At 39.8% G+C, this 144,179-nt stretch overlaps 1 protein-coding gene and 1 long non-coding RNA gene across 3 annotated transcripts; one reads left to right on the forward strand and one right to left on the reverse strand.

Annotated features, from left to right (window-relative positions):
* Positions 1-28,560: 28,560 nt before the first annotated feature.
* Zwint (ZW10 interacting kinetochore protein) lies at positions 28,561-51,550 on the reverse strand. Of its 2 annotated transcripts, XM_041656184.1 has the most exons (8): positions 51,496-51,550; positions 50,588-50,678; positions 50,304-50,427; positions 49,981-50,147; positions 49,809-49,865; positions 49,416-49,555; positions 49,207-49,322; positions 28,561-29,100 (listed from the first exon to the last, which is right to left on the reverse strand). In XM_041656184.1, exons 1-7 carry the CDS (start codon positions 51,531-51,533, stop codon positions 49,208-49,210), a joined length of 732 nt encoding a protein of 243 aa, XP_041512118.1. In that variant the 5' UTR covers positions 51,534-51,550; the 3' UTR covers positions 28,561-29,100; position 49,207. The 2 variants fall into 2 exon arrangements, with proteins under 2 accessions (XP_041512118.1, XP_041512119.1); XM_041656185.1 differs by lacking the exon at positions 28,561-29,100 and having other exon boundaries at positions 49,206-49,322.
* Positions 49,474-99,013, forward strand: LOC121450849. Its single transcript, XR_005974642.1, has 4 exons — positions 49,474-49,580; positions 59,420-59,591; positions 72,759-72,807; positions 98,957-99,013. It is a non-coding gene; the product is annotated as an uncharacterized LOC121450849 (long non-coding RNA).
* Positions 99,014-144,179: the final 45,166 nt, after the last annotated feature.

The following is a 144,179-nucleotide window of genomic DNA, read 5'->3' on the forward strand; positions in this document are numbered from 1 at the left end:
GACAGAAATAATGAAGACAGCCCTTGGAACCACACACACACACACACACACACATATACACCCAAACACATATGCACACACATATACATGCACACATGTACTCACTGACACACACACACACACATACACACACACACACACACATTGGTAGTGAGCATAAACTGATGAGTGTCATGTGTTTGTTCATTTGTTTGTTTGTTTTTTAAACAAGGTCTACTATATATCCCTAGCTTTCTCAGCATCAGTTGGCCTCAAATTCACCTCTGTATCCGAAGTGCTGGGATTAAAGGTACATGCGTCCAAGCTTAGTGAGTGTCAGATTTTTATGAATATTAACTCTGAAATATAAGGATGATGTGGAAAGTACCTAAAGTAGAAAAATTTTAGAATCTGAAATTAACACACATATAAAAAAGAAAACACTTACACACAAAGAAAAAAGCTGACTGGAATGAATTGTGGTTGCTTGGTAGACAATTCTACCTCTTGTCTTGGACCAGGCTTGACTTTCATTTCTCCTTAGCAGTGGGATTAACGGGGGTCAGAACTGACCACTGGGCTCTCATTGAGAGTCACCCTCTGAAAACAAGCACCATGAAAGTCCAGATTCAGCAAATGTCTGAATCAAAGTTTCCTTCTCAGTGACTGCAGTGAGGCCTGGCAATGACCCCATGATGAGTTATTCAATGTTTGCTCTTCTTCCTGGCATTATCTCAGCAGAGGTCACTACGATGCAGCATTCAGCATGCTTCTACCTCACAAAGATGAATACTACCTGATTGCAGTACCCCGTGCAGAGTGGATGGACGATACTGTGACACCGGGAGTGTGTCCATTCTTTCCTCCAAATATGCAAATACCTTAGATAGTCAAGGCACTGGAGTGGAATCACCTCTGCTAGTTGAAACTTAAATGCTGTCCCCAGTTTCCACTCCAGAACACAGTATAACAGATCTTCATGGGACATTGTCATGCTGGGCTAGAACACTTTAATAATAAAATAACGTTTCTTCTGTGTGCCTATTCAACTCTAGATTATGTTATTGGGTAAAGTTATTAGGATCCATGGTTTACTCTCAAATAAGTAGTGTTCAAAACAAACAAATTCTATTGTTGTTATTTGAAACAGGGTCTCACTAAATAACCCAGACTGGCCCAGAACATATTGGAATCCTCCTGCCTCCCTCCTCCTCTAGAGTGCTGAGATTATACCTATGTGCCATGCTATTCAGCTATAGAGATTTTTATTTAAGAAGTTTGTGAAATTCACAATAGATAAAAGTGAGAAAGAGAAATATACATCAAGATAAAGATATAGAAACATTAATACAGAAAGACATGGAGACAAAGATATACAAACAGAAATAGAAACATAAAGACAGACACGGAGGCAAAGAACAACCAAAACAGACTAAAGACGAGACACTGAAAAAAAAGTTCCAAAGTGTAAAAGTCTTTTCTAGCGATCACTGATATCCAGAAAGGCTGAAGAAACAACTCTGCATTAAATACACAATTTTTTAAAAAAATGAACAGCTATTAAACACCTTGTAGTCATTAAATTTTCACTTATCACTCAAATATAGTCATTTCCTGCCAAAATTGAAAACACTATATGATGTCTTATTAGTCATATGTGTTTCCATTATCAAGGGAGAAAAGTGATGGTCGGGGAGATGGTTCTACAGGCAAGAGCACAGGCTTTTCTTTCAGAGGACAAAGGTTTGGTTTCCATCACCAATGTGATGGCTCACTATCACTTGAAACTACAATTCCAGGGGATCCAACACCCACTTCTGGTTTTCTAGGCCACAGGTACCCAAATAGTGACTGACATACATGCAGGGGAAACAGAGAGACAGAGACAGAGAGGGACAAAGTGACAGGGAGATAGACAGAGGGAGATAGGGAAGCAGAGAGAGATACAGACAGGGAAAGAACGTGAATGCTAAAAGCATTAAAAATTAGATCCCCAAAGGTAGCACCCTCTGCCTTTGAGCAGTTTTGTGGGTGTTGCTTAGGAACACCAATGTAAGTGCAGGAAACAAGGCGTCAGCTCCTTCTGGCCACTCAGCATTTGTCCTTACATCTTCTCAGATTCCTCTCGTGAATACAGTCAGTAAATTACATTATTTTGAAGTTTCTGTCAGAAGCATCATGTTGACATTTTCACCGTTTACCAGAATAAAATTATAAATTTCAAAACTGGACTTTCATGCAATACCAAAAGTAAAGCAACAATTTGTATCCTTGAAAGATCTAAATTGTGATAGCCTACAAAGATCTTTCTATAACTGTGATAGTCTGAGTATAAAATGTCTCCAACAGGCTCCTGTTTGGAGTGCATACTCCCAGTGGGTGGTACTGTGGGGAGGTTATAGGGCGGTTAGGGGCTGTGGTGGAGGCAGGTCACTAGGACATGCTTCTGAAGGTGTTGACCTGACTTCCAATTCCAGCCACTGTCTTGTAGCTTGTGATAATACGAGGTGCATTTGTCTCATGCCCCCATGCCTGTCTCGCCAGGATGGACGGAAGCCCTCAGAAAGCAAGTTCCAAATTCGATCTTTCCTTTCTCAAGTTGTCCCTCTCTGACACTGTGTCACACTAAAGCAGAATAACTTTCCATCATAGCAGTTATATAAAGTTAATTAAGAGTTACATAAGGTTAATTAAAGTTAAACAGAGAATTAAAATAATTATCAGTAAACATTTGCATGACATTCCAGGAATATCACTGTACATTTTTGGAGATCCCATCTTTATTGTAAAGGTTGAATAATATCTAATCTCTAATGCCTGTAATATTAGCCATCCAGAAGCCCTGGCCTAGGAAAGCTACTGTTATGAAGTTCCTGAGAAAGACAGTATGGGTTTGCATATTGCCTGCAAGCATTCCAGTAATCATCGTCTCTCATCTGCTTTAATATAAAACACAATGAATGATATTGTGAAATTGTCTGCACAATGTTGCTGAGAGAACACTGACAAAAATGTTCTCTGCATCCAGAGTACAGATGCAGCTTTTTAAAGTATTTTTGCTTCCTGACTGGTTTTGAAGTAATGCAAAACTTAAGAGTGATGACTGTTTTTCCGTTTTGAAAAATGTTTGAGATCCCATCAGTGGGAAAGTAATTTTTTAAGAATAGAATACAATGCTTATTTTTTGATAACCATGGCAAACTAAATGAATATGCATGAATGAGAGAGAAAGGTCTGTGGGAAGAGCGAGGCAGACGGGGATGTCAGGAAGGAAAGAGTGGTTGGCATGCATTGTGTATGTGGCACTAAACAGAATCCTCACAAGTTGTCTTAACCAGAAACATGGTGTACGCATATGACCCCAGCACTCAGGAGGTTATGGTCTCAGGATTCCTGCAGACTCAAGGCCAGCTTCAGCCAAACAGGACTTGAAGACTCATGTCTCCAGAACAAAATAAAACACCAAAAAAAAAATGCACCCTGTTGAAAGAAGTGGTTAGTGTCAATTAAAACATGAGTTTGTCTTAGGAAGTGACAGGACTTGAGCACAATGAAGAAGCAACAATTATGTCGAAGGCCCTGGGAGACTCATATCCTAAATCGCCAGGCTCTTTCTGTAGTGTCCCAGTGACTAATGAGTCAGACTGGAGCTCTGCTTCCTCGCTTCTGTCCTTATCTGTAGTGAGCAATGTGAACATCACACCATCTCTATACCAAATCAGGATCAGCTGATTTGTACCCTAGTTAGCGAAGAGCCTGGGGAAAAATGGGCTTTCTTGGCACTTTGTGTAGTGCAGATAGCCTTAGAACATACAAGCAGAGTAGTTGCCGAAAGGACTAGTCACTAAAGATAACACAGGACTGATTACAAGCTAAAATAATCTAAATTCTTTTGATCAAAATCTGAAGCAACTGACAGCAACCATCCAGCATTGTGTACAGCCTATTTAAAGAAGCAGGGTGGACCTTTCTCAACACGTGACAATCAAAGTATTCCTGACATAACTAGTTTATGGGAGAGTCAGGAACTGGTGCACAACTTTATGCCCAGGATCATGTAAGTACCATTCATCCTTTTCATATTAATGATTCTTATAAATACTCAATGTAATAAATGATCGTTATAATCTATTCATGTTTCTTTAAGGAATTCAACATCCATACAATTTCAGTTAATTATCTCCTTCAATTGGTTACCTTTTAGTATTGTCCAGTTTCTGTCATCATTTATTTTAGATTAAACTAATCTTATTCAGGCATGATTTTCTAACATTTCTTTTACATCTTTGGCGATGGGTTCTTACTCATATATTACATTTCAAAAAGTCATTTATCAGACAACAGATGCTGGCAAGGATGTGGGTGAAAGGAAACTTCTGCACATGGTAATAAGAAAGCAAGTCTGTCCAGCCGCAACGCAAATCAGTATGAATTTTCCTTAAAAATCTAAAAGTATATCTATCTACCATATATATATATCCAGCTGTACTATTTCTGAGCATATGCTCAAAGACTGAGTCCACCATATGACAGAAATACCCGCTCGTTCATGTTTATTGCAGTATTGTTCACAATAATAAGCTTGGGTATCTGTCATTAATGATTGTACAGAAAAAAAAATATTCCATGCACATGCAGTGGGATTTTTATCCAGCCATAAAGAAGGATGAAATTGTATCGTTTTTCCAGAAAATGATGACTAGAGATCATATTAAGAACTCTTTATAGGTATTGAACTTGTGTTTGTGTGTATGTGTGCCTGTCTATATGTGTGGACACATGTCAGTGTTGAGGTACTATGTAATTGCATTAAGGTGAGCTAGGCAATGACCGACGATATGAGTAGCACACTGGGTGTTACTTGATCAACTAATGCCAAGATTCCGACTAGTCTCATTGAAGAATGAGTATGATACTTGTGGCACATAATTTCCTAGTGCACAGGAAACATGTTACAGCTGGCCTCTGTATAATATGAGTCCACAGAGAACTCAGAAAGTTCAATGCAGTAGTGGATGGAATACCTTGATAGTCCAAGCTAGCTTGAGCTCAAACACAATAATGAAGGATCTTCACCCCTTTCTTTCTTCATTAAGGTGTGCTGGAAAGAAAGTCGTATCTCTACAAGACAGGAGTAAGGTCATGGAAAGATTTTAAAGTAGCTAATACTCTAGCTATCTTGAAGTGTATAATTGACCTTTATAGACTACATCGAAAAGATAACACTTAAGGAGAAAACAATACTAATTACTACAGTCTGATGACTATATACTATGAGTGTATTTAAATATAATATGCTCCACGATGGCTATATGGGGTGGTACATGCTAATAATCCCAAAGCTGGATGGGCAGAGATGGGGATTTCTGGTGCTCAGCTCAGCCTAGCTGGGAAGCTAGAGCCAATTAAAGATCTGATCCCAAAAGAAGTAGACAGTCTTCCAAGGGAGGATACCAGGTGTGTCCTCCGACATTCAAGTGTATACACACATACATATACATATAAACACATACTTTACAAATAAAAGGTCAAATATTATTGACAACTAAAAAAATTAATCTTGATGCTAGATTCAGCTCAACTTTAAAAAAAATCATCAGTATTGGGCATGAAAAAGAATAAAGGGACAAAGTAACACAGAAGTCACATCTGCCATAATTCCCTAGTGCTTTAAGGACATCATGATCCATTATCAAAATTTATAGGAGAAAAATACTGCACCGGTAGCTTCAACATGCACATTGGGTCACATGGCAAATAACACTGGAACATTACAAAATCAGTTACTTATTAACTGATATTTATTTCTATTGAAGTTAATGCAATGCTTTTATTAAAAAGATTTCATGCTGGGCAGTGGTGGTGCATGCCTTCAATCCCAGCACTTGGAAAGCAGAGGCAGGTGGATCTCTGTGAGTTCAAGGCCAGCCTGGTCTACAAGAGCTAGTTCCAGGACAGCTAGGACTGTTACACAGAGAAACCCTGTCTCAAAAACAAACAAAAAAGAAACAAATTTCATATATTTGATTTCATTTGTATGAGCCTTGTGTGCGCACGTATGTGCACTGCATGCAGGGCTAGCACCTGCAGAGTCAGAAGACGCCACTGGAACCTCTGCAACCAGAGCAACAAATGGTTTTGAGCTGCCCTGTGAGTGCCAAGAATCGAATCTTCACCCTCTTCAAGATGGCAAATTTTAAGGTAAATTTAAATCTTTGATGTAGTGTTGCCACAAATGACAAACAAAATTATCTTACTTAGTAAGGCTGTCAAATTTTCAATTGTAAAGTCTACTTTGAAGTTGGTTTTGAATCTATTGGTCACCAGAGCTCACTTGAGCGGACTAGCACTCAACATGGAGTGCTCTTAACTCGGTTTCCATAGTGATAGCTTTGCACGCAGTGATGCCTTAAATAGCCAAGGTATTGTGTTTTTGTTGCTTGTAACAGCAGGCTTACCTTATGCACAAATCATGCATTTGAAGCACTTGAGCTTCTACTTAAAGATCTATACATCAAGCTCTCTCAAACCTACCGTTCTGATTGTGAATAGGACAAAGCCACATACCGTTCTTTGTATTGATGTTACTTCTATTGGAAATGCAGTTAAGGATCGGCAAGCTGCTTACAAAATAGAATTGAAGACTAAGGGAATTTGGGAACGTTAAAACACACTACAGATGTTAAGATCAGAATGAATCACTTCAATATGGCACGTTTGGAAAGAAAGTGAAAATGTGATGTAGAACACCCAGGATGTGCCATACAAATGGTTAACCTTTTCACTCTTCAGGCCTCCCATCTCTAGTGAAATTATCTGCCCCTAAGTCAGAAAGGTGGGCTCTATCTAAACCCATGTCAGTGGATTCACAGTTCAAGTGTGGTGGTCACTTCTAAATAAGAGAGTGTGTGACTGAACATCTGCCCACAACCCTAATGCTAAAGAAATGGAAAATACAGTATTCATTTGAAGCTATGAAAATCTTTAGCTGGTATGACTATCTTCCTTTTTGAACAAAAATAGAATCAGTCCACCATGGTTGCAAGCAATTTTGGCTAGCTAAAGAACTGTGATTTCTTTTCTAGTATGAACATCCCACATTAAACATTGCATCAGTTATAACATTCAATACTAAAGCAGCCCCTTAATATCCAATATGTAGATGGCGAAAGTGTGTTTAGAGAGGGCAAATAGCTTCTCCAAAGAATTGTTCTTCTTAAGACATCGTCATTATAGCTTCCCATGCCCCAAAGCTACTCCCAGTCAATAAACCCACTTTATGGACGTTTTTAGAAAGTTACAGGTTTTTGCTATTGAAATAGGAAGAAAATAAGAAACAAAATGAGGAAATAGTCCTTTCTTTGGACAGATCACCTTCAACTGGCACAAGAGGCTTAGAATTAGAGCTGGAGTCCAGTCTGAGCCTTCATCCATCTCCAGGCGACTTTATAGAATAGCTTAATTTCAGACTTCTGTATTTAACTGCTTCCTAAAAATCCCCAGCTAAATATTTGAATTCTTATATGGAACAAATCAGCTTTTTCTTTGCCCTTGGCCTTCAGCATCCATGCAATCATTTCACATGTGATTTCCAAGCCAGATGTGAGAACATCTACCGCCAAAACAAAGGAACAAACAAAGAAAATAAAAAATTCAAAGCAGATGTGACAAATAAGAAAGAGGGGGGAGGAAGAGAGAGAGGGAGGGGGAAGGAGGGAGGGAGGGAGGGAGGGAAGAAGGAAGGAAGGAAGGAAGGAAGGAAGGAAGGAAGGAAGGAAGGAAGGGCGGGCATTGGGCTTTATATTGTTCTAAATATTTTCCCTTTGAACAACAGGGAGTCAAAAAAAGCAGCCAAACTCTCAGAGACAAATGAAAACCCACAAGGATTGGAGGCACTGACTCACACCTTGAAAGAGACCAAAGTTTAATAAAGTTAATGACAGCTCAGTACCCAGGCAATGCACTGTGTCAAGAAAGCAGACTAGGTTGGGAACAGAAACATAAATTCTGCTTTATTGGGCATGTACACAGGCAGTCTTGGGAGATAAGGGTAGAAATTAGGTGAATTTGGGTCATGATATATAATGCTTTTTGGAAGAAGTAGGGGAATCTATAATTAATTCTGAGAGAAGTACGGAGCCAGCAAAAATTACTTTGCATATTTTTGAGGACTCATTAAATCTCTGTTTAGGAACATAATTTTTTCAGCACCCAGGAATTAGACTTCACAATATCTAACCTTCCAAATGTATCCTCCCAGTAAAAGTATCTCAAATTGTCTATTATGCAAATTAAAAACTTCATTTGCCCTGTTAGCTTCATTAATAAATTACAAGCATCTTGGAAAGTCTATTACCTTTGTCCAAAATCACCTAGAATAATTTCTTAAAGAATATATCCAGAAGTGTTAACTATACGAAGTAGAGTCTGTAGTTTGATAGCTATCAAAATCCTGGCATTCAGCAGAACTCACCTAACTCTGAAAGCAGCTCATCATTTCATGGCCCTCTGCTCCTTTAAGTTTGCAGAGTTCTTTCAGGTCTGATGCCATCTGGGTAATGATTACAGAGGTCAGTCATCCCTCTACAGAATTTGATAAACATTTTATGGTCAGGAGCCTGATCTCCCTGTCTTCCCTTCTTGCCACATGGAGGGCTAACAAATGTGCACACCTGAGAATCTAGTCTAGGCTTACTGCACACCCATTCTGATTCCCCCACTGTACGGCACTTTCAGCCCACTGAAGATTCTTGTCCACTCACGATTTGACTAAACAGTCCCAAGTGTTTTCTTTTCAATGTGTCAGTTTGTATGCCATTTAGGAAACGGTTCCTATACTGCTACTTCTTTAGCGCCTACAGAGATTTTTTGTGTTTTATTTTCCTTTGGGAACTGATCCAGTCGTGGGCTAGAAGAATAAGGTTATGGATGAAAACAATGCAGGCAAGTAATTGTTTCTGCTTTTCACATAAGTAATCATTACTGTTTCCCAAAATTTCTGCACCAGGAACATCTTCACAGCACCAGGTAAAATGTATCCCCGTGATATTTCAAATAAAGCCTAACTCTACACACCGAGAAGGATTATGTACTTGAATGTAATTGCCCAAGTGCTGCCTCATCAACTTTGTTCATTAACGTAAGAGCTGTTAGCACCTAATTCAATTTATAAAATCAAAAATTTCTTGAGCAGTTTTACTCTATAAAATGCAGTTTTTAAAAAAAGAAATTAAAATGTAGATATAGCTATTCTGTTATTATCATAACTGAGTACCGTTTTCGAATGATCAATATTCTGTTTGTAAAGTAATTTTTTTGTTTCTTTGATTTTGTTTTGTTTTCCAGTTCCACATTTTCTCTGATGAAAGACTGGATATTGAGAACTCAGTATGCATTCTTATAGATATGAAGTAGAAATGAAAGTCCCCTAGTAGAGATTTTATTACTATGTCTATTATCCATTATTTCTTCAGCACTGTATTAAGAAATCTAAGCAGAGAAATAACCAGGCCAGGGAGAACACAATAAAAGTAGATAAAGTCATTTTTGCCCTCAAGGTGTCTGCTCTTAATCTGACTTTTACTCCTTACTCTTTCGAACTAGAGCAGAACTCTTCTTACTTGAGTTAAAGCATTACCTACTTCAACTATGTGCCTTTTGACCTAGTCTCTCCATTTCATAGAAAATACAACAGTCCCTCAGATGAGAGGGGATAAAACAGGAACTTAGCTAAGAGCTAAGTGCAGACTCGTTAGACATTAAACTAGGTGCCTGGAAACTAGATCTCTGTTGTCTTTCCATATGCTGTGTCTACTAAGTGTGAGACTGGAAGGAATGAGAGGCAGTGAATGCCCACAGTTCAACATGTCCAGGTAGAATATATTGGAGATCAGGCAGGATAAGGCTGTAAAACACACATACATTCATCCTATGACACCATGAACTCCATTCTTGGCCAACTCAAAATTAAAAAAAAAAAAGTCCAGGAATATTAAAGTTAACTTGTGCTTTCAAATTTTTATCACTGTGATAAGACACTGTGAGCCGAAACAATTTGAGATGCCAAGTGTTTATTTCACCTTACAGATTGTAGTCTATCATCTAGGGAAGTCAGGGAAGAAGTCAGGCAGGAATCTGGAGGCAGGAACTGATGCAGCAGCCATGGAGGAGTGCTGCTTACTGGCTTGTTCTTCATGACTTGTTCAGTATAAGAGAAAACACACTGGGCCACCTGACCATGGTGTGGTACTTCCCACAGGGACCCGTGCCTTCCTATGTCAATCTTCAATCAAGAAAATGCACTATAGACTTTCCTACAAACCAATCTATTGGGAATATTTTCTCCCCCGAGGTTCTCTCTTCCAAAATGACTCTAACTTGTTGACAAGAAACTAGCCAGCAGAATTGGTCCCTTGTCAATTTTGCACACAAACATATCACTACTAAACTAGACCTTTTCTTTTTTGTTGTTTTCAAGATAATGTATTATTAAATATCACAAAATAAGACATAGTATAAAATTGAAAGTCCAGTCTTTAGAAATTCAACCTAAAAGTTCAGTCTCTTCAAAATATCCAAAGTCTCTAAATATCCTAGTCTCTCTAAAAGTCCGAAATCTCATTCAAAGTTCAAATTCTCTTAACTTTGGGCTCCTATAAAATGAAAATTGGTTAAATACTTTTTTATTTCAGTAGGGAAGAGCCACAATAAAATTAAAGAAAAACCAAAATCCATCAGCATGAAGATCAGTGTCAGACTTCTCAGATTCATTCATGATTTTCTGGGCTCCTCCAAAGGACTTGGGGCCAATTCCCTGGCCCCACCCTCCTCAGCACACACAGTCAGACCAGCTCCACCCCATTTGTGTTGCAGGCCTAGGAGTAGTCTCGTTGTATTAGTTTCTCCATATTGCTTGGGTTTCCAATGTAATCAGGCTGCATGTTCAACAGTAGTCTTTCCTGGGCTCTCTCTAGGGCCTCGAACCCTGCCACATGATGCAAAGCCACGGGCTCTCTCCACAGCCCTTTAATCCTAGCTCTTTTACTGTAACTGAGGCTGCATATTACCCAATGGTCTGTCCCAGCCTCTCTCAATGAAACCTTCATGCCTTCAAAACCAGCACCACCTGGGTGATTCTTAAACTACCAGCTTTGGCTACCAATACAGGGTACAGCTTTTCTGACCTTTGGCTCACAGTCTCCATGTGCTGACTCCGAGGAAGCACTTCCCAGATTTCAACTCTTTGATGCTGGTCTCTTCTTAATCTCTAGTCTGATTCTCTAGTTCCTGCTGAATAGTATCCATTGTCTTTACCAAGAAAAAGATTTACTTCAGTAGCGCTAGGGTCTTCTCTATTACAGCTGATTCTTCAGCTCTGACAGACCAGACACCACAGATTAACACAAAACATCACACAAATGCTCCAGGAGTATTACAGGGACTCTAAAAATTTCCTTCTGAAGCTTCCTAAGCCAATGCTGTCTGTAGCACTCTCAGCAATTTTATCTTCCAAACTTCCACAGAAATAATAGTCCACTGAGCTCTGAGAACCCAATTGCTTTTCCGGTCCAGTGCTCCAAAATCCTTCCAGAATCCTGCCCAAAACATGGTCAGGCATAATAGAAAAACACTATCATCTCTGCTACCACTTTTTTTGTGTTAGTTAGGCTTTCTATTGTAGTAATAAAACACCTTGGGGAGGAAAAGATTTATCGCATCTTACAGCTTATAGTTCCTCAGCCTGGTGAGTAAAGGCAGGAACTCTGGGCAGGAACTGATGTAGAGACCACTAGGAGTGTTGCTTATTAACTTGTTCCATATAGTTTGTCCAGCTTGATTTCTTAAAACACCGAGAAGCAACGTGGTGGTATAGACCACTGTGAGCGGTGCCCTGCCACGTCAGTCTTCAACCAAAACCAAACAAACAATAAGAAGAGCAAAACAACAAACAAACAAACAAAAACCAGCAGGCTTCTCATCTGGGGTTTTCCTTCCAAAATGATTCTAACTTGTGTCAGGTTGACCTAAAACTAGCCAGCGTGCCTTGGTGACCGAAAGGCTACTGAGAAAAGCAGCACGGCCTGAAGAATGTGGAATGTGGGGCTCTTGTCCATGGGTGCCCGGGCCATCTAGAAGCCATAATGATCTAGCAGCTTTTGAGAAGTCTGGGAGCCTGCGTGGCGTTCACTTAAAGCTTTACAAAATGGAACTTCCTGAAGAAAGTTTACTGTCATGGTGAGAAGCCCAGTGGGAGACAGTGTGACAAGAAGAGCTGGAGGAGCTGGTTGTCGGGAGGTTCTGTCCTGGGTTAACTTATTGCCATCATCTGTTTCCAAACCTCATTGGTGTCTTCAGCTGCTAAGGAAAGCTTTGCATCTAACCACAGGAGGTTTACATCTGGACACCAGATTTCTTCATTTTTTTATATACATCTATCATGTCCTCTGAGTAAGGACATGAATCCACCCAGCTTTAGCTGTGGTGGTGTTTTAAAGTAACTTATGACTTTCTGTGTTCATATGAATATTTTCTATATATGTGTATACACATATGTGGATCCCTGTTTCATTTTGAATCTTCCTTCTGTAACAAAACGTATTCATACTTAATCCTACAGAAGAGTTATTGGAGATTAAATAGAGACTCTTGTATCCGAATCGTTACTTAAAAGTAGGCATGCAGGGACTAAGGATGCAGGGTACTTAGCTAATGTGGAAGATCCTGGGTTCAGTCTCCAGCAATGGTAGATTAATTATAATTAATTAATGTCAGTTAGTCACAGTCTTTTATTTTGGGGGTAATGACTTCATTGGCAGTTGTATACTTAATATATGATAAAGTATATAAACTCTATTATAAAACATTTAATTGCTTTGAATGGAAAATATATTACTGTAGATCCTTAATGTTTTCAAAGACTAGATCTTACCACTTTGTAGGGATAAGTCCCGCCCCTAAGGGGGCATGTTCGCCTCAGGCTAATGTTTGCCTATAAATTTGGCAAGCATGCTCCCAGCTACTGTTTATGCTTTCCTGGTCTCCGCAGGAACGGTGGTTCTGTAAGTCTATTTCGCCATTAAAGCTGTATATATATATATATATATATATATATATATATATATATTTACAATCTGTCTGCATTCGTTTACGCCATTACATTTTGGCGCCCAACGTCAGGCTATTTTGCCCCCTACTCAAGCAGGTAGCCCACTAGCTAACACAGCACCCTCCCGGGTGCTGTTTTTTAGTTTGTGACTCCGGCTGCAGTGCCAAGTCGGAGACATACTGGGCCACACAGGCCCATTCTGCCTGCCTTGGCTAAGTTTGCAGTGGAACCCCACTGCCTGAATTAGCAGAAGCTCAAGTACCTGGGGTTTTGGAACAAAAGCTGCCACAGCGGCAGATTTGGTCTGATACAAAGTAACTTGGATGGGCAGTGGTGGCGCATGCCTTTAATCCCAGCACTTGGGAGGCAGAGACAGGCGGATCTCTGTGAGTTCGAGGCCAGCCTGGTCTACAAGAGCTAGTTCTAGGACAGGCTTCAAAAACACAGAGACCACCAATCACAGGAACCAATCATTGCAGGTAAAAAATTTTTCTTTTATAAATAAAATGTCTGAACACATTAATATTGAAGAATTTAACAGTTTTTTTAATTGTACCATGTGGGAGATTTTACAAGCGGTGTCTATCACCCCACATCTATGGATCCTTCTGGGATTCGTAGTTTTCATTGGCACTAAATGGTTTGATAATAGAAATATGAGACGAATCCAGGATTCTTAAGGCAGAGATTGAACGCTTAAAAACAATTGAGAATGACAACAATCTTCTCAAGAAACAGTTTGAAGATCTCCAGGCTGATGTTAAGGAGGAATTCATTACTATGGAAGAGGGAACAGCTGATCTGGATGGTAAGCTTCAGTCCCTTTCTGTAGGAAATGAAACATTAACTGAGAGAATCAAAACTGCTGAATGTGACAATCGGATTTTGTCTAAAGCTTATGACAGATTGACGGAAAGATTGTCAATACAAGAAGGCATGGTTTATGCCATAAAAATTATGTCCAAAGATGAGATGTTATCTCTAACGGACAAACTTCATACTTTAGAATCCTCAATGAAGGCTTTGGAACATAATTCTGGACAGGAGATTCAGACATTACAAAAAGCAATGGTAAATAGAATTGAAAAGATTGAGGAATTTCTAAATTCTGATGAAGAAGAGCAAAGGATAGAAAGGCAAATTTTAACTACATCTGTGGATAAATTCCTTAGGGACAATTTCCACAAAGCTCTACCTACAGCTCTACATGCCTTTCCAGTAATAACAACAGAAAAGGTGATTGGTTCCAGAAACCCTATGGTCATCAAAGAAGATACATGGGAGCCTGTCCGTATGAATGATCTCAAAGAAATTAAACAGGCCATCATGACTTTTGGGATGCACGCCTCTTTTGTTAAAGAGATGCTAAAATCTTGGGCCACAACAAGCAGAGCAACCCCCTCGGACTGGCTCCAGCTGAGCTCTGCGGTACTTGAGAGTGGACCGCAATTAAAATGGAAATGCTTATTCAGGCAAGAGGCTAGACTTTTAGAGCAGCAGGAAAAGGCGAAGGGAATTGACATTTCCCTAGATAAAATCCTAGGTGAAGGGCTCTTTTCCGACCCTCAGGAACAAGCTAATTTGGATGAAAACATACTCTCCATGTGTACTACAGCAGCCTTAAGGGCTTGGGAACAGAGCACAAGACCCAGGACAAAGAATGGAATCATTTGTCACAGTTAAACAGGGTCAGAGAAAACCCTTTAGTGACTTTTTACAAAGGTTAACTAAGGCTGTACAAATAGGGATATCTGACCCAGAAGCAAGACGTATAATAATTGAGTCTTTGGCTTACGAGAATGCAAATGTGGAATGCAAAAAGATCTTGGGGCTTTTAAGTTCAGATCAGCGTCCTTGGAAGAATGGGTCTTGCATACACTAAATGTTGACACATTTGACTATGGCACTGAAGCATGGGTAGAAGAAGCAATTTCCAATGGTAAAAGGAGATACCAGAATACCAAATGTTTTAATTGTGGCAAACTGGGTCATATGAAAAGGAATTGTAAACAACGGATTTTCAGAAATAATAATAATGCATCTTCTAGAAATAACAGAAATAGAAGGACTCAGCCTTCAGGTTTATGTAGAATATGTGGAAAAGTCAGGCATTGGACGAATGAATGCAGGTCTACAAGAGATAGACAAGGCAATCTGATACAGACAGGAAACGTGAGAGGGGGGCCTCACAGGCCCCCATGGCTAACATGGTTCAGTCATTTCCAGTTTCTGCAGAGAACGTGCCTCATCAGGACAATTAGGAAGCCACATGCCTACTGTTACAAGCACTAGAAATCAGAAAGATGAGTTACGTGTGTTTTGGCAAACTTCTATAAATGATCAAAGACCTAAGCTGAGAGTATGTGTAAATGGCATTTTTATTACTGGCCTGCTGGACACAGGTGCTGATGTATCATTACCCCAGAATCTTGGCATCCATATTGGCCTCTTCAGAATGTAAATGTTCAGCTCCTGGGAATTGGAACCCTATCTCGAGTAAGGCAGAGCACGAGATGGGTTGAATGTATAGGGCCTGAGGGACAAATAGGAAAATTAAGGCCATATGTAGCCAATATTGCAATGAATTTATGGGGTCGTGACCTATTACAACAATGGAATACCCAAATTAACATTCCTGCTACTTCTAGAGCCTATATTTCTGAAAATAATATTAAAAGTTATTACAAACAGAGAAAACCGGCCATTAGAGCTGTGCAAGAACAAGCAATTGATGTCCCTTCAGAGATACCAACAGCCTTGCCTCTAAAATGGTTGACTGAGAAACCAATATGGACAAAGCAATGGCCTTTAGCTGAGGAAAAGTTACAGGCTTTAGAACAGCTGGTACAAGAACAATTAGATGCTGGACATATAGAAGAATCTACCAGCCCTTGGAATTCTCCTGTATTTGTGGTTAAGAAAAAATCAGGTAAATGGAGAATGGTGACAGATCTCAGGGCCATCAACAAGGTTATTCAACCTCTGGGCCCTCTGCAATCTGGAATTCCTTTGCCCTCTTTATTACCAAAAGGATGGCCTCTCATAGTTATTGATTTAAAGGATTGTTTTTTCACTATACCTTTGTAAAAAGAAGATAGAGAAAAATTTTCCTTCACAGTGCCTACTTATAACAATTCTCAACCTTCGAGGAGGTACCACTGCACCGTCCTCCCCTAGGGTATGTTAAATAGCCCTTCCCTGTGCCAATATTTTGTGAACCAACCATTGCAAATAATACGCAAGAAATTTCCCAAATCTATAGTATACCATTACATGGACGACATATTGTTATCTGATTCAAACATAGATGCCTTGAACAGACTGTTTGAAGAAATACAGATACTGTTACCGAAATGGGGATTGCAAATTGCTCCTGAAAAGATTCAGAAGGGAGATTCTGTTAATTATTTAGGTTATAGAATAGGTTTGCAAAAAATTAAGACACAAAAGGCACAAATTCGGAGAGATCGCCTACAGACTCTTAATGACTTACAAAGACTGTTAGGAGACATTTCCAGTCTACGACCAGATATTGGAATAACACCTGATCTAATAATTCATTTGAACAAAACCTTGGATGGTGATAAAGATTTAAACAGTCCTAGAGAATTAACAGCTGAAGCAGAAAAGGAACTGACAATGATTGAGGAGAAATTACAACAGGCACATGTGGACAGGGTGAATCCAGAGCTCGATTGTATTCTCGTCATATTACCGTCAAAAATTTCTCCTACAGGAATTTTAATGCAGAGAGATGATATTATCTTGGAAAGGATCTTTTTACCACATAAACCAAGTAAGAAACTGAAAACTTATGTGGAAAAAGTCTCTGAGTTAATTATAAAAGGCAAGCTGAGACTTCGTCAACTAGCAGGCATAGACCCAGCAGAAATTATAGTGCCTTTCACTGCTGATGAACTAAAGAAATTATGGGAAGATAATGAACCATGGCAAAGAGCTTGTGCTAATTTTTTGGGAGACATTAATAACAACTATCCAAAAAGCAAGCGGCTTAACTTCATAAAGAGAACTTCTTGGATCCTTCCTCGAATCGTCCGTGATGCTCCAATAACTGGAGCCCGTACATTCTATACTGATGCCAATAAGTCAGGGAAGGCAGGTTACAAATCAGAAGACTTGGGTAAGGTGGAACAAAGTCCGTATAATTCTGTCCAGAAGGCAGAATTATATGCCATTCTTATGGTGCTAAGGGATTTTAAAGAACCTATTAATATAGTCACTGATTCATAATACGCAGAAAGAGTTATTTTACATATTGAAACTGCTGAATTTATACCTGATGATACTGAACTAACCTCATTGTTTCTCCAAGTTCAAGATTTGATCAGGAACAGGCTTTGCCCTATGTACATAACACACATCCGATCCCATACGGGTCTGCCAGGTCCTCTAGCACAAGGTAATGCAGAAATTGATCAATTATTGATTGGTAGTGTGCTACAAGCCTCTGAATTTCATAAAAAGCATCATGTTAATAGAAAAGGTTTGAAAAAAGAGTTTTCAATTACATGGCAACAAGCTAAGGAGATTGTAAAGAAATGCCCTACTTGCTCTTTCTATAACCAAACGCCACTGTCTGCAGGGACTAATCCAAAGGGCACCCAAAGGAATGAAATCTGGCAGATGGATGTGTTCCACTTTGCAGAATTTGGCAAATTAAAATATGTTCATCACACCATTGACACTTATTCAGGCTTTCAGTGGGCAACTGCTTTAAGTTCAGAAAAAGCTGATTCAGTAATCACTCATTTATTAGAAGTCATGGCTATCATGGGTATACCTACACAAATAAAGACGGATAATGATCCTGCTTATGTTTCTAGGAAAATGAAATGGTTTTTTGATTATTACAATATCAAGCATGTTACAGGTATACCATACAATCCTACAGGTCAAGCAGTCAAAGAAAGATCAAATCGAACTATAAAGGATATGTTGAACAAACAGAAAGGGGTGGAAAACACCCCCAGAAATAGGTTACATAATGCTTTGTTAACCTTGAATTTTCTCAATGCTAATGAGAAGGGAACAACGGCTTCAGAAAGACATTGGATAATGGAAAAGTCTACTGAACTAAATCAACCAGTTTATTTCAAGGATGTGCTGACCTCACAATGGAAGCCAGGAGATGTGCTACGTTGGGGAAGGGGTTTTGCTCTTAACTCCACAGGAGAGGAAAAATTGTGGATACCGTCAAAATTAATAAAGGTTCGGTTTGAAGAAGAGAAGCCACTTGGAAAAGATAAATAACAATTCTTTCATAAGGATGGCGAGCATACTGATGGTAAGAAATAAAGATAGGTTGGAGGTAGGGTTCTTTTCTTATCTCCACAGGAAAATACTCATCTTCAAAGAAATTAAGGGACCCTGAATATTTAATTACTGATGGATGGACACATTTTGTAAGTATTAATATATATATATATATATATATATGTCTTATTAAACATTTCTTTATAAATATGTAGAGCTGGTCTTGAAGTTGGACTCTGGCTCAGTCCCTCTCCAATTCCAAGCCTGTTAGTAACAGAAAAACCCAGAGTTTCTGGAGTTTCTGTCTCATGTCAAGAGCCATGATATGGGACAGAAAGAAATATGAGTTTAGAAAACATCTTTGATTTTCTTCATATCTATCATACTTTTCATTGAATATATCTATCATGCATTTCATTGAATATATATATATATGTATGCCTATATATGTCTATATGATTAATGTTTAAGTTTTTCACAATGAACAATGAGTTTTTCCTGCAGTGACATTTGAAGTCTCCAGGAAGAAGATGGGGCCCCACAACAACAACTCTACCTGGTTGATATGACGTCATGAAACTGATAGCGCTACTACAAGACCTGTTTTGGATACCAGCTGCACAAGACGATCCCAACTTGGTTAGCTGAAATGGTGCACATCTTGTACAACATTCTGGCCAGACCTCCACAAAATACTCAGAGACTATTTGCAATTTTAAAAGACATTGATCTTGAAATTTAACCATCATTTTACTTTCACAGGATCCCCCAGAAAGAACGTCGCCCCCATGACAGCTGGAAGTAATTCTAGAGGACGACGTCCCCTCTCCCAGTAAAGTTTACCCCTGGGTTTAGGGACATCATTTAGGGGTTGGGAGGTTGGGGGAGGAATTTTATAAGCTCAGGGATCATTTTGAAAAAAAAAGAGGGAATGATGGGATAATATATTTATAATTGTGAGTTACTGCTTTTAGACAAATATATTGGTATCGATTCTTGTATATTGATACAAAGTTAAATTATATTGACTATTGTATGCATGCATGTTTCTATGTCTGTTTAAAACATTTTTATGTATTGACATATATTGTATTGATATATACATATATATTGTATATATTTACCATATTGTAGTGTACATTTCTACCTCTGATTAAGATACTTATATAATGTTTGTGTATTGATATATATTTACCATATTGCAATGTATATTTGTACAGTGTTTATACTTGGAGGTCATTATCCTCATTTGTTACACAGTTGTTTATTGTCTTAGTCTTTAAGTTAGATAGATATTGAGAACTATATAGATAAATAGTCATCTAAGTTTGTCATTTATAATTAGACTAATCAGGTTCTCTAGATATATAGAGATTATACTCAGTATAGATAATCTTCAACCTCTTCAAAGAGCTGTAGAAAATGGCCTTTAATCTAACTCAGAGTTTCGTGATAGTGAGACACAATTGCTCCTGTCAACACCGCTCTATTGCCGAGAGAATGTTGAGCACCAAAGACACTCCACCTGGAGCCTTTCTATTTGGCAGAACTGGCCTTCGGGCAAAGAAATGCCCATACCTCAACCACTGACAGAGATACAGAACGTGCATCAATGGAAAAAATAGGACTGTCATATCCTGCCAAGACAGGGTAAGATAGTTTTGAAAAGTTCCTTGCCTTTAATAATGGTATGTCAGTTATTTTAGGCCTTAGCCAAAATTGGTTGACCAACATTGCAAACGAGACTTTGGGTGATTGCCCAGGTAGTCAGTTGTCTCTGTCAATTGTTGCACATTTTGGATATATCTCGTTTCTTGAGTAATATTTATTCCCTTCTCAGATCTTTGATGGAGTTGAAGATTATATAATTGTAGTTACTCTCTACATTATTTAGACTCCTTGAGATAGAATGTTTAGCAAAACTTTTGTTCTCAATATTGTTTGTTATATTTATTATTTGTTATTATTGTATATAGTTGTATTTGGTTTAGTTCTGTCGTATTTAGACAAAAAGGGGAGATGTAGGGATAAGTCCCGCCCCTAAGGGGGCGTGTTCGCCTCCGGCTAATGTTTGCCTATAAATTTGGCGAGCGTGCTCCCAGCCGTCCCTTCTGCTTTCCTGTTTCCTGGTCTCCGTGGGAACCGTGGTTCTGTAAGTCGGTCTCGCCATTAAAGCTGTATATATATATATATATATATATATATATATATATATATATATATTACAATCTGTCTGCATTCGTTTACACCGCTACACCACTTGCAAACTTCACTTTTGCTCACCATCTACGCAACAGCATGATAAAGTATTAATATATGTTCTGAATCATTATTCCATAAATAACAGTTTTTTAAAAAATGTATCATCACCTGTGGCTGTGAGCTCACCCAACCTCACTCCCTTCACTGCCTCTCCTTTCCATACTCATCTGATGGAGGAAGCTCATTGGCTAATAAAGGAACTGCCTTGGCCTATTTTATTGGTTAGAACATAGGTAGGTGGAGTAAACAGAACAGAATGCTGGGAGGAAGAGGAAGTGAGCTCAGACTCCACAGCTCTCCTCTCGGGAGCAGACTCCTCAGAGAGATGCCATGCTCCGCTCTCCCGGGCAGACACACGCGATGAAGCAAGCCGCCAGGTTAGACATGCTGAACCTTTCCCGGTAAGACCGGTGCTCACAGATTATTAGAGATGGGTTGATCAGGATGTGAGAATTAGCCTGTAAGGGCTAGAGCTAAAGGGCCAAGCAGTGTTTAAATGAATACAGTTTGTGTGTTGTTATTTCGGAGCATAAGCTAGCCGTGTGGGCGGCTGGGGTGCTGGGGACGCAGCCCCGCTGCCCGTATTACTACACTCATCTTGCTTACAATGTGTGTTTCAGCAGTCACACAGTATTTCCAAACTTAGTCAGCTCCACAAAAGTAAAACAATTACTCTGGCTGTGCCTAGATTCTTCTCAATTTGTTCACTTTCCAGAGGTCTGCAGTGATAAGGACACACCTTTTACTGCTGCAGACTGACCTTTCCAGTACAGGTAATGGGTTGAAGAGGAGAGGCACAGCACAATATTTTATTTTCAGAAAAATTTGCCTTTCATTTTACATATCAATCCCAGTTCCCCCTCTACCTGTTCCCTCTACCTTCCCCCTTCCCACCTCCCATCCACTTCTCAGAGGGCATAAGAACTTCCTTGGGGAGTCAATTGTTGTGGGATATTTTACTCTCCTGGCCATTTGAGGGGTCCACTATTCAGTTCCTAAATAAATCACACATGGAGGCTTATTCTTAATTATGAATGCCCAGTCTTAGCTTGGTTTGTTTCTTTTCTTAACTTGAATTATCCCAACTCCCTTTTGCCTCTGTGCTTCTATCTTTTTTTTTTCCTTTCCTTCTTACTCCATGGATGGCTTGCATGACCTTCTCTCCTTGTTCTTTCATTGCTTCTCATTCTCTCTCCTCTCAGATTTTTCATCTTCTCTTTATACTCTCTGCCTACAAGCCCTGCTTTTCCTTGCTCTTGTTTTGCTATTGGCTGTTTATCTCTTTATTAGTACCATCAGGTGTTTTAGACAGGCACAATAACACAGTTTCACAGAGATAAAAAAAATTCAGCATAAGCAAAAATAGTTTTTCCCAACAGTCAGTGAAGTCTGGCATACCAACCTGAGGCAGGTCCAAGCTCCCCACTCTACCACCACCAACCCGGTATCAAGGCTGAGCAAGGTATTCCACCACAGGAAATGGGCTCCATAAGCCAGTTCATGCACCAGGGATAAATCCTGGTCCTTCTGCCAGCCCCGGCCCTAACAGATCAAACCACACAACTGTCACCCACATTCAGAGGGTCTTGTTTGGTTCCACGCAAGATCCCCAGCTGTCACTCCATAGTTTCTGTGGAGGTCCAGGAATGTGAGGCTGTTTCCACATTGACCAGAGTTGGAACTTACTTCTATTCTTCAACGTTTTTTCTTTCTACCTCAAGCAAAGATGCCACCTAGACTCAGACCAGAGAGTTCTGCTCTCTCAGGGTTATTGTCTACAGGTGTAACTAAAAGTCAGACCTTGTATTTCATGCTTAGAGAAGCAGATATGTTTCTACCACAAACAAAAATCTAAGGATCCAACTAAGGGTCCATTTCCTTTATGGAGACAACACTAGATTCCACCCAGGGAGTGGTTTGCCTACAAAATGTTTTGGTCTAGGGTATGAGCATGACTTGTTTTGTTCTAGCAACAGAATGTTGAACTATGGATGTAGCCTGAGACCTTCAATTGGTATGTTCATTTCCTTGTATCATGTTAATGCAGTTTTTTTTGTCTTACTCTTACCTTTTGGGGTCAGGAATATTTTAAGCAATTGGATATTAAACACAGGTGAATTTCACTGGAACTCCCTCCTGATACTATCCTCTATGTTTCTGTCTTATTATTTTTAAGCGCATCTTTGTATTCTTTACTATATTCCTAAATCCCAACGTCCCTACCCTGGCAAGAGGTATTTTTGTCGAGGTTGGTCCCTGACAAGTTCACGATCTCCCACTAGCTTGGGTCAGCTGTCTCTGAAGACAGTATTTTAAATACACTCTAAAGAATACTGCATATACAAGGACATCAGGTGATCTGACAGCCATGTGTGTTATTTCAATTTTGATTTTTTCTATCCATTCAATGAGCAATTACCAAGTATTTACTTGAGGAGCCTGCCATCAGATCCTCAGAGATAACAGACCCTAATAAAAAATGGGGATGCTGAACTTCTGCACTCTGAGGAAGCTGCCCAAGAAGGGATTAATTACACATGTCAAGAGTTCCTGCGTGATAAATTAAATCCTTCCTTGATTCATAAGCAGGTTCCTCAGTGAGTTTTGGTGGTACCAGAAATTTTATTTTGAAGTGGACTGGGCATTTGGTATGAACTGTGATCCAGAAGAGAATAAAAGTCACTTCACATCTAGAAATAGGTAAATTAGAAAGAAATTAATCAAATTATGAAGTCAAAACATAATTTATTGTAGCATTGATTGCCATTACCATACGACTGGTAAAGAAAAGACATGCCAGAGAGTTTGGGTCTTGTCCAATATAACTGGCTAAATCTCACACCTACTGTTCTTTCTCCTACACTAGAATATAAGGAGCAATGCTAGCCAGAAGCCTGTCCGTGTACCATGACACCAAAAGGGAAAATTAAATGGTAACATATTCGTGTTTTAAATGATTGAAATGAACATTCCACATGGGAAACTGGCACAGTTTCAGTAAGCCTCAGTCAGGCTGGGAGGTAGGAGGATTAGGATTCCATTGTTAGCTTTAGTCTCCTGCCGTAGAGTCCCATTTTGGGATTTATGAGATGCTGCCTCAAGAAAAATTTACATTTGAAAGTGACTGTCGACCAAATCAGAATATGCTTACTTATTTTATTTAAGATTTGTTTTCCTGTTGGAATTGTTCTTTCTCCGAGCAGCAGAAGACTTTCCTTTCACCCCGACGAGTGCTTCCTGAGGTAATCCCCACACTGACTGAGCTTCTGGATACTACCTATCACTTCCCTCAGAACTTGGGCGAGCCCTTGTACCTCACGGCTGCTTTTGTCATTACAGTGCATTTACACGACGGACATTCAGTAGTCTTGGACGTCGGGTAAACTTGGGGGAAGTCCCAGTTGAGACAGTCACTACATGTGTACTGAGAAAAGGAGTTTGTTGGGATTAGAGCAGCCTGGGCACCAGGCTACGCGCGGCACAACTGCTTCTCAGGTGCATTCAAAACCCCATGGCATTGATACTCTCATGATTATGTTAACTCAGTTTGCACAGACACAATCCCTGCCTAAACCATCACCACAATGAGCTGTCATCTCCTCTTTATTCTTACACTAATTGTGTGGCTAGCTGGATTCTGGTTCCCACATACCCTACAATCTCCTATCACTATGGTATAAACCATGTACTAAGACCACGACTGCCATTCCTATAGCAGTGTTAAAACGAAACCTCAGCTTTTGCAATGTAGTAAAGAATCAGTCTTATTTTTCCTCAGTTGAACACAAGAAACATTCACAAACTCTATGGATTGTTTCAATTAAAGATCTATCACCCAAACCTTTACCACAATGTCTACTAGATACTGAGTGTAAAATTATGATTACACATAATTTTATTATGTTATTTTTAGTATTGAACAATCCCTAAATCTAGTTCCTGCTCCTTATATTCCTAGTTTCCCTGAGCCCTGTGCGACTTAGCAACCATGTCTAGTTTTCCTTAGGCTACTGTACTTAGTCTTACGTCTTACTCCATTTTACGCCACTTATTTTCAGAACTTCCAGAACCCCCAACGGTCATTTATCTCAATTAAGGCATGCACCTGCACATTCAGGAGCACGAGCAATTCCAGTGCCCCGGTAGACGACTCACAGCACGCAGAGCGGGCCTGGAGTGATCTGAATGCATTCAAGCCACATAGTTCTAAACCCTAAATTAGGGCCCACAACAAATTGACTCATTCTTTTTAAAACTTGCCATTTAATTTTTTAGATTACAGTTACATCATTTCCCCCTACTTTCTCTCCTTCCAATGCTTGCGTGTATTTCACTGCCCTTGCTTTCTTCCAAATTCATGGCTTTTAAACATTTAATTGTTGGTGGGTATGTGTACTTATACATAAATACATAATGTAACATGTTTTTGTCCATATGACATGTGTGTTTGATCTCAGGACTGACAATTTGGTTTTGGATAACCAATTTTTGTTCTCTTCTATGGGAAAGATGATATTTCTCTAAGCCTCAGAATTCCCACGTTGTCTAGAGTTGTGGTTTCCTAAGCTTTCCCCTGTCCAAATTAGCATGTCTATTGGTATTATCAAGAAGCTACACCTTATTTTAAGCTTTGGGATATTCTCTCAATCAATTCTTAAATCACTCACCTCCACACTTTAAATGTTCTGTACTTTTTTAGCTGACTGAACTCAGAACCTGAAGTTTCTAAAGTCACTCTGAAAAATGTTGAGAAGTGATGCCCTCAATATATGTGATTCTTTGATCAGGATTACAGTAAAATATCTGAATCAGTTTAGCATTTCCCCAAAACTGCTTGAATTCTGCAAGAAATGGGACATCCTTTAATCAATTTTATGCCTCTCTCTGACAGGATGCTTGATCGGGATCATTGATCATACGGTGTCAAGTGTTCTTCCAAATCCAAGCTCTACTGGCAAGGAAGAATTTGAAATTAAATGCAGAGTAGTTCACTTGTTCCTCCTGGAGGACATGTTTTTATAACTGTGTTTCTTGTGTCCCAATTAAGTTATCAATCTAGGATTACAGGCAGAGAATGAAACAAACACAATTTAAACCCAAAGGTATGCAAAGTGATGAAAGCAACTATCTAATGTATATTCTCACATGTCTTTCCCCCTCACAGATAAGTTTCAAATCAAAGAGATAAAAGCTAGGGAATTATTTACCTACAGCACTAAGCAAGATCATATTAAAGCTCAGCTACCTTATGAGCTAGTGTCCACACAGAAAGGATTCAAGGCTATATTGATCAATGGGGATCATCTACACTGAACTTGACACAAACCCACTCAGTTATTGAGACACACAGTGCACTTGTATTTATACCAATAGAATTAATTTGCTACAGCATATTTTTTCCCTAATTGCATGATGACATGGCACACCAATTAATGGATTCTGGCCATGAGATGTTGTTACATCTGTGGCACCCACCTAATTAAGACACAATCATAGTACTCTGGGCAATGTCAGAGGGTAAAGTTAGCGGTTTGAATGAGAATGGCTCCCACAGGTCAATGGTTAAACGTTTGTACCCCCGTTTGTGGAACTTCTTGGGAAATATTAGGAGGTGTGGCTTTGTCTGAGGTGTGTCACTGGGTGAGCTTTGATGTCTCAAAAGCCCATGCCAGGCCCAATCTCCCTTCCCGCTGCCTGGCTAGCAGTATAAGAAGCTGTCAGCTACTGCTCCAGCACCATTCTGCCTGCTTCCTGCCACAATCATGGACTATCCCTGGGAAACTGTTACCAAGCCCCCATGAAAGGCATATATATATATATATATATATATATATATATATATATATATATATAAATTGTCTTGGTCATGGTGCCTACTCACAGCAATAGAACAGTAACTAAACAGGTAAGATTCAGAATAGTCTTAGATAATTTTCTTTTTTTTTAATAAATGTTTATACTACCTCTTGAATATGTAGAATATTTTTTCTGTTTACCCGTTATAGTCTATAAAAAGAGAATTTGTTCTAATCTAGCCTTCAGTGACTCTGTGATTTGATTTGGAAATGGATGGAGCTTTATAGTAGTAATCAAATTAAAATAAGATCATTAGGTTGATTCCCAATTAAGTAGTACTGGTGTCTTTAGACAAAAAATTAGAGATACTATCACACTAAGAGAAGATGATGGAGACAGAGGAAATGCAGGCCAATGGGAGGAGCCTGGCTACACATCATAGAACAAACAATGTGGACTGCGAGGACCCACACCATGGAGTTACTTCTTGTGAACCCCGACCCCTGCCACCCCAACTCTAGCTCTTTCCTTACCTCTTCCAAGATATGACCTCCTTTTGGACAAATTGTGCTAGTACTATACATAAAAAAAAATCAAACATTAATAAAAAAATACTTAAATGTAAGAGTAAATATTAAAAACAAACAAAAGAGTAAATAGCTCAAACCTTCAACACACACAGCTGACTGTACTTAAACCTGTAAAAGCTCTTCTCCAAGAATCCATATAAGCTGGACACGTAGGTGCGTGGAAAACCAGGCTCTCTTCATAATCAGTTCATGTCTGAGCCACACTTCAGACATGTTAGTTTAGTCGCAAAGTTTTAGCAAGCATAACTAACCTATCCCAATGTTTACTCTGAGGATTTTCAAATTAGAAATGTATTGTACATGCCTTCAGATAAATGTAAAAACAATTCTATTTTTAAAAATAGACTATTTGGAGATAAGTTTGGGGTTGTAAGTCAGAGATAAATGGAACAAAGGCTTGTATTTGTCTAAATAAAATAAAAAAAACCCTGGCATATTTCAGCAATTATCTACAATTTATGTCTGATGGAGGAAGGTCATTGGTTAAATAAAAAGAAACTGCTTGGCCCTCATTGGTTAGAAGATAGGTGGGAGGAGTAAACAGAACAGAACGCTGGGAGGAAGAGGAAGTGAGCTCAGACTCCACAGCTCTCCTCTCGGGAGCAGACGCCTCAGGGAGACGCACGTGATGAAGCTCCAACCCAGGATGGACATAGGCTAGAATCTTCCCGGTAAGCGCACCTAGGGGCGCTACACAGATGATTAGAAATGGGTCAAGCAGTGATTAAATGAATACAGTTTGTGTGTTGTTAATTTTGGGCATAAGCTAGCCAGGCAGCCGGGGTGCTGGGGACGCAGCCCCGCCGCCCTTATTACTACATATGTCATCTATTTTGTGATCAATATGTGTCTCATGGCTCAATTCCATTTTCTCTACCTATCCCTCACAATTACTAGTAATTAACGGGATAGTCGAGATAGGAAAGGACAGAGATTAGAGCAAGGAAAGAGATATCTTGTGGCTAGTGAGAAACCTGGCACTAGAAAAATTCCCAGGAATCCACAAAGATGACTCCGGCTAAGACCCTAAGCAGCAGTGGAGAGGGTGCCTGAACTGGCCTTGCCCTGCAGTCAGATTGATGACTATATTAAATGTCACCATAGAACCTTCATCCAGCAACTAATAGTGACAGGGGCAGAGACCCACAACGGAGCACTGGGCTGAGCTCTCAAAGTCCAGTTGAAGAGTGGGAGTGAGAATATGAGCACAGAGGTCAAGACCATGATGGGGACACTCACTGAGACAGTTTACCCAAGCTAATGGGAGCTCACTAACTTCCAGGGAAGGAACCAGCACAGGACCAAACTAGACTCTCTGAATGTGGGCGACAGCTGTGTGACTGAGGCAGACTGAGGGGCCACTGGCAGTGACATCAGGATTTGACCCTGCTGCTTGTACTGGCTTTTTAGAATCCATTCTCTTTGGATGGATACCTTGCTCAGACTGGATATAGTGAGGAGGGCCTTTTGCCCTTAGCAATGTGCCTTATCCTCTCTGAGGAGTGGATGGGAGGTGGGGTGGGAAGGAAGGTGGAAGCAATGGGAAGAGGGGAGGGAGTGGGAACTGGGATTGGTATGTAAAATGAAAAACTAAAATAAGCAATTTTTAAAAACTAAAATAAGCAATTATTGATAATTTAACTGTCATGAGGCAAATTTCTCTAACAAATTCTTATCTTCATGTTCCTCTTATCTCAAACATTGTTCGTATGATCTTTTTTATTTCAAAGAAGGCAGAAAAAGGTAGATTGCACTGTGAGGGAAAAATGAGCAATTCAATGAAAGATTACACTTCCATAAATGTATCCAACAATATAAGGTCTCCCAGAAGGTTTATCTCCATGGAGTGGGTCGACATCCAGGTCACCGAGTCTTGTTGAAAGTTCTTCTCCTGCTGCATTTCATTATGCCTGTCCTGGAGATCTGCTAAGGGGCTTCACAACCATCAGTCTAAACTAGATTTCCTTCAATCCAGACTCCTTAGCTCTCGATGATATCATGACACCATCTCACTTCTCAAGGCGCAGCATTATCACGACTTCTTATTCTCAGTGGATAGGATGTTCGATGCCAAACCAGTACGTCTTTTTGTTCCTTGTAAAATATAAACATGCATGATAGAACAATGTTAAAGAGCTGATGATGTCAACCCTACCTTTAGTTGTTGCCACAACTTGTTATTAGCTACTCCAGCCTTAAGGGATACATAAGTAGAAGCACTAAAGCTCCATGATTCCAGTCTGACCTATGGTCCCCAGACACCTGAATGCAATGGTCTAGTGTGCCATTTGAATGGGTGCACACTGTAAACCACCATTTATCTGTTTCCTGGCCAAGGTCAAGGCCTGTCTATTCTTCCTCTCAGCATGAAACTGGATCCTACCAGTTCAAGACAAATACACGTTGGAGCTCCCCTGACATATAGTCCAAACATTCAATATTGATTGAATAATCAATGGGGTAAAACAGACGCTCAAACTATCCATAATACTTTTCTGCCAACAGTACCTGGCCTAGATCTTAGTCATTTTTCAACCTTGTTAAATGTATTCATAAATTCTAAATAACTGTATTTCAAACATATCATCCCTGTTCTAATCTGTATAGAAAACACCAAGTGGTCCTTGTAAATATAAATCAGATTACATACTCAAAGCTTTCCACTAGTATGCTTCTCTCAGAGTCGCTCAAACCCAGTGTCCTGTACGCTTTGTCATCAAGGTCCATCTATTGTTATTGTCTCTGTTTCTTTCTTCACATATAATGACTATCTTTCTTCACATATGACTCTCATGTTGTTTTCTGAATAAACCTGCTTCATGGATTCCTTGTCAGAATCTAGTCAGACAGATCCCATGTAACTCAACTGGCTCAGTCCTCATCCCGTGGCTTTTTTATCATTAGTGTAGATTATCTTCCTCTACTTAATGTACTTTCGTAACAAACACCATCCACGGGAACTCTCCTCCCCATGGAATACTGTTCCTTCCCTGACAGATTTTCACTCAATAATTTGTTGCTATATTTATTTCACTATCTGTGCTAGAGTGTCAACCATATGATGCTGAATGCGAAAATTTTGAAATGCATGATTACTACATAGTAAGTTGTGCTCCTAGAATTAAGAGATGAAACAGGAGAAAGCTGGGCCAGAGACCATGGTAATAAAGATGAAAAGCATATTTTGAAATGTTATTTTGGCCAAGATTTGTCTACTTGAATTCATTTTTTTAAGTTATAAACAAAAGTTGGAAAAGAGCCTGCAAATCATGACTACATTGTACTAATATTTAAGAGTTTAATAAGTTTTACTCCATTTCTCAGTATTTATTTTGGAGGGGGATTTCAAGTATTATAAAAAGAAAATGAGCCAGGCGGTGGTGGCACACGCCTTTAATCCCAGCACTCGGGAGGCAGAGGCAGGCGGATCTCTGTGAGTTCGAGGCCAGCCTGGTCTACAAGAGCTAGTTCCAGGACAGGAACCAAAAGGTATGGAGAAACCCTGTCTGGAAAAATCCAAAACAAAACAAAACAAAACAAAAACAAACAAACAAAACAAAAGAAAATGAGTTTAGGGAAAATATTTTATGACTTGAGTAGCACTTCAGTAACTCTATTTTCACCTATATCATTTTACAAATTGCTAACTGGAAAAGCATTTGCTATTATTTGTCATTCTATATGTGAGTGTCAAACAAGCACATCCCTAGACTCTATACTAATGGGCAAGTTTGGTATGAATAGCAGAAAGACTTCGTTCATGCAGAACAACCAGCCAAAAGCTTGCTGGTAAGACCTTGCAACCCCACACTCCCAGCTTTTGTTAACAAGCTCCATTCTCCCCAGCAGGATGTGGCTGGCCAAGTCAGTCATAGGACAGTTGCAGAGTGGGTGGTTTTAACTTTGGGCTTTATAATAGCTTCATTTTCTTCATCACTGAGTAGCTTGGTAGCACTGATTTCTTTCTTCAAGATGATGCATAAATACAGTGTAAAAGGGAAAACTTCACCCACGTCTTATTGTTTTCCACCTTATATAGAAAAATATTTCTAAATTATGATAGCAAATTCCCTCACAGATCACACACCAGAGAGGAACCATTTCAGGTTCTGTTTTATCAGCTCTTACAGATTTCAGTTTTTCGGAACTCTAGGAGCAATTCAAGAAACTACCTGCAGTCAAACCAGCCTCTCTGAGCCAGCCTTTATTGTGGAGTTATCCCAAGAGCTTTTGTTTGTATGTGTGTATGTGTACACTGCTCTTTAAGAAAGGGTCTCACTGTCCTTTATTTATGGCTAGAATCCACTTATGAGTGAGTACATACCATATTCATCTTTTTGGGTCTGGGTTACCTCACTCAGGATAGTGTTTTCTATTTCCATCCATTTAGATGCAAAATTCAAGATGTCATTGTTTTTTTACCGCTGAGTAATACTCTAATGCGTACATATTTCACACTTTCTTTATCCATTCTTCCATTCAGGGGCATCTAGGTTGTTTCCATGTTCTGGCTATTACAAATAATGCTGCTATGAAGATAGTTGAACAAATGCTTTTGTAGTATGATAGAGCATCTCTTGGGTATATTCCCAAGAGTGGTATTGCTGGATCCTGGGGTAGGTTGATCCCGAATTTCCTAAGAAACCGCCACACTGATTTCCAAAGTGGCTGCACAAGTTTGCATTCCCACCAGCAATGGACGAGGGTACCCCTTATTCCACATCCTCTCCAGCAAAGGCTATCATTGGTGTTTTTGATTCTAGCCATTCTGACAGGTGTAAGATGGTATCTGAAAGTTGTTTTGATTTGCATTTCCCTGATGGCTAAGGAGGTTGAGCATGACCTTAAGTGTCTTTTGGCCATTTGAACTTCTTCTGTTGAGAATTCTCTGTTCAGTTCAGTGCCCCATTTTTTAATTGGGTTAATTAGCATTTTAAGGTCTAGTTTCTTGAGTTCTTTATATATTTTGGATTTCAGACCTTTGTCTGTTGCAGGGTTGGTGAAGATCTTCTCCCATTCAGTAGGTTGCCTTTTTGTCTTAATGACAGTGAGGACATTGAGCCTATAATCCATAATCCTAGAGAAGCTAAATAAAAAGGTGAACCCAAAGAAAAACATATAGTTATCCTCCTGGATATTGGAAGGAGACAAGATTGCCAGGCAAAAATTGGAAACTTGGCGGTGGGGATGGGGTGGGGGTAAGGGGGGATGGGGAGAGCTTGGGGGAATGGGACAGTTGGGATGGAGGAAGGGTGGATATGGGAGCAGGGAAGTATATATCTTAATTAAGGGAGCCATTTTAGGGTTGGCAAGAGACTTGACTCTAGAGGTGTACCCAGGTGTCCATGGAGATGTCCCCAGCTAGATCCTTGGGCAGCTGAGGAGAGGGAGCCTGAAATAGCCCTATCCTATAGCCACACTGATGAATATCTTGCATATCACCATAGAACCTTCTTCTGGCGATGGATGAAGCTAGAAACAGAGACCCACAATGGAGCACTAGACTGAGCTCCCAAGGTCCAAATGAGGAGCAGAAGGAAGGAGAACATGAGCAAGGAAGTTAGGACTGCGATGAGTATGCCCACCCACTGAGACGGTGGGACTGATCTAATGGGAGCTCACCAAAGCAAGCTGGACTGGAACTGATGGAGCATGTGGTCAAACCGGACTTTCTGAACGTTTCAGACAAGGAGGGCTGACTGAGAAGCCAAGGACAATGGCACTGGGTTTTGATTCTACTGCATGTACTGGCTTTGTGGGAGCCTAGTCTGTTTGGATGCTCACCTTCCTAGACCTGGATGGAGGGGGGAGGACCTTGGACTTCCCATAGGGCAGGGAACCCTGACTGATCTTTGGACTGAAGAGGGAAGGGGAGGGGGATGGAGGAAGGGGAGGAGGTGAAAATTTTTAAGTAAAAATAAATAAAGGAAAAAAAAAAGAAAGGGTCTCACTGTGTGCCCCAGGCTAACCTGGTACTTACTACACAGCTCAGGGAAACCTTAAACTAATAGTGAGTTTAGCCTTCCAAGGATAAAGAAAGATTATGGGTATACACCATCACATCTATTGTTTTTCAAAAAGAGAAGTCAAGGCACACTCAATAGTGAGCACTTGTTTCTTCTAACACAAATGATGAGTGTTGAGGTCAATGTGAGAAGAAGAAAATTAGATACTTCACAAAATAGGATACAATGAGACCTTTGGGAAAGGCATAGAAGTCCTCTTAGCCAGCTCACTAAATTATACAACGGCCAAATAATCAGCTTTACAACAGCATCCTCTTTCTCTGTAGTCAATTTACACAGGGAGCTGGAGTTAGAATTTTGCATCCAAATTTGGTCATCATTACTCACCCAGTCATTTTCAAGAGATTACTCAATTCCTGAGTGCCAGTTTAGCTAGCTTTAATGTAAACTACATTACATTAAAGTTTCTGACTTAGTAGTAGATAAAAATGAATGCCATGTACTGTGTACAATATTTCTTAGAAATAGGTGTCTGAGAAAGCTACTGTACACATTATTGACACTAAAGGTTCCCAATATAACTTGTGTTAAAATCAAAACAGCATGCAGCCGAGGTTCATGCTACTTTATGGATCAGTGTCTTAGGATAAGAAGGAACAGGAAGCTACCTGGCAGCTTCTGCATGAGCATGGATGTTTATTTTACAAATCACCACGACCTTAACCCCAAGTCTTCTAGCATCTGTGTCAGCATTTCCAAGTACCTTTTACCAAAGGACTAGTTATTTTCCTTATTTGTAAGAATGCCATTTTTGCCATTAATTTACCCAAAAGCTTAATTGCAAATGAAAAACAAGAAAACATGTATTATTATCGGTTGCACAACTGAAAGTCTCAAGTTAGTCATGACAGGACACCAAGAAACTGTACAGCAATTCAGCTAGTGAGTAAGCAGGAAATACGATGCTTAAAAGGTGAAGAAACCCCCGCACAGGGCTTCCTCTGTGAACACTTAGAAAACGCAGACTCTGGGGTGTTCCTATCAGAACTTACAAATCACAGCCAGGATACAAATGCTTTTCATAGAGTTTTTGGAAATTATACCTGTGCAATCATTCCTTTCACGTCTTTGAGTAGGCTAACCAAAGATGGACTCAAAAACTATGCTATCCAGTATTGCTGGTGCTTACGTGCCCTTCACATTCTGACTCTACATAGGTGCACCATCTCACACATCCTCCCAGATGACTTAGGATAGGTGTGATTTCTTCCTGCCAATGTCCCGAAAACACGTTGTGATATCTGAAACTAACCCTGAAGCAGTATTATAATTGTGCTAAAGGTATTTACATGTCACAGCTATCTTTATGTGTGTATGAAAGTAAAGAATGATGTGTAGAATTATTTTCAGAACCTTGACCATCAGGGAGGCTGTTGGTACCAAAGTCGATAAAGACATAATTTCAAAAACATGTGCTATGATGCAGAAGGGACTGAAGGGCTGCAGAGTTGATTCAGTGGCTAAGAGCTCTTGGTGCTTTTGTAGAGAACCAAAGTTTTGTTCCCAGCACCCCGTCAGGTGGCTCACTAATGTTCTTTAATTCCAGATCTAAAAAATGCTGCACACCTCTTCCGGTCGCAGGCGCTTCAGGAGCGGCCGATTACCGTCCAGCCATGGCCAAGTCCAAGAACCACACCACACACAACCAGTCCCGGAAATGGCACAGAAACGGCATCAAGAAACCCCGGTCACAAAGATACGAATCTCTCAAGGGGGTTGACCCCAAGTTCCTGAGGAACATGCACTTTGCCAAGAAGCACAACAAGAAAGGCCTGAAGATGCAGGCAAATAATGCAAAGGCCATGAGCACACATGCAGAGGCCATCAAGGCGGTGGTGAAGCCCCAGGTGGTGAAGCCCACTGTGCCAAAGGGCCCCAGCAGCAAACTCACCCGTCTGGCTTTAATTGCTCACCCCAAGCCTGGGAAGCGGACTAGAAGCTACATGGCCAGGGGTCGTAGGCTCCAAAAAACAAAGCCCAAGGTTCAAGCCAAGGCAGAGGCCTCAGCTGCAGCTCAGGCTCCTAAAGGTGCCCAGGCCCCTGTGAAGGCCCCATAAAAAAGGTTGCAGTCTGCCAGAGTGAAGACAGATGGACTGGTGTGAACACCTACACAGTATTTGACGATGTTCAGGACCTTATGCTGCTTTTACAAATAAACTTGAGGCAAGTTCTGTTAAAAAAAAAATGCTGCACATTCTTCCAGCCTCTACAGATACCTACAACTGATGTGCACAGACCCAGAGACAGATGCATGCACAGTCATACACATACACACACAAACACGCTTACACACACACAAATCAAAAAATATGTTTTAAAAAGATGGAATTAAATGTTCAAGGTTCTTTATCTAAAATCCTGCTTCACTGAATCATCCTAAATTAGATTACGTTTTGCAACAACAGGACCACCAATGCTCTGAAGGTATGAAAGGGTCCCAGATACCTCTTATTACTGCAAAGGACTACCTTTGAGAGTTACACACATTCTTTTCTGTTTAAAAAATAATAATCTTTAAATTATTTGTCTGCACCTAAATCATAGAACTTCCTGATTCTAAACAAGAGAAGCACGGAGTACCAAGGACAAACATCCCTTGAGGAGTCCAACGAACTAGAAAGCAGCTGGCTTCATACTGAGAAGTGCAGATGTGGGGAGATGACCTCCATCTGGAGGTTCAGCAGGGCCTCTCCCCAACAGAGCCCCATCTACATGCTTGCCTGCTGCATTTCCCACTAACTTCCCATAGCAAACTTGAACACCAAGGTCAAGCAAAGACAAGCAGTATCACTGACCCCATCCAAGTCCTCTTTTGTCAGCCAAGACAAGTAATTTCTAGAAAAGGAAAAAAGGCAGCTTGACAGCAGCAACCTGAGGTTGTGCTGGGCTGGGGCTAGAATGACATCTTATTTAGGAGATAGGAGATTCTATGCTGGTCTCTGCTGTTAGCTTTTATTATTCTATCATAGTTTCTCTTTAGATACAAGAACCAATGTCTTCAGAAGAGTGAGAAGGCCAACAAGACCCTGCCTAGAGATAAATTCTGTCAAATAAGACAAGGCCATTGCCGGGTTTCAATTTGCCATATGATATTAACATCACTGTCTTTTCTTCAGCAATCCAGAAGGTGCACAGGTCTCAGCTTTTCTCCTAGATGCATCTACATCTCACTGTTCATCACTCTTCCAAAGGTACGATGATTCAATCAACCATCACCTTTTTGCCTCATCTTACACTTATTCACAGAGCAGCTTTAAAATCTTTTAAATTACATACACCCAATAGTCTTGTTTAAAATTCTTGGTAGCTTAACTCAGAATAAATCCTAAACTACCAACCACAGTCCACAAAGCGCCCATAGACCTGGCTCCTTCAGGTTCCTTACTTCCTTACTCTGTTCTCACTCTCGGCTTTCTGGCCATTCTGCAAAGATACAAAGCTCTCAATTATCTCAATGCTATTACTTTCAGGTTTCCTCCACCTTTCTGGAAGCTATCCTAGCACCAATGGCTTAAGTTTCTACCACATTTTGCCCTGGTCTATTTTCAAATATCACTGTACCTGTGCTATGCACCTACCTAATTCAAGTCTTAAGAATTGGCTAGCTACACACACACACAAACACAAAGATATATATATATATATATATATATATATATATATATATATATATATATATACAGAGAGAGAGAGAGAGAGAGAGAGAGAGAGATATGCAGAAAAGACATCGCTTACCAAAGACTTCCCAGCATTTGCACCTCTATGGTATTTATGGCAACTCAATTATTTTGAGGTATTCAAAAAAGACATTGAAAAAAATCAACATCTTCAATTATTAATCACAGGCATTACACTTGGGATGTTTATAGGTAAATAAAATCTCCTACATCAATTAATTCAGGGTCAAAAGTAAAGTTTACAGAAAACTTTCTGCAAGCATCTGACACACTTTTAAGTTTAGGGGGAAGTATGGAGAAGGAAGAGAGATGAGAGACGGGACTGAAACAGAGAATCATCACAAAGCAAACACTAAGGGTCTGGAGAGACAAACAGATCAGCAGGCAGGAGTATTGGCTCCCTTACAGAAGACCCAAGTTTAGTTATTTCTCAGCACCCATTTGGGAGGTCACAAGTGTCTCTATCATTGAGTTCCAAGAGACTCAATGATTCCTTCTGGAGCCAGAAGCATAAAAGGAATACATACATACATACAAGCAAACACTCATACACATAAAATAAAAATTATTTAAGAACAATCAAAAAAGCAAGTATTAAAAGTAGATAAAAGGAAATCATTGCAACCTCAAAAATGTTGCACTGAAGGGCTAGGAAGACAGATGGCACGGCAGTTAGGAGGCCTGGTTCATCTTCCAGAGGACTCAGGTTCAATTTCTAACACCAGTATGGCCGCTAACAGTCTTCTGTAACTACAGTTCTCAGGGCTTCAACACACTCTTCTAGTTTCCTTGGGTATAGTACACACATTTTACACAGGCATATAAACAAACAAAAATATCCATATGCAATAAAAGATCTTTAAGAAAGGAAACTTTCTATTTAAGTATGACATCTTCAAGAGGAGATGTAACTCATGATGAGTGTCATGGACATAGGAGTGACATGGAACGTAAAGAAGAGCAGACACTGCATGGATGTAGAGGGTGGAAGCCCGTGTGAAGTGACTCAAAGACAGAGCAATCAGTCAACAGTCTTCTCAAGGAAGCTAGAAGACATCACACTCAAAAGGAGGATGCCAGCTATTTCCCTCCTTTACAAACTTTAACAAATGAGATCAGGGAGCAGCAGCAGCAGCAGCAGCATTCACTGGCACACGAAAGCTCCCAGTGTGTGAGGGGATTAGAAATTTAAGACATCTTCCCAAGCATGATGTAACTGATTCAATATGGCATTCAGTTCTGAGAACACAGTGTTTAGTACTTACGAGATATTTAAGGATACAAGCAGTTCAGTAATGATTTCATCAAAGCACATAAGGCTTTGTGTTTGACCATAAAGGCCACTTGAAGGAAACAGTGGAGCAGAAAATGCGACAATACCATTTTACATCATTTTCGGGAGGACAGAATTTAATGCACACAGAATCCACCTGAATCCTATGTTATTTTAAAACCAGACATGAATAATCCTTGAAGCTTCTCATATTGAGGAAAAAAGTATTAGCACCAACAGAAATGGGATTTTTCCAAAATATTTGCTTGGAGATATCAGAATGTTTGCAAGTGATATAGCTCTTCCGGAGGCAGCATATAGTGTACACCCTGCCTCTTCCCTTTCCTGGGCAGACCAGCAGTGCTGTTTCTTGCAAGATTGGAGAACCTGGACTCCCTCCATTTGGGGAGCCTCCCCTCCCAGTCTCCAGTATCCACTATTTAAGCACAGAGAGGAATAAAGGGGAAAAGCTTAGGAGGATTTGCTATAAGGATAAAGACACTTTATCCACAGTTCCTGCAAAGCTCAGGCTGTGAAGATAGTCATACCTGAAGAAAATTCATATTTAATACTGCTGTTTACATGATCCATTAGCCATGTGGGAAGCATTACATATACTTCAAATGACTGAATAAAATACATATTCTCACAAAATTTTAATGATGTTAAATTCAGAAAATCTTCTAAAGCAGCAAACATCTCTTGAAATACACCATAACATAGAATGTAAACACGTGTCCTGACACAATTTAAAAATTGAACCAAGCAGTCATTTAGCTTCTTCATAAACAAATGAATAAAAACTCCAATACAAAATAAACAGAGTAAACTACTGATAGTAACCTAGACTGCAACAAAGTTAGACAAGATTCCTGTAGTTTCCAGATGTCTTCACAAATGAAATGAGTCTTTACAAAATAAAGCAGAATACATTACTAGACCTGGATGGAGGTGGGCGGTCCTTGGACTTCCCAGGGGTCAGGGAACCCTGATTGCTCTTCGAGCTGATGAGGGAGGGGGACTTGATGGGGAAGGGGGAGGGAAATGGGAGGCGGTGGTGGGGAGGCAGAAATCCTTAATAAATAAATAAATTAAAAAAATAAAAGAAAAGTTAACAACTAAAAAAAAAAGAAAGAAAGAAGGAAGCTGCCTGGGAGTTCACACACACACTACATATGTATACACCTATGCACAATTTTATACATATATAAAATTCTTCTATATTAGACACCTAAAAACATAATGCACCAGCTTCATAACTAAATTTACAAAGTAATATTAAATAAAAAATGTTAAACATGCTTGTATTTTATGGAAAGGTAATTTGATAAAAATATTTACCTTAAATCACATTGTGATTTCACTTTTGGTGAATACAATTTTCCAAGATATATTTAATTAGATACAAAAGTTATGCTCTGGACATATGAAATACCTGTTTAACTTTCCTCAAAAGATACACAATCTATAGTTATCATTGTACAATAGATATGAAATAGAACACAAAACAGCTTGGATGCTGAAGTCCTAGGACCTGACTGGTGGAGAGGTGAGTGGATCACAAGGGCTTAACATTCACCAATGGATCAATCCAGCTGATGGATTGGGAGGTGGGTCCTAACAGGAGGAAGTGGGTCACTGGGGTGCCTTTAAGTATATAGCTGTGTTTGCACTTAGGAGCATGCACACATAGACATACATGCGCCCTCCCTCTCCTAGTTGCTGTGAGGTGAGGCACTCTCTTCCATCACACCCTTCTGCAACGATACCCACAGCATCAGAGTCCCAGAACCCCTTTACATCCCCAGAAGCATGAAAAAAAGAACTGCAGTCTGAAATCATGAGCCCAGATTTGGGTTCCTTCAACCTATTTATCACAGACACCATAGCAACAAAACATTGACAAAGATGCATAGTAAATGACCTATTTACTACCCTTACTTTCCTGGCTGTGAAACATTTTTCTAGTAACTCTTACTCTTTTAAAAACCACCCAGCTTACCAATGTGGCTTAACTGAGGTAGTGAACTAGTTACTAAGTATCTCTGAAACTGTGAAAAAGAGATGAAGGTAAGAAAAATTCCCATAATGGTACCAAGTATTCCCTTAAATAATTTGTATGCTTGTGAATGTGTTTGTGCATCAGTGTGCATGCACGTGTGTGGATTTCAAAGGACAGTCTTCGGTGTCATTCCTCTTCAGCTGATGTTTAGCATGTATGGGGGAGATAGTTACTCACTGAACCTGTAGCTTGCCGATTCAGAGCCTCAGGAATACACCTGCCTTCACCTCTGTAAAACTGAGATTCGAAACGACTTCTGTCACCATGATTAGTGTACTTAAAGCAGATTCAAGGGACTGAACTCTGGTCCTCATGCTTTACACAGGAAGCATACTACCAACTGAGCCATCTCCTTGATGCCACCAAAAATATTTAATTCATTTCCCAAAATAATTTTTAAAAAAACTTATCTCTAAGTACCAAGAGTGACAGAGATACTTGAAATTTTTTCTTGGCTTTAAATTTAAAAAATCCAAGAATATTGCTGTATCTAAGTATTAAAGATGTTTGACACACTGACAAGGCACACCTACTGTCTAAATAATATCTAAGCACAGCTCGTACTTAATGTTTTTATATACAGATGGTGGTTCTTTTCCCTTCACATATCCAACTAATTCCTACGTCCTTGATAGGTAGATTATCATTACCTAGACTCAATGAGTAATTCTGCATTGCTCAAAATGTTTCCCAACATTCATGAGCTCTTAGTAACTATTTTCATGAAGTATCAACTGCAAAAGTAGGTGGTTTGCCATAGGTACCTTTTTGTAACTGGTAACTATCACCAGCTCACCATCTAGGAATAAAGAGTCATTCAACTGCCTTAGTCATTATCCCTGAAAATAATATGCTGCAGCTCAAAGCTACACTGTATTCTTTAAGAGCAGGTTTTTTAATATAGCAACATTGCAAAATAAGAGTCTCCATTGTGATACCACTCCAACGCTGCTTTCATTTGGTATCTAATTGCCTGAAGTGGATTTCAGTGGTACTATGTCATTACATTGTACCCAAAATACCCAAAAGCTATTCGGATGGAAGCATTAGTGTTTTTCTTTACTGATGCCCATTTTGCCAACAACTGAAACACTGATGGCATGACTTCCACAAATTAAAATGCAACTGAAGATATTTTGCCAAAGTAGGAACTTTCTTAAAGAGGCTCTCTACACTCTGGGTTAAGGCTCTGACTCTATGGAGCCATGATGGCACAAGCTCTTAGAGACTCACTACGTCTGTTGCCGAACTATCTGTATTAGAACCTCTGCTCCAAGCTCTGCTTGGCTCCTAGTGTTTCTGATTGCACTCGTCTCTCACTCCTTTATTCCATTCCTGATGTTTCTTCAACCTGACAAACGTAATGATCCTGGATGTGGCCAAAACGTTCTGTTTCTTAGTCTTAAATGGTACAAGGTATTACCGTTTTTGGATAGAATTTGCTTTTCTGATTTTTTTCCCTTATTTCTAACCTGGAGAGTACAGGACCACTGTCTTAAATACTCAGGACTTAAGTTCAGCATACAGTACCTTCAATAAATATTTGATGTTTTCTCTGGGTAATGGCATGTGTGAAACTGAGCTAACACTGCGCCCAGTTCTCTAGTTATTCTTCCGTCAATAGTATACAGTAAGTATCTGCCACAAAACAGCATATTGATTTGTGATGAAAAAATTATGTGCGGTCTTGAACAGAGGAATATGGAGATAAATGTCTGCTGACTGGATCTGTATCTGAAAACAGAAACCTAATATTAAGAAAGGAGTAATATCCTTGGTCCGCCTTAATCTGGTTCTCTGCCCAAAGCATGTATGCATGGACATACACCATATATGTCCATGTATTATGCATCTCTGTAGTTGAATTCACATACTGAGTTTAGTGTTTCTACTCTTATTTTCTGTCAGGTTGTACATGGCACATTGAAATAGGCAATGCAACTATTGTTATGAATAAAGGTTTTCAAATTAGAAAGAGCACAACGATTTCTAACAATTGTGGGGTTACTAAAACAAAAACGAAGATGTAGTAGCATTTCTATTGTATTTTAATAAATAAAGACTGCTTGAAGATCTGAGAGTAAACAGTCCCACTGGTCAGCCTTACAGACCTTTAATCCCAGTAGGCACAACGACATACACCTTTAATCCCAGTGGTACACGCCTTTAATCCCAGCCCTAGAGAGAAATATAAGATGGAGGGAGGCCATTCTCTGAAACACAGTCTCATTCTGAGATTCCTGGAGACAGAATCACCATTTCAGACTGAGGTCAAGGTATAAGCCAGTGGCTGGCTGTTTTGCTTTCCAGATCTTCAGGTTGAACCCCAATTTCTGACCCTAAGTTTTTTTTTTAATTTATTTATTAAGGATTTCTGCCTCCTCCCCGCCACCGCCTCCCATTTCCCTCCCCCTCCCCCAATCAAGTCCTCCTCCCTCATCAGCTCAAAGAGCAATCAGGGTTCCCTGACCTGTGGGAAGCCCAAGGACCGCCCACCTCTATCCAGGTCTAGTAAGGTGAGCATCCAAACTGCCTAGGCTCCCTCAAAGCCAGTACGTGCAGTAGGATCAAAAACCCATTGCCATTGTTCTTGAGTTCTCAGTAGTCCTCATTGTCCGCTATGTTCAGCTAGTCCGGTTTTAACCCATGCTTTTTCAGGCCCAGGCCAGCTGGCCTTGGTGAGTTCCTAAGTTTTTATTAATCATGCTTCACTAAGATATAATACTAAGCTTTGTTAAACAGACTGTTCTAAATTAACCATTTACTACTAGTGTCTGATTCACATATATTCACCAGGCTCTGCCTCAAGATATCACTTTCTCTCCACATACATGCAAAACATAATCTATGGCTGAGGCCCACAATGACACAAAAATTTTAGCATAAAAAATTTTAGACTAGTCAAATTCTGACATACTTTGATAGAGGCATAAAAATATGGCACCAATCTTTAATATATTATAGATTCCACAAAGAAGTCTTTTAGCCAGATGTGTTGGCGAACAGCTATAATCCTAGCCATGCTGAGGAAGGAGGATATGAATTCAAGGCCATTCTGGACTACAAAGTGAGACAGTGTATCACAAAGAAAAAAATCTCTTTCAGGACATTTTTTAAAATTAATTCAACCAAAGTAAAATAATTTATGTTTCTCAAAAGAAATTTGGCAAAGACTTCAAAACACATAAGCGATGTTGATTCTAGTGCAGTGTTTCCGTGGAGCATGTTTGCTAGTTAATAGACTGTGAATCCAAGCAGCAAGGTTTTCAGATCCCAACAATCTACCTATCAAACAGGTGACTCAAAGACTGGGCTAGGAGTAATGATTAAATCAATGTATCAATTTCACACTCCACTAGTATTTCAAAACTTAGCATAACAAAGACATGAAGAAGCTCAAAGAGAAGACAGCTTAATGCAAGTTACATATATTCTGTAAGATAGGGATGAAATATATTCATCTCAGAAAGGTCATACAATGGGAGAGGACTAACAGTGTGTGAACAAAAAATTTCCACTTTCAAAGTTAGCAGGAATTTCCAATGACATATAATTTGGTATACTTTTGGATAACTAAGTTTGGAAGAACAAATTTATAAAATGATAATGCCTCAATAAAACATACAACCCTCCACAGGAAAGAAAAAACATTTGTCCTTCATTTACCAAATATTGTCTAAATTATGCAAATAAAAATATATGCTACAAGAAAGTAAATACTTTAAAAAAAAAGATTTCATTAAAAGAAAAAAAAAGGCAGTAAAAAGGCCAAGGTTTGAAATGTCCTGTCATATCCCTTGTTTTGTAGAGCTATGGATTAAATGTAGAGCCTTGTGCATACTGAGTTGGAGCCTCAATCTAAATCTAGAGTTTAGAAAAATAAACAATAGAAATAAAAGCTCCTTAGAAAATGCTAATGAGAAAGATAAAAACCCATCTGGAGACCAGGAATATAACCTAGGGTAGGATGCAGATGTAAAGAATAGCAAAAGTATGTACTTTAAAATTTTTGAGTTGGAAGAATGAGAATATGAGCAAAGAGGTCAAGACCATGATGGGTACACCCACTGAAACAGTCTAATGGGAGCTCACCAACTCTAGCCAGACAGGGAAGGAACAAGCATAGGACCAAACTAGTCCCTCTGAACGTGATTTACAGTTGCATGGCTGGGCAGACTGAGGGGCCACTGGCAATGGCACCAGGATTTATCCCTACTGCTTGTACTGGCTTTACGCGAACCTATTCTCTTTAGATGGATACCTTGCTCAGCCTAGACATAATAGGGAGGGCCTTGGACCTTCCCCAAACCAGTGTGCCTTACCCTCTCTGAGGTGTGGATGGGGGGTGGAAGGGTAAGTGGATGGAATAAGAGGGGAGTGCGAACTTGGATGGCTATGTATAATGAAAAATACACACATACACACACACACATATATATGCTCTTGATTAAAGTATTGATTGTGCAGTTCATTTAAAAATGTAATGTATAATTAAGAAATATAGGTTAATAGGTAATCATCTATAATAGTCAAGCTTGTAGTCATGTTAGATTTTCTAGATGTACAAAGATGTATTTCGGATGGATAGGTATTCTTCTAATCTTTCAGAAATCTTCAGAATATGGAACTTAAAATGTTTTAAAAACTTAGGGCTTATCATGGCAGTGAGACACATCTTCACCAATTACTTTAAGAGGAAGATAGGCATTGAAGAGGTTCCTCATGGAGTTGGTTAGCCATTTGAGAAAGTAACTGCTCTTGCCTGAACTGAGAAATGACTGCTGAGCTTGCCTAAAGGTGAGACCATCCTTTACTGTTCCTGCTTCATGAAAGAGTCCGCCAGACATTCTGCAGGACACAGAAGAAACTGACTGGCAGTTTGCCAATACAGGCAGAACTATCTTTGAAATTTCCTTCTTCTTGGAAAAGTCTGCCAAATACTATTGGCCTGTAGGCTGAAGATGGATGCCCCAATGGTACAAAAGAACTTTTGGTGACTGTCCAGGCAGTGAGATGTCTCTGTCAATTCTAGAGTTTTGGAAGTTGCTACAATGCACTTCCTATTTACTTAGGTAATATTATATCCTTCTGGAGTCTTTGATGGAGTTAAGAATTTACAGTTATAGCTTTCTTTAGTTATAATAAAAGATAAAGTAGATATAAATATTGTAACTGTAATTCTTGTTTGATACCTGTTTTGTTATATGTAATTTTATTATGTTAAAGTTAAACCCTTCCAGAAAAGGGGAAATGGTCCTTCTGTCTATGTGTTGACTTTATTGTTTAATGAATAAAGAAAACTGGCTTGGCCTATAGCATGGGAGGAGGAAGGCAGAGTTAAGAGAAGCTATGGATCTGCTGCCTGAGACAGATGATGGGAACTTTAGCTGGTAAGCTACAGCCATGTGGCAATATACAGAATAATAGAGATGGGTTAGTTTAGGATATGAGTTTAGCCAGAAATATGCTTAAGATATTGGCCAAACAGTATTGCAAATAATATGGTTTTCTGAGTTTTTATTTCGTGGCTGAGTGGCGGGGACAAACAAGCAGCGCCCTTCTCAACACACTGGTAATTCCCATTAGCTGCTGGCAGAATCCTTTCAACTGTGTACGAGGTACAAAGTGTTGTCAAAGACAAAGGTCAGGATATGGAGAGCTCACAGTAAGATTACTCAAACATAAACAAACGGTAGCACGCAATGTTGGCAGTGTATGAGAACTGTAAACTAGGAACCTAGCCAACAATGATGACAAGATTTCTGTGCCCATCATTCTTAAGACATAAAATTAAAGTATACTGGGCTCCAATATAATATCTTGAAATGAAAATTCAAAATTCAAAAACAGATGATTGAATAATGGATAGCAACATACGATTACAATGACATTTTAAAAAACTATGCTCCTGTAGAATAACACAAGGCTAGGCCTATTCTAGAATGTAAAAAGACTGGTATTTTCTCAATTAATAGCAAAATCCAAAAAAACTATTCACAACATAATAAAATGACAAAGTAGCCAGTAAGAGTAAGACCCCATGAATGAGTTCTGGCAACCTACTGTGTGTAACAGAGTAATAGGTTGATTTATTGTACTCTTAAAAATTGCTAACAAAGCCGGGCGATGGTGGCGCACGCCTTTAATCCCAGCACTCGGGAGGCAGAGGCAGGCGGATCTCTGTGAGTTCGAGACCAGCCTGGTCTACAGAGCTAGTTCCAGGACAGGCTCCAAAGCCACAGAGAAACCCTGTCTCGAAAAACCAAAAAAAAAAAAAAAAAAAAAAATGCTAACAAATGTATCTTCAGTACTCTCAATGCAGAAAGTTGAATAAATATTATTGGGCTTGATTTCGTCATTTCACAACATATACATATATCAAAACACATTGTATACCTTAATACTATGTACTGCTTTTCTATTTTACCTTGATAAAGTTAAAAAAAGAAATTCAGAAGAAAAATAGGCCCAAAGAGCTTTGAAATGTGCAGCTGATTTCTCATAGTAAACAATGCGGCTATACCTTGAAGATGAAACAAAATGTTCAAGTCATACAGTCTTTGTACTTTGTGGTGGCTTGAGTGAGCATGGACCTACTGGCTCATAGATTTGAACGTTTGGTTCCTAGTTGGCACAACTGTTTAGAGAAAAATTAGGTGTTGCCTTTTGGAGATATGTCACAGGGAGTGGGCGGTGAGGTTTCAAAAGCCCAGCCAATGGACCCAGTCTCTCCTCTCTGCCTATTGCTTATTGACCAAAGTAAGAGCTCAGCTGCAGCCCCAGCGCCATTCCTGATTGCATGTTCCAGTGCCCCCTGAATGGGTCATGAACTCACCCTCTGAAACCATAAGGAAGACCTAGGCTAAATGCTTTCCTTTCTAAGTAGCTTTCGTCACAGTGCCTCTTCACAGCAACAGAAGTAATAAGACCAACTTTAAAGGAAATTATGAGATATCCCTATATAATGAAGTTATTCTAGGAAAGGAACAAAATGTAAAACCAAGATAAAGGAAACGGTAAATTTATATGTAGATATGAGTATAGCACTGAGTAACTAAAATTCTAATATGTGAAAATACAAACAGACTGGAAGTAATATGATCAATAACAGTATTTTATTAATTGAAGGTGAGATGATATATCAATAGTAATGCCTCCCAGGTTCTTTCAATTTTTAAGAAAAAAAATCAATATTTCTTATACATAACCTCAGGCTAATGATAGCTAATCTTACAGAGAAGAGCTTCTAGGCAAGAAAAAGGACTAGAGGAATAAATAAAACAATACATTAAAACTAAGGCACAAGGAAAATTAAAGTAATAGAAATTATATTAAAAATGGCAAACGTGAATGTTGTGTGATGTTTTATTCTTTTGGTTTTTTTGGGGGTCCCACTACCCAGCTCCCAAATAAACACACAAAGAGGCTTATTCTTACTTACGAACACCCAGCCTAAGCTCGGCTTGTTTCCAGACAGCTTTTCTTAAGTATCACGACTACCTTTTGTCTCTGGGATTTTTCTTTTCTTACCTGTGTATAGCCCATGTTCACTCTTACTCCATGGCTGGCTGGGTGGCCACTGGCATCCTCCTCCCCTTGTTCTCTCACTGCTCCTTCCCCTCTTCAGATCCCTCCTTCTACTTATCCTCACTATCTGCCAGCCCCACACATCCTTTCTCCCGCCTCGCTACTGGCCATTCAATTCTTTATTAGGACCATGACGTGTTTTAGACAGGCAAAGAATCACAGTTTCACAGAGTTAAACAAATGCAGCAGAAACAAAATTCACATACCTGAAAATAACATTCCCCCAACATGTGAAATCCTTTTTTATAGAACTGAGAATTATGACCTTTTAAACTATGAACAATTTTTATTAAAAAATTTTTATTATTTATTTATTTATTAAAGATTTCTGTCTCTTCCCTGCCACCGCCTCCCATATCCCTCCCCCTCCCCCAATCAACTCCCCCTCTCTCACTCAGACCAGGTTCCCTGCCCTGTGGGGAGTCCAAGGACCTCCTTCCAGGTCTAGTAAGGTGAACATCCAAACAGCCTAGGCTCCCACAAAGCCAGAATAAGTCTGGAGCATAGGCCCAGCCACTGGTATCCATCCTCCCCCCCCCCCCCAGTATATTGGTCTAAACTCCAAATCCCAGCATGCCCCAGGGAGGGGATAAGACCACTCCCACAGGGTATGTAAGTGGGCTCCCAGAGGAGAAACACGTGTGTTCTCTGCTTTCCTGTGTCCCCACCACGCACTCAGCCCCTCGAGAGCACAGTATTTAAAATGATGGGCATTTTAATTCGGTTTGATCTGACCTAATTGAATGTCTTTGCCCCGGCGGAGCCGACCCTCTCATTATTTTTTTTTGTAACAAAACTGTTGCATACAAGTGACAAATAAAAAGGATTAAGAAAGATTGAAACTCAAAACTGAGATCCAGACAAAAGTAAAGCAAAGAGAAGTGGCAAGGTCACAGGAATATTAACAAAAAAAAAAAATCTCTATTTCAAGTACAAATGAACATGAGTAGAAACATGTGAGTGTTAATGCACCAGCAAGCTCAGCAGAACTATGAAGAAAAATAAGTAAATTAGTAATCATAGTTGAAAACTTGAACACACTTCTCTCGGACCTCAGAAAACCAAGAACACATAAATAGAAAAAAAAAAATAACAAACATAATCCAGTAGAAAAAAAATTACACAATGCGAAAATAAAGAATTCCAAACCCATAGGAAACATTAAACAAAGACTATATTGAGGCTACAGCTGTTTTCCTCGCACAATAACAAATGGCAATGATGACGAATAGTATTCTCTAAAACTTAAACTACACTTCGCAGCATTACCTTTTCATAAGTGATAGAGAAATCTTACAATCATGTTTTCCCTATCCTCCCAACTCCAGTTCCCTCACATTAAAGTTCTGATGTAGAGGATTTCCTTTCAGTTTTGGATTAAAGGACATCAAATTCTGAGTCGGTTCTACCTGATGGAGGATCTTTGTGTTTACAGCCATCAACCAGGAAGCCCCAGCTGGAGGGTGTGGGCCTTTGGCCTTGACATAAAATCTGGGCAACGAGTCAGATCAAGTCCCTGGCTTCCCTCAATTCCCTTTAAAGGACTGTTCTGCTCTGGGTCAGCTGACGGCTTACCTTACAGAGATTCAGGTGGAAGGGCACTTCCCTCGCCATCTTTGTCCTCGGGCTTCGCCTCGGGGACCTGCGGCTTGTTCTGCAGGGTGCACAGCAGCTGGAGGTAGGTCTGGTTCCTAAGGGACAGAGTTTGAGTGGAGTGACAGGAGTGTGGGCGGTGGAAGGGTGAGGGGGACTGCCTGAGGCTTCAACCCAGATCCTGACCTCACCTGCGCAGCTTATCCTCTTCCTGTCCCTCTTGCAGCTTCAAGGTTTCAAGTTCCTGATTCGATTGGTCAAGCTTCTGCTGAGTGCCCGCCTGACGTTCCTTCGCCTCTGCAGAAATCTCTGCCAGCTTCTGGATACGCTTCTGAGGGGGCACAGAGAGTGCACAGGTAACTCAGACTGCTATCCTGAAGCCACACCCCCTTGTCCCCAGCTTAGAAAGAGCTAAGACTTCCTTCTGAGGGGGGTGAGGGTATAGATTTGACTCATCACAGCTGCTATCCTGGAGCCACACCCGCCATGTCCCCTGCTTAGACTGAGCTCAGGGCTCACACTCGCTGACAGAAAGGGTCCCTTATTGCTTTGAGGCAGAGAAGAGCCTGGAGAAAGGAGTCTACCTGGTGCAGCTGCCACTGCTTCTGAGCTCTTTCCAGTTTTTCCTCAAGTACTTGCTTCTGCAGGGAGAAAATGATGACTTCTTATGTTTGGGTTCGGAGACAGTGCTAAATCCAGCCCAGCTTACCCCTTCCTCCCTCCGGGCTTTCCTTCTCTCAAGTCTTCTAGGTGTACCTTAGCCTGAAGTTGCTTGTATGCCTCCTGGAGCTCAGTGTACTTCCTTTGGGCCTCTTCTACCTGGGGCAAGGCCTGGGTCAGGGCACATTTCATGGCTTCCACGTGATCCTGGTACACAGCCTTCAGTTCCTTCCATTGCTCTTTTGCTTCAGTGGCCTTCTGGCCTAAGATGGGCCACAAAGAACAAGTGCATGAGGGAGAATGGCCTGCAGCTGGCCTCCTATAACCCTGGGCCACAGTCCTCTCATGAGCTAGACACAGACATAACTCACATCCTCCCTCTTCAACCATTTAGATCAGACCCCACCACAAATACTCACGACTTGTGTCTTCAGAAAGCAAATTGTCTGGGCTCTGGGCAGTATCTTCCTGAGCCAGAAAAATCTGTAGGAAGTTGACTACCTGAAGCTGGCTGCAAAGCAGCTTGTCTTTCTTCCGGGAGTTCTGTTCAGAGCGAGGAGAGAAGCAGGGACTAGCCTTACCTTTGGACACTGTACGCCAAGACTGTCTTCCACTTTGTTCTTTGCCAGTGTTGCCCGCTATCTCAATAGGCAATCCTAGGACCAGCCTCTACTGAAATGCTGGGTCCCACCTTAATACATACCCTCACGAATTCCTCCATGATCCGGGCTGGCAGTTCTGTTTCTTCCTGCAAGCCTACAGGTTCTAGAATGCCTTCTACCTCAGCAAGGACCCTGTAGAAAACAAGTGAGGGCGTGCACAGTAGCTCTAAAAGACATGCGCACAGGCATACATGTCAGGGACTGTACAAGGCTTTCTTCTGAGTCCTTAAGCAGCTCCCAAATCATGACACACCCCCTGAAGCCACACCCCCCAAGTCCCCTGCTTACAAAGAGCTGCAGGGCTCAGACTCCCTTCACGGGGAGGGGAGGGGAGGGGAGGGGAGGGGAGGGGAGGGGAGGGGAGGGGAGGGGAGGGGAGGGGAGGGTGTAGTTGCGACTCCTCACAGCTGCTATCCTGGAGCCATCCCACCCCCCCACCCCCACCCCCCCCCCCCGCCATGTCCCCTGCTTAGACTGAGCTCAGGGCTCAGACTCGCTCAAAGAAACGGGTCAGGGTTCATACTCGCTGAGAGAAAGGGTCTCTTATCACTTTGAGGCAGAGAAGGGCCTAGAAATTCCACTGTTGCTGGGCGGTGGTGGCGCAGGCCTTTAATCCCAGAGGCAGACGCAGGCGGATCTCTGTGAGTACGAGGCCAGCCTGGTCTAGAGAGCGAATTCTAGGGCAGTCAGGGCTACAGATAAACAACATCCCTCTGAGGTCGAACTCCTGGGACAGGATGACACAATCGCTTAAAGGCCGCACTCCCGAATTAGAGTGGCATTGTTCCTCCTAAGCCGCCGGCCTAGACGCCCCCACCCCCCGCGCTCACTCTTTGGTCGCCCCCGACAGCCCCAGCCGCTGCCCTAGTCGCTCGCCCCCCTGGCACTCACACTTCGGCCGCCGCCACCGTCTCCAGCCACTCGCCCCCTCCCCCCAACCCGCACTCACTCTTCGGTAGCCTCCGCCTGCTTCTCAGGAGCCGCCATAGCTCTCTGCGAGCAGCACCTTGGGATGCTCCTAAACTCCGCGCCGAGGCAAGCGATTGGCTTCTGTGTTGGTGGGCGGGACTCTAAGGAAGGGAACCTCGTTTTCATTGGCCATAGGCCGACTCCGGACCCGCCCTTGACGCACACGCAGATGTGACTGAAGCCTGTGGGCGGGCTGCAGGTTCTGCGCCTGCGCGATAGGCAGTACTGCCGACGAGTGTCAGTTCTGGCAGTGGCTGCAGAGAGAAGAGGATTTTTTTTTTTAAACGTTTTCTTTTCTTTTTTTTTTATTAATTAAGTTTTAAGAAAAATATTAAGTTTTACTGCTTTCAAGTAGACTTAATAGCTATATTTAACACTTAGGCGTACTTTAATGAATAGACATTAGATTTTTCAACATGCTTCCCTCTCTTCAAAAGCTGTTTGTGTTTTTTTTTAACTTTTTTTTTATTGAGAAAAGAAAAAAAAAAACATTTCCTCCCAGCCTCCCATTTCCCTCCCCCTCCTCCCACCCTTCTCCCCCTCCCCCACTCCTCTCCCCCTCCCTCTCCAGCCCAAAGAGCAGTCAGATTTCCCTGCCCTGTGGTAAGTCCTAGGTCCTCCCCCCTCCGTGCATTTCTAGGAAGGTGAACATCCAAACTGGCTAGGCTCCCACAAAGCCAGCACATTACGTAGGTTCAAAACCCCGTGCCATTGTCCTTGGCTTCTCATCAGCCCTCATTGTTCGCCATGCTCGGAGAGTCCAGTTTTATCCCATGCTTTTTCCGTCACAGTTCAGCTGGCCTTGGTGAGCTCCCAATAGATCAGCTCCACTGTCTCAGTGGGTGGGTGCTCCCCTAGTGGTCCCGACTTAAACGTTTTCTTTTTTAAACTTATTACGTCCAAAGAAAGGAAGTGTGGCTGTCCTCCAGGACGCTGAAGAATATTGGTCTTATATGTAAATTCTAAGAGTCCAAAATATTGTGCTTTGAAACATGTTATCCAGACCCCAGCCGAACCAGCAGGTTCTCCTGTGTTGACCAGATACAGCTGAAATAACAGTACAGAAGGAGAAAGCTTCCCCCTGAGAACCTAGAGCCAGCAGAATTCTTGAAATCTTCAAAAATCCTGAGCAACAGGATTTTTCCTAAGGTGTTGATAAAGGTGCTTGGAGATGAAGCAGTCGCTATCAGTTACCGTTTTCACAAATCGGGATGGAAAAATGCATGATCTATGGTAAGATGATAGACCCCTAAGAAGTGTTGCCCTCGAGGGGCAGTGATAATTAACACTGGACTGAGCACTGCTGTAGTGTTATCTAGCAGATTAAAAGAACGTGACCAACTAAACTGCAACATTGACTATGAAGCAAGTTACTCTGTTCCCTTTATAATATCTGAGCTTGACTTAATTATTACCAGGCATGACTAGAAGAAAATTCATGGCTAGAAAAAAATAGGATGAGAAATGAAATGGATGTTAGGACAGTAGAAAAGCAAGTAAATCTCACTTTGCTTGTGAGAAAACCTATCTTTATGTTCCAAAAGGATGAGCAGAGTGTACAGAAAGCAAGGTGTGGCACAAATGTGGAGGAGGAGGAACGTTCGCGTTGCTGTTGGGAAGGCAGAATGGCACGTGCTTTTGAAAACAATGAAGCCTTTCCTCAGAGTGCTAAAACATAGGATTATGGAATGAGCCAGAATTTCCCAAGCATAACTACAAAAGAAATCAAGATATAAACCCAACATGCCTACAATACACAAAAGTCTGTAAGAACCGAAAGTAGAACAAAAGCACCCTGATAGAGGGAATGAAGAGATGCTCATATCACCCAGGTAATATAAATTGGTAATAACAAGGACTGGGGCCCTCGTATGGTAAACTAGCAAAGGCCTTGGAAACGATGGAGTGAAAGGAACCAGGTATCCAGGTATCAGAAAACCTCTGCAGATTTTCTTATTTCTTTTACATGAGGTATCCAAGCAAGGTAAATCTTTGAAAGTAGATTAATACTTGACCAAGGGGTGGGAGAGGGGACCGGAAGTGGGGAACAGACAATTAATGAGAGGAACTGGAAAGGAAAAAAAGAGTTTCTTTTAAATGGGGGATTAATTTTTAAAAAGTTCTAAAATTAGGTTATGGTGAACATTGAACAACATATACAAAAAGCCATTTTTATGCTATAAACAAATATCCACAAAGTCATTATTTAGAGATGTGGAAAAAATAAAGGCCAGGCAGCCTTGTGGAGATGGACGCACTGCATTGTACTATGTGAAATTAGATGGTCTCAATGACAGAGTAAACATGAAAATTAAATCAATAAAATTTAAAACAAACCAGCCAAAATGAGCTGCTGAGTATCTTATTAAAAAAAATAACACAGGCAAAACAGTCAGCTGAGACACGAGTTCTTACAACTTGATTTACTTGTAAATACAGTTCCTGAATAAGGGAAAAAGCAAACAAATGAGTACTATCAAAAAACCCCATATTGAAATTTTATTATAAATCCAAACACGTCCAAAGCTCCTAATACAGTGGTTCTCAACCTTTCTAATGCTGTGACCCTTTAATACCGTTCCTCATGCTGTGGTGACCCCCAACAAGAAGATTATTTTTGTTGCTATTTCATAACAATTTTGCTACTTTTATGAATCATAATGTTATTATCTGTGTTTTCCAATGGACTTAGGCAACCCCTGTGAAAGGGTCATTTGACCCCCTGTAGGTTGAGAATTACTGCCCAAACACAAGAAACATGAATAAAACTGCCATTGCATGTCATAATTACTTCAGTTTATCCAAGACCATTAATAAAAAGAAAATGCCTAGGCAAGCAACCAAAGAAGGAAGAATGTTACATGTAGAGAAACAAAGATAATGAGTACTTGGAATTTTTCTTAGCTATAGTGCAATGAAAAGGCAGTGGGACAACCGTAAAGTCCTGTTAGAATAGGCAAGCCAGCCTTGAGTTCTATAAGCAGCAAACTGCCTTCAAAATGATGGTTAATGAAAGGCATTTCTCGTGTGGAAGTGGAAGTGGTTTTTCAGATCCACACTGTATAAGGAATGTAAAATGCATTGGTCATATGAAAAAGTGACATATTAAAATATGAATATGTACAGAAGAGTAGAAAGCACCAGACATGGTAACTATATGAGGAACTATGTCTCTTCTTAATATTTAAATTTTTTTTCTTTTTTTTTTTTTTTGTTTTTTTTTTGTTTTTTCGAGACAGGGTTTCTCTGTGGCTTTGGAGCCTGTCCTGGCACTAGCTCTTATAGACCAGGCTGGTCTCGAACTCACAGAGATCCGCCTACCTCTGCCTCCCGAGTGCTGGGATTAAAGGCGTGTGCCTACACCGCCCAACAATATTTAAATTTTTATAAAATACGTATTGATAATTTCAGACAAAGAATGGATGTCATCATACACATAGATTTTTAAAATATGCTCTAATCTTAACATCCAAATGGCCAACAACACTTCAGATCCTAACATGCCCTATGTATGTCCCATCCTCAAAGCCCAATATTAGCTAAGAGAGGCATATCTCATCAGAGACTGTATTTTCCCTATTACAGAGGACTTCAATTAGCTTGCTTGACGCACAATTCATGGCAATGCAAAGCACACACTCTGGAATAAAAGGAATTCAAATTTGTTCTGAGTTCAACCACCTAGTACATCGATGACCTTGAATAAAATTACTTAATCGAGAATTTAATTTTGTCACTTATTAAGGAGAATAAGGATAAGAATGTTTCTTTTAATAATTAGGAGAAGATTTTCTTTTGGAACACCCATAAAAGGTACTTCTCAAAAGTTTCTGACACTTTTGACGCCGAGTAGTAGCATAAAGTGTTAACACTTTGGTTTCTGTGCCTGTCGGCTCCCTATAGCAGTCATGTGCAAATGGAAGTAGAATATGAAAAACTGCTTAAATTTCTTGGGGAAATTCTTTTTCATAATATTCTTTTACATAATAACTTAGGAGATGTTTAGGGAGGTAAAAGATGAATTAGATCATTGTCCAGTTTGCTATGATTCACAACATTTCCCTTTCAACGTTTGCTGCCATTTGTTTCTCAGTTGTCAAGTTAAACCATATACTTAAAACTCTAATTTTGAGGAGTTTCACTGAAACCACAATTAAGAAATAGCTGCCGAAATGCTAAATATTTGTCTCAGAAATGATATCACTATCCTTCCGTGAACCACTACTCAGAAAGTTGGTGTGGGTGTAACATTAGCCACAACTATGGTTTTCTGGAATTTCCAAACCAAGATAGTCCATTGTGTTTTCGAAAGGACCTTCATGTTCAGCATCTAAATTGCAGTTCCTAAGGCAATTCTTGTCTTGGGTTGCTAGTTCCAGGGGAATAGATTCTGCCTCCCACGCTGTTCAATAGCTTGTTTAGTCCATCACTCCTCTTGCTATGCTCAGCATCTATGCAGTTTGGACACGGACCACCTGACCTGAATTGCAAGCCCTTGTGAGAAAGGAATGACTTACCAAAAGCAAATCCTTTTTTCAAACCCACTGAATCCTTCCTAATAAGTCTAGCCTTGCAGCTTCTTACTCTGTTGTCTGGCAGAAAAAAGTCAAAACACTATCAGGAGAGTGAAAGTCAGTGTTATTATGCATGTTATACTTACTATCACGTTGAATTTGTTCTGGTTGTTTTCCATCTAATTTGAAAGGGATTTTGTGCTGCCTTGTCCCCACAGATCCTCACAATCACTTTGCAAAGACCTATCTTAATCTCCATAGTCAAGCCAAATGCTAAGTTGATTGACCTCATTCCACAGTCATCAAGAGAGACCATAAACAGGTGTCCTGGGAGAGACAGAAAGAACAAGACCATCCACAGTTCCCCTGGCCTATCTTATCCACGTCTTTCTCCGCTATGGCATTGCAATATTGCTAGAGAGGTACCCAATACCCCTGGGGAAGTTTTATTTAATCGTAATAGAAACAATCAGTGAGTAATGGGGGCAAGCTAATAGTTCCATTTAATTTAAACGTTTAGAAAAATGCAATGTCATTTGTTAGCATTCACCCCTTTCTTTTTCTCTGTTTATCATTAAGTATTCCAAAACAATTTGGTTTGGACAGTTGTGCTAGTTTTTCAGGTAATTTCTAACTCAAAGAAAAACCATGGTGATAATATTGGTGTCCGTTATCTCATTATGATAATGTACTGGAATAGTATAAAATAATGAATTACTGGGTATTATTATTAGTTACCTGTGTAGTTTTAATTTTACATAGTGTTTAAAGCTATGTCTCACAGTATTGCATAAGCTTACCACAAATTTGAGCTCAAGCAATCCTTCCGCTCTGACTTCCCTGATATCTTCCCTGCAGGTTTATGCCACTACATCTGGCTCATTTTCATTTTACCAAATGGTATTACTCCAAGAAAATTAAATGATAAATTGATCTTAGCCCAATATATCACAGTTATAGTTTATGATTCTTATGTTCACATACTTAATTTTACTGTAATAATACAAGCATGACACAAAGATTTTTCTCACCTGTTGAGAAGCAGAAAGTTCGCAGTTCTTATACTTGGACTTAGAGCACTGACATAGTAAGTAAGGTTTTGAGTGTGCTCGTGCGCGCAAGGTAAGCATTGAGGTTCAGCCTTGCACAAACTGCTCTTCAAGTGGTTCAGGACCATTTGATGAAAATTTGCTCTTCAACTTCGAGTGGCTTTGGCATTTTAGTGCAAAATGAAATGGAAAATATCTACCTGGATCTAATCCTGGACTTTCTATTCTTTTTTTTTTTTTTTTTTTTTTTTGGTCTTTTCGAGACAGGGTTTCTCTGTGGTTTTGGAGCCTGTCCTGGAACTAGCTCTGTAGACCAGGCTGGTCTCGAACTCACAGAAATCCGCCCGCCTCTGCCTCCCGAATGCTGGGATTAAAGGCGTGCGCCACCATCGCCCGGCTGACTTTCTATTCTTGTAGAAATTATTAGTATGCCCATTTAAAACAATTAGCATCTTAATTACTATCACATTGCTTTAATGGCTGCATATTTGCATTAATAGTTGAAAGGGGTCAGGGTATATCTTTGAGATTCATTTATTTCCCAAATATTGGAGATACTTACGGTTCTTGCATTTCTTTTCAAAGTGTATGATTGACTTTATGAATATTCTTCTTCAAACTTGGATTACCTTTTATTCACTGTGCAAATAAAGTTCTGAGAATGCCTTCTCAGCAATAATGAGCATAGAATTGACTTAGGAACATTGTAATTGTGAGTGTCTTTTTGCTATATTTCATAACATCTGGAAATGTATTTATACTGTTCAGATCAAGCATGGTTTCAGTTTGGTGAAATCAAATTCTTAGAGAATTTTATTGATTTCTTTAAAATGTCAAGATTGTTGGGATGGAATTATTTGCATTTTCAAGTTAATATTTTTTAGTGTCTGGATCATCCATAGATATATCTTCACTTTTGTTCTTTAGAGACAATCTGTTGTGGTCTTGTTCTCTGCACTCTCTTTATATATGTTAGATCAGGCCCTTTCCAGTTATTCTAACTGGAGTTTTTACCTGTTTGTAGAGTTATTTCTTCAGCACATTGGCTTTATTGAGTTGTTCGCCCTGCATCTCTGCTATCACCATTTTGGGTTTGTATCCTTAATAATAATAGTAGCTGTAGCTGCTGTTGTCATGTTAAATCACGTTATACAATATTAATGTGCTCCCTGAAAGTTCATACATATATACAATATATCATAATTACTATCACCCCTCACCCTCTCTTATGTCCCTTCCTCTGCCCTGAACAGCGGCCTCCTCCCTATTAAACATAACCACATTCTTGTCAACCAAAGGCTACATTATATTTTGAATGGACTCATTTTCTAGAATGTTCTGTGCATGTGAGTTGGAGCCTGTCTTGGTCCACAGTGCTACTCAGTCTCTCTTGCTTGGTACTGTTGGAAGCCTGGAAGTGAAGCTCCTAGGAAGACCTGTGGATTTCTTCTGCTTCCAGTCAATTTGGAGTTTTCACCTTCTGAACTCTGAGCCGTGTACGATGGGGCATGCATGTTTAGAGTTTTTCAATCTTTTTTATGGAGTCATTTTTAATAATTATAATAATTCATTTATAATAAGATTTATTATAATACAATCCACTTATTTTTTTTAGAAATTTATTCTGTTTCTGTGTTTTTTATTGGAAACAGAGTTTTTTTCATACAATATATTCTAAGGAAGGTTTACTCTCACCTCACTCCTCCTAGATCCTCCCCAACTTCCCCCCAATCATCCAAATTCATACTCTTTTTTCCTCCCTCTCATTAAAAACAGCCAATTTAACAAACAAAACAGAATAGGACAAAAGAGACAGATGAAAAGAGCCAAGGCAAAAGCATAAACAACTCAGACAGATGCAGAGTCAATACAATTTCACAAACAGAAATCTCGTAAAACCACAAAACCAGAAACCACCATGTAGGAATAAGAGACTTGCATAGAAAAAAATAGCTGGGATTAATCATTATGAGGGAAAATAACCTTTAAAATATTACAAAATATCATTTTTGTGTTAGCCATGTACTGCTTAGCATGGGACTTGCCCCTAAGTGTAGTTTACACACCCAATGAGACTACATTGGAGAAAACTAATCTTTCCTTTGCAAGTGATTGTTAACTGGAGATAGCTTCCGGGTTTGGAGTGTGGGCTTGTGTCTTCTTCCCCTCTTGGTACTGGGGACCTCATCTACCTTGCGCATGTGCAGGCCACTGCCTGCTGCCAGGGTTTCTGTGAGTTCGTATTTGTGTCAGCTCTGTTGTGTCTAGAAGGCCTCATCCCCTGATGTCTTCCATCCCCACTGGCTCTTACAATATAATACTTCTACCTCCTCTTCTGCAGAGCTCCCTGAGTCCGGAGGGGAAGGATTTGATGGAGACATCCCACTTAGGACTGAGCATTCCAATGTCTCTCACTGGCTATGGATTTCTGTATTTGCTTTCGTCTACTACGGAAAGAAGTTTCTCTGCTGATGGTTGAACAAGACGCTGATTTGTGAGTAAAGCAGAATGTGGTAAGGAGCCATTTCATTGCGTGTTCCTTTAGTTCAACAACAGTCGTCGGTTTTCCCCTAGGTCCATGGCCTCGTCTAGTCTAGTCTCAGATTCTTTGCCACCCAGGTAGTATGGGACACACATTCCATCTCTAGAGTAGATCTTAAATCTAATCATGTAGTGGCTGGTTACTCCCAACTTTGTGCCACTATTGCTCCAGAGAATCATTCAGGCAGGTCGTCACTATAGATTGAAGGCTTTGTCGCTGGGTTGATGGTTGCCTTTCTCCTCTGGTAGCATGCAGAATACCTTCCAGTACCGTGGGTACTAATCAGTAGGGTAAAGTCTCTAAGTAGGCACCAGATTGACTTAGTTCCAGTTTTAATTTAATTAGATTCACATGGTAAGTAGGCCAGTTTTTTTTTTTTTTTTTTTTTTTTTCGAGACAGGGTTTCTCTGTGGCTTTGGAGCCTGTCCTGGAACTAGCTCTGTAGACCAGGCTGGTCTCGAACTCACAGAGATCCGCCTACCTCTGCCTCCCGAGTGCTGGGATTAAAGGCGTGCGCCACCATCGCCCGGCAGTAGGCCAGTTTTTATTAAGGTATATAGTGATGTGTGATGTCCTTTTGTATATGTGATGTTTTTATTGGTTGGTGAATAAAACTGTTTTAGCCAGTGGCTTAGCAGAGTAAAGCTAGGTGGGAAGTCCAAACAAAGATACAGACTGAGAGAGTAGGCAGAGTCGAGGAGATGCCACGTAGTTGCTGAAGGAGTAACATGCTGAACCAGAAAGCCATAACCTCGTGGCAGTACACAGATTAATAGAAATAGGTTAATTTAATAGTGAGAGCTAGCCGGTAAGAAGCCTAAGACATTGGCCAAACAATTGTAACTGATAATAAGCCTCAGAGTGGTTATTTCATAAGCAGGTGCAGGAACTAGTGAGGGGGAGCCGGTGGGTAGAGAGAACCCATTCAAGTGGGACCAGGCAAGATGGAGAAAAGCCTCTGTCCTCATCATAGGCCATGGTTTCACATACTGTTTCTTCTAACCTGACTGTTTTGCTTAAAGTAAACATCTTAAAAATAACATATACTTTATCATATATTTTAAGCTACTTTGCTAAATCTGTCATAAATTAGTATATTTAGAAATTTTAACACTGAAAGTGTTAACTATATGCTTTAGATATATGTCATCTTACAGAAGGAAACTAATAATTTCAGTTATTTTTGCTGTTAGATATGAAATGCTATTTAGTCATTTTGCATAGTTTCTACTTATTTGTTGTGACTTTCTATATTTTGATTTTGAGAGAATTTCTACATGATTTCTAAAGCATTATTACATATTTCAGAAAAATTCAATATGATTTATTTCTCTATTGGCATTTGATGATTGCATTTTCTAAGTTGAAATCCTTCTTTGTTTGAGCATATTAATTTTAATTGTTTCTCCTACACTTTCATTACTTTCTTAGACTACTTTTTTTCTAAGTCTTATATTTTAGCAGCAGCTATGATGCCAACTGTAATCTGTGATTTCCAATTTTTTTTTTTTTTCGGGAAGTGTAATTCTCATTCTCATACGCTTTCACAGTGCTAATCCTGTCTGCTCTTGGGGCTCCTGTTTAGCCCAATAGGAGCCATCTGTGGGGCCACAGGGCCACCTTCTGAAAAGGCAAGCAAGCATTAGACCTTAGTCTCCTCTGCCTCAAGTAGAAGTCAGGAGACAAGGCTTTGCTTGCTGCTGCTGGGTGCAGATGGGGCTCTTTCAGCTCCAGTTCTGCATGGGGTAGGGCATCTCTGTGGCTTTGCTTCCTCTGCAGAGGAGGGTGTGGAGTCGATCTGGCATGAATGAGGACCGGCTGGGCAGAAGCTGTTAAAGAGGCAGACCACACACCTCTGTGAAGTTCCTGAAGCTAGTGTCTCCTGGGCTGGGAGGATTGGCTGTTTTGATTTTGATTTGTTTTTGTTTTTCTTTTTCTTCCATCTGTGCTGGCAGTTCATTGCCCTAGGCCACTTCAGCACCTGTGCTATCTGAGAGGTGGGAAGGAAACCCAGGAAAATCAGCACCCTCAGGGCTGTCGGCCTTCTTTCCCAGTCTCAGAGGTCTCTGGTTGTCTGTTAAACCTTTCCAGTATGGAATTATGCCTAAAGAGGAGTCACACAAAGACGTGAATTGATTTCATCTTGTTTCTGAATGCTCAGCTATTGATTTTACAGCGGGGGTTGGTAAAGTTTTCAAAACATAGACTTGCTATATAGCCCAAGCTGGACTTGAGCTCATGGTACCTCTGCTGTTGGTGTTATAGGCATTTCCACACCTGATGTTATTTTTATTTTATGAAGAATTGGCAGTAATTGTAGAGAATCCTGAGCATTGGAAAATAGTGTATTAAAAATGAATTGAGAAGTTACTACATGAGAGAAAGGAAAAGAAGGAGGAAGGGAGGAGAAAAGAAAAAGAAAGTAAAGAAAGGGAGCAGAGAAGAGGGGAAGGGAAATGAAGGAAGGCAATGGAGTAGATTAACACATTATGTGCCAACAGATTACAATTTGTCTTAACAACAATATAGAATTTTCCTCAATAAATGTCAATTCTGTCACCACACTTTCTTATTTCTAAAGGCTTTGCTTGTAATATCTGACCCTTACTACCCGTGTACACGCTAGATCTTAAACGATACTATACTGATGCACTTCGTAAATGTGGTTCTGGGAAAACTTACAGCTACAGCTCTGGAGACAACATACAAACTCGAACACAGCTTCCGAGCAGACAGAGGGGAAGCAAGGCATGGAAGTGGTGTGAAATAACAGGGTTCCTTGACTGCCCAAAGCCAGGAATGTGTGAGTACGAAGAAAAGGAGTTTCCAAACCCGAAGGACAGCAGAGCTCTTATCGGTGAGCAGATGGTCACACACTTTGGTTGTCAAAATACACTTATACATCGAGGGAAATCTACTCAGTGGCTATTACCTTAGGGCATCAAGGACAAACACGCCACGGCTAATGCCCATCCAACTGTTTGTGCAGTCTGTGCCCTTGTTGGGACTTCTGTTCTGAGTCTAACGGATGCTTCCTGGCATAACTCTTGCTACTCTCTGCCTTGATGACTGGCAGAGCAGATCCCTCCAGGGCCATTACACTTGAGCTTTTCTTAATAAGTTAAGCCACTGTGGGAAAGTTGAAGATTGCTGTGTGACCTCTTTTCCCTAACTCACTGAGGACAAGGTATCAAGAGCATCAAAGGATGACAAGAAAAACGGTTTTGCAACTGAGAACAAATGGTCAGCAAAAGAAAATATATAAACGCATAGCCAAAATGATAATTTAAGCTAATATCATAAACAAATTTTATAACCACAAATATTATAGAATTACCCTTAGCAAGTGTGTAGTATAATATATGAACACACATGACAACATGCTGGTTCTTAAATGCAAATAAGAAGACATATAATTAATATAAGAGCTTTGCAAATGCTTTTCCCAAATGTAACTTGAACTTTCTAAAATCAAATCTTATTGTTTATTAAGCTTTTATTCTATTTTTTTTTTTCGAGACAGGGTTTCTCTGTGGCTTTGGAGCCTGTCCTGGAACTAGCTCTGTAGACCAGGCTGGTCTCGAACTCACAGAGATCCGCCTGCCTCTGCCTTCCGTGTGCTGGGATTAAAGGCGTGCGCCACCATCGCCGTAAGCTTTTATTCTAACGTGTGTTATTAGTATTAGGTAGGGAACTATGGATGGCAGAAGACAACTTTGTGGAGTTGGCTGTCCTGTGGCGTCTTGTGCTGCTGTTCTTTCCATGTTTATTTTACACAAATGCATGCAACACACTGCATGTCCTGTGGAGATCATGATGTAGCATGTGGATAAAGTTAATATGAAGGATTCAGTTTGGTGAATTGAGTCTCCAAACCCTGCAAATGGTTTATTGATACATTAGGATAGAGACTCTCATTTCAATTTTATTCTCCTCTTAACTCCACATCTTTTCCCAACTTGAACTTCCTATTCAAAAGAAAATGGTTTCCCTTCTCCTTAACTTTCCATCCACTCTCTCCTAACTGAAATATTCTCATATTCTGGACCTTAACAGTGATAAGTAAAGTTCCCTTTACTTAAAAAAAAATTGAAATCAAAGTTCAGTTGTCTCAGAGTTCCTGTTGATATGCTGAAACACCATGACAAAGCAACCTGGGGAGGGGAGAAGGGTTTATCTAACTTATGCTTCCACATCACTGTTCATCACTGGAGGAAGTGCGGACAGGAGCTCAAGCAAGGTGGGAGCCTGGAGGCAAGAGCTGCTGCAGAGACCCTGGAGGGGTGCCGCTTACCCTCATGGCTTGCTCAACCTATTTTCTTGTAGAAGCCAGGACCCCAAGCCCAGGGGCAACAGTCACAATAGGTTGTGCAGTTCCACCTCAATTGCTAAGGAATGCCCTACAGTCTTGCCCACAGCCTGATCTTAAGGAGACATTTTCTCAGCTGAGGCTTCCTCCTCTCTAATGACCTTAGTTTGTGTCAAGTTGGCATAAAACTACTCAGCATGTACAGTAATTATATTAGTTTTTTTCCTCTTTTCTCCCTCTAACTCTTCCCAGGTAACCCTCCAATCCTTGCTCACTCTCCAAATCATGACCTCTGGCCTGTTATCCTCTAACTGATTACACAAGCGTGTATGTGCGCACACACGCGCACATGTGTACATACAGACACACACACACACACACACACACACACACACACACACACCTGCTTAGTCTATATAATGTTATAATGACCATTTGAAGTTGGATAACCAATTTGTGTGCACTTCTTACCTTGATAGACTATTTTTTTTCTTTTCTTTTTCTTCTTCTTCTTCTTCTTCTTCTTCTTCTTCTTCTTTTTTTTTTTTTTTTTTACTTTCAACATTCCTTAGTTACCTGTAGTTCTTGGTCTAAGGTTCGGGACTCATGAACTTTCCCCTTTTGCATGCTAACATGTTAGCTGGTAGTGTCCCGGTTCAGGTGTTGTTTAGACAGCCAAATTGTTGTGGATTCATGGGAGTAACTTCTCTGACATTTCCAAGAGATACAGTCTCACAGCAGACATCCTGTTCCGTTGTCTCTTACAGTCCTCTGACCCCTGTTTTGAGATATTCCCTGTGTTTCAGTTACTGCCGTAGTTGTGTTGGAAATGGGCACTAAAAGATCACTTTTTTTCCCTTTATTTGGATTGGTTGTGGTTTTCTGCAATGGTCTCCACGTGTTGAAAGGAGAAGTTTATTTTATTTGCTTCTTTGACACAAATGTTGGAAGTATTTCCCATAGGAGCTCCTTTGTTTAGTAAGGTGCTCCCATATCAGCCTCTGTATACTGCCTCGTTACATTTTGGAAGACTGTCATATGTTCATGATTCATAACCTGCATGGACTGAAGCCATATTTTACAGCAATCTTCTGCTTTAGGTTGTATTGAGAAGACAGAAAATGAAACCTTACTCTTAGCAAACATCTAAGCTTTTGTTAACTCCATGTTCATGGTTGCATGGCATTTGTCTTGAATTGTCTCATTTATTGTGACTGAAGTGCTATAGGCACAAAAGAGCAGATTTCTCTTTCCACATTCCTTCAGCCCCTAGCAACTGCCAATCCACATGCTGTTTCTAAAAGTTTGACACTTTTGATCTACTCATGTAAATAGAACCATGAAGTATTTTTTTCCTGTGACTAGTTTATTTCAGGCAGCACAGTGTTGGTAGGATTCATCACATTGCAAGACAACGTAGGAAGTAAGATTCCCTGCTTATCTTGAAAGTTCTCTCTCTGCTGGGCTGACACTTGATTATTCTAAGATTACACTTGATTACACTCTACCACTTAAGCTCACTTTACCATTATGCTCTTCTTGTCCCTGGAGAAAGAAATTGGATTTCTTGTTTAGGAAGTGCAATTTGATTATCTCATTTATTTTATTTTAACAGGAAAATGCATTATTGAAGGACATTGAAATGAAACACTAATATGAGAGCCAAAAATATTTTGTGTTTAAGACTGGAGCCCAAATGATCCTGCATATGAATTGGGAAACAAATGCATACTCTAGCAACTTCTCAATGAGATGGACGAAAGGCCAGCGTGCGGTCTGTTTCTGCAAGTGGGACAGGTAGTTAACTAGAATAAAACATAAAGAAATGTTAGCCATATTCAAATTTTCAGTGTAATAATACATGATGGGACATTGTTTACTAAACTATACTATGATTTCATGAAAGAGCTACAGAAAATGAATGTCAGAGTCCCTAAATGAATAACAAAGGGGAAAGGGAAATGCATGTATTTCTCCTAAGGAAAATAAATCCAAACTAGAACTTAAGGAGCCATTTCCTGCACTAATGTAATTGAAACTTGCCTTTGCTGTCTTATATTTGGTGATAACGTTCTTAGCCATCAGTCACATTTGTAGGTTTCTAGGTTGACAGAAACACAATGAAAATTAGAGCAGAAGGAATGGAAGGTAGGAGAAAACTCTTGGGAATCTTCAAGCCTTAGAGGTATGGAAGAGGTATAGGCTAGGGTTTGCAGTGATGCCTTTGATTACCTTAGGGCTTTGCTAGATTAACCTTGGCTTTGGCACGGTCAGAAGGCAATACTGAGTGTGAGGGAGAGAACACATGGATTACCAAGGGACTGGCACCTGGCTTCTCATCCACTTCACCTAGCTGCCCAATTTCAGATGCATTAGTTGCACAGGCTGAAATGGTTTAAGTGGGAGATAAAGGAAACAATCTCACTGACCTTTACAGCATCCGAAACTCTAAGAACTGGTAGTGTCTGGACTTTTTTATGTATCACTATCATTTTCTCTTCCAAATATCAGAGTGAACCTAGTGAGGAGCATCCTCTGAAATTCTGGGACAGGACTGTAGCACTTGAAGCAGACAGTAGAAGCATTTGCTACAAGCTTTCCTCTAGCCATGGAAGTCAAGTCATGCATTAGTTCCTCTAATGTCCAACTTTGTATAAAAAATCTTTTCTTTCTTTTGCTATTTGTGCAAAATTACATCATTCTATCAAAGCTTGAAAAAGCTAGTGATTGGCACTTCACTTGCCTCTATAATCATTCAAAGTTTAAAAAAAATCACCAACTCAAGGGAGCAAAGATAATGAGTCTTCTTCCATCTTTCTTCTCCCCCCTCTCTCTTCCCCTCTCTGTCTTTCCCTCTACCCTTCGTATTTCCTCTGCATCCCACCTTCTCTGAATTTCCCCAAAGGAATGTTACAGCCAGAGTTAAAAAGTTTTAAAATTCTATTTTGCCTATATGTTTTTCAAGTTCTTGCATAAATACTGAGTTTACATCAATAGTTACCTCCTCCCAGACATAATAAAGATCAGTGAGGGGCCAGGCGGTGGTGGTGCATGCCTGTAATCCCAGCACTCGGGAGGCAGAGGCAGGCAGATCTCTGTGAGTTTGAGACCAGCCTGGTCTACAAGAGCTAGTTCCAGGACAGGCTCCAAAACCACAGAGAAACCTTGTCTCGAAAAAAACCAAAAAAAAAAAAAAAAAAAAGATCAGTGAGGTCCAGTGTGAAACCTTTCCTTGCCTCCTTATAATTTTCCCTCACTTTGGAATTATTTCTAGAGGACATATAACCAACACAACATCCTTGCTGATAGCAATAATATTACATTGAGAAATAGAAAGTTTTCTTCTGTATTTGTGCAAGTTTTCATTAATTAATAACTGAACATCTCTCTTAGGTAAGGTAAAAAATACTGCTTTTATTCCTTTTGAGGGGGATTGAAGACACACTAACGTGCTCACTCTACACTGATGGGATCAGCCTACATGGATGTAATCTTTTTATATTGATGTAATCACTCTGCCCTGATGTCATTGTTCTGTATTGATTTTATCACTCTACACCGATGTGGTCTACATTGATCACATCACTCTATACTGGTATAATCCATCTACAATGATGTGATTAATCTACATTAACGAAGCTACTCCACATTGATGTCATCACTCCACATTGATGTCATCACTCCACATTGATGTGACGTGCTCATTTACATAACCAGATAAGCAATACATGTTAAAAAGGAACTAAATACCCTAGGGCTTAAGTGATGATTTGTTAGCAGTACACTGGTATCCGTCACTGTCTTGTCTCTGAAAATGGAATCACAGTTGTTTTTTTTTTTGTTTGTTTTTTGTTTTTGTTTTTTTAAACTGAAGGGAGCAGATCCTAAATACTCTTTTGGAACCTCAGGTGGTTTTGAGACACAGAAATTATAAATTAATGGTGACTCAACATGACAATATGAGAAGCCCTTTTTGATGCTGTGAACTGTGTGGCATGTTGAGTTTGAACCCTGAACAAAGTGATGAGCCCTATGGGAGGCAATTCTTACCAAAGACGGAGTTAGTATTTTGCCACAAAGCATCATGTTTCCAGACCTTTGCTATCCACAATGAACCTTAATCCTTACCCGTAAAGCCTAAGTGTTAGGCACATATTAAGCATGTTGGTATTTTTGGAGACATTTACTTTAGTTTTCTGTGTTAAAAATGTATCCATATAATCTATCTGGTAACAATGCTAGAGTAGCCTTTTACAAGATTTAGTCAATTCTAGGTTTAGATGGACTACTCAGGTGCTTGTCTCCAGTAGAGCCTGACTTTAAGATAACGCACATGATAATGTTCTGCTCAGATTTTATTGTCAGCTCTCAGAATCTATGAGTCATTGAAAGGGGAGGACTAAAGCTGAGGGTTTCTGTAAGGGGAGGACTAAAGCTGAGGGTTTCTGTCTGCCCCGTAGCCATCTCTGTGAGAGATTGTCTTGACTCATGATAGATGTGCAAGGGTCTAGCCCACGGGTATCGTCTCTACTCAAGTTAGGTAAGCATGAACAAAGTGCAAGACACAGAGTGAGCCAGGAAGCAGGAAGCCCTGCTCCTTCATGATTTCTGCTTCAAGCCTCTGAGCTCTTGCCCCTGACATTTCTCAGTGATGCTTTGGAACCTGGAAGGGAAAGCCAAACAAGCCCTATCTTATCTCCGCTATCATGTCATTTAATTTAAAAAATGTGTGTCTTAGAAGAGAAAAATATTTATATAGTATCTAATAATGATGCCATTAAAATAGCTAAAAATGTAAAAGCTGATTGATTTTGACTAAGCTTGTCTTTGACCTCGAAATCTTTAATCTAATAACTTTGTTAGGTGCTCAACAGGCTACACAGACTCAGATTTCTGTGTGGAAAAGAAATGAGATTTTATCATCATCAGATTTATCTTCCTTCTGGAAAAATACTTCTGCTCAGGTGGTGTGATGTTTTATATTGACTGTCAGCTTCACAGGATCTAGAATCACCTTAGAGATAAAGAGTCCCCAAGTAGAGGAACTTTCTAGATTAGTTTAGTTGATGTGGGGAAAAAAGCTATTGTAAGTACCAGATAAGAAGGAGGAAGCCATCTGAGTACCAGCACCCACCACTTTCTGTCTCTTGAGGTTTCCATGATTCTGGGGTCAAAACTAGAGCTCCTTCTATGCTTGGCCAATACTCTGCCAAGAGCAACTCCCTCAGCCCTGCCCCAATGCTGTTGTTTGTTACCTGTTTGGATGGTTTCCTCACAGAAGAGGTGAAAGCAGAGAATAAGAAGAAAGTTCAGTTCGGCACTCTAAACAGCAAGGATGATGGAAATTTGACAGGCACAAATGAATAGCTTCCTAAACAACTAGCCTCCCAGACCCGGCGCCAGAGCCAGCTATTTCGCCTCTAATCACCACAAAAATAAAAGCTTGCCTGAGACTTCTGGGATCTAATTTGCTGTGTGGAATGTAGGCTCACCAGTTCGGCTGTGTCAGTTATGATAAGGTGTGAGTGGAAATCTGAGGAGAGTGATTTTCTTGTAGCCAAAGGGAAAAGTCAGACAAAACTATTTCTTATTCAAAAATAGAAGAGTAACTGGAACTTTCTCCCACTTGGATTTTAGTTTTGTTTAGAGCCCAAAGCTTAAAAGCACGCTCGTGCGGTCTAAGGAGAGTGTCTGCCTATGCAATGAGTACTTGCAAAGGAATTAAAAACAGGGACTAGCAAGCATTCTTGCATCCTTCGAGAGGCAAGGGGAGTAGGACGGAACTAGAAAGATGGTTGTCTCCAGCCGAGAGACAGTAGTCAGAGGCATTTCCTGGAAGCATGACACGTGTCTTCTGGAGTTTGTGGCACTGACAGGCCGCTGTTCAAGTCTCCCCTGAAAATCAAAGGTCTGGGACTGACAGGCCCTGCCTCTGGTGGGGGGCTGTGAGAGGAAGCTCTGTGCGTTCAAAGACCAGCAAGAACACAGTCTGCAGTTTAGGACTGGGCAGAAGAAAATCGCAGACTGGCCTCAGGCTGCAGTTACAGTCAAAATGACTCCATTTTAGGGATGAGTCTTGAGGACAGCATATCTCCAAAAGTGGAACTTTGAGGGTAAATGGGCACAGTAGCTGAGGAGGGGGGAGGGAAGGAAATTAAGTGCTCCACCAGGTCTATTTAACCTGACTCATTGAGAAAGAAGGCATGTGGGGGGTCTAATGGACATAAAGCTCAGGGGTAGAATGCACCACCTATGTGGCTATCAATGAATAACAAATATATGGCATATATATACACAGTCATCTTCTTCAGCCATAAAAGACAAATGAAACGCCATTTTCAGGAGAGGCTGCAGTTGGAGTCCATCAGATTGAAGGAAGATGTCAGACTGCGAGAAACAATTGTGGTTGGTCTTCTGTCATCTGTGTTTTCTAAATGTTAGAAGCATGAAGTCATGCATGTGCACAGGACATGGGAGTAGAAGAGAGACCAGGGCAATGGATGAAAATAACAGAGAGGCAGGGGAAAGGAGGAATGAATATGTCAAAGTACATAATGCAGTTGTGGGAAAATGAGGTGAAGCCAGAATTTCTCAGGTCCCTTTCCACTCATTCACAGAACAAGGATCAAAGGTGAGGGGGAACGTGACGGTGGTTGTCAGAGGAGCAGCTCCTGCAAATAGGTTTATCAGCCACGTTCAATGAACATGCCATCAGTGGAGGCTAGGCTTCCTAAAAGGCCTAAAAACAGGCTGATTTTAGAGCTCTGAGGGGAGGAAGGTATGCAGCTGGATTTTGAAGTATAGCAATTCTCTCTGTGTGTCCTCCTCCTTCTCCCTCTCTCTGTATGTGTGTGTGCTCTGTCTGTTCTTAATGGACTTTTCCATGCTGCTGGCTGAAGAGTTCTTCATTATCCCTCTGTAGTACTCTGGACATTTTAGGCAGTCTTTAGCATTTTTTTATTCAGTGCCTGGTTGTAGTTCTGCTCCAGAATTACAATGCACACTGGTTCTGATCGGTTAGCTCACTTACTAAACAGTTGAAGATTATCCAGTCTGGAAATATGCATATGAAATATAGAGAATTATCTGGTATTGTAGCAGTAATGAGATTCACTTTGATACCATGATAACCATCTTATTTTTTAAAAATGGTCTCATCAGCGTAGTGGCACATACTTGTACTTGACACACCCAAGAAGTTGAGGCCCAAGGAACATAAGTTTGAATTAACCTGTGTTACATAGCAAGCATCTGTCTCACTATAAAAAAAAAATTGTTCTGCATTGCAATATATACTTTTAGTCTTGAGATAAAATTCTTTTTTTAAAATATTTATTTATTTATTATGTATACAATATTCTGTCTGTGTGTATGTCTGCAGGTCAAAAGAGGGCACCAGATCTCATTCCAGATGGTTGTGAGCCACCATGTGGTTGCCAGGAATTGAACTCAGGACCTCTGGAAGAGCAGGCAATGCTCTTAACCACTGAGTCATCTCTCCAGCCCCCGAGATAAAATTCTTAGAAATCTTTTTTTGAAGGAAACATCATCAAACCCATTTTGTAGTTGAGGAAATCAGAACATAAAAAACTAACTTCCCAAGTTAGCATAAATAGTTGCTCCCAGAGCTGAGTTTTACACTAGAGGCCTCCGCATCCCATCCTTGTATTTATAATGATGCTGACTAATTGACCATCCTTTCTGTTCAACAGGTGTGGCTTGTGAAAACACATTCATAGAAACAACCAAAAAGAGCACTCTCAAAACTGCTTAAGAGGCTCAGAGACTTTCACTGTAAACTATACATCCTAGAATAAACTTGAAGTATATACTTCTATGGTTAGTCATAGCTGTGAATCTTTGCATCCTCTGAGAAAATATGGCTGCTTTTTGTTTTGTTAGATGTGTTTGTGTGAGCATGGATGTGGGCTCATGTGTTTGTCCAGGTGTGCATAGGTATGTGTGCACATGCATGGTAAGGCCAGCAGATAGCCTCTGGTACCTTCCCACAGTATTGTTCATAAAATCTCTCACTGCCCTGGATCTCTTCAAGGAGACTCTCCAGGTTGATCAGAAAGCCCCAGGGTTATACGTGCCCGCGAAGCTTCAGCACTGATAGTATAAGCATATGCCACCACACCTGGACTCTGGACTTGAACTCAGGTTCTAATGCTTTCATGGAAAATGTTTTACCGCCTGAACTATTATGTCCCTAATGCAAAATATATATTTTTAAAAAATAGCAATATTCAAATATTTTATTGTACAGAATAAAAAATTAGTTTATAACCTGCCATCTGATAACATATTCATTTATAATTATATTTTACTGTTTATTCACAAAGGAAATACAGGTTAAAAATAAATGACACCATGATTAAGTAATGTTAGATTGTAGCAAATGTAACAAAGATTTCACTTGTTTGTCCTGGGTAAAATCATATCATCTGAAGGTCAGAAAGCACATTTAGAAGGAACAAATATCAGGAACAAGACTGGGCAGTTGAAAATTAAAGCCCCATGCAACAAGCAGTATGACATTTTAGATGTTAAATGGAACACAATTCAGTTCAGACCGGACAGCTATTGTCAGTCTGGATCGCTGCTTGATCTACAATTTATATGGAGTTGAAGCAGAAAGAATTTTTTCTGCCTCAGCTTCTTGGCTTTTAACACAATGTTTCACAGATGTCTGACCTTTGGTTTTTAATGTGATAATGTGCTCCCAACCGACAAAAACCAAAGCTGATTGTCAGAACAGAAGTTGTTTTTCAAGGAGAATGATCCCGAGTTGTGGACATAAATGACACCATGTATTTTTTTTTTCAGGATGTCTAGTCACATCAAATGCCAACGCACTGGGAATGGTTCAAGAATGGTAGGTAAATATAAAAAGCGGCATATGTTAAAATTTGTTGCACTATTTACTTGAGAAAAAAATGGGTTTTCTTCTTGGAGAAGCACTCTACTTCACGTCTTCTGACACCTGTCCTGTCTTCCGGAGTTTTATTGTGTTGCTGTCGTGAGGTTGGATGTGCTCCTTAGTCCCGCTCCCATCAGCAGTATTTATTGTCCTCAGCACCTATTGCTCTCAGATTCCACTCTCATTTCTTCTCTACAACACACCGTGGAGTCAGATTCAGTAGTACCTTCCCCGGCATTTTGTCATAGATTTCTCAATGGATAGCAAGGAAGACAGGGGCTCATCCATTCTGTGTTACCTTGGCAGATTTTCCTCATTTGGAACTGAGGTTGTTTTGATGCCAGGTTTCTCTAGAGAACCAGAAGTGTAGAATGAATGTATATTACCAGGGGGGACTATTAATCCCTTTACAGAATGCTATCCACAGAGTCCAACACGGCTGTCTTTACACTTGAAGGGCAGAGAACTCTATAGCACTCGGTCCATAAAGCAGAATGCCTCAATAGCTAAGGGTCTGGGTGATTCCTGGAGAGTCACTGGGCTTCAGTCTCCCTGGGAAAAGCCAATACAGCTGGGCTCTGATATCAGACGGCACCAGTACCAGGACATTTTCCTCAGCAATTAGAAGTTAAGAGGAAGCAGTATAGCTTTCCCCTCTGACCTCTTTACATAGATTCTGCAGTCAGAAAGCGTTACCAGCTCTGGGGGAAGATCTGAACCCCTCAGTCATAGTTGCCTGGGAATGCCTTCACAGCTTAATCCAGAGAGGCTGTCTTAGTTGATTCTAGATCCAATTAAGAAACAGTATTATCTCCCCACAGATTCATGATCCGCAAGCTTGGTTACCTCTGCAGTGTTGAGCCATTAGAATTATCAAAAAAAAGGACCTGATGCATGGTATTTGGGTGTCAACTTTAGAAGTTTGAAATGCTTATCTTGTAAAGGGGGAATATTGTCCTGTGGGTGTGTTGGGAAGGTCACGTTCCATAGTGAACATGCCATGTGCATAGTTCCTTCAGCGTGCAGCAGACTTTATTTCTCAACCTAACTGCTCCTCAGTGAAAGCCTCTCTACGATGCAGGAGCATGGGGTATGTGCCCTCCAAATATAAGAAGGGTGAGTCCATATTTAAAGTTACACTGCTTCAGGTATTGTGCTATAGTCACACAGAGGTCTTCATCTGAACATCTTTTTTATTTTCCATTTTTTACTGCTCTTTCCTTCCATCGGCCATCTTAATGCCATTTTCCCTTATCCATCCACTAGCCAAATGGCCCTGGCTTGCAAATGTCCCAATACATGTTCATTCATGCAATCCAAGTCTCTGTGCTCACTGGTATGTTCTTCCCTGTTGCTGACTCTGAATATCGGTCAGTCCTGCACCCATTTGACATAGGCTGCTAACCATCCTGGGCATTTACTCACATCTTCTTGATTAGTGTGGGCTCACAGTTTCTTTAGATATGAAAAGCCTTGTTACTTTCATAGATTCTTCTATATTCCTCCATTAAACTCGTTTCCCTATTTGAATGGAAATGTTCCCAATCCTTAATGCTTTGTCTTAATGATCATCACTCCTCTGTGATTTCTGGTGATATAGCATGCCTTCATGTCAATCTTCACATCCTTGCTGTGACACTTCATCTCTACCTTGAGGAGGTTTATATGTTAACTACATCTCCAGGGTGTTTAGGCTGCAGAAATATCTGTTTCCAGCTGTTTCCCTGTGATCTTATCCCTCCCTCCATGTGTAACAGGTCTTCTTGCACAGTTTTCCTTGTCTTGGGTATATTTTTACAACTTCTCTATTCTCTCCTTCTTTTTCAAATTGTCTGTTGGTTCTGAATTAGTGGAGGAAGCCACATCTTTACAGATAGTAGTTACCACTACATAGCCACAAAACACTATGTACTCAGTTCTCTTGTAAACCCAATACTGTCAGACTAAATCACAGTGGAGAACAGATATGTGAACACCATAGACACAGTTCTAAGAGTTTGTGGTTCTTTGAAGTCAGAGGAGAAAAATCCGGATATTCACTAAATTCTGAAGAGAGGTAAGAGATAGGAAATGGGGGTATGAATGCATTTTTGACCACTCAGCTCTTCAATAACAGAGGTTGAAAATGTCTTTGTCATCGATCTCTTTGGTGTCCCATCACTTCCCGTGCACAGTGAAGATATCTAAAGCCTGAATGAATGGCTAAATGAAATGCTAGCTTTCTAGAATGTGTCAAATACTTTACATTATAAAGTCAGAGACAGAAAACCACTGAGGATTATGGGAACTACAGGGGAGTTGGTATGACAGATTTGCTATATGGCGTAGTTCATGCTAAATGAGTTCAGAACTCATAGGTAATCAAAGCTAATGCCTTGTAATGGTGGAGTGACATGGTTAGGCAGATGTTTTAGGAAATAGTTAGGACCTGAAGAACAGACTTGACTGGTAGGGTGTGTGGAGGAGGCTCTGATGAAGCCCCTCAGATGGTACAACTGAGAAGACATGGTTGACAAACTGCCTGAATTCAGAAGGAGCAGGCATTCTCCTCAGCTGGGTAACCACAGCACTTGTGAAAGGGAGTGACAGGGACAGAGAGCTGTTGATCGGGGGAGGGGGAGGGAAATGGGAAGCGGTTGCGGGGACGAGGCAGAAATCCTTAATAAATAAATAAATTAAAAAAAAAAGAGAGACCCAGTTTAAAAAAAAAAAAGATTTGCTAATATAATTTATTTCATTCTAGGCCTAGTCTTGGTCCTTCAAGGTTATTGACAGGAGATTTGACTTAAAGTATGGTTATTAATAGGATATCTTGACATAGGGTGTGGTTATTTGGAGTTTGGGGTATTAATATCATAATCATAATCACTTTGTTCCTTGTGTCATGGTAAAAAGAAAAAGTCTTTTGCTTTCTTTCTCTTTTTTGGATCGAGATATTTAAAGATTATAAGAAATAAACACGGGCAGCTTCAGTTTTCACTGGGTTGCCCTCCCAACTCTAAAAAAAAAGAAAAAACACTTTCATCGCCATAAATCAAAGGAGGCTTCATATAATTTCTAGGTGTTTGCAGAGCAGGTGTTTGCTCTACATCCCTATATTGACATGTGTCATCTGAAACCTCCAGGTGTCCTTTGCACAGAAATCTCTTGACTCATAGTTAAGGATACATCTCCTAAAGATCTTTCTTCCCACTTTCAGTATGGGTAAACTCTAGGTTGCCAGGGTTTTTGTTTTGCCCAAAGGCAATCCTGCCTGAATCTTATCCATCGTCCAGGGAACCTGTCCCTCAGGCCCTTTCCATTTATATCCCACCATCTGAGCAGATTTGATTTCATTAGTAGGTCGTACTGGGAGTTTTTATTAAATGCACACTCACCATTAGAACCTTACTTATGAACATTAACCACGAAGTCAAAATGATACGGTTCAGAAGCAAGTTCATGTGCAAATAGTTATTGTATGTATATTGTCACGCTCAGTAATATGTTAACTGACTGTAACGGTCCTAATGAGAAATGTACCCCATAAGTTCAGGTGTTGGGACACTTGCTCCACAATTAGTGGTTCTTCTGATGGTGAAGTTCCTGAACCTTGAGGAGGTGGAAGAAAGTACTTGCTGGAGAAAGCACATCGCTGGGGATGGGGTTTGAAAGTTTATGTTCTGTCCCACCTCCAAATCATTCCTGGTTTCCCAGAATCCCTATGTAATGCTATCAGTGAGTTTCAGCCCTGCTCCAGCCAGCTGCTATGCCATCCTTACCATTATGGATGTTCCATCTGGAGCCAGAAGATAAATAAACCCTTCCTTCTATGCATCCCTTTGGTCATGGTGCTCTATATCAGCACCAGGAAAGCAAATGACACACTGGCAACTAGCTTTCCACATTTATTTAACTCGAATTGGGAAGGAGTCAGAGTGTTAAAATATATGTGTATAGCTTTAACACAGTGAGCCTGAGACCACCACTCCTGTCCATAAGAATAATTCCTCTGTTTTCACAATGGAAACCCCGAGGAGGCATCTTTATTTCCTATTTAAACTGCAGCAGAAGTACTGGGCTATTTATCAGAAGAAAATACAAAAATACATATGATGTTTGTTAATAACAAACTGATGTTTGCATAATTCAGTCAAGCTGGAGAAGTTCGCTATTAACTTGCCAACAAATCTCATTCAGCTGAGCACCGCATTTACGGAGAGAGGGAAATCAATTTTATCAGTCACGATATATTTGGATGAGAGATCAATGTAAATTTTTGAATATGCCATTTCTCACTTTTTCTCCAGAGAAGGGAAATCAAAATTTTCCCATTATTAACTGTCATAAAAAAAGGCATTCTTGAGATTGATTTCTGGGTGGATAGTGATAGAATGCCAGATAGTTGGAAATGCAAACATTTGCTTAAATTTGTCTTTCCTCTTATAGAAATTCTACAAGTATCTCTTTTCTTGCCCTTTCTAAATAAGTGAACTACACAATCATAGCTTCTTCTGGCTCCACTTGTAGTGTGTTTTGGTTCTTGGTGTGTGGAAGTAGCAGTCTTATTTGTGATCTAAAACATGACACACTGGGAGCAGTGAGAACCGTGGTGAGAGGCAGGCTGGTGGTCGCGTTTCTGTGACACCCTACCTGAGGGAAGGAGTCCGGCTAATGAGGACAGGGGCCACTCACTGATAAACAGAGAAGCTTGAGATGCCATCCAGAACGCTTCTCCACCCGGTCAGGAGCCTTTGGCCAGACAGACAAACAGAAAACAGTGGCAATCACCTTAGTATAGCTGCCTTATATGGATTCTTCTTTGGGTAGTTGTCATTGATGCAGTGTTCTCGTGACCAGGCTAAGGAGGTATTTCTCTGTCAGTCACCCTTAAAGTTCTCAGTCGACAAAAATCCCTTGTCTACCAAAGTATACCAAATAATAGGAAATAAGAATAATAGTAAATAACACTCCAGCTTACATCACAAGCTCCAACTCTGTAACTCTGAAATCTGATAGAGCACAGTGTGAGGTAACGATTTTAATGAAGCGTTAGACAAAGTCGTTGAAATAGACCCTCCTGTCATGTTGTTAGTCAAGGTAAGGTCACTTAGGATGCAGCAGATATAAGGCCATTGTGACCTTCAAGCTACATCTGAGAAACAGAAGGGGAAATCCCCATGTGACACCTGCCCTCGGCGTGTCCACAAGCAAGAGTTGGCATCTTCATAATAAATATTTTTCTAAGTATTTCAGTACCATAAATATAAAAATCGAACATGGTTTCTAAATCTCAATTCTCACAGGTTTCTGCCCTCTGGATACTGGGCATATGTTTATATGAATACGTACAAAAATCAAGGGAAGCAGGCTAGGCCTGGTAATATAGACTAATGACACCTGGGGCTCAGAAAGCTGAGACATGAGGATCATGGGTTCAAGGCCAATCTGGGCAACTTAAAGAGACCTGTTTTAAAATGAAAAAGTAAAAGGAGTCCTGCTTTTGTTTCTGTTGTTGTTTTAACAGACTCAGTGATAGCACACAAGTCAAAGGAGACCCTAGATTCAAGGCCACTATCTCTGCAATAAAAAAGCTAATGCAAGCTAATTCAGGAACAAATCTTTGGAAAAAATACCAAGAGAGATATACACCTACCCCATTACTCCCTCTCAGACTCTCGTGAAATATCTTTCTATCACAGATTCCTTTCTTCCTGTGTTCTTCAAATAACAAAAGAAACTTGGGCATTGAGGCTAAAAAGGACCATCCATTGACAGGTTATCTCATTTGTGAACAAGGGTAGAATGAGTAACTTAACAGACACAGTTGAACAAGATCTTTATGATGTCGGTCACAGTAACACTGTGAAAATCAATGAATCAAAAAAGAAATAAATCAAGATTTTTTTCTGTCTTTTTTTTCCTGAAGACAAGGTCTCATGTAGCCCAGGGTAGGCTGGGATTTCATGCACATGCCACCATGTTAAACTTCAGGATAAATCCTAAGAAAATAATTTTAGGATAGAGAAATTTAGTTATTCAAAATTGGTATTTAATTAAAATGATCATATTTTTTGTCTTGGGAAAAATGACTTAGCTCTAAATTCCATACTTAGGTCATGTATGTGTGGGAAACCTATTTAAGACACTTAAGACATGTATGTGTGTAAATCCCACATACAATACTTAAGGCAGGTATGCATGAGAAGTCTACATAGCAATGTTTTTCTGTTTTTACAGATGCCAGACTCCCTCCCACCAAAATGTCTTTGCACATACTGTTATTGAAAGCGTCGGGGCTGTTACAGCATCACATGGTTACCTCCTTTGCCACTTAGCTCAAGCAGCTCCTCTGGAGGCAGACCTTTCTCTTTTGCTTTTACAGTAGGCGTGGTTTAGGGGACTAACCCTGTACTTTCTAAGGATGCTCTAATGGCTCCCCCTAGCAATTGCAAAGCAAGTCAATGCTGAGTTTCCATGGAGCCCATTCTACTCCACTTTGCTGTAAGAACTACAGCCAATTACGTTAGACACTTTTCTTATTGCTGTGATAAAATACCCAACAAGAGAAAAGTGTGGAGCCTGGAGTGTGTTTTAGCTCACAGTAGAAGAGCACACTTCAGTGTATCTGGGAAGGCATGGGGTGAGAGGAGCCTGAGGCAGCTAGTCACATTGTGTCTGCTGTCAGGAAGAGGAAATGTTGGTACTCAACTTGCTTTCTCCTTTTGAGAAGCATATTTATTATTATTTTTATTTTTGAGATCGCACAGTGAGCTTTCCACTTCAGTTAACCCAATCTAGAAATTCCTCAAGGGAACTCTCAGAGAGGTGTGTTCCCTAGTGATCCTAGATGCTGTCCCATTGACATTACTAACTCACAGTCCAGCTGAGGTCATGGCAGTCCCTAATAGAGAAATCCAATGCTGATTCCAGAGGAAGGATGGGACTCTCACAGGACTCCTCATTTATACAGATAGAACCCGAGGAGTGTGTGTGGGAACTGACTGTCAGGGTGGGGAAACAGAAGCGACTCACGGTTGGGTTGTCGATGTGCACCAAGCAGACTTTTCCTATCAGATGCTGCAGCTCGGGGAATTAGAAAGTGATCTCCTGCCAGAGAGATGGGGGAGAAAAAGAATTAACACTTGAAAGTTCTCCTTTGAGAAATATGATTCTTAGAACTAGAAATTTAGAAATCCAAGCAACCTTAGTTAGTGATTATAAGTGAATATTTCTGATAGAACTGGGGATTCAACCACAGAATTATTCTAACTGTATCCATTTTTCATATTATATATTTAAAGTGTTGTAATCTATAAGCAGTCTATTTATCTGTACAATCTATAAGCTGTCAACTACTAATTTACCATGAATCTGTAACATATATTTGTCATCTCTTTTCTATCGTCTATCATGTACATATCTACAACTGCATTGTTGAATGTACACATATATATGTTTGTGTCTGGCTATAAACTTATTGTTCAAATTTAAAGCTTTTATGTGTGCACTTTATTTTATCAAGAGCTAGAATACCTGCCTTTTGGTTGTGTTCACTACTGTATCTCTATAAAATATTCCTTGTCTCCATATTAATCTTTATTAAATAATTAAGACACAGTCAACAATCTTTAGTTTGTACCAATGTGAATGTCATCTTGATTATAGTAATAAAGTTTGTTTTATTAGTTATAGACATGGCTAGAATTCCCAAGAAAGCGTGATCATATTTTATGATTTCTTATCACATTCCAGTTGAGGTATTTGTGCTGACATCTGCATGCTTTAGTCCACCAGTCCATTACTCCACAAAGTTTTGGTTGAATAAAGTACATACCTTCCTCTTATGCTTTCTTCTCAGACATCTCTTTGGATCTAGGTGTAGATAGTCAGTATTACATCTCATGCGGAATGGGATCGTGTGATTGTGGTCTCAGGTTTGAAGACTTGGTTCCTTGAGGATAGAACCTTACTGCATCTGGACTCTTTATCCTCCACAGTTTATGGTAAACTCTAAGGCTGCCTTGGGAAATGACATCAATCCATGATGTTGTCACAGAAAATCAACCTTTTGCGTTTTAACTCGTCTGAGATACTTTGCTAACATGGAAGCAACACCAAGATCTTTATTTGTTTTTGTCACCTGTGTATGATCCATTCTCTCTGACACTGAGTTTCCCATCATGATACTTTCTAGGCTTTATTTTTCCCCAGCAGGTATCCTGGCTAGGAAGGTGAGGTGTGAGGGGAAATGGTGCAGCTAATTCATAAACAGGGGAAGTGAGTTCTGGTGTCTCCTCAGAATTGGTCTCTTCCCCATCTCTTGGCTTCCTATCGCTCAGTTTGGCAGGAATGTCCTGTATTTTAATGGGTGTTTCAGTTCAACTAAATTTGGCCTGTGGAAATCAGTTAAGATATTTTTACAGTTGTTTTCCTATCCGTTCTTAATGCCATTAAGCTTTCTCTTTCTCTGACAATGGAAGAAGAAAGAAAAATGCTAAGTGTGATTCATCAGACACGTAAATGTGTGGGGTGGTTTTGGTAGCCATCCTGACAGAACTCTATAAGAAAGCCCCTGTGCTAAGGAACTCCTCCATATTTCATACATGGGTACTTCTTTATTTTAGAACAATAATCCACTTAAGGTTATTGCTATTGAGGGAAAATCACAGTATTCATTGGAACCCACTCTTGCTTTGCAACATGAATCAGAATCCCCTAATGATTCATATTCCCAGGAAGTGAACCTTGGTCTATAGCCTAACAGTATAGCTACAGCCAGAGGCACTCACATTACATGGGCCTTGGGGCTTTTTTCCTCTTTCCTATGTTTCCAACAGCCACTGAGACCCGAGAAGGGCTGTGCATCTTTGTTTTAGCTTAAAAAATTGAGTGAATGTATTGCCACTGGCCAGATCCTGTTCAAATTTACTTTTGATCCCAAATGAGTTTTATTCTCACAAACATTAAGAAAGGAAAAAAAAAGACCATCTTTCCTGCTATTTCAAAAATGTAAGAGAAAGAGAGTACATTCTTTGCCAATACCTGAGCAGAGTCAAGAAAAAAACACAACATACAGGGTCTTGAAGAAAACAGTGCTAAAAAGCCATTAGCTAATAGCAAAAAAAAAGTCAAGGAGCCAAGTCTTGCGACTTGAGATTAGTGACTGCAGCCATGCACTGTTTCTGAAGTAGCTCTCTACAGAGAATATGAAAAAGAGCAACAGAATCGAGCACTGTCTTCAGGTTTGGCCTTGTTATAACTCATATTACATGTGCTCTAGTGGCCCTCTGCCTTCCTTGAGAATATCCCACCGTCCTTCGCCACTGCTCCGGGCATCAAAGAGGCAGAAAGCAGTGGTGAGGCCCAGGTTCAGCTGTGTGAGGGAAGCCACTTAATGGCAGGGAGAGAGAGTTCATGCCTGTTCTGTCAGGAAGCAAAAATAATGAAGGTGCATGTCACTGGCCTTCTGGAGCCATGAATTCTCAGGGGTCGTGTGAAGAAATCACAGTTGATTAGAGTTAGCTTGTGACCAAACACAACCTTTATTTGCTTTTCTTCTTCAAACTTGGTACAACTGGTGACCAAGCTTCTATGACCCTGACTTTCAGGTATAACCGGTGGTGTAGTTATTGACACATGTCACGATGGAGGCACCGTGCCAGTGAGCTTTAACAGTTGTGCGAGCACCTGGCCTGCTTGTATTCAAGATGTTTTTATAGGAACTACACGTGTGTGTGTGTGTCTGTGTGTGTGTGTGTGTGTGTGTGTGTGTGTGCATCTGAGGGTGTCTGTGAATGGTTCTTCCTAAGCCTGACATAAGGGCTTGAGTAAACAGTCCAGGAAAGCATCCATTGCTTCCCCAGGTGCATCACTTGGTAGAATGAGCGCTGCATGAGGGCCTCTTCCCGCATGAAGCACCTGCATTTGAACTAGTATGTTACTGTTGTCTTAATAATTCTGCACTGAAACAAATATCCTAATAAATAGCTTAAATTTAACACTAGCCTCTCTCCTAATGCTCCGTGCTCTGTTGGTGTTTTTGTTGTTGTTTTCTGTTGTTTTTGTTTTCTATTTTGTATTTTTCTCTTAAAGTCGCTCTTCTGAGTTGCAATTGATACAAATAAAAGCTCACATGGAGTGTGTTAGAATGAGCTTGGACACCTATGGCTGCCGGTATTAGCCTGACAACCAATACACTCAAGGGCCCATCACCCTCAGAAGTGTGGCCTTCTGTAGTGGTGAAGCTGTTTACACAGATTAAGCCTCTGACGGAGGCTGAGAGGGCATCATCACAAACTGGGCAGTAAATGGATCCTACTTAAAGGGGTAGAATGAGGTATGAGCATATTTCCCAGTGTGGGCTTCTGATGTGTCACACATGGGTAAAGCTTCTTCCTTCCTTCCTTCCTTCCTTCCTTCCTTCCTTCCCTCCCTCCCTCCGTCCTTCCTTCCTTCCTTCCTTCCTTCCTTCCTTCCTTCCTTCCTTCCTTCTTTCCTTCTGTCACTCACCCACCCTCTTACTCAGCCACTTGTCCTTTGTAGAAGGAAGCATTTGTTCTTTTCTCACCATGCAGAGGAATAAGTCAACAATTCTTCTGTCTGACTACCAGATATGTTGGTGTGCTTGTCCCCCAAACTCCACAATACCAAGGTAGCTATTGATATGACACCCATTTCTTTTTAATCTAAGAACTAGAATCATTTTCTATACTCCCTTGGTTACATTTTAAGACATACCTCCCTAGGCCTGTTTGATTAAATTATTAGACTTGTCAGAGAGCTAACGTTCCCTCAGAACAATACAAATTAAACTGATTGGGTCGTTGAAATTATTTCAAAAGATGAACAGTCATAGAATCGAAATAAACTAGAAAAAGTGGGAAATCTGAGTAACTAAATCTCCTAGGAAACATGCATAGCAGATGGTAAAGTATCTAGTCCTGTTGTTATAAATAAATTTCAAAGACACTCAGAGCAGCCTTACAAAGTTTTACTGCACTAACAAATGACAGGCAGCCTCTGCAGCAGGCAAGAGATGCTCTGCCCCCCTTTGAGTCTCCTTAATTTAAACGCATTTCTGCTCATGCCATCTCTGCCTGTGCTTAGAATCTGCACACACATTCATCTGGAAGCCACACAAGCCTATTTGGGAAAAATTGCTCATTTTTTTCCGGGGACTTTTTGTGCTTTTCAGATTATGATAGTACCAACTCCTACAATAAGACTCAAGTTGATGTTGGAAAGGATGCATCCTCTGATTGCATGCAACCCTCTGCAATGAGGCTCCACCTGCAGCCTTCACAGGAGCAGACACTGTTCTAAATGACGAGGATCAAAGCCTAACCACCCAACTCACTGGCCATGAAAATAGAGCTATGCAACCCTCAGATGGGTCATCCGTTACTGGTCTTGACTTTATCTCACAGGCTGTGAAAGAATTAGGCGACATAGAGCATGGGAATCGTTCCTGGAGCATAATAAATACCCTCATTAAAGCTCTCCTTACCAGGAGGTCATCTAAACTCAGACACAGCTGGATCATCCTCCACTTTCAGTATTTCAATAAGAAACAGCTTTTCATTCAATAAATTTCATATTGAAATAACCCAAAACTTTACCTATTACTATTTTTGTGTTATTACCATAAAAGATGTTCATATTAACACATGTCTCTGAGTTGTTCATGCATGTTTGCTCATCAAATTAGTAGGAAGCTCATTCATTCAGATCCAGGTTCACATTTGCCTGCACACTGAGAAGCTGGATGTCCTAGACATGTACAAACCATTTTCCAGGTCTCAATTCGCCGTCTGGACTTCGTGTGTGAGAAACAAAAGCACATAGCTCAGAGGTATGACGTGAATGTCCTATGAGAGAGTTCACACCAGAATTCTTGGTGTGCTCTGGCACTTAGCATGCATAGTGGGCTCTCAAAAAGACTCTAGGTCTCTGTGTATTATTAATATTTTAAATCTAAATGACTGTAGACACGTGAAGTACATTTCCTTAGGTCTTTGTGACTCTCATTGAAGGAGACTCTGTTGTGGGGCATTTTCTTGGTTAATGACTGATATGAAAGGGTCTGTCCTGCTGGGATGTCACCCCTGGGCTTGCAGTCATGGGAGTTCTAAGAAACCGGGCTCAGCAAACTATGAATAGCAAGCCAGTAAGCAGCATTTCTCCACGGTCTCTGCTCCAGTTTCTGCCTCCAGGTTCCTTCCTTAAATTCCTCTCCCGACTGCCTTTCGTTCATGTTCTCTCATCATTTTTAAGGTGAAATAAACTCACCTCTGAAGTTGCTTATGGTCATGGTTTCTGTCGCAGAGATTGAAAGCAAACTAAGACAGGTACTTTTTTAACCACTCTTCCTGCCATTTCAAAACCACCACTAAATTTGGCCACTCCTGCTGCTGTGCTACCTTGTCAGAAAACATTTGATTATGTCTGGTGAGTTACCCAGAGCTAACCTCATGGATAAAACTCCTCTCTACTTGTTCAGAGTCTCCCTGACCCTGTCTTTTACATATCATGTAGCAAGGAGCCCAACAGACTTGCAAGCCTCCAGTTATGACTGTAAGCCATGTCAGGTGTGTTCTTATTCTATTCAAGTTGTCCTTTCTAACTCAGTGGGGAAATACAGACTTACAAGATGATAAGTAGACCAAATTGAAGTCACAGAAAGCTTGTGTTATGTTGTTCCATTTGAATATTATTAATAAGGCTTATATTTTTAAGAAAAATCATAAGTATGGTATTTCAAACAATCTGACTAACACACTACTCATTGATTTATGCAGACAGAAATAAATGAATTAAGTAGATAATAATGTTTTGTCAACTTACTGGTTTTATGTTTACCATCACTGTTATAATTGCAAATATCAACAGCAAAAGATTTTTTTTCTCTTTTTTATTACTTTATAAATAATACCAGTCAAAATTCCCACTCTCTCCCCTCCTCTCACTTTCCTCCTGCTCCCCGCCACAAACTTCTCCCCACCCCTCTCCAGTGATTAGAGAGGGCAAGGCACCCTGCCCTGTGGGAAGTCCAAAGCCCTCCCCCACTACATCTAGGCTTAGGAAGGTATGCATCCAAAGAGAAAAGGATCCGCAAAAACCAGTACATGCAGTAGAGACAAATCCCAGTGCCATTATCATTGGCCCCTGAGTCTGCCCCAATTGTCAGCCACATTCAGAGAGTCCAGTTTGATCCCATGCTTGTTCAGTCCCGGTGCAGCTGGAGGTGGTGAGCTCTCATTAGCTCAGGCACACTGTCTCAGTGGGTGGACCAACCCCTTGTGGTCCTGACTTCCTTGCTCATATTCTCCCTCCTTCCACTCTTCAACTGGAACTTGGGAAAATTTAAAGCTATTAAAACTTTCCTATTTCGATTCCCTACTCTTTATTGTAATTTAAAACAGGTTGTGATGCCTATCCATATAGCAGACATTTGAAAAATCTGTTTGCAGTATAAGCAAAGTAATACCACAAAACTTGAAGTCATTAGTATTTCCGAATCTTTAGAAAATAAAATGGCAACATACAAAGTAGTTGGTCAAATTTCTCTCCCCTTTCATTCATTCATGTTTCTACATTCATGTGCTTTTGGGTCTTATTGTACTTCATATTAAGTTAGAAAGTAAACAGGCTGCTCCTTAGATGTTGCTGCTTCTATTTTGGCTCTTTGGTTTGCTTGTGAAGTTTAAGGTAGCCATGGTTACGGTAGAAGGACACATAGCAAGATCCAGATATGAAGCCAGAGCAATTATACCCCTGGCTCAGCTCTTGTCTGGCCCCTGTCACATTTGGTAAAACCAGAATAGAGTGGGCAACTACTTTTAAGAGTTTGTCATAATAATTAATGAGATAATTCAATTCTTTCATCTTAAGAGAAAATCCGGAGACTTGTCTATGCCAGGAAATATTAGCTATTATCATAAGGATTATTTTTCTTAATACCTAAGCCATTTACTGGCAATAAAGTTAATCATCATATCCTTCCAGGAAAAAAAAAAGAAAATTAGTTCAAATCTTAAAAACTCTTCATTTTTAATTCAGGTTTCAGGCCTCATGTAAACGTCTTGAATTAGATTGAGTCTGATTGGAGCAGTAACAGTACCTCTCCATGTTCTATGTACTTGAGAGTCTAAAATGTCAGAGGACACAGACCATGGCACAAGAAACCAAAAATTGCACTTACTGTTCAATGAATCAAAGCCATTGCTAAATCTTGTAAAGGGGAGATGAAATTCCTCAACTCACCTATGAAACTCTGGGAAATTCCTCTGAAACAAAAACAGATTTTCTTTAACTGCTGTGTAAATTTTGTTTTAGCATGATCATGAGAAAGGAGAGAACAAAGGATGGTTAGTCCTACAGATGGGAATAGTTTTTGAAAATAAAATAAAACAAAAACAAAATCAAAGAGTGGTTGTAAGATGAGAGCCAGATTTCTTTGATAGACAATATAAAGCAGAGAGAAGGGCAGGTGGCTAAGTCAGACTGGGGGTGTACACAGCATTCTGAAACAATGGCTCAGGCTACAGACAAGCAAGCAGGACAGGACACCTGCATGACCTCATACTCCTCCATAACAATGTGAACGTGAGTGATGTATTTGACTTGTCTGTGTTTTAGATTTTTCAATGGAACTTCAATAAAAATAGGGACAATGATCATGTATCCTTCATGGAGTTTTGACAGTTCAGTGACTTCCCATGAAGAGTCCCCAGCGGCAGTTGGATGGCTATTAGGCCACTGCGTGAAGATATCGGCTATGTTTGCTAGTTAGCATCTCACAACTTTAACTGAAGATTTTCTACCAGCTAAAGTTACATATTTCAAGAAATTCCTCACCACCAGAAGTCTTAATTATTAAAAATATAGACATATGCAAATAAGAACATTTACATAGGATGGATACAGAAGCCCCACTAAGTACCAAGTTTGGACAGACTTACTGTGTCTTTGAGACTTTATTTCCCATGGGTCACTGTGCTGTCCTCTGTGCAAAGCTCTACACACACACACACACACACACACACACACACACACACACACACACTTTTTTTTTGTAGCTGTGACCACATTCACAAGCCACATCCAGCTATTTTATGACCTTCCTTACAGGTTTACTTTTTAATGTGAAGTTTAAGCTATTTCTCCCGAAGGGAGAAAGGTTTACAAGCCAACTAACAAAGGAAACATTCCTGACTTTGTAGCGAGAAGAATCTTGTTTGTTTGCATTCTGGTCCCACCACTTCCTAACTTTGTGATGCTAGCAATTTATAACCTTTCCAAGTGTGTATTTCCTCCCCAATATGGGCTAATAATTTGTACTTTACAGAATTGTTTTGAGTGTTAAGTATAAATTACATGCTGTTTAAAAGTGTTTGTATACAGTACCCAACGTCTGAAAGTTAACATTATGAATATGATTTTAACTGTAAGCTATAGAAGAAATAATGTAGCCCAGATTCTTAGAATCCATCAAAACAGGTTGTAAAAATGACTTAAAGAAACATCCACCATAGCAATGACTAACATTTTGAAAAGCTTTATTTTTCCATGGAGAACCATATCGCAGCACAGCATTGTGCCTCTGTGTTCTTCTTGTCAGGAAGGGTAATATACATGATGCATTGACTAACTACTAATGAAAGTTTTTATTCGTAAGACACAAAATATTTCCCAGCACAGAGCACAAGGTCTTTGTGCTCATGTCAACTCTAGAGTGGAACTTTGGAAAAAGAAGTAGAGAACGTGCTTCTTTCCTTAGACATCAAAACGTGACGGTAAAAATGAAAGCAAAATACCATATGGCAGAATTTTTGTTTTGAAAAGCCTGCCTGAAAAGTGTGTTTAAGTATCATGAAACCGCCAACCGATGCCACTTTAAATATTCTGAGATAGAGTGTCAATTTCTTAATGGCACATGCTCAGTTTACTCAACATGTTCTAATGTTTGCTCTGTGGGGATGAATATCTGTATCTTCCCGAGGGGTAGGGCTAAGAAAGACATTCCTTCTTCCGCACCTATAAGGGAAAGCAAGCACGTTTTTCTCGGTCATCACAGTGGATCAAGCAAGCAGCACAGTTATTACTGTGTTATTATTATAATGCACTTCTAACCTGAAGACACTCAGGGACTTAGTTTAGGCAAAAATTCAATATATGCTCTTTGTTAAGACTCAAGTTGCTTGTTGTGAGTGCCAAAGTACTTTATTTGGACACTTGTTTTATCTTGTCTTAGTTAGGTTTTTATTGCTATGAAGAAACACCATGACCATGGCAACTCTTATAAAGAGAACATTTAATTGGGATGGGTTGCCTACATTTTCAGAGGTTCAGTCCGTTATCATCGTGATGGGGAGCATGGCTGTGTGTAGGTAGATGTGGTGCTGGAGCTGAGAGTGCTAGACATTTGTTATTTTTTTAAAAGAAGACTATATGGATACAATTACATATTACACTAATCGACAAAGCAATTAATTATTCCATAAACGTAAATGTAGCTATAATAATGCTATTCAGTAAATTCTGTATAAAATTCAGATGTTCTCTACAGTAGACTGATAGTGACTATTCTCAAGATTAAGCATTTACTATAGAGCTTCAAACTGGGTGGTGACTTATCTCAGCAACTTTTCCTTCCTTCATAAAAGGGTATCATTTGCTTCTAACTGCCTTGCTCAGTATTGTGTGGCTGGGCATTTTACAGTCACTGTTAAGTCCCTGTGTTTTTTTTAAGTAAACCTTTTGACCTTGTTAAAGTTGAAGTTTTGAGCTGCAAAAGTATCTCAGGTTTATGCCTCATGTGTGCTCTAATATCCACAAGACACCAATTAGGTTAGGTCCAGGAAAAGCTGTAAGACATGTGCAAAAATTAAATCTAAATGAATTAAAATTCAAGATGAAATTGATATTTTTGCCTGACATTCATTTAGAAAATAGGCCTGGAAGAACCCTATGGCTGTGTGTGTCAAATTATATTCATGAATCCAGTCCTATGTATCTAAAACTAATTATAATCACGTGCAGGCTTTTTGAATTATAAAAAGAATAAGTGAATAAGTTACATATTTATATAGAAAATTAAAAGCAAGATGTTCTTACAAATTTGTCAGTCTAGATATTTTAAATAATTATTTAACTGTTATCATTGGTGTCCTAGTATAACTACTTTTACCTATTTACATATGTAACTAAACATTATTAGTTCTTGTGTATTCAGAAAGCAAACTAAGAATTCTTATTAGAGTCTCAGTAACTGCAAGTGAAACACATAAAAACAAACCCCCATGTATTTGTGCGAAAACATTCAATTTGAAAAGTCTTTGATAATTTTGTTGTTAACTGATAATTAAAGAAGATAGCAAGGGGCCGAGGAGATGGCTCAGTGGTTAAGAGCACTGACTGTTTTTCCAGAGGACCCAGGGTTAATTCCCGGTACCCACATGGCAGCTCACAACTGTCTGTGACTTCACACCCTCACACAGACTCACACATAGCCAAAACACCAATGCATAAAAAGATAACTAATTGGATAAAATGAGCACATTGAAAACTAATACAAACAGGGTCAGGGGCTCAACAGTTAAAAGCAGGTGCTGCTTAGCAGAGAACCTAGGTAGGGGTCTCAGCATTCCCACAGTTGATCACAACCACATGTAACTCCACTTCCAGTGGATCTGATGCTGTCTTCTGGTTTCCCTACAGTGGAGTAACATTGCAGTTATCTCTTTTTGCCTGGCCATGATGAGATGGTAACTTTAAAACTTTTCTTCCCCTCTAAAATGACGAAGTTAACTACTGAGGCTTAACTAATAGTTAAGCTATGGAAATGATGCATGAGTTCCTTAATTACGTTTTCCTTCATATGAAACGTGATATGTAGAGGGTCTTGCATTTATTAAGAATGTCCTCCTAGAATGGTCAGTGTCAGGGAGCAATGGATGAAAGCTGCCTCGGCCTTTGTCACGAATCAGTAGTGTGAACGTGACCTCTTTGACCTTCAAATGTGAGACCAGCCTAGTGAAGGAGATGGAGTCTAGACATATGTGGAGACAGTGTTGATGATTTTTCTTAGGTCCAGGCAATAACTAAATGAAAATTCGCGACTTCACAGGTGCCAATGTGTTTTAACTCTCATTCATTTTTTGTCTTCTTTTAGGGCTTGTTAAAATGTTTACTTTTAGATGATTAAAATCTTCGCTCTCTAATTGTTGAATCTAGAAAGTTGAATGTACTCTGTATTAGTGGATTTTCTTTATACTTTGACCAAACACCTGATAAGTAGCAGATCAAGGAAGGAGGTGGTTATTTTGGTGGCAGTATGAGGGTAACCCAGCTGGATAGGAACCCACTATCCTTTGTAATCACATAGGGTTCATTAGATCTCCAACAGCAGGAACTTTTTCTCATTCTTCAACCATCAAATGTGTGGTTATGTGGTATTTAAGTGAAGTTATACTTCTGTTTGACCATTCTTATTACCATGTAAAACCTCCAGTTTGTGAGTATCAAGCATCCAACTAAAAGTGAGGTTATGAGTTAAAGGCTGGACACAAAATTATCTCAGAGCGGTCATCCAGTGTTATTCAAGAGGGCTTAATTCTGGCCTAAAATCATACCCCTAAGTTCAAGTAAGACTTCTAATCCTGTTATCACCTCCAAAATAGCACTCTCTGCTGTTCAGAATAATTCCCACAGAATACCTCTATTCCCAGATGAACTCACAGCTCTTCTCACAATGAGTCAGCTACTCTGGATTCTTGCTCTTAACTAGTACTCTTTTATAATTCTTATTTTAGTTTTTTTTTTTAATTTTGTTATCTTTTCTCTTTGCACACTTGTGTTGAGAACTCTGAATAATGCAGCCATCCTCTGCTATAAACTCCTCATTATATAATTTCCTAGGCAATGAATTCTAGATAATCTTTTAGCTATTTGAGCCAAATTCTAATACAAAGTTCAGTATAACACACATACACACATACACACTGAGTTAGGGTTATCATTGCTGTGATGAACACCATGATCAAAGCAACATGGGTAGGAAAAGGTTTGTTTGGTTTACACCTGTAGATCACAGTTCATCATGGAAGGCAGTCAGGACAGGTAGGAGCTGTTGCAGGAGCCATGGAAAGGAGCTGCTTACTGACTGTCTCCTCATGGCTTGCTCAGCTAGCTTTCTTATAGGACCCAGGATCACTTGACTAGGGATGGCAGGCATCCCACTGGCCTGGGACCTCCCACACAAAAAGCTAATTTAGAAAATGTCCTATAGGCCTGCCTACAATCCTATTTTATGGAGACATTCTTTCAAATGAGGCACCTTCCTCTCGCATGACTATAGGTTTACCAAGTTGACTTAAAACTAATGGGAGAGAGAGAGACAGAGACAGAGAGACAGAGAGAAACAGAGACAGAGAGAAAGAGAGAGAAAGAAAGCCAAAATTTTAAAAGAAAAATTGATGTGTGCTTTCCCCCTCCCTTGACTGTGCAGGAAGGGAAAAACATTGTTTGTACATACTTTATAAGTGAATTAAACTCATTTTAGTTTTTGAGAGCATTTTGTATTTTGCAGAGACAGCATCTTTCCCCGATCCACTGGCAAGGAAATCACTCTGAAAGCAGTTAGACTGTTTACCATGTGCCACTTTCCCTCACATTTCATTTTAATGCAAATTCCCCTTCAAAGCTAATATTGAAGCACAGTTTCAATAATTCTAGCTCCTTCAGCCAACGTAGAGTGTGGCTGTACTTACATTTAAGCATTTCCACACTAAGGTTACAGTCTTTCTGTTGGGTCTTTACCTCCTGAGGTCTCTGGTTCACCTAGGCGATCCCTCCTCCTCCTTATCATCAACCACCCTGCTCGCTGTGCTTAGAGCTCTCATTGCCATCTGATATCCACTTGCCCTTTATAAACTCAGTGTCATTGTTCTATAGAGTGACTGTATCACTCTAAAGGGAATAGACACGCCCATATTATCTGTTTTACTTGCATATTCAATAGCCATTATTGCTGTTTCATTAAGCATTTGTTTTCTAATTTTGATAGCAAATCTAGGCTTATGTTTCAGAAATCAGCCTAGCAGCATGCCTAAAACATAGAAACCACTGGAGATGTGGGAGATGAGCAGTCAGCGAAGGGCTTCATAGACCCTTAAACACATCCATAGTATTCTTTTTCTGTTAGGACAGTCGTATTGCCTATACAAATCCAGCAGAAATAAAAATCACTGCTAAATAATCATCATGTTAAATGACAGGACCTTGTCAGCTTCTTTTGTTGGGGATGATGCTCTGTGTTTCAGAGAAAAGGCTTTTCAAAAAACACACACAAATTAGCTATAATATATGCATGCTTTGTTACAGCTGAACAAAAACCACATAGGAAGAGAAAGATAAGTTACTCTTTCACAATATTAGAGTCGTCTGCTGAAATGCAAGAGTGAGATCCTGACTCATGATGAAAAATTTCTTTGAGTTACACAAACATCATTAAAGTGGAAGATACAAACCAGAAAAGCAAAGTTAACCCACTTGTGTATGTCTGTATTTCTATAGTTTACATCATAACATCTTTGGATTTTTTATAGGTATCATCTCCAAAGATGCCTTTGATTAGGATGTTTGTTTTTAGTGTCTTCATACCTCAACTTCATTTCAGTTATCTTAAGGGATCTATTCTAAAAGTTATATACTACTTAAGTGTGAAAAACTACAAAAATTATGAATATCATAGTTGTATATACATCTATAGAAGAAATATATGTATCTGCCTATTCTGTCAACCTCCAAGATAAAATTTCAGACCTACTTAAAGTGAAAGCATACATATATACACACAGTTCATAATCTCAAATGTGGTTTGACTGTGAAATGTCCCTCATAGTCAGATTTGTTTGATTACTTGGTCTCCGGGTGACAAGAGTCATTTCAGAAAGTGGTAGAACCTTTGGGTGGTTTGCTGTTCAGTCACGACAGGTGTTTTTCATAAGTTTTTGAAAATATTCCCTTTGAAAGTACATGGAAAATGTCTCCTGGAAGCTTGGTTGACTTTGATTCACTTTGAACCCGTAGACCACTACAGGAGAGACATTTGTATATCTGTGTCAGAGAGGTTCATCATCTCTTACTGCGTTTGGAGAAACAGTCATGCTTGAAGCTGCGTGAGGCCATGAAAGAAATTATCGAAGCTAAAGCCACCAAATTTGCAGAAACTAATCTGTGTAGTTGTGCCAAATGCCAGTTCTTTGCTTAACGGCCCCTACCTTTCAGTCCTTCTAGACCTGATGTCAGGTATAGTAATGAACATGTGTTAACAGGCTTCAGGCTCCAAGCCATCATCTCACTGCCAGACTTCAAACCTGCCCATAAGGACCTTGCATCTCAGAGAAGGAGCCTCTATTTCTATTTTCAAATCCTAAGCACCTGACTCTGAGCAAATGCGTTTTGGTTTCATATAGCATAGGTTGGGATGGTTCCTTGTTCATAAATTATGATGAGAACAATGCATGTTAACATGCTTACATCCGTGGACCGATTATGCAACAAAGGGATTGAGGACAGAAAACGTTCCAAGGTTCTGCTCATGTGTAGACATATATTTTCATGACAATAGAGTTGCTTGGGAAAGTATTCTTCCAGCATATGAGAAACCAGCTGCCAAAGTCAGAAAGTACTGTGAAGCTAAAACCCAAAATGAGTAGATCTAAAATGGAGTGAAATTTATTCAAGATTTTCAAACAGAAGTTTGAATTTTGCAGCAAGGTCTTGAACCCCCAGGCACAATAAAGGGGCTTATAAACTAATCTATGCACAGGAACTCAAAGTTCATCAGAATGTAACCAAATGTCAGTTTAGAAATAGTAGGTATGCTGACAGCACAATGTACCCAGTTGTCTTAGCAACTCTGTCTGTCCTTTATGGTTTGGGATGTCTGTCAGAGTCACTTGGCAGGCTGGAAGGCATGGTGTCAAGCTCTATCTCTGCAGGGCTAAAAAAAATTCAACTCATCAAGCTACCTATATGACAAAACCAACTGTAACCTTTTCTTTTCTGTTCTGTTTTGTTGTTCTTCTGTTTTCTTTTCTATTTATTCTTCTCTCATACAATAAATCTGAACCTCCACTTTCTCTCCCTCCACTCCTCACAGATCCACCCCCAACCTCAGCTCTCCCTAGATCTTTTCCCTTCAGAAAATAGCACATCTCCCAGGGATATCAATCAAAAAGGCATAACGAGATACAATAAGACTAAGCACAAACCCTCACATCAAGGCTAAGTGAGGAAATCTCGTAGGAAGAAAAGGGTCCCACGACCAAGCAAAAGAGTCAAAGATATCCCCACTCTCACTATTAGGAGTGCCACAAAACCATGTTGCTAACAACTTTAATATATATGAGGAGGACCTAGAGCAAACACATGCAGTTTCGCTGAACAACTACAACCTTTTTAAAGACAGCATTTCAAAAGAAAAAGATGTACAATGTAACAACAGTGATGATATGAATATAAGCTGACCCCATAGGCTCATATGTTGGAATACTTGGGTCTCCATATGGTGAAACTGTTTGGAAAGGATTGGGAGATGTGGCCTTGTTGGAGGTATGGGGCTTGAGTGTTTAAATACTCCAATCATTCCCAGTGTTCTCTCTTTGCCTTCTGCTTGGGGATTCATATATGAGCTGTCAGCTGCAGTTTCAGCTGCCTGATATTATGACTTCACTTCATTATCAAAGACTCTAACCCTCAGTAACCATAAGTTTAATTAAATCTGTCTTGTACGAGTTGCCTTGGTTATGGTGTTTCAACACAGAAATAGAAAAATAACTAATAGAGTAACTAAGAACAAACTTACCTAACTTAATCTTCAGTGGGTGGGTGTGCTTTTAGGGACCTAGTTTCTCTAAGCACACAACTTAGCTCACCTACTCCAGGCGTGGTTTAAGGTATTTTCTCTGCACTGGACGAATAAACCAACCATCATGGTGGCTTAGTGCTCTCAATTCCATATATTGTCATGGTAGAGCTATAGTGATTGCCTGTTGGTTTGAGAAGACAGAAACCCCACATCATGAAATGTTCATGAAAAAAAAGAGAAAAGGCTAATGGTGTGGGAATTCCTTCTGTATTTATTGCTTTTATTGGTTAATTAATAAAGAAGCTGCTTTCAGCCAATGGCTTAACAGAACATAGCCAGGCCGGAAAGGATATATAGGTGGAGTCAGGAGAAGCCATGTAGCTGCCACTGGAGAAAGATGTGCTGGAATCTTACCAGTAAGCCACAGTCACATGGTGATACACAGGTTAATAGAAATGGGTTAATTTAAGGTGTAAGAACTAGCCAGTTAGAAGCTAGAGCTAATAGGCCAAACAGTGATTTAATTAATACAATTTCTGCGTGATTATTTTGGTTCTGGGCAGCTGCGAATGAACAAGCAGCCTCTGCCTACAAGCTAATGAATCATATAAGATATTTTGAGCAACGGTCTTTGGAAAATGTTAAGATACTTTCAAAAATCTATTTTTAATTGACATTTTCTGGGAGAGGAAAAGGACCCCATTCTCAGAAATAGTTGGCTAACACAAGCTGGAGACTCCATTTTCATTATTGTTGTTTTTGTGCTTTCAAAATATTATTTTTTTTGCTTTGCTTTTAAGAGGTTGAAAGAACAAGAAGTTGAAGGCGAATCTGGGAAGGATTTAGGAAAGACTATTACCAAAATACATTGTATGGAAATTCTAAAACTTAAAATTAAAAAAAGAAAATTTAAAATATTAGTGGGTTTTAATTTAAAGAAAGAGTAATTCTTTTTTAGTAAGAAAGGCTATAAAATAAGGCTGCAAACTATACTGCCTTCTAGAGATAAATGCATTTCAAAAGCCCAAATTAAAACAGTATTGAAGCTTCACATTTGGATTATATAAATCCTGTGTTTGAGCTGATGACGAATTAGGCTTCTCTGGAGGTGGAGAATGAATAAGATACACACACACACACACACACACACACACACACACACACACACACACGTTTATTGGATTACCTAACCAGGAGTGTCTGTGGAGGAGTAACAAGGGCTGCATGCATTCAGGAAAACAAGAATTTAGTAGCTTCCCAATCCGCGAAGTCAGAAGCCTCAGAACACAAGTAACCATCTTACATCCCAGCCCAAGTTGGAGTCTTGGAGGAAGCTCTGTGGAGTTTTTCTGTCTTTTCCCCTAGACAATCAAAGCAATTATTAACTGGTCTGTTTGAAATGACTGAGCAAGCACACCTGAGTGAATCTTCAGGCATCATAATCATCCTTTTCACTAATAAACATGCTAACCTGATCTTACCATCACATAATATATACCTGTATTAAAATGTCATATGATAAATAATTTATATGTTTTGTTCTATGACCTTATAGGTCAGTTAAATTTTTAAAAAGTTAAACAGTAGAAACTGGTGACCTAAATGCATTCATATTACTTTTTTCTACAGAAATCTTGACTGTTGAATTTTTGTAAGTATTGTATACATGAACAGTATATTACCTTGTATTTAAATGACACAAAGTGAATACAGGAAGATGGAAATTTTCTGAGGACACTGGCACACACCTTTCCTGTTTCTCAGCAACAGGAAGCCTGCGGCTGATAGATCTTGATTTTTAAGGTCAACCTGGTCTGCATGCTAAAATCCCCTTAAAAACAAAGGTGGTAGGAGGGAAGAAAAGTAGAGAAGGAAGAGAGATGGTGAGGGAAAAGGGAAAGAGAGAGAGATTGATGTACTGATTATTCATATAGTTATCCAAATAAACCTCCTCTGGCATCTCTTACAACGGAAAGCTGTTATTGAATAAAAAACATTCACTTAGCAATAGAATAGCCTGGGCAAATGTTCTTTAAAAGTACAACCATGTGAAGGCACTGGAGGCACGGAGAGCTGATGGAAACTGGTGGAGAGCTGAGACTGCAGGAGGGACTCTCCCAGTCTATTCCTGTGATTTTAACTTTCTGCCTGAAGACAATGGCAGGCTTGGTGGTAGGAGCAGTGGGTAACCATATACCCAAGAAACTAAACAAAACAATGACCTCTCTGCAGATTTTCCAGCTGCAAGGGATCAGAAAATACAGTGAAGGGCTAAAGAAGGGGTGCAAACAGATGAAAGGACTATGATGGAGAGGCACTAAGTTATTAGCCCGAATTAATAATGTCTTACAATTTTGAAGTCAGAGACGGGTGATGAGCACTATGTCAGGCAAATAGACCAATCAAAAAAAGGATTGCTTGTTGCACGGAGGACTGCTTGTTGATTCCTGGCTGCCTGGCTAGCTTAGACCCAAAATAATCACACAGAAACTGTATTAATTAAATCATTGCTTGACTCATTAGCTCTATCTTCTTATTGGCTAACTCTTACATATTAATTTAACCCATCTCCATCAATCTGTGTATCTCTCTCTCCGCCTTCCTTCTCTCAGCATTCAGTCCAGTTTCCCCCGCCTACCTATGTTCTGCCTATCAACAGGCCAATTCAGTTTCTTTATTCATTAACCAATAAAATCTACACATAGACAGACAGACCTCCCACACCGGCTAATATATTGTGGGTTCTGTTTATCACATATCAGCCAGCCAACTGTCAATACTGAAGAGCATTTAAGTATGTATATACATATTTACAGTAGACCAGGATAAGATATAATCTGTACTTTTAAGTGTTGTTATAATTTAAAATAGAGATTTCAATATCTAATTATGTAGTTTAGTGGATACTCCAGTGTGTAAATGTTCTTGCTAATACTGCCTAGGAAAGGGAATCTTTCAGGCTTCAAAAGCCTCCTATCTATAACAACATAGCGACCTGCTAGTCATGGCTCTTTTTGAATTCCGTAGTAACCAAACATTGTATTTATATTCCAGTTTATTATACATCTCTTTTTTCTTTTATTTATATATTTTCCAATCTGTAACAACATAGCTACCTGCTAGTCATGGCTCTTTTTGAATTCTGTAGTAACCAATCATTGTATTTATATTAGTTTATTACACATCTCTTTTTTATTTATACATTCTCCATTCAACCATCATTTTAAAATTATTTTCATTTATTTATAGGTGTGTATGTCTGAGAGTATTACCCATTGTGCGTGTACCTGTGGAAACTGTAAGAAGACATTGGATCTCCCAGGAACTGGACTTAGATAGCTGTGAACTGTCATGTGATTGGTAGGAACTGAACTCTAATCCTCTGAAAGAGTACCAAGTGCTGTTAAACACTGAGCCATCTTTCCAGGTTCCTTTCAACCACTGTCCTTAAACTCTATGTGTGAAACAACCCAGTGTTGGGAGCTGTGAACCCCAGATCATGAGTTTCTTGTAAACAACTTGTTTTCTCCTGATCTGAGTGCCTACAGCTGCTCTGAGCACGAGACCCTCAGGAGTTCCTGATGGCAGGGTAATGGTTTCTGGTGTGTTTGGCTAAGGCATTGCTATCCCTATATAAGATGCCCTTGAACACAATAAAGGCGGCATTTTGGTGGCATTTTGGTATCATGGATGACCCGTGTCTCTGTCTGTGAGTCATTGTGTGTTTCAATCTCCAGCCCCTTGCCCAGTTCATGAACTGTATGGTGGCACATAGAGCACAGATGGGCGTCATGCGCCGCAACCCAGGGTATTTAATCTATGAACTTTTACAATGGCATAGCTCCTGAATCCCCTAAAAACAAGAAGCTGGACTCATAGTCTCGGCTAACTTATTTTTTTATCAGTGTATGTATAATATATGATGACTCCCCATTTATTCATTTTTGACATTAGTTGTTGATTTCTAATGCCTGGATTAATTTTTTTCTTTTGAGTTTGCTAAGTAATATTATACTAACTGTCTAATACAAAGCTGGGAAATAAATGTGTTAGCTTGAAAGGCCATTTCAAATCTGGAAAAAATAAGATCAGAAAGTGACCATTAATGGCAGAAACCCAAGAAAACATACAATACTAGAAACGGTGGAATGGTAATCAGAGAATGAAGAAGAGACTACAATACTGTCTTAGGGTTTTTATTGCTGTGAGGAGACACCATGACCATGGCAACCTTTATAAAGAAAGCATTTAATTTGGGGGGCTCGATTATAGCGTTAGAGGGTCAGTCCATTGTCATCATGAGGGCAAGCAGAGTGGCATGCAGATGCAGGTAAAGGTTGTGCTAGGTCTGAGAGTGCTACGTCTTGAAGGGCAACAGGAAATCAACTCAGGCGTTGGGCAGGATTCTCAACATAGGAAACCTCAAACCCTGCCCTACAGTGGCACACTTCCTCCAACAAGACTACACCCACTCCAACAAAGTCACACCTCCTAACAGTACCACTCCCTATGAGATTGGGGGGGGGGATTACATTCAAACTACCACAAATAGTTTCAGTATTTATATTTAATTTCAAATTTTGTAAAACCGAAAAGCCAATGTGGAACTCAAACTCTCAGATAAAAAGCTGTTGTCCTGCAGGGTGGAAGTACCAGAACTATGGTGCCTGGGCTCTCTTCTCCAACAGTTACTGATGCTCTAACATGTTTCTATGTTATCAGCTCATAAAATAGTTACTGCTATACATTTAACTTTGAAAAAGACCTATTTTATTATTTTTAAATTACATACACACGTGTGTGTGTGTGTGTGTGTGTATGTGTGTGTGTGTGTGTATGCGCACATTAGTGCAGGTGCTCACAGAATTCAGAAGAGGACAATGATACCCTGGAGCTGGAGTTACAGGCAATTGTGAGCATCCCAATGTAAGTGCTGGGAATTGAACTCAGGTCCACTCCAAGAACAGCCAGTGTTCTTGCCAGGCGCCTTTAATCCCAGCACTCAGGAGGCAGTGGCAGGCAGATCTCTGTGAGTTTGAGGCCAGCTTGGTCTACAAGAGCTAGTTCCAGGACAGGCTCCAAAGCTACAAAGAACCCTGTCTGGAAACCCCCCCCAAAAAAACAACAGCCAGTGTTCTTAACCCTTGAGACATCTCTCCAGCCCCCCACTTAATCATTGCCTCTAAGAAAATATTTAATGCTTCCTCATAATTAATTTCCTTATTAATGAGTTAATGAAAATAATTCTAGAATCAGAAATTTTATCAACTGCAATTTTAATTTGTTTCATACATTTATGGTGAAAATCCCTTCACTGCTAGAGAGGATGTTGAGTTTATTTGTAATAAGAGAGTTACAACCTATACAGCAGATTCTCTCTGTTCTGTTACTGAGTGGAGGACCTGAACAGCACTTTGATTTGCATGTTTAGATTTGCATCTTTAAGTTAAGATTGGGGCAAACAGAATAATAAGAATCGCTTGTAGTTAAACTTTTAGGTTAGATTAGTATTTGTGATTCATTTTCTGTACTAGGTAACTTGGATATTCTTTCAACATATATACTGTACATACAATAATTATGCTATGTGTTTTCTTATGGGAGCAAAGAATAATTTGCCTCTCTACCATAACTGTAGAAAAATTATAAGAATAACTAATTGGAAAACACGTTGGTTGGGATTCTTTGAACCTGAAGCATTTCCCTCTGGCATGTTCAGCTATGTCGGTGAAGTGCAAGGTTGCATGTGCTCCGACGCCTTCTCTTGTTTGTCTCGGTCTCTGCTGCCACTCAGTCACGATCAGTGCTCCACTCTGCCCTCATCCTCAGCCTCAGCCCAGGTGCTCTCCAATGGGCTCCAGCTTCAATCCGCAAGTTTAGGAGTTCAGCCACCAACACCAACATATAGCCTTCTGGCTGTGGAAGGCAGGGTCACCAGCCTACCATCTTTTCATTCAAAGTTCTGAGACTCGTGAAGTAGTTGTGCCAAGATGAAACTTAGTGTTGTGTGGCACGAATTCTAATTGTTCTTAATAATAAAAACCCAGAATCAGATATACTAGTAAATGCTGAAAGATCAGAGAGACAAAGGAGCCAGTCACAGCTATTTCTAACTTCACCAACTCTCAGCCTAAAAGGGGGTAAGCTCTTGTCTCCACGTGCCTTATATCCCCCTTTCTACCCAGCCATATCATTCCTGTTTCCTCCTCCCTAGTGCTGAGATTAAAGGTGTGTGCTTCTCAAGTACTGGAATCAAAGGCTTGAGATCCCAAGTGCTGGGTAAAGTTGTGTACCACCACATCTGGCCTCTCTGGTTAACTACTGACTAGCCCTGCACTCTGATCTTAGAACACAGATAAAATATCAGCACATAGTATCATGTTTACAAAATTTTAAAGCCAATGATCTCTTGCTTTCAAGCACTTAATTCTCTATTTAGCACATCTTTTACTCATTTCAGAAAAAGGCATTTGAAAAACATACGTGTTGTTCAGACACCTCGATGATACTGAAATTCTTTTTATTATTAAGGTTAGTCTGAAGTCATTAAGTAAACATGCTTACCTGTTAAGTCATCTTGCAGCCATTTGATAAGACTTTTGGTGGTGATATGAAATCTGTAATTTTAACTGGTTAAAATATACGTATTTTATGTAGTAAACATTCAGTTTCAACACTAGTTCTAAACACCAATTTAAATTAAATATAATTTAAAGGACATCTGCTGTCTTTTGCTTTTATCCTAGTATCTTCCTTTTATTAGTCACATTGTCTACAAAGCACATCATTTTTAATTTTGATAATATAATATTCAATTTTATTATCACTGGCATGGGAATGATAATACTTGGTTATTAAATGATGTTATATATGTAAGACATCTGGGTTAGAGCAGATGCATTCATTAGTGGTTGGAAAGTAGTGACAGATGCTGGAAATACATGGTATTTAAATGGCAGTACAAGGTTAACCTGAAACATTCAATTTCACCCGACAATCAGAACTAGCAGAAATCAGATGAAAAAAAAAATGCACCTTCATGAGCTGGGTACAAAGAAATCCTTCCAGAATTTTATTACTGTTACAATGTAGCAAATAGGCTATATTAGAAAAGCACTATTGAATAAATCAGACATGCCCTTTTAGGTGTAAAATTATGTCCTTTCAAGTTTCACTAAAGGGATAGGCTTCAGAAAGTGTGGTCCATATTGTATGTTTTAAACATCTAACTTACATTTTCCTGTAGCAATTGCATTGTGAAATTTTGCCTGAAATTTGAGAGCAATTCGATAAACTTAAAGTAGCATTTTGAAGAAGGCACTTGTTTAATCCCTCAATTGCTATTGTTTTCCTTTATTTTATTTTATTTTATTTTTTTTTGAGTTCTAGGATTCTCTAGTTTATTTTGTGAGGGTGATTCCAGAGAGGTGTGACCAAGTAGAGAAGATTGTCCCTAGATGTGGGAGGCAACATGGGGAGAACCCTTGTCTTAGACTAAATAAAAAGGGAAGAAGTATAAAGTAGGCTGAGCACGGGCTTCTCTGTGGGGGAGGGTGTGCTGGCAGGAACTCAGGAGTGCCACAGAAACAGAACAGGGGTAGGCTAGTTAGAAGCACTATTCGGTCACTTCACCAAGGAATGCCAAGCACATTAAAACACAACGATCCTGAAAATCTTTACCTGTTCTGGTTTTATTGTTGCCTTCACAAGACTAACGTAAGAAAACGGAAATCTATCTTGTCCTAGCAGAACGGTGTTAAATATGGTGGTGAGGATTTCTATATGTCAGATCTCCCCACTGATACCCTAACTTGGAACATGCCCTTTGGTGACAGAAAAGAAGAGAATTGGTTCTGTCACACATTCTTTGTGGCTTACAAGGAACAGCTCTCTGCCTGAGAGTACACAATTAAGGACTCTAGCACAATGGAACATGCTGATGCCACTTCAAAATTAGAGCCAAATCCACATCTTTTGAATGAACCTAATGAGCCAGTTACCTAGTCATCTGCTGGCAACAGGTAGAAAATTGACTCACATCGTGACTTTCCACTGCCCTTCCTTTAATACTTTCTATGATCAGCATGCATTAAATGGTGTTCAGTGGGGTCAATGTCTGATGCAGGTGCCATAAAAACCACATAGAGGGCTAGACGAGGGAGGTATGTAAAGATGAGGCTCATGACTTGACCTCATCATTTTCCAGGACAAGCGAAGGTTTTTTAATACAACAATATCTAACTGCAAATGAGAATTACCATATAAGATGTTCACAGCAAGGCTTGGCAGAATTCAGTTAAAAGCAAAAGCATTAAGGCATGAATGAGAAATGTTCATGGTGACCATGGATGCAGATTGGACATTAAAGCTACAGAAAAGAGAGACAGAGAGTAGTTCACCAAGGAACAAAAGTACTAAGCAAAATCTAACCTAGAACTGTATGATATGGATAAGAAGGCTAACAACCCATGGGTCAGAGGTAAGAGTGATACAGCAAGGCACTGTGGAGGGCAAGGGACATTTACTGGAATAATGATGATGTTGACCAGCCCCCAATCTAACTTTCTCAGGGTTTCTATTGCTGTGAAGAGACACCAGGACCACAGAAACTGTTATAAAGAAAAAAATTTATTTGGGGATGCCTTACAGATGTAGAGATGGTGGTATGCAGACAGACATGGTGCGGGAAAGGTACTTGAAAGTTCTACATCTTGATCCCCAGGCAACAGGAAGTGAACTGTGTCTCACACTGGGCATAGCTTGAACATATGAGACTTCAAAGTCTGCCCCCACGGACACACTTTCTACAACACAGCCTCATCTACACCAACAACACCACATCTCCTAATCATGCCACTCCCTATGGGCCAAGCATACAAACATGTGAGTCTATGGGAACCATTGCTATTCAAACCACCACATTAACCAAGCATGATTCCTTCTTACCAATACCCATACTTGTTTGTAGAAGTGTTCCATAGTAAACCACAATGAGTTTATGCAAATGACAGATCACAGTAGAAGTGATCTTTGCCACTTCCAAGATTGAACTATAAACCCATTGTCTTTCTGTCTTTTCCTGCCTCCCTTCCTCCTCCTTTCTCTCTCCCTTCTTTACTCATCCCTGGGCCACCAGTTCCCATACAGGGAGGAACAAATAATAAAGAATAGAAGCTTTCTGCAGGCAGTCACACAAACAAATTTGCAAGCACACCAGGGAAGAACTTATTCATCCTCTCATCAGCTTGACAAAAACTAATTTGAAAGTATTTGAACCTTGAAGAACTCTTCAGGATTTCCAGTCCCCAGTGACTAGGATGATGAATGCTTGATGTTTTCTGAGTGGTTTGGGAATGTCCTTGTTATGGGGTAATTGATAACCAAGGCAGTGTTGGGTGGCCTTCGTAGCATGGTATTTTTCACTTAGCAATGTGGTTGCAGTTAGATCAAAGGAGAATGTCTTAGCAATGGGAAGATGAATTTCAGTGACTTACAGTCTCCTGAGCCCCCTGCTGTGTATTCTCTATGCTCTTCATCATTTTGAATCCCATGTCATCCTTTAAGAGAGATGTTATTTGTAGTCTTGATTCAGAGAAAGAAACAGAACATTAAAAACTCCCCAAGATAACCCAGCTGATATGCAGTGAGGCAAAATGAATGATTAACTACATGGGGAGTAGTATGACTTGCATTCTTATAATTCAATAGGATAATTTCCTCATCTATAGGAAAAATGAGGATGATTATGAATTAATATTAAGATCTGTGATACTCCCCCCACTGTAGGGAATAAAAATGTTTCTAAAAAGCAGCATGACTTAGCATGATTCATAGGTCTTGATATAGTTTAGCTTTTATAGTGCAAATATTTGAGAGATGTCTTCCACTTCTGAGTAATTCTGCAAAGTTATTTCTTTTGACCTATTACAGGGTTTAAAGCAATAAGGACCATAGAAAAACACACTTGAATAAAGTTTGAACTACTACAGAGTTGGGAATCATTTCAGTATTGTTACAGACATTGTCAAAACAATGGAAGACCAAAGTAAGATGGAATAAACACTCAAGGCGAAAAAGGTGGGAGAAGGAAACAAAGACAAAAGGAAGTAGCCACAGAAGACGGTAGTAACAGCCCCCAAACACAATGTCTAAATAAATCAATTAAAGATATTAAGGTAAATCTCAGTATTTACCATATAATATATCTGAAAGATGTCTTTCAAGAAATAGTATAAAAAATGATCAAGAAGGTGGGAGCCAGAAGTATTCTGCTTGGGTGGATTTGGAGATTCCCAATGTGCTGACTCTACTCTATGGGTCTCTGGAAGCTTCTCTACTGCAACATTCAAGGAAATGAAAGACCATCTCCCATAGTAAGTGTAGCGCACATCCCAGTTTCTGTGTTTCCTGATCAAGTTTCTCTCAAATTTTTGTTCATTTTCTTCAATGTATGTCCCTAAAGTCCAGAGAATGTATGAATTTTCTATAGCTGATTAAATCCAACTTTTAGCTTATTTTGCTGTGTTTACTAGATATGTTTCTTCCAAACGTGCTTAGTCTGGAAAGGGTGTCACCAGGGAGGTGACACAAGTGAGGTGAATGTTCTTATCGTTGCAGAGTCCTCTCACTCTGCCCTCTGTCACCATTAGTGACTTTCCAAATAACGGTTGATGAGAATATTTATGACCACCTACCTTATTTATTGTCCTCAAGTATCTTTCTCTGTTTAGTGTGTGTGTGTGTGTGTGTGTGTGTGTGTGTGTGTGTGCACATAATAGCAAGTGCCCATGAAGGTCAGAGAGAGCATTAGATCACCTGGAACTGGACTTAGAGGTGCTTGTGAGCTGCCTGGTGTGTGTCCTGGGAACTAAACTCTGGTCTTCTGCAAGGGCAGCAAACGTTAATTTCTAACCCATCAATGGAACCCATATTCTCCTTAAACTTCATAAATTCTAGGAAAGAAAATTCAATTTTAATTAATGCAAACAGTATTGTGATCACAGCTAAAGCTGAACTCAGGTTGTTGAATCTCTACTGGGAACATACTTTTTGAGCAAGTGTCGTATCTGAAGGGATATAAGAAGCCAATGGTGTGTCATGTAATGATCAAACATTCAAAGATCATATGTGAGAGGTAAGCACACAATGATAATTATCATGAGTGAAGTATTCCATGGTAAAACTTAAAGCCTAGTGAGGGGAACAGATTTCTCCCCAAAAGTGACATGAAATGTTCAGTGATCTAAGCAGTGAACAGGTTAAATAGTTGAACAGACAAGTGTCTTCCCTGCTCACTCTTGTTGAAAGTTTTCTTTCCCCTTGTGTACATACATCAAGTGGACTTTTATTTACTTTTCTGAGCCTGGAGAGACCAGGGAGACTTGTTCAACATTGTCTTCAGTGGCTGGCAGGTGAATCAATTCATCCTCTGCTATGAGGACAAATCTTGGCTGAGACAATCCAGTGGTTGGCAGGCAAAACAAGCCATCCTCTCCAATCATGTTGGATCCTTGCTTGGACACTCCAATAGCTGGCAGATCAATTACACCAGCTTCTCCTACTAGGATGAGCTCTGTGTCAGACACTCCAAGGGCTGGCAGGAGAATCAGGTTATCTTCTCATATCAGGATGAATCCTCCATCAGATGCTCCAGTGCCTACCTAGAACTTGGTCCGGACACCTTATTTAACCTTCCCTTGATTTCTGGGAAATTGGCATTGTTTTCTTTCTCTTCAATTATTCTTAAAATTCTAATAAATATGAATGTACATCAAGAGAAGAGAAACCACCTTAGTAAAATTTATTAAAAAATTTAAAAACCATGTTGAAGATCAAAGAAAGTAGAAAAAAAGTTTTTGTTTTTTTTTTTTTTTTTAGAATTTCATATTGTCATATCATGATGCCTTGAGATGTAGTCATGATTTCAACTTCTATCCCCATCTTATGACCATGACAGACTTAATGAGAGATTCTCCTAGTCATTTTTTCTCTGGAGCCTGGTCTGGCTAATCATCTCTCAATGATAAACCATTGCTTGTCTGATGGCTCCCGTTAATTGGGAATCTTGTGACATATGCATTCTCTCATTCCTCCTGCATGCATTTCTCAAGGTTCTGATTCTTACCTTACCTAGATGCATTCAGATCCCCATTCATGTGCTTCTCTATTGGAGCCAATCTGACATTGACAGGACCTCATCATTGTAGTTGCACAGTCTGGGTGAGGATGACCTCTGACAGAGCTCAAGACTCTCCTTTGTAGAAATCCCCTTCTTCCTTCTCTTTCTTACCCTGTCGCAAGTAAATATGTCAGTCATACTGCCTTGTACTCCTTAATACCCGGGAACACAGAACACATAGCTCATAATCAATGACCACGAAACCAGAGAGGACACTTGAGCTACAATCTTGAAGGGTTACATAAAGAAAAGAACACTATAGTGGTTTGAATGAGACTGGCCACTATAGGTTCATACATTTGAATATTTGGCACCCAGTTGATGGAGCAGTTTGAGAAGGACTCAGAGATGTGGCCATGTGGGAGAAGGTGTGTCACTGGGGGTCACAGATTTTAAATGTCTTGTGTCATTCCTAATGTTCTTGTTTAACCTTCTGCTTGAAGATCTAGATGTGAGCTTTCAGCTGTTATTGCTGCCACTATGGACTCTAACCCTCTGAAACTGTAAGCCCAATGAAATGCTTGCTTTTATAAGTTGCTTTGGTCATAGTGTTTTATCCCAGCAATAGAAAAGCAACTACAAAATATTATATTTAATTGTTATACTTACAAAACAAAGCTAAAAGTAGCAAATGCTAGTTTAGGTCTTATATTATTTTTATTATTATTCATTTCGTTATAAACTTCACCTATATGTATATATGCATACTTTGATTATATTTCTAACTCTTGCCTCATTGTCCTTTCTTTTTCTCCCTCCCATTTTCATGAAACCACTTCTCTTTTCCATCAAGTTAATCTCCTACTTGTTAAACGTCTTTTTAAATTTTCATGGTTCACTGCCTTTAAGTAGGTTGTTTATGTGGGCTGCTTACATGGGCATGGGTGGGGGTTATTTGCTTGAGAAAAGACATATTACCAGTGACTATACCACTAAAGAATGTTAGTTTATTTCTTGGTAGACTCCGTGCCTTTCAGAAGCAGTAAAGCACATGGCCTCATATCGTTTTAGACAGGAGTTGGGTAGGTAAAAAGGATTTGGAGTTTTATCTGCCTCCACATGAAGAGCAAAGGAAGAGATGCCCAACTGCAGTGACACAGGGTACCCTGGTCTGTGGGTAATTAACGAGAATTATGCCCCTTCCTAAATATCAGTTGACGGGGATATTAGTAAAAAGCACCATGACACTGTAAACTCCTGAAGTCATAAAATATAGTTCCTGATTCTTTTTTCATTTATTGGTCTCATTAAACCCAAAGTCTATGCTAGGTATAAAAGAAATACTTCTGTGATATGTGAATGTATAAACTCATGTATTGTGTTATAAAAGTGAATTCAAATGTTTAATATGCTAACTAATCTATGGTTTATCTCATAAATGTTTATCCTGCTAACTGATATGTGTTTTATTTCATAAACACTTCCAGAAGGGTTTCCCTCTCCCAAAAATGTTATATACAAATACATTTTGTTTTTTAAATTCAAAAAGGTAAAATCTTCCATTTCAGTCTTCGGATTTTTAGGGTTTACCCTGAAGTCTCTTTTACCATACAATATTATCTAAAGCACTTTTGGTACCTTGCCAAGCCTTGCCACAGAGATTTCCCTCTGAAATTATTCTAGTGTTAAATTGCCTAACTTGCTGTAGGAGAACATTCACATTCAAAACTGTTAATCATGGACACCACAGTCACATCAAGCACTTAATATCTTTCCCCCGTGGGATATTAGGTGCCATGTTATTGGACCAGGATCATTACTTTGAGTTCATGCTTTAATTCTGTTCTTTCCCACGCATGCAGAGCTCCTAGTCTTGTAACAACCCTTGTGTGCCTGTTTCTATTCTGGGAGTCACTTATCATTACTGAGTTTCTACTCTGGCTTAATCGCACAAGTTTCCTCAAGAACTCATTGACTGAATCCTGAATGGGGAGCATGGAACGTACAAAACTGCTAAGTATTGACAGAGAGAAATGACCGTGAATGTGGTAAGACACATCCCAATTTAGGAATATTTATTTCTAAGTCAGTGTGAAAAAGCCAATGTGAAAAAGGTAGTGAAAGAAAAAGAAATTTATAAAACATGCCAAAACTTATGCTAACAAACCTAAAATACAATAGGAAATAAGAAAAACAAATTGCTTTCCTAAATGTGGACTTTTTAATGGTAGCATTATACTTTAATAGATATACTTGATCTGTCTGTCATGACTTATTACTCATTAACAAAGACATAATACACAGTACCATTATTGCCTACTTCAGAGTCCCCCTTTAACTACCCGCTAGAAAGGAAACAGAGTGGTACAGGAAAGCCTGGAAAATAAAATGTGAACTTTCCCAAGTAGGCCTCTGTCTCCTCTTACTAGTCATCAGATGCTTTCACTTCCTTTATTCTCAAGGCCAGCACTCCATCCTTCTACCATAGAAAATGACACTCCATTAGCATGTTCATGACTTTCCCCGTCATATCTGTGTGCAAACTCTAAGGCTAAGGCTTGTACCTTTTGTTCTTTCTGCACATTGATTTTATTAGAAAATTTATAATTTATTGATTTTTTTTTAGGGGGAGACAGACATGTTCAATCCTAAATTAAACAGTTTCCAGTTTCTCATCATCCAGACAGCGTAGGGCATGGGCTTCCTCTCAGGGGATGAGTCTCAAGTTTAAACAAATATTGGTTATTCCTACAAGTTCAGCTCCCCCAGAACATATTGCAGGCAGAACAGGTAAGAGGAGGAAGTATGGGGCGGGGGGTGTGAACAGATGAGAAGAATTCTGGGAAGAGGAAAGCCAGAGATGCAGTCATCATCCTAAAGCAGAAAGATGAGAATGCTTTACAGAGAAAAATGTCAAGCCATATTGCTTAACATAGATAAGAATTATGGTTTAATTTAAGTTTTAAGTGGTAGTTAGTAATAAGCCTGAACAATAGGCCAAACACTGTATAAGTAATGTAAGCCTCTGTATTTTTATTTGGGACTGAATGGATGTGGACCAGCTGGGACAGAAACTTCCCTCTATAGGTTTTCTAGCTGGGTTGGTGTTCAGGTTTCTCTTTTCGAATGCTACAGAGTTACCTTCTTGTGAGACAATACTAGGACATAGGGAAGAAGGCTCCATTCAGGCACCAGTTTGACCTCTTTATGTTCAGTGAGCTGTATGGATGCTGTCCTCACAATGGGGCCCCACTGTGAGTTTTCGGAAAGTGACTTTGTGTCCTAGCATCCCCCTAGGTTGTTTAACAATCAATAATTCCACAGAAAGTAATTCAGTCCCACCACTCGAAGCCTTGTAGGAAGACTGTGGGAGTTGGAGAGAATGGTGGACATCAGGATAACATGGTTTCACCAAAGTAACAAAGCAGGGCTAACATGAGCTCACCGAGACTACAATGGTGAACACAATACCTTCAAGGGTCTGCACTAGGTCCTCTGTATGTGTGTAATAGTTGTTAGCTTGATGTTTTAGTGCGACTCCTAACTATGGGAGTAGGTGTAACTCTGACTCTTTTGCCTGCACTTGAAACTCTTGTTCTCTTATTGAATTGCCTTGTCCAGCCTTGATTTAAAGATTTGGCATAAAAAATCTTTCATCCCATAGAAACTTCTTTCCATTTATTCAATTTTTTATGATTTCAAATGGCAAGTTAAAATGGTGGCCAGATACTTCCTTCAGTAAAATCACTTCAGTATTCGATGTGAAGCATTCGGACAACTTAGAAAGCTAGGTTACTGTGACATGAAGTCTGAGGAAGACTTCTCATTGTTTTCATAAAGAGGACTTTCCTGAAAAATGTAAACAACTAGTGAAGACACACGTATAGAGATGTATGGTAAGCATAATGCTTCAAAATATTTCAGCACTTAAAAATTCTAAGGAAATTCTGTTTCAGTCTTAAGTATGAATCCCAAGAACCAGGAATCAAAACTATAGTAATACATGGGGCATCAGGAGGACCAATGTCATTACTCTTTAATAAAAGACATTAACACTAGGAAGTCAAGTCTTAGATATCTTATATGAAAAAAGATTTTACAAGTGTAGAAATTATATAAAATATGATGCATATGGACTATGGAAAGCTGTAAACACAGATACTAAGCATTTAACATCATGGTTTTCGGGTTCTATGATGTTACCACAGGTCCACTTGTCTGAATTCACACATGCCAGAAGTTACTGAAGGGCACTGTGGACCTTCTAGGGCTTGCCCACTGCAGTCACAGATGCATGCCTGCTCTCATAGATAACTCCGGGCAGTTAACAGTATTGTCAGGCACATGGAGTCAGGGTGAGCAGACTTTGGGGTCCAGCGCCAGCTCTGATTTAAATAAGCTTTGGCCTCAAACAAACTGCACTGAGTTTTCCTGGACTTGACAGAGAAATGAGGACGTTCCTTTGAAAACTGAAAGGGTGTAATCAAAAACCTTGATTGAAAATTATATTCACTTGTCCATACAATGTGAATCCCATTAGCAGGATTTGGAAAATTAGTTAATCTCTCAAGCCTCTCTCCTTGCTACACAGGCCGAGGCCTCTCTACCACATGGGTGGCAGAGGACACAACAAGGAGAGAAACCACAAATTTGGGAGTAGGGAACTGCTTGGCTGAGAATGATTTAATTGTCTTCTGTGTTGCCTGACAAGATTTAGTCCAAGATTGATGAAGCCTCTCTGGTTTCAGAATCCATCCCCTCTCATTATCAAAGCTTGCTGTTTCCAGAATTTTGTCATCCAAGTCCAGCTTTCTTTGTGTTCGTTCAAAATGCCTAGAAATGGACAGCACACACGAGACTCTGTCCTCTGCTCTAGCTGACAATCACACCAAGTAGAGGCCAGGTTCCTGCCAGCCTGGACCTGAAGTCCTAACCAGGAAGAGAGCTGGAACCTCTTCATTCCAACATTTCAAAAACTAAAACATTGCTAGAGCTGGAAAAATTGCTTAATGATAAAAAGTGCTTGCTGCTCAGAGAGAGGACACAAGTTCAATTCCCAGCACCCACAACAGTCAACAAACAGCTGGGTCAGGAGATTTGACATTTTCTTTGACCTCTGAAGATACCTGCATGCAGGTTCCTATATCTATACATAGTACACCCACAGATATACATATGCACACATGCATAAAAAAGGAAAAAATTCTTTTATATACTAAGACAGATAACCCAATAGGTACTATAGTGGCACTTATACTTTGGCATTAACCAACAGCTTCCTAATTGGACTTAAGACTTGCTCAACAAGAAGAATGCCAACCATGCCTGGTTTTAGAAACCTAGCTACCTACTCAGTGCTAGTGAAACCATGGTTATTGGAGGAGATGCTGCAAACACTAATTTACAACAGCATCGACAGTTACCAGCCTGTGAGATCCCACAGACTGATGAGCGCTGCCTACAGTGCCAAAAGAACCTAGACAAATCTGTATGTAGAGATGTGGTCATTTGCATTTTAATTAATCATGCTAGAATGTTGTCAGAATGCTGTAATAGTGAAATTGTCTACAACCAGCAACAGTCTGAGAAGCTAGGACATACAGAATGAAAGAAAAGTTAAAAAAAAAAAAACCAAGGTAAAACAGAGACCTGGTAGGACCTTTCTTTCATTCTGTATGTCCCAGCTTCCTACTTCCTCCATGTCTGGCTCTGAACCCTGGCTGGCTGGACCACGGCTAGCGAGCTGTCCCTCCTTTTCTCTTTGCCCACCAGCCCCACCTATCCCTCTTCTGCCTAGCTTCTGGCAATTCAGCTTGTTATTAGACCAGTCAGATTCATTAGGCAGGCAAGGTGAAACAGCAATACATCTTTACATAGTTAAACAATTATTCTGCAACACAGACAAATGAAACATGCCATTACATAGACACATATTCTATTCCACAACATCAATATCCTTTCTAAATCAACTTAGCACACAAAAGATTGCTCTTAGGTATTTTCAGTCTCTCTTGGAGTGTTTGCTCAAATGATTTTGTCATGGACATTGGATGTCTTCAAGGGATCTCAGCAGTGCTCAGGTATGCAATGGCTACATCCACAGTCCTTCCTCTCAATCAGCTTTCGCCCTGGCAGAGAGGCATGACCCTTAGAGAATCCCAGGCTTTACTGATGATTGACAGGATCTGTGAAGCATCCACTTAAATCTCTGCAAGAGGCCCTTGATATGGAGCAATACTGTGACCTTCCGATCTTTCTGAAGTTTGAGTAAAAGGTTGTATACCTCTCATATTTCCTCTATGACATTTCTTCAAAAGCAATTTCTAGATTTTAACAGCCTTTGCCATGCTGGAGGGAGGCTGAGAATTTTCAAGACCTCCACGGCTTGGCCTTTGCATCCAACTTTCTTCCTTAGTTAATCTCTCATGCTGCATTGAAAGCAGCAGGAAAAAAACAGGGTGGTGTTTCCCCTTTCCTTTCCATGGTCCTGCTAGCAGCATCCTCCCAGTGCACACAGTGAGTTTAAGGTAGTTTAGGCTTTCTCCATCATGGCTCTCAAAAGTATTCCTGATTTTGTCTGTTGGGTTGTTATCTGGTATTTATTATACTTGTAATGAAATCACTTAGACATAGAAATATGTGTCACATCTAGTGTGGCATAATGGTTCAGAAAGTTAAGAATATGGTTGGGAAACAGGGTTTTTGTTATCTCGTAGTTTACATGGGTTCAGAGTCTAAACACATCTTACCTGGCTCTCATGCTTTTCAGCTTCACAAAGCTGCCATCAGATTGTCAGTGGGGTCTACAGTTTCATTTGAGACTGAAGTTCTCTTTCAGGCTTTCATGGTTGAAAGAACTTCTGGTCCATGAGTTTGGAGCTCTTAATTCCTTTGTATAGATGTCAATGCTATGGTTTTATATCTTGCTAAGGCCCATAAGGAAGACAAGATGCTAATGCAAGCCTGTTATAGGATGGAGATGGAGATCCTGTTACACAGCCTGAGGTGTGGCATATGCTATTGACCAGGAGTGTGTCACAAGACCTGCCCATACTACAAAGGAGCACAACACTAAGTGGGGGAAGCCACCAGAGCCAATGTCAAGTCTATTCAACATAAGCTTCTGAAGCTTAAGTAATCACTCTCCTTGAATTCGAGAAGAAACCAGGGGTAAGACTCATGAATCACTGCAGCTCACCTGTGGAATTCCAAAGCATATCTATAACTGTTGGGTTTCATCACAGAGATAACGTGACCATCTTGAGGACTAAGATTTCATTTAAAGGGATGAAAATCTGAGGCTATTCCATGTGTTTATTACAGTCTATCTGGAGCCTAAAGAGTAGAAAACTTTACATGTCAAAAATTGATAATTATTATAATTGTGAAATTTTCTTTTTTCTGTCTCTATGAATACATCTGTTCATTAGCAACTTCTAGAAAAAGTAGAGTTCATATAGGTTTCCTCATTTGGGGCCAAAGTCAACCTTCACTGTGTTGTTGGTGCTAGAATCTGACTGTGTGTGACTTCAAGGACCATTTCCTATAGATCGTTACCCCCAGAATGCTAAGGGAAGGGATAAATTAGACTAAGGCAGAAAAGATCAATTATTAGACACTGATTTATCTAGTGGTTTACTTAAAGCACTTCTTGTCCGGCCTATTTCCCAGGCGTGATTTAACTTGCCACTTGAAAGAGAGTGACCCAAGGAAACAGCTGAAACAATGCTTCACTGACCTTCACAATCTGTTGACTATGACCTCGGCTTCTGTAAAATCTCATTTGCTTGCTTGCCTTCCCTATTTTATGGTTTTACAATATAAAATAAAATACAAGCTGGACATGACACTGAAGCCTTTTAGGAGCTGCCCTGACTTTGGTCCACCAGTGACGTCGCCTCTCTTCCACTCGCAGTGATTGTGAAGTGCTTCTTTCAGAAGCTAAGTGAAGACTGATCCCAGGATCCAGACATGAAGAGAACTGTGCAGGACCTCATAGGGACTCTTTCCCCTCAGCCATGACTCTACATTCTTGCTAAGCTGTATTAAAATCCCAGTGACAAAGAACTCTTCTGTGTGTGGTATCCAGACTTACGTTTATTTTAAAAGAATCAAGAACTTAGCATATTGTTGTAGGTATCAGATAAAACCAGCAAAATAATTTAGAAATATTTCTTTCATTTGTTTTAGTATTTTGCATTTAGTGTGTGCATGTGTGTGCACTATAGCATACTTATAAATGTTAAAGGACAATAGATGGGAATCAATTCTCACCTTTTACCCGATGACTTCCAGGCATCAACATTAAATCATCAGGTTGGTCAAGCAAGCACCTTTACCTGCTGAGACATCTTGATAAGCCTAATGTTTCTTTTGGTTTCCCATACTGCCATGGGGATGGCCTCACACTTGTGTACACATGTGCAGTACTAATTGGATACAAAGGGAAATATAAAGTTATGGATATACGTCAGTAGGGTCCATACAGAGAAAGTAGAAGTGTTTTGATTACAGCACATTGTAGAGATGTGTGAAACTTTAAAATAATATAAATAATTTTAACAGTCCATTTTGTAGTCACTTAGTTAATGGTTCATTATTCAAACTTGGTTAAATTTCTAGAAAACTGATTTTACAACAAATATTTACTGCCTACCATGACAACAATATTGTCACTCAGAGAGTAAAAATCCCCAAATAATAATTAATACCTTGCCTGAAGAAGTTGAGATTCAAACAGGGAAGACACGAAATGCACCAAGTAGTGTAAAAGTGGCGACATTAGTGCCATAAAACTGCTAGTGGCGTTGAGAGAGACAGTGAGATTACAGCTGGCGAGAGAATTCCATAGAATTACACTAGTACAACAAAGTAAGATTTAGTAAAACAAAAGTGATAGCTGTACAGCAAAGAGGAAATACATTAATGACTATGGTAGTGAAGAAAGGAATTGTAGATGGGAAGGACCGACTTACAATCCAATTAGAAGAGCCAGGAAAGGACAGCCAATAGAGGGGGGCCAGCAGCATCTTCACCTGACCAGGAGTGATACAGTGAAAGCAAGACTTGAAGACATAGGGGGTTGGGTACGTGTTTTGAAGACATAAGAGGGTGGGCATGTGTTTCAGCTTCCAAGTTATGGTACTCAGATAATCATCTATAGGAGGCAGGAACTCATTCGAACTTCTACCGTCCTCCAGGTTTTTATATTGTTTGATAGAATTTCATGTGTGGGATTAAGGAAGATAAGTCTGGTCTGGGAATGTGGAATGGACTGGAGTCACAACAGGAGACGGGAAACCAGTCAACAACACAACATTTCCAAAGCTTCCGTGAGAATTGGAGGCCTTGAAGTCTGAACACAGCCACAGGCACAGCACGGAGGAGAGTAGCTACAGTCAGGCTGAAGAGACTGAATAACAGTTGATAAAGACAGAAACAAAACCTCAGCAATGAATTCAGTCATAGCCATCTCAGGGCCCGGTGGCGGGAAAACTTCTTGTCTAAGGCAGTGAGGGAAGGCTAAGAAACTGTAGGTGTGTGTTTTATTTTCGGATAGAGAAGGGCCTGAGCTTTAGGCTGTGCAGGCATAGTTTGAGTTGCAGGTTACACAGAGCATTGAGGGCACCCCTGGGTAATACAATATGCCGACGCTGGAATTCTCAGGAGATGTCTTATTGAGGGTGATGAAATCCTTAGTGCCTAAGAAAAAATAAATAACTAAAACAGATTGAAATCGTTGTCAGGTTATGAGAGCAGTGTTAGAAAAAGACAGGGAAGAAACTTCCTATATTTATATTCATGAAGTAGAAGAATATAGATGTATTCATTGCTACTTTTGTCAACTTGACACAAACTAGCGTCATCTTTGATTGACAATATAGTAATGACTTTTATTAGATTGGCCTGTCGGCAAGTCTAAAACATTTTCTTGACTAATGGTTGATGTGGGAAGGTCTAGATCACTGTGGGCAGTGCCATTCCTGGGCAGGTGGTCCTGGCTTATATAAGAAAGCAAACCATTATGAGCAAACCAGTAAGTAGTGTTTCTCCATGGCTTCTGCACCAGTTCCTGTCTCCAGGTTCCTGCCTTGAGTTCCTACCATGATTTCATCAAGAACTATAAACTGTGATCTGAACTAAACCCTTTCGTCTCTAAGTTGCTTTTGGTCATTGTTGCTTATCACAGCAATAGAAAGCAAACCAGGACACTGGATAATGAGGCAAGAGGTGGAAAATACAATGTGCTATAGAAAAGAATATCAGGAGCGTTGAGACAGAACTGCCATGAAGCATAAATCTGAACACAATTGTTTGTAACTTTAATTTCCTATCCAGTGTTGTGAGAAAAGACATAGAAGACGAAGAAATTTATTTGGGTTCATGATTCCAGCTTATAGTCCAGAATAGCAGGAAGTTACAGCCACACAGAGAGCTTGTTTCACCGTATCTATAAGCAGACGAGGATAGGAGATACATGGATGCTCTTCTCAGCCTGCTTGGGCTCTCCTTTTCCTTTAGACTGAATCCCACTGTGAAATGGTGCCACCCACATTCCAGGTTGGTCTTCCCTCCTCAATTAACCCATTAGAAATAATCCTTCAAGGGCATGCCTACACCTTAATGTAATGTAAACAACTCATTGAGCCGCCCTTCCCAGGTGAAGTTGAGTAAAGTTGACACTGACAATAGAAATTACATCGCATGCATATAGCAGAAAAGCAGTTCTTGCTGTTTCATTTACAATAAATCCAATATCACATTAGGAGATTTTATTGTATAGTGAAATGTGGGTGTTCTAATATGCAAGCATGATCTAGTGATTCCCCTTAGAATGGATGAATAGCTTCCAGAGTCTCCTCAATCATAACGTGCACATAATAAAGCTGCCTCTAAGTACAATGAAAACATGTCTCGGTTATTTACAATTTCGCACGTCCTGTAGGCTTTTCGCTTTTCTAAATGTAGTCACATCACAGGAAAGTAAGCAGGCGTTTAATTCTTTACCACCCCATGATACTGCTGAACCAGGCCACGGGCACAGTAAACCTAGGTATAAAAACATGTTACTTTAACGATCAAGCCAATGGATTTTATCAGTGGTTTTTATTATTCTACACAGAGACTGTATTTTTAAATATTGCCAACCCAGAATCGTATCCTGTGTATCTTTGGGGCAAAACCCTCCTTCACTGAGAACGATATATCTAGCTAGCTTAACTCTGCAGACTAATGTAACATAGAAACACTAATGTTTCACAACTCCACAGGTGATTTCTATCGACCCAAGACACCTCCCTGTGATTCTTTAAGAAGCATCACCATGGAATCTCTGAGCTGACATAGAAGTCCTTTTCATGGAAATATCCACGCTAAAGATACCCGAGCGCAGAGTGCATAGGCAGAACTTCTGAGAAGACTGAGGGGGTGACACAGCTCAAGGTGAGATGGTGCATATCTAACTCCAGACACAGGACAAGTGAGTTTAAGGGGACACTGACTTTTGCTTCCTGAAGCAGGCAAGCTGCACCAGCCAAGTGCATCCTAAGCCACCAATTCATTAGCAGGTTAAATAGCTGGTACTTTGACTCAATCATGTTTAGGATCCTTTGCTGTATGGCCACAGCAGTGGAAATACTTAGTAATAAAGGAAGATATTTATATGGGCCTTAATCTAATAGGGCAAGTTTGTTGTTTAAATTCTAGAATTTGAACTGATCCTTTTTTTATTGCCTTAAATGTGCAGGCTACATGAGCACCCATCCCATTAACAAAAATATAGCTTAAATCAATCCCAAATGATTATATGAACTCAACAAACAATCCAGGGAGTGGTTTTCTTGAATAAACAAACCTGCTTCTGTCTGCTTAGGATCTTTGTTCCCCATACATTATGTTTTACAGTATGCTTCAACAGTATCAATTTGAATTAAAAACATCTCATGATTACATGGCCTTTATAGATTTTTAGGCAATTGTTGGATTAAATATCAAAACTTCTTTTCTTTTTAAAATTTATTCTTTATCTTGTTACATCCTGACTGAGTTTTCCTCCCTCCTCTTGTCCCAGCTCTCCTCTCTCTCAGATCTCCTCCTCATTTCCCTTCCAAGGATATCAACCAAACAAGGCATGACAAGCAAAACTGCTTTTCAAATGAAACCATTGACTGTCTCTTCTCGAATAAACAAACTTTTTATGATGCCCTAAAATTAATTTTGATAGGTGTTTTTATTTAGTATGGAAACTGATTAGATATTAATATTCTTAACATTAAAGATGATTTCAAATATAAATTTAATAGCTGTTTAGCCAGTATTGATGATTAAAAAGTTTAGAGAATCTGCAAAAGCTATGCTGTTGTGTTTCAAACTCACCATCCAGGCCAAACCCACATTGACTGTGTGTTTCCTCTGAAAAGTCGTGGAATTTTTGTCTGCATAAATCTGTGAGCCTCACTTCAAAGTGAATAATAGACTGTATCTAATAAGGAATTCCTTCCTCTTGGCTGCTAAATTCTGCTGATCCTGTCTAATGGGTGCAGTCTGAAAATAAAACACTTTAACAATTAATATTTAAAATTGAAGAGTGGGTCAAGGAGAGTGCTCAGTGGTGAAGAGCAGCATTGGTCTTCCACAGAAACTAAGTTTGGCTCCCAGCACCCCAAAACTGCTATAACTCCAGCTCCAGGAAATCAGATCCTGTCTTCTGGCAGATGGGTATCAGAACCCACATGTGCACAGGCATGCAATCACACACACACATGTGCACATGCATGCAGTCACATACATACACACACATGTGCACATGCGTGCAGTCACATACATACACATGTGCACATGCGTGCAATCACATACACACACACAATGAAAATTTAAATCTTTATAACTGAATAGCAAAATTTCCAGTACTCAGCAAAAAACAAAACAAAACAAAACAACAAAAACCCAGAAAAACAAAAACCTCTGAAAGATTGCATCTTTTAAAATGGTGGACTGAAGAACTCATCAAGTCTTTGGCACAGTTCATATAAAAAATGTTTTCAGCAAAGCATATTTGAAAATGTGTAAGTACTAAAACACTGAAACAAATATTTAGAAGGCTGTCCTGTCTCCTTCATCTTGATTCTTTTTGAATCTTCACATACTTTTTTATTATATTTTCATCCACAGTTAGATGTACCCTCATCTGTATCATAGATTGTTGAAAATACTTGGGGAAGTATATCACTCAGCTTGTAGGTCTCTGTACACCAAACCCTGTCTCTACATAGATGAAGAAAAGGCAATTCTGACTGCTGAGACAGAAAAATAGAAAAGATCAACAAAACAAAAGCAGCATCATTTAAGAAGAAAGTTCAGAAATGTAATATCTTGAACAGAAACAGTTGCCTACAGAAAGTTTTGTCCCACTTAAGGTTGTGAAATATACATCAAATGACAGGATAAATTAAATCTTGTAAGCTTTGGTACCCTCTGAAAAATTTAAAGTAAGGAAGTACAACCTATTACAAGGTGCACAGAATTAGAAAGCTGGAGATCTAAGTATCAGGACCCAGGCCCAGAAAAGTTAAAAAGTAACTTAAGATATTACCATAACTTCATTCACACAATCTGTTGCAACATGCAAGGAGCTCTCAATAATGTTACTTCCCTGAGATAAAAGGAGGAGCAGTTAGAAGAATCTAAATATTTTAATGTTTTGTAAACATTTAATATGATGGGGAAATATTATATATGCAAATTACATTCTCAAAGGCTTTGTGATTCCCCCAGAATCAAGGGCTTAATCTATCAGTCTCATTTAGTGTGAACAATGGAAATGTCACACCTACCAGTCTGTCACAGATTACTCCAACTTTCCATTAAATAGAGTCAATGCTCAGAAACACAGTGAGTTCTAGAGAGAAATTATCTTTCCAACTGGTGTAAAAGAGTAAGTGTCACATCCCACAGTGCCACTAGACTATAGCATGAACACCGCAGCCCTGGCATCCTCACAAAGATTATCAAGGTGTCAACATTGCAAGCTTGGTTAACAATAGTTTACAGCAGGCTTGCTATGGACATCCTGCAATAACTCCACAAGATGATTAAAGCAGCATCCCTCAGAGGTTCACATGTGTTTACAAAGAAGTGCAACTAAATTCTTGCTCACGGGGATCCTAGATTCATGGTGGCACTGTCTCCTTTTTATTAATTTTATAGTCTAGATTTACTTACGTGCGCCACATATATGTCTGTGGAGGTCAGATAAAGTCATTGGAGCCTGTGGAACTGGAGTTACAGATAGTTCGGAGTCACCATGTGTTTCCTGGGAATTGAACCCCAGCCCTCTGGAAGAGCAGTCAGTGCTCTTAACCTCTGAGTCATCTCTCTAACCCTACTCTCTTATTTTTTAAACATAGTTTTGTTTTATCTTTATTTGCTTATTGGACTAATATTCTATTTGAGCATTTTGGACGCTTTGAATAAGGCTCTAATTTTAGCCATGTCTCTCAGCTGCTAGATTAATTTTGGAGGAAAAAAAATTCTGCAAAATCAATGGGTTTCTTCTGACTAGAATAAATAAATCTGTCAACTCCCTGAGATCAGAACTGAGTTTGAGTTCATATTCTTTGAAGTCCTAGAGAGACACTAAAAACTGGTGGTTGTGGGGACCATGGGCCATTCAGGTTTATTAATTGACTTCACCAGGGAAATATTTTTTCCTGTTTCCTATATTCATAACAGTAGGCAACTTTGTAACCTGGAGCAAGATGGAGCTGAAGTTAGGGCCCTTGACTGTACTCCATCTAGCTAGCCCCAAGTGTTTGACAAAGACAGTCCCAGTAATGAAACTGGTCACAGGCTTCCAGGAAATGAATTTATAATAACTTTCTTTCTTTTCCTCCCTCCCTCCCTCCCTCCCTTCCTTCCCTCCCTCTTTCCCTTTTTCCTTCCTCCCTCCCTCCCTCCCCCTCTCTCTTTCCTGAACATAAAAGTACAAGAAGGTCTATCTCCTGGTTTAGTTAAGCTGAGCTAAGCATCAAGGCCTCCTTGGCCTCTATCAAAACTTGCCAATGCATTTTCCATTTTCCTTGTCTCATACAGTTCTTATCATTCTAGAGTCTCCATCTACAAAGATGCAAATGCCATGTCTAGCAAGAAATTCCTTGTCAGCTAACCCATTCAGAGAATGGTGGTTGCTCCAAGGGATGTATTTTTTTCAATAAGATTCACATAGATAGCTATTTTGACATTTAGAATTCCCTCCAGAACCAGCAGATTGCATATGAATTTTTTGCATATTTGTGTTGCAAATAAATGTGCCTATACAGCCTAAATAATTAGTTTTTGTGTATCCTATTTATCAAAAACCATTAGTCATTTGCCTTGGGATTTTGTAAAGAGTGCATCTGTGTGTATTTATTAATGAAACTTAGATTCAAGCACATTCTATTAGCCATTACTTTAGCTCTGCCTGTAGCATTATATTCTATAGGATTATATGATTGAGGCATATCTAAAATAATAACTGCACTCGAATTGCTTTCTTACTATATTTTAGAACTGTTAGAAAGAAGTTTTCCATGACTGTGGAGTGCATTAAATGACCAGGTTGTCAGAATTCACTACATTACTTCAAGTGAAATTAATGAAGATATTTAAGTCATGGTGTGTGATTTTCAAATTCACTGGCTATGAGTCAAGTATCTCCCAGATTGTACTTTGGAATTCTTGAAGAGATAAACCAATATAATAGAAATCATGCTGTTTATTAAATTTAATCACTCTTTACTGAAGGAGGTTATACTGAAAATTAATCTCAATGCAATAGGATGTTCAGAATGACACCCGTTGTCAGATGCTTTAAAGTAAAATGAGCATTTCCATTGGCTGAACAGGGAAACCAGATTCAAAATAACAGAAGAGGTGAGAAGGAAAAAAGCAAAGGCACCTGCTGTGTTTTAAGTGCTGTGGGATGAGAGGCTTCTCAACAGGCTGTGCATCAGGGCAGTTGCCTTCCTTCAGGCACTGGGACTGGCTTTGAAGCTGGGAGCACACCTATGTTGTGCCAATGAGGGAACAATGCAACACAGTAACAGACTTTATTGTGAGAGTTTGTTACCAAGGAAAATCAAAGATATGAATGGATGCTGATCTGTCCAGGTTCATCTAAACCACTCACAAGACAAACAGGACATGAAAATTCACAAAGAAGAGGTGAGATTTTCCCAACATCACAGTTTGTAGAATACTTTGAACTACAGATCTTTTATTTTCTAAAACTATTTCTGGATTATAGACAGGCTAGAGGAAAAAGATTTATTGTTTAGAGATATTCTTATAAAGTAGAATAAATTTAAATTGGGACTTAAAAATTCTATTTTTTTAACATTGAATCATTCCCATTTGCTAAATGATAACTTTCAGATGTTGTTGACTCTCATTCCTGTTTGCCCTGGAAGGCTAAGATTTCTAGTGTATGTCTCCAGGTTTGTAGGAGAGAAGATACAATGTACCAATGTTCTGTGCAGTTAAAAAACAGAGGCCCAATCAAATGCCTCTTCTAAATATCTCCTTAAGGAGAGAATGAATATTCATATTCCGAGTTGCTGTTTCTCTTCTATTAAATTTTTTAGGAGTCCATTTAAAACATTGTGTTCTCTTTTTAATATCTGTTTGTTATTTCCAAGAGTACCTATTTTTAGGGATGCCTGTAGTATTATAAAATGTGGTACCAGAAAGGACTGACTCCTTACAGTTAGGATTTATGAATCTACTCTCCCAAAATAGTAAACAAGGTTAATATACACATGAGTAGTCTGTTGTCAGCAGGAGGATGCAATTCCCTTCTAACAAATTAAGTAGAATTCCTAAGTATTTTCCAAAGAAGTCTAAATTAACTGTAACTTCTTGGCTGGCGTTGTAGACTGGGAAAATAAGTCCTTTAAAATTCCTCAAGGGTAAGGACTCCAAAGTTTTGATATGTCTGAGAAAAAACAAGCAAAATCACTAAAAGAGAAGTTGGAACCTGACCCTTGCAGGCCTGAGAGATGACTCAGTGGAAAAGGCCCTTGCCATCACACCTCAAAACCCGAATTCAGGTCCCACAGGCAAAGAAGAGAACTGACCTCCACATTCTCCCGCATACACACTAAATAAATAAGTAGAATGAATTTTAAAATAGTGTGGTCATGCAGGTATGCATTTGGTCTGTTTCTCAACCTTTGCACGTCAGAGTCTTCTGAGAGCATGTGCGATGCTGATGGTAGGATCCACGTTGTGCTGCAGTGTCCTATGAGGAGGAGGAACATTGCCTAGACTGTCTATTTGTCTGTATTGTCTGTATTTATGTATGTTTCTCTATGAATCTATCATCCATCTATGTAGCTATGATCTACTTATTCATCTATCTACCTACCATTCAATTATCATCTATCTAATCTATCATCTATTCATCTATCAATGATCTTTTATTATCTGCCGATTATCTATTGATCATCTCTTTATCACCTATTATACATTAATCTTCAATTATGTACCCATCTATCAGTCAATTTATAATCTATTTTTCATTTATTAATTTATTATCTATCTCTCAACTATCAATTAATTTATTATCTATCATCCCATCTTTCTATGTATCTGTCTTTTACATACCATCTGTCAGGTATAACTGTATGTTTTTGTTTGTCTCTTTATCTTTGTCCATATATCTTCACAATCATAACTTCTTTACTTAGCACTTGGGAGCCCCTGGTGCACATATTGCAAGGATATTCCTTCCCATCTAATAGCATGATTCACTACAGCAGCAAACTAAACACCTACATAGGTAGGACAGGCTTTCTGACCATAAAATACATTCATAGTAGTATGTTTAGATCCCAATCAGACTTCCCCTTATGAGACTTGCATCTCTTTTTATGCTTTCAAATGTGTTCTTCACAACCTTAGCAAAATCTGGAAGCATCATTGCAAAATCTTTCCCCAGACTAATTTTATCAGTATGCATGTAAAAACATATAGTATATATTAATAGTGAGTTTCATATTTTAATCATATAAACTTATAAAATTAATTACTGAAGATAATTTGAGTATGTAATTAATTATGTATGCATAATATATATTTAAAAGATTATGTATTTTAAACCCATGTGAGTATAAGTCAGCTCACTGGTTAGGATTTAAAAAGTGATTTGGTGATATTTATTGAATTCATTGTGAAAATAATGGAGTCTATAAATGACATATTTTAGTTGATGCCATGTCCTTACAATAAATACATAAAGATTTTGTCATTACATGTGCATGAAATTGAAGAAGTATTGACTTACATATAAAATATATCCACTGCTTTTCTAAGGGCAGACTTAATAAATGCCGACCAGCATCACGGTTGTGCTTTGCATTTACTTGTATAGTATAGACACCGGCCATTGCCTAGTTCAGGACACAGAAATGAATCCTGTGTGTGTATATCTACAGCTTGCATTTGCTTGCTTGAGAGTCCTGGTGTGCCGACTTAGCCATAAACAATGGAGCCAGCTATGAGGGTGTGAAACCTCTGATGCTGACCCAAACAAACTTTCCTCCAGAAAGCTGAATAATGCATTGATGTCCACCTGATGGTGTTCAAAGGTGGGCTGTATGGAATGTGTCCTCTGGAACCTTTTCTGAAAAATGCCGCCAAATGCAATTTTATTATAGTTTCTTTATTTTGTGTGTATGTATGTCTGTGGGCACACGTGTGTACATATGAAAAGATCAGAGGACAGCCTGTGTTGGTCTGTTCTGTCTTTTTATCATACCAGGCCTGAGGATCGGACCTAGGTATTCTGGCTCGGCAGCAGGTACCTTTACTCCCTGAGCCATCCTGCTGGCTTACCTAGATATAAATGCCAATGGATAATTAATATGGTATATAAGGTGATACTGCTATGTCATTTCCTAAATAGATAATGAATAATAGCAGTAAGGGTTGGAAGCGAAGCAAGCCACAAGACTTGGGATTGCTTATTTTCTTTCTTCTTTTAATTTTTTTAATTGAAAATAGATTCTTCTCTCATACATTATATCCTGGCCACAGTTTCTCCTCTGTCCATGTCTACTCCTTTCAGCTCTCCTCCACCTCTCTTTTCTAGATCAGTTCCCCCCTCTTTCCATCTTCAGAAAGGAGCAGGCCTCCAAGAGACTATAGCCAAACAGGACAAAAGAAGATCTAATAAGACAAGAGCCTCATATTGAGGTTGTACAAGACAACACAACAGGGGGGTAAGAGACCCAAGAGCAAGCAAAAAGAATCAGAGATACACCTGTTCTCACTGTTAACAGTCCCACAAAACCACCAAGCTAAAAGAAATAACATATACTCAGAGGACCCCGTGCAGACCCTTGCAGGTCCCATCTTTGCCTCCTCAGTCTCTGTAGTCCATTTGAGGCCTGTTTAATTTATTTAGAGGACCATGTTCTCCCTGTGTCCTCTGTCTCCTCTGACTCCTACAGCGTTTTCTTCCCTTCTTCTGCAAGGTTCCTGGAGCTTCTAAGGAAGGGACCTGATGGAGACTTCCAGTTTAGACTTCCTCTCTGCATAATGTCTGTTGTGGGTCTCTGGACTCAGTCCCGTTTACAGTTGGAGGAAGCCTCTCTGTTTAAACTGGACAAGCCACAATTCTATGAATATAGCAGACTATAATCGTGAATCATTTCTTTTTTTCACCCGGTAGTGTTTGATTCTATCTCTGGTACCTGGCCATTCAGGCAGAGTAGGTCATGGGCTCCCTGTCGTGGCTTGGGCCTCATGTTAAACCTGACATTGGTTGGCCATTCCCAGCACATCTTGCAGGCAGGACAGATTTTAAGTTGAAAATGTTATGGCTGGGTTTGGTGTCCAGGTTTCTCTTCTGCAGACTGCAGAGTACTTTCCCAAGCCAAAGAGACTAGAATGTAGGCATAAATGCTCCATGCAGGCACCAGCTCTCTATGTTCAATGAGCTGTGTGGATGTTGTCCTCAGCCATGGGATTCCACTGTCAGATTTTGGAGAGCCATCCTCTGTCCTAGAATCATCCTGGGTTGTTTAGGGCATTCCGTGGAACCCCCTTGGCCAACAAGACAACCATATGAAACCAAGTCTCACCGCTGGAGCTTTGCCAGGCAATAAAAGATGGCCAGTTCAAGCTCCGTATCCTTCATTACTGGGAGACCTCAATAGGGCCACCCTCGTAGATTCCAGGAAGTTGTCATTGCACTAGGTTTCCACACTGCCCCCCCCCAAATGTCCCCAATTCCTGCTTTCTCTCCCACACTATCCCTCTTTGCAATATCCGTTCTTTCAGTTTCCACATGCCCCTGTTCCACCCACCTCATCTATATCTTCCCAGGGAGATCCCCGTATCTCCTCCAGAGCCTTCTCTTTACCTAGTCTCTCTGGGTCTGCTGTTTGTAGCTTGATTATCATTTACTTACCAGCCAATATACACTCATAAGTGAACACATACCATATTTGTCTTTCTGCTCATTTTCAAAGTTTTGGGAAGCAAAACAAAGTTAAAAATGTATCTAGGTTTGTACAAATGTCTGACATCCCAGAGACTGCCTTACTTTTGATGTCTTTTGTTGTCTGTCAGACAATGTAATATTAAACTCATTAAAAACAAAGGGGTGTTTTGCTAAGCATCTTTTTCAGTGATATGAAAAGAGATGTCAAAACTTAATGCTGTGTTACAAATTTTCCTAACAGAAGCTGACACTTAGATTATGAATAAAAATGCTTTCAAGTTCTTTACTGTAGTGGAAGATGATTTCCCTAAACACATTTGGTTTAACTGTAGCTCTGTGTTCAGTGATGTAAAGGATGGCTTTGTTCTTTCTCTGAAAGATGAGGTTGATATTCTCTAGAATATCAGTCAGTGACTGTGGTGGGGGCACATATGTTTCTGTGTCCACACTAGTTCTCAGATCAGAGAGAGAGAGAGAGAGAGAGAGAGAGAGAGAGAGAGAGAGAGAGAGAGAATATGTTTCTGTGTGCACATTAGTTCTCAGTTCAGTGTTTATTTCTGTCTTTTTTTGTGCATGGAAATAGTAAAAGGATCAACGGGTTATTACTTGAGCTTGTCTGTGAATTTTGGGAGTCACATGAACATATTACTCAAGCAATTTTGTTTTACCTTTGGATTGTGGTTCTGACCCTCTACCTCCTTTCTCCATTTTTCCTTACTTTCAAATTTTCTTTTCGTCTCAGTTTGTGGAATATACGGTAATTTCAAGTTGGTTCAGGAATCTTAGTTTCCAGTTGGCCTGCTGACTACATGTGAAGAAAATCAAGTAATTGAGATATTTGTTTTTCTCTATGCCATATTTTTATAATGTGTAGTTTGAGAACACGGTAAATATGGTTTTTCCCTTCAGAAAAGCCTATAAACTATTCAATGTCAGTGGATCCTTTGAGGAAAATAGAGATTTTTTTCACGGTAAACAGGCGTCACATGCTGATTAAAATGTAGACTTTTGGGTCATATGATGCCAGCCTCTTTTCTTACTAATAGTAATTTGTTATCACTCTCTTATTTAGTTCAACTCCATGAATTGGAAATCCATTCCCCAGTTCAATAAACTTGCAAGTGTTAAACAGTCAAAGTGAATTAAATCTGTGGGTAATCACTTTCTGTTTTGTCTTACGGATGCACCACACAACAGCCTGTACAGAAACCTGGTGAATGCTCAGTCTTTTGCAGTCAGTCACCTATTCTCAATGGGTTTGACCTTTTTGTAGATGTGATTATGATTATAGTATTGAAGTATATTCATCTGTGCTTGACAAATATCCTCGTGATAACATAACATGACAAATAACTCAAAATATTAGTGGTATGAAAATATCTTTATTTGGTTCCTGAAATCTGTCGGGATTAGCTCTGGGCTTGATTGAGCTGGCTGGCTCATTGACACACTTGTAGCCAATTGTTTGTATACAGCTCTCCTCTTAGGCGTTTGACCAGCTTTCAGCTGGTCAGAATGGCCACAGATGACGTATTTGGGCAAAATCTGCCTTATGGATCTTTCATGCTCTCTTTGATGTAGCTTCGTCGTGGCCATGTCAGTCAAAATAAAAAATTGGTCCTGTATACAAATGTCTCTTAAATTTTCTGTTGTATGGCATCTGCTAATATCCCATTGGCTGGCATAAAGTCTTCAAACTGTTGATCTGCCTGCATGACATGCAGCATGCTTTAGGTTTCCAGCTTGCATGAGCTTAGGTGAACATTTGTTGATACATACATCTCTGATTCATTTCTGCTCTTCTATGGAACCCTTCACTCATATTCCTGTAGGTTATACTAGTAAGCCTACTCTTGGACCAAGTTGGGGTTTGGTGATATCCTTACATTGTCTGGTCTGATATTGGTTCCAAATCTGGGGTTAATATGCATTTTTTAGTGTCAAGCAACACCAGGCATGAATGCAGAGGTTAGTATGAGTTGGTAGCAAGCCTAGAATGTTGATACAAGCTATTCAAATTTCCATAATATAAAAGCAGGGAATTTCTTCTGCCGATGTTGTGAAAAGGCTTACAATGAGTTTAAAGTACCATTCTAGCATGCATGAGACCCCACATTCTTCCCCTAGCACAGAATCATCAACAAGAAAAGCAAAATATTCTCCAGTAGAAAATGACTTATTGAGTTAAAAAGCTAAGTGAAAAAGATATATCTCAAACTAAAATGGTCTATTTAGTTAAGAAGATAAAGTGATTAACAAAGATATACAGTATCACAATTAAAAATGAATAACTGAATTAAAAAGATAATTGCAAAATATTTGGATTTATATAGTACTGAATGAGTCTCTGCTCGTATGAGTGATTTATTCTTGGCAACTTTTACTTCTGAATCACTCTATAGACACTGAATGCATGTGCCCAAAGGACTCTACATCTTTCATAGAGACATTTTCTCATCTGTGTTCATTGATGTTCCATTGATAATAGCCAGAAATGATCAAAAACCTGCATGCTCATCAACTGATAAGTTGATTAGGAAAATATGGCACACTTACACAGTAGAATATTATTCAACTATGAAAAAATGAAATTTGCAGGTAAATGAATGGAGCTAGAAAAAACGTCTTGAGTGAGGTAACCCAGATCCAGAAAGATAAATAAAGTATGTATCCTCTTATATTTGGAGTTTAGCTGTTTAGCCTTCCAACTTGCTAACTTTCAATTTTCCAATATCATCATTTATCTTCTGCATGCTCTGTAAACCATGATTTTCTCATAGTAATCTTACTTAGTTTCTGATCTACAGACTGATCCCTCTTTCCTGGATTTGCTGAAGAAAGAGCTAATTAGGGACACCATGATCACCATGATCAGGGTAAACATCTTGTTCAGATGGAAAAACAGATGCAACATATATTTGTAAAAAAGGACAAGGGGAAGGAAATGCTCCTACAGGCTGTGGGCTTTATCTACACTGACATCCCACACTGGATATTATATGAACCTGCAGTGCTAGTCTTAAGGTTTAGACAATAATGTCTGCTAAGCTATGAAAATAAGTTTTTCTACAAGCCTGGTTCAGCATGATGTTCCCAGGTCATCATTAATTTCATTGCCAGGTGTACCTTCAGATTCATTCATGAAGTCTGATAAAGAAGCCAAAGATTTTCGGAGGTGGTTTACTTCACTGAGAATTGTTTTTACTCGGGCATATCCAACTTGTTGGCAGACACAATGAGCATTAGAAAGCGAATCTATAAAACCAAAATGTAACTTCATGTTATCTATGTTTTCTCTCTTTGGGAGAATTAGTTTCAAGAGTCCACAGCTCCTTTCCTAATGTCAACTGTTCTTATTAGGGAACACCTCTTCCTCAAGAATAAATTTGGCTATTTTGTCAGTATTTGAACAATTCTTTGACATACTGGATAAGCACTCTGATCTTGTTACAGCTCCCATTATTACTATCCAGGTGTCCTCCAAAATTTTGCCAAATGCTCTTTAGTGGGGTTGAAAGGCATCACTTCTTAGGAAGCGCTATTCTGGAAACACCTTTATGAAATAACATAGTATTAAAAGGGACCAATGAATCATTTAATTAGCCTAAGATGCTCTTATTCCAATGACCAAAGTTTCATCACAATACACTTACTAAAACTGTACTAAGGCAAGGAATATTGACATATATTCTTTGAAGAACCTGTGCAATAAAACCTTAGAATATCACATTAACATTCTAAGGCACACAGCAGGAAAACAGCAGCAAGGTTATATTTGTGTTGCTTCAAACTTGCTACACTTAGTGAACTGGACTTTCAGACCACAAGTGGTGTAGGAGGTCCTTCTGTCTATTTGTTGCTCAAAGCCATGATAAAAGAGAGAAGATGGGAGATAAAATTGAGGTTTTACTTAAAGAAGAGCATATATATATATATATATATATATATATATATATATATATATATATATCCCTCATCCACACTGCAAGAGTCCCTTATGTGAGTGTTTATGCTATCATCCTCGATGGCATAAAAATCTTTCCGCCATCATTCTGAGAATTAAGAGAGTGAAAGAGAGTGGGTAGCTGTAATAGCCACAGAGGTGTGTGTGTGTGTGTGTAACAACCCAGTTTTCATTGCATTTCCTCTTTTTCAACAGTGTTTTCCAATCCTGCTTTATGCTTTGTCGGCAACAAACCTTCAATATCCTGAGAGCCAGAAGGTATTATCTCCCTGAAGCATGAAAACTTAATGATTCCATTTCAGTCCCAAATTATCCATTTATTTTCCCTATATGCTAATAATCTCAGGACCTTTGGGGCTTGGGAGAGGTAAGTCATTCAGATTTAATTACTTTTTATAATTCACAAATTGCTAGTTGGCCACTACTAATCATGGGTTTCTCAGTCTCAAGGATGGAGAATATTTTTGCCTCTTGCTCTGTTTTTCTTCTTCCCCCGCAAGGGTTAACTCTTTTAAAAAGTCATTTTCTGCTGCAAGAGAGGTTTTCTATAAATGGAAGTGAAAGTGTGTGTGCATAAAGTCCAGCAGATTTATCCAGAAATCTCACTCTGACTTTTTTAAAAGGCAAGATGTGTGCCAGTAAATAATAAATTTAAGGCTTGAGACGCTTATAAAAGTGAGAGAGAGAAAAGTCCGAACTATACTCGCCAGGGTGGATACCAAAATATGAGATAAAATGGAGACCTGTGATCGATTCGGATGTGAACCTGCTTCTGACATCCTATTAATGTGAACTGTCTATTAACCTGAAAGGGTTTCCAGAAATCCTAGTGAAAGCAAACAGTCCCTATGTCATTTCAGAGCAAAGTGAATTAGCTCAATACAGTGAAGGGCCGCAGTCCCAGGAACGGTGAGTAAGCCTCAAACCATGTATATGACCTCCATGACACTTTAGACATCCCAAATTTTGACTACAGTTTTACTCTTTGCACATGGTGGGGGAGAGTACAGTCACATCCCTGCAGTATGAATGCACCCTGAAGTGGAGCAGAATAGTGAGTCAATACGTCGGCATGAGTTTTTCAAATATTTCTTATTTTGTTCATTGGAAGCTCTGAATGCATATGCATGACACATGTTAGATCAACTGATGTCTTTATTAGTATCCGTAGGCATTTTGTTTGAAGGTAGGAATTTTGGATTCAGGATAGTGTACTAGCAACTTTTGTAGCCACAGTGGGAAGGTGAAAAAAAAGGTGAGTTACAATTGTTTAATGCTTTTCTTTTTTGATATTTTCTCTTTCAATAGATTTTTTTTTGGCTTAAAGACAGTACAACTCACTTGGCCAATCTCAATATCACAGATGTCAGAGATTTCAAATTACATGTTTTCTCCCTGTCTTTGTAACCAGAGAAGCCCCAATTAAGGGAGGAAACAGAAGAGCAATTGCTTGTAGCCAGTTCTACATTGTCATAAACGACTGCCCACAAAAATACACAGTAGACATAAAATGATGCTGGGCACAGCAGCGTGCACTGCTCCGTTAATCAGCCCTAAAACCCAAAGTGCATAGCCTTAGGAACTGAGATTGACCTGGAGGTCACATTGATTTCAAGTATGTCAACCATAGTCACAGGATAAGCTTCAATACTCAAAAAAAAAAAAAAGGAAAAAAAGGAAAAGAAAGAAAGAAGAGAAAGCCATGTTGATGTATTCTCTACGCCATCAGAGAAGCAGGCGTTCTGGTAAATTGAATGCCAGAGATGTGGCGCTAGCATTGATTATTCTGATTTCAATTCTATTTAAGCGAAACTGGGATCCAGGAATCTGAAACTGAATACATTTTAGCAGGACCTCACTTCCCTTGAATAGCAAATGTAACTTAAGGAATTTTATCTAAATTAACCAATAAATTGTCCAAGTGGCAATACTAAAATCACCTATATGTGTGGATTATACTCTTCATTGCTTGGGTCATATAATTCTGTGAAAAGTTTTGCCTCATCATCTTGCTGAGCATATGAAAAATCATGGTAAAGACCCCTGACACATTTTATTTTGCTTTCTTTTACCTTGCTAACAATCACTTCCATGAAGAATTACTTTTAGAACCCTCCAAATACGTTTATACAGCCAGAATTCCACATCTCTTGAAAAATCCAGACTGCTTCACTGGACATAACCTACTCTGAGCACTGACTGTCATTTTCAGTAATAAAAATTCCCAAGAAAAATGACTTACAGGGAACTATAGACCACAAAATGATAGATGCAGAAGACCATAGTACTGCTTTAAAAAAGTTTCATGAAATTCTAACATCCAATTTCCCATAATAATTTAGTCAACTAATTTCTTCTTTTCACATGAATGCAATAATGTAACTTTAACATTTTCATGATCACATTATATAATATCTGGCTTTAGTATAATGATTATGTGTCTCTCTGTGTGTGTGTGTGTGTCTGTGTCTGTGTCTGTATGTGTGTGCATGTAGGAGAGAGAGGGGGGAGGGAGAGGGAGAGGGAGAGGGAGAGGGAGAGGGAGGGAAGGAGGAGGGAGGGAGGAAGGAGGGAGGGAGGGAGAATGAGAGAGATTATTGTTCTGTGTTTTGGCAGTCCATTTAGTCATTTCTTTAAATCATCTGCAAGGACCAAAAAATCATGTCTCCTAAGTATCCTAAAATTGACTTTACATTTAAATGCAATCCCTTCTACTGATTGTAAAAAAATCCATTGAGCTTTCGGCGCCAGGAGACCCAGCATTGGGGTGAGTTTCTGGCCCACGGCGCCAGCCTGGGACGGGGAGCTCGGGGGTTTCTTGGCCCCCTGTCCTGCTTGGGCTCTCTGCTGCCTCTTTCTTCCTGGCCCACCCAGCTTCCGTCCAGAGCCCTCCCCACTTCGCCCCCACTGCCCTCTTTTGGCGCGTGGCATCGCCCAGCGCAGCCTATCTGGGCGCTGGGTCCGAGTACCCGGGGCTCCCGGGCGGGCAGCAGTTCCTTTGTTTGTGTGGCCTGCCTGCACCAAGCGGGGTAGGCGCTTTGTCTGCGAGCTGCCCAACCAGCACGGAGGCCTGATCTTTCGGCGCCAGGAGACCCAGCATTGGGGTGAGTTTCTGGCCCACGGCGCCAGCCTGGGACGGGGAGCTCGGGGGTTTCTTGGCCCCCTGTCCTGCTTGGGCTCTCTGCAGGGCCTCTACTCCCTGGGTGCTGCCTCTTTCTTCCTGGCCCACCCAGCTTCCGTCCAGAGCCCTCCCCACTTCGCCCCCACTGCCCTCTTTAGGCGCGTGGCATCGCCCAGCCCAGCCTATCTGGGCGCTGGGTCCGAGTATCCGGGGCTCCCGGGCGGGCAGCAGTTCCTTTGTTTCTGTGGCCTGCCTGCACCAAGCGGGGTAGGCGCTTTGACTGCGAGCTGCCCAACCAGCACGGAGGCCTGATCTTTCGGCGCCAGGGGACCCAGCATTGGGAGAGCCAACATTGAGGAGAGACAGCGTTTGGTAGGCAAGGAGACCTAATCCGGTAAAAGAAGATCCATAGGGAGCATTTGGAAGAAGAGATGGGCCGACGTCAAGGCAAGAATTCGCCCAACAAGCTGAAAGCAACATGAAGCTACCAGAAACAAGCGACCTCACAACGGGAGGACAAGAACCCCTTAATCAAGAGGAAGGAGAAAAGATTGACTTCATGAAAGTGATTGACACCCTTAAACAGCATGTAAAAAACGCCCTTATAGAAATGGATGAGAAATATAACAGAAAGTTTGAAGAATTGAATAAATCAGTGAATGATACCCTAGAAAACCAAGGAAAAACAATCAAACAGATAATGGAAACAGTTCAAGACCTGAAAACTGAAATGGAGGCAAAGAAGAAAACACAAACAGAGGGCCGTCTGGACATGGAAAATCTAGGTAAACGAATAGAGACTACAGAAACAAGCATAACCAGCAGAATACAAGAGATAGAAGAAAGACTCTCGGATTCTGAAGATACCATAGAGAAAATAAACACACTGATCAAAGAAAACAGCAAGTCCAACAAACTCTCATCACAAAACATTCAGGAAATATGGGACACAATAAAAAGACCAAACCTAAGAATAATAGGAGTAGAAGAAGGAGAAGAAGGGCAGCTCAATGGTCCAGAAAATCTATTTAATAAAATTATAGAAGAAAACTTCCCCAACCTAAGGAAAGATTTTCCTATGAAGGTGCAAGAAGCATACAGAACACCGAATAGGCTGGATCAAAAGAAAACATCCCCTCGCCATATAATTATCAAAACACAAAGCATACAGAATAAGGAAAGAATATTAAGAGCTGCAAAGGAAAAAGGCCAAATTACTTATAAAGGTAAACCTATCAGACTTACACCTGACTTCTCCATGGAAACCATGAAAGCCAGAAGGTCCTGGATAGATGTACTGCAGAAACTGAGAGACCATGGGTGCAAGCCCAGATTACTATACCCAGCCAAGCTTTCATTCACTATAAATGGAGAAAATAAAATTTTCCAGGATAAAAACAAATTTAAACAATACGCAGCCACAAATCCAGCCTTACAGAAAGTAATTGAAGGAAAATCACTAACCAAGGAGTCCAACAATGACCACAATAACTCAGACATCTAGAGACCCTTCACCAACACAAAACAAAGAAGGGAAACACACAAACTCTACGACTAAAAAAAAAATGACCGGAGTTAACAACCACTGGTCATTAATATCACTTAATGTCAATGGACTCAACTCACCTATAAAAAGGCACAGGCTAAGAGATTGGATAAGAAAACAGGATCCAACATTCTGCTGTTTACAAGAAACACACCTCAACCACAAAGACAGGCACCTACTCAGAGTAAAGGGCTGGGAAAAGGCCTATCAAGCAAATGGACCTAAGAAACAGGCAGGTGTGGCCATACTAATCTCTAACAAAGTTGACTTTAAACTTAAATCAATCAGAAGAGATGGAGAGGGGCATTTTATACTCATAACAGGAACAGTTCATCAGGATGAAGTCTCAATCCTGAACATCTATGCCCCTAATATAAAAGCACCCACGTACATAAAAGAAACATTGCTAAAATTCAAGGCAGCCATCAAACCGCACACACTAATAGTAGGAGACTTCAACACTCCTCTCTCACCAATGGACAGGTCAATCAGACAGGAACCTAACAGAGAAATAAGAGAATTAGTGGAGGTAATGAATCAAATGGACTTAACAGACATCTATAGAACATTCCATCCAAATAGGAAAGAATATACCTTCTTCTCTGCAGCTCATGGAACCTTCTCGAAAATCGACCACATAGTCGGTAACAAAGCAAACATCCACAGCTACAAAAAAATATTAGTAACCACCTGTGTCTTATCAGATCACCATGGATTAAAGTTAGAATTCAACAATAATGCTACCCCCAGAAAGCATACAAAGTCATGGAAACTGAACAGTCAACTATTGAACCATAGCTGGATTAAGGAAGAAATAAAGAAAGAAATTAAAGTCTTCCTGGAATTCAATGAAAATAAAGAAACAACATACTCAAACTTATGGGACACTATGAAAGCAGTCCTAAGAGGAAAGTTCATAGCACTAAGTGCCCACTTAAAGAAAACAGAGAAAGCTCACATTGGAGACTTAACAGCCCACCTGAAAGCTCTAGAAAAAAAAGAAGCAGACTCACCTAGGAGGAGTAGAAGACTGGAAATAATCAAAATGAGGGCTGAAATCAACAAAATAGAAACACAGAAAACAATACAAAAAATCAATGAAACAAAAAGCTGGTTCCTGGAGAAAATCAACAAGATTGACAAACCACTATCCAAGCTAATCAAACGGCAGAGAGAGAATTTGCAAATTAATAAGATCAGAAATGAAAAGGGGGACATAACCACAGACACAGAGGAAATTCAGAGAATCATTAGATCTTACTACAAAAGCCTATATGCCACAAAATTGGAAAATGTAAAGGAAATGGATACTTTTTTAGATAAATATCATATACCAAAGTTAAATCAGGACCTGGTGAACAATCTAAATAGACATGTTAGTCGCGAAGAATTAGAAGAGGTTATCAAAAACCTCCCTACCAAAAAAAGCCCAGGACCAGATGGTTTCAATGCGGAATTCTACCAGATCTTCCAAGAAGATCTAATACCTATACTCCTTAATGTATTCCACAAGATAGAAACAGAAGGGTCATTACCAAACTCCTTTTATGAAGCCACAATTACTCTGATACCAAAACCACTCAAAGACTCAACCAGGAAAGAGAACTACAGGCCAATCTCACTCATGAATATCGACGCAAAAATCCTCAACAAAATACTGGCAAATCGAATCCAAGAACACATCCGAAAAATTATCCATTATGATCAAGTAGGCTTCATTCCTGAGATGCAGGGCTGGTTCAACATACGAAAATCTATCAATGTAATCCAGCATATAAATAAACTGAAAGAAAAAAACCATATGATCATTTCATTAGATGCTGAAAAAGCATTTGACAAAATTCAACATCCATTTATGTTAAAAGTCTTGGAGAGATTAGGGATACAAGGGTCATACCTAAATATAATAAAAGCTATATACAGCAAGCCGACAGCTAACATCAAATTAAACGGAGAGAAACTCAAAGCCATCCCACTTAACTCAGGAACACGACAAGGCTGTCCACTCTCCCCATACCTCTTCAATATAGTGCTTGAAGTTCTAGCAATAGCAATAAGACAACATAATGGAATCAAGGGGATTCGAATTGGAAAGGAAGAAGTTAAACTTTCGTTATTTGCAGATGATATGATAGTGTACATAAGCGACCCCAAAAACTCCACCAAAGAACTCCTACAGCTGATAAACAGCTTTAGTAATGTGGCAGGATACAAGATCAACTCCAAAAAATCAGTCGCCCTCTTATACACAAAGGATATGGAAGCAGAGAGGGAAATCAGAGAAGCTTCACCATTCACAATAGCCAAAAACAGCATAAAATATCTTGGGGTACATCTAACCAAGGAAGTGAAAGATCTATTTGACAAGAACTTTAAGGCATTGAAGAAAGAAATTGAAGAGGATACCAAAAAATGGATGGACCTCCCTTGCTCTTGGATTGGGAGGATCAACATAGTAAAAATGGCAATTCTACCAAAGGCTATTTATAGATTCAATGCAATCCCCATCAAGATCCCATCAAAATTCTTCACAGATCTGGAGAGGACAATAATCAACTTTATATGGAAAAACAAAAAACCCAGGATAGCCAAAACAATCCTATACAATAAAGGATCTTCTGGAGGCATTACCATCCCTGACTTCAAACTCTATTACAGAGCTACAGTAATGAAAACAGTGTGGTACTGGCATAAAAACAGAGAAGTCGACCAATGGAATCGTATAGAAGACCCGGATTTTATCCCACAAACCTATGAACACCTGATTTTCGATAAAGGAGCTAAAAGTATAAAATGGAAGAAAGAAAGCATCTTCAACAAATGGTGCTGGCACAACTGGATGTCGTCTTGTAGAAGAATGAAAATAGACCCTTATCTATCACCGTGCACAAAACTCAAGTCCAAATGGATTAAAGACCTCAATATCAGCCCGAACACACTGAACCTGATAGAAGAGAAAGTGGGAAGTACCCTACAGGAGCTGGGCACAGGACATCGCTTCCTATGTATAACCCCAGAAACACAGACATTAAGGGCAACATTGAATAAATGAGACCTACTTAAACTGAGAAGCTTCTGTAAAGCAAAGGACATAGTCAATAAGACACAAAGGCAACCTACTGATTGGGAGAAGATCTTCACCAACCCCACAACAGACAAAGGTCTGATCTCCAAAATATATAAAGAACTCAAGAAACTAGACTTTAAAATGCTAATTAACCCAATTAAAAAATGGGGCACTGAACTGAACAGGGAATTCTCAGCAGAGGAAGTTCAAATGGCCAAAAGACACTTAAAGTCGTGCTCAACTTCCTTAGCAATCAGGGAAATGCAAATCAAAACAACTTTGAGATATCATCTTACACCTGTCAGAATGGCTAAAGTCAAAAACACCAAGGATAACCTTTGCTGGAGAGGCTGTGGAGGAACGGGTACCCTCATCCATTGCTGGTGGGAATGCCATCTTGTGCAACCACTGTGGAAGTCAGTGTTTCGGTTTCTCAGGAAATTCGGGATCAACTTACCCCTGGACCCAGCAATACCACTCCTGGGAATATACCCAAGAGATGCTCTATCATATGACAAAAGCATTTGTTCAACTATGTTCATAGCAGTATTATTTGTAATAGCCAGAACCTGGAAACAACCTAGATGCCCTTCAATGGAAGAATGGATGAAGAAAGTATGGAATATATACACGCTAGAGTACTACGCTGCGGTAAAAAACAATGACTTCTCGAATTTTGCATGCAAATGGATGGAAATAGAAAACACTATCCTGAGTGAGGTGTCCCAGACCCAAAAAGATGAACATGGGATGTACTCGCTCATAATTGGTTTCTAGCCATAAATTAGGGCCACGGAGTCTACAATAGGTGAACCTAAAGAAGCTAAGTAAGAAGGTGAAGCCAAGGAAAAACATATAGTTATCCTCTTGGCTAAGGGAAGTAGACCCAATTGCCGGGGAGAAAATTAGGATCTTGGGGGTGGGGTGGAATGGGGGTAAGGGGAGATGGGGAGAGAAAAGGTAGAAGGGAAGGAGGGGGGATTTGGGGAATCAGGAGAATTGGGATAAAGGAAAGGTGGATAGGGGAGCACGGAACCACAATTCTTAGTTAAGGGAACCACTTTAGGGTGAGCAAGAGATTTGACCCTAGAGGGGCTCCCAAGTGCCCAACATGAGGTTCCCAGTTAGTTCCTTGGGTAGCTGAGGATTGGGAACTTGAAATGACCCTATCCGAGAGCAATACTGACGAATATCTTGCATATCATCATAGAACCTTCATCTGGTGATGGATGGAGTCAGAGACAGAGACCCACACTGGAGCACTGGACTGAGCTCCCAAGGTCCCAATGAGGAGCAGAAGGAGGGAGAACATGAGCAAAGAAGTCGGGACCACGAGGCGTGCACCCACCCACTGAGACAGTGGAGCTGATCTACTGGGAGCTCACCAAGGCCAGCTGGACTGTGACCGAAAAAGCATGGGATAAAACCGTACTCTCTGAACATGGCGAACAATGAGGGCTGATGAGACGCCAAGGACAATGGCACGGGGTTTTGATCCTACTTAATGTGCTGGCTTTGTGGAAGCCTAGCCAGTTTGGATGTTCACCTTCCTAGATATGGATGGAGGGGGGAGGACCTAGGACTTACCACAGGGCAGGGAACCTGGACTGCTCTGTGGACTGGAGAGGGAGGGGGAGAGGAGTGGGGGGAGGGGTAGAAGGGTGGGAGGAGGGGGAGAAGGGTGGGAGGAGGGGGAGGGAAATGGGAGGCTGGGAGGAGGTGGAAACTTGTTTTTTGTTTATGTTTTTTTTCTTCTTTTCTTAATAAAAAAAATTATTAAAAAAAAAATCCATTGAATAGGGGGTGGTTTGTCCTCATTGTAAATCTGGAAGTGCAGGATTATGCCAAATACAGGAATTAAAGCATTTATGATAATGGAATATAATCCTATAATACCGTGCATTTTCTCACAGACGACAGTTACAGTTGGTGTGTGTTCTACAGAATGCCGCTCGGTCAGTGCTCCAAAGGTGACAGTGCCAAACTGCTGAGTATAAAATGTAGTAACTACAGTTTTCAAATGGGGTTTGATCCACAGGTGCTCAGAAGTGAGTCTTACAGATAATGAGTCTACTTGTGCAAATTCATATATATATAAAGTACATAAATTTTAGTTTGTGTTTTATTTTTAAATATTTATTATTTTATAAATCTATTTTTAACTACCACTCATAGTAGTTTTTCAAACAGAGTTTTCCTAACTGTCCTGGAACTCACTCTGTAGACCAGGCTGTCCTTGAACTCAAGGATCCACCTGTCTCTGCCTCCTGAGGGCGGGGATAGGAGTGAACCTCAGCTGAAGATTTATTTTCATGCATTTATGTGTGTGACTGTATTTCCCCATGTCTGTAGAAATGCACAGAGGACAGCAGGAGTCTCAGTCACTACAACTGGACTTATAGGTGATAGTAAGCTGTCTGATGTGGATGCCAGGAACTGCATGCACTTGTTTCCTCTAGCAGAACAGCAAGCTCGCAAACTCTGGACCATCTCTCATGTGGCCTTACTTTTAAAGTAAAGTGTTTAAAGAAATAGTTTAAGTGGCTCACAGGAGAGCTTAGTTAGCAAAGAATTGTCTTACAAGTGCAAGGACCTCAATTAGGTTTCAAATCTGTGTGATAACACTGGGAATGTTGGAAGGGACATATCACCCACTCACTAGGTCGACAGAGACACAAAGGTCCCTGGGGCTTATTGACCAATCAACTTAGCCTAATTGATGGTCCATGGCACCATTGAGAGTTTCAGTTGCAAAGAAGTTTTGAGTTTCTCATTGCCTTTCTCAGCATCACGCCCAGGATTATCCTCTGAACTCTACACTAGCCTATGGATGTATACAGACTTGGGCATACATAAAAATAAATGATTTAAAAAAAAAAACATTTTCACTTGAAGTACATTTAATTAAATTAACTCCTCTTTCTTATAATAAATCTCATAGGTGACAAATGATCGGTTGTTTAAGTTGGGATGAGAATTTAATTTGACAAGGGGTCCTTTTGTGAAGATCAAGATCTGCTTCATGCATTATCATATCTTTCTTAGATGAATTTGGTCCTGAAAATCAGAACATTTACAAAGCATTTGTTCATATACTTGGGAGAACAATCAAGGGTAATAAATCTACTTTTTTGATAAAGCTTTTCTATCTCACTTAAATGGTAATTGGCTTATTAAAGGTTTTATCTTAATTTGCAAATGCAAGATATTTAAATATCTTTGTAAATGTATTATATAAGTCATATATAATATCTTTATAACACTATTCACATATATATGACTTATATAATATCTTTATAACACTATTCACATGACATATGAATACTTGGGCAATAACTTATTCTTTTAAGTACAAAGGGAAAGGGAGGTCATTTAAAAAGCAGATAAGTCATTTAGAAGAAGAGGATGTTTTGAGATCTCTGATTTGACAGTTCCTCTGGCTGCTCCCAGCTGCAACAGAGAGCCTCCACTGTTCACTGCTCTTCTGACTTTCTCCTCCAGTGGCACAGTTAGTTGGTCTCTAATCTGCAGACATTTGATGGTAGAAGTTTGGTGTTACGTGGATTTGTCAGCCTCTTAATTCTACAGAATTGCTTAAAGTAATAGTGGAGTCTGTCATATCCATCCAAAACTTTCTTACATAGCATTGCCCTGCTCCTGAGAACAGTGCACAATGTGTAACACGCAGGGACAGTCATTTCCACTAACAATACATTACCACAGGTCACTCCCATTCTACTCCAATGACAGCACCTCACAGCTGTGTGAAGGTCTTTTTTTTTTTCTCCTTGGGGTTGATCACCTTGAAGTTCTACTTCAAGTCCATAACTATGTACCGAGTTGATAGAGGTCTTGACCATACTACCTACCAAGAGTTCAGCTCTTGTGTGTTTTCCACTCTCCTTCCTCTCAACAATTATTGTTCCTGTGCAAGCCTCCCTTCATCTTGAACACATCTGAGCAATCCACTCCTACCACGCTACTCACTCTATCAGTGAGCAGTAACCTTAAGCAGAGACACAGAACTTGCAAGCACCTTGGAGATTTTCGCAAATTAGTTATACTACAGAACAAAGGAGATCAAATTCAGAATAATAACTAGAAGAAAAGCCTTTATCGTGTAAATGATTTTTAAAAAGTGGTCCAGGTGTCTGGAGGATAGAGACACCCA

The sequence above is a fragment of the Microtus oregoni genome, unplaced genomic scaffold (genome assembly GCF_018167655.1).
Source record: "Microtus oregoni isolate MIOR12 unplaced genomic scaffold, Mior012 000007F_ref0000211, whole genome shotgun sequence".
Taxonomy (NCBI): domain Eukaryota; kingdom Metazoa; phylum Chordata; class Mammalia; order Rodentia; family Cricetidae; genus Microtus; species Microtus oregoni.

Excerpts from the sequence above, each read along its gene's own strand:
- Zwint (XM_041656184.1), bottom strand. The coding sequence starts at position 51,533 with ATGGCGGCTCCTGAGAAGCAGGCGGAGGCTACCGAAGA. Across the intron at positions 50,428-50,587 it reads TCATGGAGGAATTCGTGAGG|AACTCCCGGAAGAAAGACAA; the intron begins GTATGTATTAAG and ends CGCTCTGAACAG. Across the intron at positions 50,148-50,303 it reads GCTTTCTGAAGACACAAGTC|GCCAGAAGGCCACTGAAGCA; the intron begins GTGAGTATTTGT and ends GGCCCATCTTAG.